Here is a 144179-nt window from a genome sequence, read left to right on the forward strand (position 1 = left end):
TCTACTAGCCCTCGTCTTTTTACCTACTTTATCCTCTGCTGCCTTCACTACTTCATCCCTCAAAGCTACCCATTCTTATTCTACTGTATTTCTTTCCCCCATTCCTGTCAATTGTTCCCTTATGCTCTCCGTGAAACTCTGTACAACCTCTGGTTTAGTCAGTTTATCCAGGTCCCATCTCCTTAAATTCTCACCTTTTTGCAGTTTTTTCAGTTTTAATCTACAGGTCATAACCAATAGATTGTGGTCAACTATGCAAAGCATAGATATCCAAAAAGCGAACATTAGTCTCCTATTCCCACGTCATATTTCAGTTTGTCTACAGTCTACGAACACACATAACCTCAAAACTCACGCAACTAATGTCGCCAAAGTTGGAGCACGCCGGAAGTGTTTAATTTCATGGACGAGTTGCGGAAACGCGCAGCCTCATGCGCGGTGGCCGGTAGCGCAGTTGCCTGCAACCAGTGTCGTCGTGTAAACTAGGCATTACGTATATAAGGATAGCATGTTGTGGTCAGTTAAAAAGTAGTTGGTTTGTCTGCGTTGTTGAGTATCTTTGAAACGATAGAAATGTTGACAGGTGTGTAATTTCGTAGACATTTGGCAAAAGTTAGTTTGTTGCCAAATTTTGTGGATTTTGAAGAAGGAAGTTATAAACGTGTAAAACAGCTACAGAAACATGGGATGTGACGGCGGCACAATACCCCGTAGAGACGAACTGGTTAGAAAGAAAGAGAAACCCGAGCAAGTACGTATATTTGCTTCTTACTTAGTGCTTTGTTTACGTGATTCTGCCATTGCACTGTTCTCCTTTAAGTATATTGGTATAGATTTGTGTTATGTTTGGAAAAACTTATCTGGTCAAAATCTTAGGTTGGAAACTATGCTCACTGATGATGCTGTTTGTACGGATGTATTAGGGAGTTGGAGAACTCCACCGAGCTAAACCCCCCACGATTTAAAGTACGGTGTAGGTGTGTATTTTGTTATGAACCTACCTTGCATATTATGAGGACCCCCAATTTTACTCAACATTTTCATCAGTTTGTTCTGAGATGTCACATTCCCCCACTTTGTGAAACAAAAAAATTATACCGAAAGCAACATGTTTTGGTGAGATCTTGAATACGGTACGCCAGTTAATATTTTGTTACCATAAAATGCAATGATTATATTGTCCCAAGAAGCTATAATATTGTATATATCTCCTGCGCGTCATATGAATGATATCGGTATCTCATGTTGGTGAACATGTTAATTGTTTCCCAAATATAATATTTTGTAGCGTTCAACGGTGTAAACATTGCTAGTTGGAAAGAATTTCAGCTAACTTTTGAAGTTACCTTTAACCTTAGCCTTCTCGCCTTTGTATGTGTCGTTGTTGTTACAAACAGAATGTTCGCTTTTTTTCTCATTGAAGTTTCTTGTCCATTCCGAATCAGATAAAAGGAAATACTGGGGATTACTGAAGCGTCTGATCCCATCCGTCTTTGACGCGCGACGTCATTAATATGGCGGAAACGACCATTCTCAGGAGGATGCTAAGTTCACCCAACCTGGATATGATGTGACGTCATTATGACGTTATGCGCTTTATTCGATTAACACACCTATCGACTTTTACGAACGTTCGAGATACTAAACTGTCGTCTGCTAGCGTTCTGAAAACTGCTCAGTGTGGCAGCGTATATGTACAGGGTGATTCAAAAAGAATGCCACAACTTTAGGAATTTAAAACTCTGCAACGTCAAAAGGCAGAGCTAAGCACTATCTGTCGGCGAATTAAGGGAACTATAAAGTTTCATTTAGTTGTACATTTGTTCGCCATTTCAGCCAATAAAGTTTTTGGTCCCTTTTTCTTCGAAGGTGCCACTGTAACTGGACTACAGTATCTGGAGATGTTAGAGAATTGACTGTTCCCTCAGCTCGAACAAGAAGCACAACAATTCATATTTCAGCAGGATGGAGCGCCACCACATTGGCACTTATCTGTCCGTAACTACCTGAACGTCAACTACCCGAGGCGATGGATCGGTCGCCAGGCAGCCCGTGACAGAGCACGTCATTACTGGCCTCCAAGAAGCCCTGGTCTTACCCCTGCGATTTTTTCTTATGGGGGTATGTTAAGGATATGGTGTTTCGGCCACCTCTCCCAGCCACCAGTAATGATTTGAAACGAGAAATAACAGCAGCTATCCAAACTGTTACGCCTGATATGCTACAGAGAGTGTGGAACGAGTTGGAGTATCGGGTTGATATTGCTCGTGTGTCTGGAGGGGGCCATATTGAACATCTCTGAACTTGTTTTTGAGTGAAAAAAAACCTTTTAAATACTCTTTGTAATGATGTATAACAGAAGGTTATATTATGTTTCTTTCATTAAATACACATTTTTAAAGTTGTGGTATTCTTTTTGAATCACCCTGTATTTCGCCAAAATAAAAGAGCTGGATATTAGTAGAAATATTCCTGAACGTGGCCTTGAAAACACCACAGACAACACGTTTCGTAAAAAAGTGAAGTCTTCTTATGTCCCGGCCAGATTAGATTGTGTGATTGTTGTATTGAATGCTTACGCCGAAAATAATATTTATTTATTATCAACATTTTAGTGTGGTTTCATACAATTGGTCTTGTCAGTACATATTAGATTGTAGCAGCATACTCTTGCTGACTTTTTTTCTTAATTTATATAGCTGAAAGAGAACTCGTGCACGTTTGTTACCTGAGTAATTTATATGTCCATCCCAAGATAGTCTTTTATCAACCATAATTCCAAGTAATTTTACACTCGGACCGCAGAGACAGGTACCTTAGCGTCCAGTAATGACTGGTGTGTAGAATGATTAAATTTCGAACTTAAAAAGAAAAATATGAGGCATTGTTGAAGAAAAATCTTCGACCGGAGATGAAATACGAGGGGAAGTGGATTTCTCAATGTAATCTTAACCAAAGGTTAGTGTCTAGTACTGATTGACATATGAAATAATTGAATGCAGTGTCAAAGCATTCCACGGTGGTATGATAAACCAGACGTACTGTTTATTATGTCATGTATACAACCACAATAGTTGTAGCATGTACCTGGCCATGTCAGTGTGGTTTATGCCAGCAGTATAATTTGCTAAGACAAGATTATGCAAAATACGAATTGCATCACAACATGAGCGGATACCTTAAACTATGCAGAAGTCTCGTTACTTTTGCTGGATGCAGCTTGCAGAAGATGGCAACAGTAAAGGTCTCTTACTCGGAGAACCAATGTGTTAGGTCATCATATACTCAGTTCAGCTTTAGAGTCTACTGTTCACAAACGAATGGCGCAGAGCACAGCGCTACCCTGTCACAACCTCTCGAAAGTTCAGAAAAGTCGAATAGTTGATATACGGTTTCTATCGTTTTCGATGTAGCATGTATACGTCATAATGACGTCACATCGTATCCAAGTCCGGTGAACTTAGCATCCTCCCCATTCTCAATGTCTCCAATATGGCGCCTATGACGTCACTACACAAACACAACGAACACGAAAATACATTTAAAAACAACAAGAGCATATCCCTCCAAAAAATAATGTAACGGGACAAGCGTGGGAAATCATGGTCCCAAACCACACGAAACTATGACCGAAAAACAATACAAAATTCCCACTTTCCGCTACCCCACAGTATCCACAGGAATCGGTCACTCCCTTTCACCTACTTAGCTCAACCACAGTTGTCGATACCACAAAATAGAAACTAACTACTACAAAAATATCCAGGCCGCGACTAACAATACCACAAAACCAACACCTAAAACAAATAAAAATGGAATCGGACACTTCTCTTGACCTACATATGTCAGGCACAACTGATGATGCCAAAACACACAGAGCTATGACAACACACATTGGAATCGGACACTTTTCCTGACCTATATAGGTCAATTACAACTGACGATACTAAATCACATACCTACGGCGAAAAACATTGTAATCGGACACTGCCTGTGGCCTGTATAGGTCAACTACAACTGACGATACAAAAACACATATGACGACGACGTCCTAGGAATCAAACATTTCCCTTCACCCATATAGGGCACAAACAGCTTACGATACCAAAAAAATCAAACACCTGCGATAAATAAAACCAAACCAACAACACATGAAAAACCCCACAAAACATCAGAAAGTGCGAACAATAGATCCGGGGAAAAAAAAAAAAAGGAAGAAGACTACTTATCCCAAACAAATTCCGGCGCTACACACTAGGCTAGCCATCCCAATCAAACACAGCTCCTCCCCCCCCCCCCCCACACACAAAACAAAACAAAAAGAAACTCCCAACACCACTCACCCTTATACTTCACCCTCTCCCCAAAACAAACATCCGCCAACAAATAGAAACCACAAAATAAATGAAATTCCATCACACACTACAACTGAAAAAAAAAACTGAAACATTGCAGATCCTCCACAATGTGGTCATAAACCCCCCCCCCCCCCCCAAACCCACCTAAACACATGAACATTACCCACGAGCCTCCCTCCCCCTCTTCTGCCACATACAAAACCCCCTCAACTAACCATCCTTGGCCTGTATATTTTACTAACTGCCCTCAAAAAATGCAATACTAATATAAATGGGATTGCAGGTATGAAGAATACCTTTTCCCCCTCCCTATGACAGATTTAACCGATGCCCAAAGCCTCCTCAATTGTATTAGTGCATGCGCCAGTTTCATAATTTTGAACTCTAAACTACGATTTACAACTAAATGATCATAACCTCTCTTCCCCAATCCCCTATACGTCGAAAAAGCAACTGACACTACCATACTGTCCTTCTCTATATACTCTTCAATTAACCCCACCAATTACCACTTTGTATATCCCTCCAAAACCCTAAAAACACAATCCGCATACTCCCCCCACCCCGAAATAACGGCCCCCACATCCATAAACCAACCAGAGACTTACTCCTCTCATACTTTCTCTTCCCAAACTGGGATTCATCTATCTCGACCACCACCACCCCTATGCTTCACATATTCTGGACAGACTTCCCTACAAAAAGAAAACCAATCTAAAATAGTCATCTCACTCAATCCAGTGTCGTGTGCACAGAAACTGATAGAGAATCTATAACAAAAAGAATAAGCCATCAAAACAGTCTCTCATGGCCAACCTAGACTTTGCAAACCAGGCATCGCATCCAAGGGAGCACCAAAAGTTACAGATTCAACACCATCACATATAACAGTTCCTGGTCCGAGACGCCGGAACTCTCACCATCTGCTTATTCTGCCTACACACACTGCACTTGACAATTTCAGCCAGGAGTCCAAACATCTGCAGAAATTTTGAGGGACATAATGTCCTCCCCCATTCAGCATGCAACCTTGAACTGTTATATTTTACAGTCATATCCATACCTAACAAAAGAAGCCATAAAACAAATTAAATGCCTTACCGGATGACAAACAGCAAACCAATAACGCTAATCGACACTGCAATTACGTAAACAGAAAAATTAATTAATAACTCACTGAAACCAATTCCAGTTCTTCAATCATAGGCAATCCAAAATACTGCCCACTGTTACCAACAATGCTCAAAGGAACCCAATACACCACTGAACACTCACCACCAGAGGGCACCACCAACCGCAACAAGACGACATCTACAGACACAACCAACTCAAACGAAACTCCCCACCATAACACAACAAGATGACATCTACAAACACAGCCAACTCATAAACTAAACTCTGTGCCGTCATACGCCACAACACCCTTACGGGGTCAAAGTGGACAGGTGGGATCGGACACCTCCGTTGGCTCAGTGCAATAGATGACAAATGTTTTGACATTTGGAGCAAGGAATATTGAAGACAAATGATGCCCTTGTTTGTAAATTTAGTTAGCATTTTGGATTATATAGCCACAGGTCCTTTTACAATAATATTAAGCAGCAACTTAAAACAACAACAAAACGTAGTCAAAAGTTGATACGCATGCGGCATATAACTACGTACAGTACTGATTAATACAAAAACCAACTCAACACTGTGTATTAATGTCTCCTCATGAGTTAAATGATGATGGCGTCCTCTTGGGTAAAATATTCCGGAGGTAAAATAGTCCCCCATTCGGATCTCTGGGCGGGGACTACTCAAGAGGATGTCATTATCAGGAGAAAGAAAACTGGCGTTCTACGGATCGGAGCGTGGAATGTCAGATCCCTTAATCGGGCAGGTAGGTTAGAAAATTTAAAAAGGGAAATGGATAGGTTGAAGTTAGATATAGTGGGAATTAGTGAAGTTAGGTGGCAGGAGGAACAAGACTTCTGGTCAGGTGACTACAGGGTTATAAACACAAAATCAAATAGGGGTAATGCAGGAGTAGGTTTAATAATGAATAGGAAAATAGGAATGCAGGTAAGCTACTACAAACAGCATAGTGAACGCATTATTGTGGCCAAGATAGATACGAAGCCCACACCTACTACAGTAGTACAAGTTTATATGCCAACTAGCTCTGCAGATGACGAAGAAATTGAAGAAATGTATGATGAAATAAAAGAAATTATTCAGATTTTGAAGGGAGACGAAAATTTAATAGTCATGGGTGACTGGAATTCGAGTGTAGGAAAAGGGAGAGAAGGAAACATAGTAGGTGAATATGGATTGGGGCTAAGAAATGAAAGAGGAAGCCGCCTGGTAGAATTTTGCACAGAGCACAACATAATCATAGCTAACACTTGGTTTAAGAATCATGAAAGAAGGTTGTATACATGGAAGAACCCTGGAAATACTAAAAAGTATCAGATAGATTATATAATGGTAAGACAGAGATTTAGGAACCAGGTTTTAAATTGTAAGACATTTCCAGGTGCAGATGTGGATTCTGACCACAATCTATTGGTTATGACCTGTAGATTGAAACTGAAGAAACTGCAAAAAGGTGGGAATTTAAGGAGATGGGACCTGGATAAACTGAAAGAAACAGAGGTTGTACAGAGTTTCAGGGAGAGCATAAGGGAACAATTGACAGGAATGGGGGAAAGAAATACAGTAGAAGAAGAATGGGCAGCTTTGAGGGATGAAGTAGCGAAGGCAGCAGAGGATCAAGTAGGTAAAAAGACGAGGGCTAGTAGAAATCCTTGGGTAACAGAAGAAATATTGAATTTAATTGATGAAAGGAGAAAATATAAAAATGCAGTAAATGAAGCAGGCGAAAAGGAATACAAACGTCTCGAAAATGAGATCGACAGGAAGTGCAAAATGGCTAAGCAGGGATGGCTAGAGGACAAATGTAAGGATGTAGAGGCCTATCTCACGGGGGGTAAGATAGATACTGCCTACAGGAAAATTAAAGAGACATTTGGAGATAAGAGAACGACTTGTATGAATATCAAGAGCTCAGATGGAAACCCAGTTCTAAGCAAAGAAGGGAAAGCAGAAAGGTGGAAGGAGTATATAGAGGGTCTATACAAGGGCGATGTACTTGAGGACAATATTATGGAAATGGAAGAGGATGTAGATGAAGATGAAATGGGAGATATGATACTGCGTGAAGAGTTTGACAGAGCACTGAAAAACCTGAGTCGAAACAAGGCCCCCGGAGTAGACAACATTCCATTGGAACTACTGACGGCCTTGGGAGAGCCAGTCCTGACAAAACTCTACCATCTGGTGAGCAAGATGTATGAAACAGGCGAAATACCCTCAGACTTCAAGAAGAATATAATAATTCCAATCCCAAAGAAAGCAGGTGTTGACAGATGTGAAAATTACCGAACTATCAGTTTCATAAGTCACAGCTGCAAAATACTAACACGAATTCTTTACAGACGAATGGAAAAACTAGTAGAAGCCAACCTCGGGGAAGATCAGTTTGGATTCTGTAGAAACACTGGAACACGCGAGGCAATACTGACCTTACGACTTACCTTAGAAGAAAGATTAAGGAAAGGCAAACCTACATTTCTACCATTTGTAGACTTATAGAAAGCTTTTGACAATGTTGACTGGAATACTCTCTTTCAAATTCTAAAGGTGGCAGGGGTAAAATACAGGGAGCGAAAGGCTATTTACAATTTGTACAGAAACCAGATGGCAGTTATAAGAATCGAGGGGCATGAAAGGGAAGCAGTGGTTGGGAAGGGAGTGAGACAGGGTTGTAGCCTCTCCCCGATGTTGTTCAATCTGTATATTGAGCAAGCAGTAAAGGAAACAAAAGAAAAATTCGGGGTAGGTATTAAAATTCATGGAGAAGAAATAAAAACTTTGAGGTTCGCCGATGACATTGTAATTCTGTCAGAGACAGCAGAGGACTTGGAAGAGCAGTTGAATGGAATGGACAGTGTCTTGAAAGGAGGATATAAGATGAACATCAACAAAAGCAAAACAAGGATAATGGAATGTAGTCTAATTAAGTCGGGTGATGCTGAGGGAATTAGATTAGGAAATGAGGCACTTAAAGTAGTAAAGGAGTTTTGCTATTTGGGGAGCAAAATAACTGATGATGGTCGAAGTAGAGAGGATATAAAATGTAGACTGGCAATGGCAAGGAAAGCGTTTCTGAAGAAGAGAAATTTGTTAACATTGAGTATAGATTTAAGTGTCAGGAAGTCATTTCTGAAAGTATTTGTATGGAGTGTAGCCATGTATGGAAGTGAAACATGGACGATAAATAGTTTGGACAAGAAGAGAATAGAAGCTTTCGAAATGTGGTGCTACAGAAGAATGCTGAAAATTAGATGGGTGGATCACATAACTAATGAGGAAGTATTGAGTAGGATTGGGGAGAAGAGAAGTTTGTGGCACAACTTGACCAGAAGAAGGGATCGGTTGATAGGACATGTTCTGAGGCGTCAAGGGATCACCAATTTAGTATTGGAGGGCAGTGTGGAGGGTAAAAATCGTAGAGGGAGAGCAAGAGATGAATACACTAAGCAGATTCAGAAGGATGTAGGTTGCAGTAGGTACTGGGAGATGAAAAAGCTTGCACAGGATAGAGTAGCATGGAGAGCTGCATCAAACCAGTCTCAGGACTGAAGACCACAACAACAACAACAACAACAACAACAACAACAACGAGTTGCTGCACACATTGCGCACACTATAGATTTTTAGTTTTTTTAATTTTATTTATTTATATTTCATCTGACATTAGGTACTTAATGATAGTCCTGTCTCTCCATTCCTCTGAAAAACTGGATATACATTCCTTCAAAATGAGGGGACTGTTGAGCTTAAAATGATGAAAGGAACCAACAATTTTCCATCACAGATTATGAATGCAGAGTTTTCCTCCTTGGTTACCTGATAGAAAACAGTTCTTTTGGTTGATCTTATTTTATTTTGTGACAGGTTGAGCTGATATAAAATGCTCATGTTTCTGTTGGAGTGTAGCTCGTCAAAATGGTATAATGCTTAGATGAGTGTCACTGCCATCAACTTCTGACAACACAGCCCATTACTGACATAATGTGCTGAAAGTACTTCTGGTTGAGCCGCATCCTGGGGTATGTGAGATTGATGCTGGCTACCATATCAAGTGCCAACACTTGTACCCTCACTGTCAAACTGGAAATGTGTTTAACATATCACAGCATCACCTATATAAAGACAATACTGACACCAGTTTGACAATTCACCAAAAAATAATGGGAGTGATACTTATCCTAGTCATGTCATTTTAACAAATTCACCTGGATGAAATCTGTTTTTTTTTTTTTTTTTTTTTTTTTTTTTTTTTTTTTTTTTTTTTTTTTTTTTTTTTTTTTTTGGTTTGTGTAAATTAATTGAGTTTCGTGTTCTGTGTCCGTGAATTTATATGTTAGTGGAATAGGTACTAGTCTGTGGTGGGTGAAAGCACTCCTCAGATAATGCATTTAGAATGTGCAGCTCTATAAACAGATTTTTTACTGGCTGATTGTTGTTCTTTGTAATTATTCTTATGGCCTTTTTCTGTTGTTTAAATATTGTGGTCACATTTTGTGCAACTGTTCTCCAAATTATCATAATTAAGTACTACGTTTACATATGAATAATGTATATGTAAAGGTATGCTGAATAGTTATGCGTCTGAATTTTTATGTGAAAATTCTTAAAGCTTTCTAAATAAACCAAATGTTATTAATATCCTGCATCTTTATTCTTCATATCTACATATTTATTCCTCATCATAGTCATCTTGGCAATATACACATTTCTCCCAGCAAGATACCTGTTTGTTGATACCGTAACTATAGAATGTTTGACATTACTAACGGTCACAGCCTCACTTCTGTGCGCACTGCTTTATCACTATCAAAGTGAAGTCTTTGAAGGTGTTCTTCAAGTTTTGGAAATGAATGAAAATCGGATGGGACCAAATTGGGACTATATGGAGGATGACTGATGACAGTGAACCCAAGGCATCACATTGTTGCAGATGTTACAGTGCTCATGTGTAGCCTGGTGTTGTCGTACTGAAGAAGAGGGTTCTTCATCTGTGGACTAACTCTTTGAATTCCAAACTAGATTACAGCATGCTCTTCCTCACACACCAACAGAGTTACCATTACACACTATCACGTTACATGCTACAACTAGGAGCCCTTTACTTGCAGAGACTGCAAATATGTAAACGTGAAGAGTAAAGATGTAGAATCTAAATAATGTTTATTTTATTTAAAAAGCGTTAAGAGTTTTCACATAAAAAGTTTGGAGACATTGCTTTTAATAACACACTTTTAATTATAAGGCTCTTGCTGCTAGCAAAACCAAAGATTGCGGTAGCAGTGGCTTTGACCCTTAACTTTATCTAGATAGTGGACATCCTTAAATGAAATCCACCACAAAGCCACATGGAACTTGACAAATCCAGTATCTAACATTTCACTTCAGCTACAGAACTAAAAAGAAGTACACAGTGCTATAAAACCATAACTCGCTCACATAACTAATGTTGAAAACCTAATCGTACTGACAAAGGTAAAATGAACACCATGATACTTACCAATCAGAGTACAATGTAATTACCAACAACTAATAACATAGGTCGAAAATTCATAAAAAATGCATTAACACCAATTTCAGTATACAGTATACACAATCGTGCACATAAACATACATACCACAATAAAAAATAAAACAATTAAAACATACTTACCAACCAAAGTAAGCCAACACACAAATCTAGCAGTAGCGGTATGTCATCAGCACAGTCTATTGATTGGTTTGCCTAGACTTCTCAAACCAGTAACCCCTCTGGGTAGAACGCCATTTTATGTCCTGCTGACAGTGCCACATATACTGCTCATTGGTCTTAGATACAGCAACTTTTATCTGTCTCGTACCTTGTCCAGATACATAACACTTCACATTTTTGACAATGAAACCAAGTAACTGTCAAAATTTAATTGTGGTCAACATGTTCTAATTTTTTGATGACTTAAAATGTGAGTGTGAATCTGAGTTATTTTGGTTTATTCCCCCAAACCACCTTCCACTTCTTCATGAGATGACTTACTTGGACTTTGCAGCCACTCTTCTTTACTGAATAGCCGGCTGCTGGAAGCACTCCTGACTTCTTCTCCGTCAAATAACGCTAGGTACAGGAACTTTCAAGTCTCTTTCTACTAGCAAAATAAGTAGCCATACAAACTTTAGTAAGTCTCTCATACAGTCATATGTTAGAAACAAATTGATTTACATTCAAAAGTAAGTGTGCTTAGACACCATGACTTTCAGAAAAGGAGACTGAAAAAACATCTTGCCTCTAACAAGGCGGAGTCAAGAGTCTATATGAGTAATTTTTCAACTGTTCTTGTTTCACATAACAATAGTCAGTGACACAGTAAGCACAAAGCTGCATATAGATTCCATGGTTCTTCCATACATAGTCACTAACACATCTATGGATTGCGCGACAGGTACTTGTCAGTGCTGTTTGACTGCCATGTCTACTTTCTTCCCATGACTGATTTTAAACCTGCACACACAAACATGTGATGCGCAGTAGGTAGGATTTTACCATCCCACACTCGTATCTAGAGTATCGTGTGTTCAAGACAGTAGAAGGCTGAGTGGTTCTAGAATTTACACAGAAATGCTCAAATCACTACATACCCCCCCCCCCCCTCCCCCTCCCCCAGACCAAAACGCGATATTTTGTACATAATCGTTATTCACATAATATCACACATAATAACATTTCATATATTAACAGTATACATTTCTTACATAATGTTTATGTACATCTTTGCTTTGAGTAACAATTCTGTCCTTTCTTGCACAATCCTCCATTTATTTTTTGTCTACTCTTTTCATATTTTACTTTGTCATTAAGACATGAACATGTATTCATTATTTTAGTCAGCTTTACTAATATTTAGTAATTGTGAGGACTCTTTTCTTTTTCTTTCTTTCTTTCTTTATTTATTTTTTTTTTTTTTCAATCGTAAACTTCAGGTGTTTAGGACACATGAGTAATCTTTTTTCTATTCTTATCTTTTGTACTACATTTTTCCTAGTATGTACTATTTTTCATTATTTGTGGCTTGGAGGAACTCTGGGCAAAGTGAAAGTGTTCTTATGACACTCATTTACTTCCACGAAACATAATAATGCTAGTCGTTCATAGAATTTACACTTTCCAGAATCATTCCTATAAAATTATGACTTTTCTCACAATACTGTTCCCTTCTCCTAGGATCAGCACCTATTCCTTGCTTTTGGGTTGACGTTATGAGAACACTGCCTCTTTCCATTCTGGCAGGTACGCTCCTTACAAAACATCTCTATTTTTTAGGCCACAGATCGTCCTATCACCGTGTAGGTACATCTGCCCTTTATACTTAGTGAATGCCAGGTACACCCCCTTTATCCTTTCTGAGTAGGCCTCACACTTTGTTACCCTAATATACATTTCTATGTATACCATAATTAAGTATCTTCTGGTAAAGCTATAAATCTATTTTTAACTTTGCATTGATTCTTTAATATATCATTCACTCCTTAGAGTCCTTCTCTAATGATCAACTTCTATACTTTCAATAGATATTGTGTCTATATATACTACGTACGTGCCACTATCCCTCAATTCATCAGAGTTTTTATTGCACTGACGTTGCTTAGTTATCAACCTGACTAATTCTAGTCCTACTTTCATTTTCTTTCTTTGCTCATGCGTCTCTCTTATTTATCCATTACTCATTATTACTTTATAGTGCCTTGTTATGTATGTGCACCTCTTCTTACGTATATTCGATGTAGAACTGTCATAACTTCCCATATATGTGCGCATAATTCCCTATTACACACCTTTTCCCCTACAACACCTGGTGGTTGTCACATAGTGACAGACTTTGTCTTATATAATTTAATGTATGTGTAGAAGTGTATATGTGGATGTGTGTTCGTGTAGTCTGATTCTTCGACCTTCTTATCTAAAGATAAGATGTAGGTTATTAGTAACCACAGAAATAAGGAAGGACTTCAGCGATAGAAGTTTATGAATATGGAAAGAGGGAAAAGATAGGCATGTCCTCAAGATGAGAAGTAAGAAAGGAAAAACTAGATGTGGTTGCTAGGATCAAAGAAGAGAAAGAAGATAGCCCCAAAGACAGGAAAGCCTTCCCACCCCCCTTCCACAGGGTACTTACCTCTCACGTACTTGAGTGAGACGCCGTAGGAGGTTTGGTGTTAAATCGTCTCCTACAGAACGGACTTGTCCCACCTTAACCCTTTGAGGTCCCCGAAGGAAATCCTAGCAAACATATGGAAATGGCAAATGAAGAATAATCAGGCACACTTGTTTGTGAGGGTTGTTTGAAAGGTGCGATGTGTGTTTTGTGTTAGGCACGATTTATCTCTTCTTTTAAATCAAGCTTTTAGCTACAATACCCACCCCTTTCAATATTTATACAAACCCTCCCATCTATATCACATCTCATAAAAGGACCGAGCGAGGTGGCGCAGTGGTTAGCACACTGGACTCGCATTCGGGAGGACGACGGTTCAATCCCGTCTCCGGCCATCCTGATTTAGGTTTTCCGTGATTTCCCTAAATCGTTTCAGGCAAATGCCGGGATGGTTCCTTTGAAAGGGCACGGCCGATATCCTTCCCAATCCTTCCCTAACCCGAGCTTGCGCTCCGTCTCTAATGACCTCGTTGTCGACGGGACGTTAAACACTAACCACCACCACCACATCTCATAAAAGGTATAAAATACTCTATACAAAATAGAAAATCTATACACTATGGTATAACAATGATTCAGTTAGTCACATCATATTGTATTTTCCACAAACAAAATACTCTTTTCAATTTATTTGTCCAGACATCACTTTTTTTCTGTGATTCTCTAAGGTTACTCTCTATTTCATAGTAATATCAGTTTTTTAATTAATTAATTAATTAATTTTTTTAATTAAGTTGTTCTCTATTTTATGGTCATATTCAATTTTTTTAAGCAATAAGATTATATGATAATTTTAGATTTTAAAGGAATTTGGTGCAGGAAAACTATTTTGGAAGAAACACCGAAAACAACTCGGGATCCAATGGTCGTCGCTCCACCTATTAACTCAGAATGTTAACTTCCCTGGGGGATAGATGACTCCGCCCGGGTCCTATAGATCTGATATCAACTTTTCTTGACCACTGGCAGACCAGTATTTCTCTTTAAATCTCTTTTGAAAGTCTTCCCAAGAGGAAAATTTCTCAATATTTACTATACCCCATTCTGAGGCTTCCCCTAGAAGGTACCCCACAGCAAATTCGAGCTTCTTGGAATCTTCCCAATTTTTTGATAAAGCTTCGTTAAATCTTTTTAAGAAATGGGTCGGATGTACATCTCCATCTGGCTTAAGTTTAGGGAATTGTCTAGATAACCCTGAATTAGCTCCCCATTGCAAATCAGTCACAGCTTCACTAGTTAATACAACATTAGGTGATCTTGTACCACTTCGTACTAAAGTAATGCAGTTTTGTTTCACGCTCACCTGGCGTAGGATTCTTGTAGCGTAGGTGAGCAGATGCGGAGGCAAGTCAGTACCGGTGAACAGCAGGTTTCCACATCTGCGTATCTGCAATGTGTGTGAGAGCTATATACTCTCTGCCTGGGATCTTCTTGGTTGAAGTGTTCTATGCATAATTCTTAGACAAACGCATCGAAATCTTCTTTACTATTTTTATCGCTGTGAGTTTTTCATTTCTTCACAGTCTTTCCCTTCAAAAGTTTTCTCCATTGAATACTTAAACGTATTCCAAAGTCTCGGAGTAATTTCCTTGTCGGTTGCTGCGGCAACACACAACAGCTTCTTTCCTCATTTTTGACTTAAAATTCTTGTTTTCTGGGTCATTTCACACAGGTCACCACGTTCTAACGTTCCGACGCCTTAGTGTGGGTGTGGGTTATACTGATTTATTTCCCCAAACCACATTCCACTTCTTTATGAGGTGACTTACTTGGAATTTTGCAGCCCCTGTTCTTTACGGGATAGTCTGCTGCTGGAAAATCTCTTGACTTCTTTTCTGTCGAATAATGCTAGGTACAGGAACTTTCAAGCTTCTTTCTACTAGCAAAATAATTAGCCGTACAAACTTAAGTAAGTCTCTCGTACAGTTGTATGTTAGAAACAAATTGATTTATGTTAGAAAGAAAGGCTGCTTAGACACGATGACTTTCAGAAAAGGAGACTGAAGAAACATCTTGCCTCTAACAAGGCTGAGTCAAGAGTCTATATGAGTAATTTTTCAACTGTTCTTGTTTCACATAACAATAGTCAGTGACACAATAAGCACAAAGCTGCATATAGATTCCATGGTTCTTCCATACATAGTCACTAACACATCTGTGGATTGCCCGACAGGTACTTGTCGATGCCATTCAACCGCCGCGTCTACTTTCTTCCTGTGACTGATTTTAAACCTGCACACACAAACATATGATGTGCAGTAGGTAGGATTTTACCATCCCACACTCGTATCTAGAATATCGTGTATTCGAGACGGCAGAAGGCTGAGTGGTTCTAGAATTTACACAGAAATTCTCGAATCACTGGTGTTATCCCCTATTGTTCGCCATGCACGGATCTGCTCGTGAACTGTACTGAGTGTGTCTTTATGTACTTCATAACTAACAAAAAGCTGAACATAAAATTATATCTCCAACCGTAAACAGCAAGCTACACTAATAATTCCAAATCCGAAAATGAATCTATTTCCTATAACTGCTAACATCAAAATAACTCCCAAAAATGCTGTCACAAACTGTTCCAATCTTATTCTTTCAGACACCATTCAAGGTGTGCAGGGAGTCACTCTCAAACAATTTAGATGCACAAAAATCTCATAGTAGAGAACATTACTACATACTCCAAAAAGCCCTCTGCAAACATGATTGTTTTCAAACACACCACACCATCATGGTGGCACACAACACAACACAGTTACGTCATGTGTCAAATTAGATGGGTGATGCTGCAAACTTTGGGTGACCTGTATAAGTTTTTCTATTGAATGATGTGAGGTAGTCATCCTCCATCACCTTAAAATGAATTACAGGCCAGTGACCCACTGTCTCTGGGCAGAGGACACGCTACTTTTGATTCGTGTTGCAGATTGCCTTCACCCTGTCAGATTTTTTTTTTAGCTGCTTGCATATCTACCGTGTGTGACTTGTTATCGGACCTGTAACTTTGTTGTAGGCGATAACAAGACAACTGTAGCTCAGTAAAATTATGCTTGGCAGCAGAAATTCTCTAAATTACTAACTAATGAAGGATTTTATTTAGGAACAAATCATAGTGTTATATATCTTTTTGTGTTTTAAAATTAGAATTTTTGTTTGGACAATAATGTTCTCATTGTTTCCTGTAAATACTTACTCAGCCACATAACCAGTAAGAATTGATCAGAGAAGACTGAAACAACACAAAGAGAAATTTAGACAAACAGTAGGGAAATATCAAAATATTGCAAAATTAAAAAGGACAAAAATAATTCTCTTAAAAGAAAAAAGGACTAGTAGGAACAGTATTACCAAACTGTAAATACCTATAAAATTTCGACTACTACATCTTGGCTTTACAAATGAGAAAGGGAAATTGGATTGCAGAGTAAGATGTGTGATATACGTAATCAGGCTGGGAAAGGGACTTAGCAATTGGAATGAGGGTCTTAAAAACACCATAGTAATGATAATTAAGGGAATCAACTGGGGTAGATTTCAGTTCCCAGTGCAGGCATTCACACTATACATAATTTGTATCTGTAAGATAACAATCTTCATGAATCATTTTCATAGTCATCGTCATTATACATAGGTAAATCTGCCAAAAGACGTGTTTAGGTGAACTTTGTCACACATAATGTCCTACTTCTTGCTGTTCCCTTGATGTTTGGTAGGATATTCTTCCTTCACACTTTTCAGCATGCCATACCGCCTTCTGTATCTGTTCTGTTGCTGTCTGTTTTTCACTTCATTTATACACTCCTGGAAATTGAAATAAGAACACCGTGAATTCATTGTCCCAGGAAGGGGAAACTTTATTGACACATTCCTGGGGTCAGATACATCACATGATCACACTGACAGAACCACAGGCACATAGACACAGGCAACAGAGCATGCACAATGTCGGCACTAGTACAGTGTATATCCACCTTTCGCAGCAATGCAGGCTGCTATTCTCCCATGGAGACGATCGTAGAGATGCTGGATGTAGTCCTGTGGAACGGCTTGCCATGCCATTTCCACCTGGCGCCTCAGTTGGACCAGCGTTCGTGCTGGACGTGCAGTCCGCGTGAGACGACGCTTCATCCAGTCCCAAACATGCTCAATGGGGGACAGATCCGGAGATCTTGCTGGCCAGGGTAGTTGACGTACACCTTCTAGAGCACGTTGGGTGGCACGGGATACATGCGGACGTGCATTGTCCTGTTGGAACAGCAAGTTCCCTTGCCGGTCTAGGAATGGTAGAACGATGGGTTCGATGACGGTTTGGATGTACCGTGCACTATTCAGTGTCCCCTCGACGATCACCAGTGGTGTACGGCCAGTGTAGGAGATCGCTCCCCACACCATGATGCCGGGTGTTGGCCCTGTGTGCCTCGGTCGTATGCAGTCCTGATTGTGGCGCTCACCTGCACGGCGCTAAACACGCATACGACCATCATTGGCACCAAGGCAGAAGCGACTCTCATCGCAGAAGACGACACGTCTCCATTCGTCCCTCCATTCACGCCTGTCGCGACACCACTGGAGGCGGGCTGCACGATGTTGGGGCGTGAGCGGAAGACGGCCTAACGGTGTGCGGGGCCGTAGCCCAGCTTCATGGAGACGGTTGCGAATGGTCCTCGTCGATACCCCAGGAGCAACAGTGTCCCTAATTTGCTGAGAAGTGGCGGTGCGGTCCCCTACGGCACTGCGTAGGATCCTACGGTCTTGGCGTGCATCCGTGCGTCGCTGCGGTCCGGTCCCAGGTCGACGGGCACGTGCACCTTCCGCCGACCACTGGCGACAACATCGATGTACTGTGGAGACCTGACGCCCCACGTGTTGAGCAATTCGGCGGTACGTCCACCCGGCCTCCCGCATGCCCACTATACGCCCTCGCTCAAAGTTCGTCAACTGCACATATGGTTCACGTCCACGCTGTCGCGGCATGCTACCATTGTTAAAGACTGCGATGGAGCTCCGTATGCCACGGCAAACTGGCTGACACTGACGGTGGCGGTGCACAAATGCTGCGTAGCTAGCGCCATTCGACGGCCAACACCGCGGTTCCTGGTGTGTCCGCTGTGCCGTGCATGTGATCATTGCTTGTACAGCCCTCTCGCAGTGTCCGGAGCAAGTATGGTGGGTCTGACACACCGGTGTCAATGTGTTCTTTTTTCCATTTCCAGGAGTGTAGTTTTGTACCAATAGCTTTTCCTTAGAGTGTGTCTGACTCAGTTCGCATTCCCTTCTCTGATATGTGTCATGAGAATTCTTATTTCCAGAATGAAAAAAACTGGTGGAAGTAAAGCTGTGAGGACAGGTCTTGAGTTGTACTTTGGTAGCTCAGTGCACTTGCCCATGGGAGGCATAGGTCCCGAACTTGAGTCTCGGTCCACAACACAGTTTTCATCTGCCAGGAAGCTTTAGAATTCTTATTTCCTGTACTCTTTCCAGCACTTAGGAGTTTCTTTCTCTTTCACCCTCTTGACTTTTATCCTTTCTCCACAGCCAGATTTAAAAGCTTTCTAAATATTTCTCCTAGCTGCATTCCTGAAGATCAACATTTATGAGTCAAAGGTAACTACAGTCCAAATAAAACATATGGCAAAGTTCTTTCTTAAATCGCAGAACTAGATGTGTAGACGTGGTTGTGTGTGTGTGTGTGTGTGGGGGGGGGGGGGGGGGGAGGAGCTGGGTCAAATCAGGATTTATGTTTTCCATGGCGTTTCCAAATGATTTTCAAACTGGAACCGCGCGACCGCTGCAGTAGCAGGTTCGAATCCTGCCTCAGGCATGGATGTGTCTGCTGTCCTTAGATTAGATAGATTTAAGTAGTTCTAAGATCTAGGGGACTGATGACCTCAGATGTTAAGTCCCATAATGCTCAGAGCCATTTGAGCCATTTTCTAAATCATTAAAACAACACTAGTTCCTTTGAAAATTACACAGCCAATTTCCTTCCCAATCCTTTGTCCTGCAAGAGCTTGTGTTCCATGTGTAATGATCTCATTGTCGTTAGGATGTGAAAACCTAATCTTCCTTTTTTTTCTTATATTATGTTTGTGATGTCAGTACCTATTTGTAAAAATGAATGTTCCAAAAAGTGGACAACTTATCATAGTTTTATTTCCATTGAATATATTATTAGTGTGTATTATTTGGTTATTAAGTTAAATTTAAATATATGTTAAATGTCAGAGGATGCCCCAGGGTGAGGGAATAACTAAACAGGCATGGGAAAAGTGCAGGTCATTTATCACAAGTCATTCGTTGCTTCCAAAACAATTTATTGTGCAGGTACCAGAAACACTAATAAAATACAAACGATTCAGGCAATTACTCCAAAATTCCTTTAGTTGAATCAATAGATGAATAATCATGTAATGCAAATGAATAACATGCACCAATTAATGAAGGACTAACAAGTAAATAGTATGATCAAGTATATTTCAAACCATTAATGAACATAACTTGCAAAACGTGTAGTAGCATAAATTCAGACGAGTCTGGTATAAACACAAATATCCAATATTTGATCAGTCGAAGAAGTCCTTTGGGCATATTCAAGATACTGACATGGAAAAATAATAAATGACCTTTTAGCAAATTGAGCATTACACCAATATTAAAACTGTTAAGTTAAAAACCTACTCCGATCAGGGAAAACATGGAAGGGGCAGGTATGTCAGGCCAGGTCTGAATAAGATGTTATAGAATAACGGGCACTACTGGTTGAATTAACACCCAATTTCTACGAGATAGACACCTAACTTATGGAGAATGCCATAGCATGCCAGGAGGTCGTAATGTCCCGGAGGCTACGGTGAGACGGGAAGCAGCGCACTCTCCCCATGCACGCACGTACACAGCTATTGCGGACTGGCTAAGTCCAATGAACTGGCAGGTAACAGATAACACCCCAGAGCAGTGCCTCCACACACTATGAGCAGCTCGGAAGGCCAAGGGCAAACAAGCAAAAATATAGTTCGTGCATAATAACGATAGACCATAGAACATATGAAAATGCTCAGACCAAGACAAGAAGCTCAATGTAAGCATGGGCCCAAGCCCCAACCAAACCCTGCATATAACAAGAATTTTAAAAAATTAGAATTACTAAAAGGATTTACCAGTTAATCTTACAATAAAATACACCAAGTATAATGTAATAAATAGGAAATTGCATGGTACTCAGACATATTAGCTTAAGTGGCTTAAAAGGTAACGGGCAAATCTTGGGGACTAACACTCGGGCAACTACAATAGTAATTATATTTTAAACAATAATCTTAATTTTCTTGAAAGCTGTAAAATCTTTCCAGAGTTGTAGGACTTAATAACCCAAATGAGCCAAGATTCACTGGGGCGCTAAAATTTGCTTACAACAGCTGCAGGCAATTTTATAGTCAGTACATCAGTCGGGGAACCAACAACTTCCAACACAAATAAAACTCAATTTCGAACGTTAATTTCAGGTGCAACTGACAAAACAAGCAAACATTGAACAAGATATAATTAACAGAAAGTTCAAAACACTCAGATATGGCACTCAGATAATTTCAAACAGAGGCACCAAAGGGTGAATTTAACACTAGAGACCAATTGATGGAGAACCACAGGCTGTTCAGCATAGCAGGAGCAACTTCAGCATGGGAGCAAGTATGTCAATCAAGTAACAAGTCCCCCCTGTGGGTCCGGGGGTTGGAATAGGCCCGAGGCATTCCTGCCTGTCATAAGAAGTGACTAAAAGGTGTCTCTCACATTTCCACAGGGACCTTCTTTTGCAGTCTGGTGATGACCTGCGCGGCAACTTAGAGCGACGAGGAGTTCATTTCGTTTGCCACGTCCATCAGGGTCAGAGGGATAATCAGGTTGTCACGGTGCCTTTATCTTGGCCTTCAAGGGTGGCACATTACCTGAGAAAGTCAAGGTGATGGTCTACCACTGTGATGTCAAGCCATATATCCATCTCCCAATGTGGTGCTTTAAGTGCTGGAAGTTCGGCCCTATGTCTACCTGCTGTACTTCCAGCATCATGTGTTGAGACTGTGGGCATCCATCCCATCCCAATACTCCGTGTGCCCCACCTCCCATCTGTGTCAACTGCGGAGACCATCATTCCCCGTCCTCACCAGACTGCAGGATTTTACAGCAAGAAAGGAAAATTGTGGAATACAAGACCCTGGACCGACTTACCTACACTGAAGCCAAGAGAAAAGCTGAGCGCCTACATCCTGTGGCTATGGCCTCCTGTTACACCGCCGCTACGAGAGCAGTTGTAGCCCTATCAGTTCCGTGAGTTCCAGTCGGCTCTCAGAACTGGAAGACTACACCTGCCCCTTTGATGGGGGGGGGGGGGGGCATTTTCCTCCCTGTTGCTCCCACACCACCTACCTCGCTCGGGAGCACTGTCCCCCGAACCACAGGACCACAGGGACACCAGTCCCCACTTCTCAGCTGGAGAAGCGTAAGTCTTCCTTGGCTCCTCACACTAGGAAGGGGTCCCTTGTGTCTCTCCCTTCCCACGTTTCTGCTAGTGGAAAAAATGACACCTGCCAGTGGTTGAAGTGTCCAAAAGCAGCTGGTTGTAAGGCTGGTACCCTTGTTTACCTTTTTTTAATGAACATCTTATCACCTCGTTTCAAGACACTGTCCATTTTTTCAACTGATTCGTCCACATTCTTTTCTGTATCTGTACGAACCCACAAGCAGTTTTATAGGGCACTGTCAGGATGTGGGCAATGTATGACTTGTTCTTACCAGTTGTGTCACTCATGCAGTCGCCATAAAGCCCATACTACTAATAAAGAATTTATACTAAAAATAGCAGCTAAGCAGTTGTTAGCATCTCTCTTAGACAATGAATTGACGTGGTGTAGTTCCATCAATATGGATGTAGAGGCTTATAGACAAAGTTTAAACATTATTGTAAATCATGCTCTGGAGAAGTGTGTATTGAATAAATGGAATTTGCATTACGTCTGCAGCTACAGAATTACTCTGCAATTCACAATGAAGTGCCCAGCTGAGGATTCATCAAACTACTTTCAAGCTATTTCTCTACCATTCTGTTCTTCAAGAGCATGTGGGAAAAATGAATATGTAAATCTTTCAGTGTAGTTGATATTCAAGATATTGTGCATATGAGGATGGAAAGACCCTTTATTGTATGATCATACAATTGCAGACCAATCCTTGGGAGTATGCGTACAGAGTACTAGAAAATGGAACATCCACATAAAAAGTCCTAAGTAAGGCAGATGCCAAACTGAAATTCATGGCAAGAATCCTTGGGAAGTAGCTTACAAAACCCTCATTCAACCAGTACTTAACCTTCTGCCAGGCGCGGTGTTTGTCACAGCGAGATCGGGCGCGGTGTATCAAATTGATCACACCGTTTATTCACGTGATCATTTATTAAATTCTGTTCACAACACACATTATAAGTGCCAAATATATTTAAAGAAAGACAAAGATGACATACGAGCACAACTGCAGTAGAAATATTCATCATTCAGATTTCTTATCGTCAATGTTGGGCTTCAGTAACAAATGATGAAAACGTCGCTTTTTCATTTGCTTCTTTATTATATTTCACTAATAAAACACATTACAAATGACAATTATCTTTACAGAATGGCTATTATGATACTGGAGCAGAACAACAATGATATTACAACTCATTCATTTGTTTCATTGTCACTTTTTGACTGTGGTAACAAATGCGGAATTTTTCCGCATTCAGAGCAAAAAGGTTCAATGTATCAAACAGATAGGCTTCTGACACATTTTGCAACAATATTTTGTCAGTCTTTTTTTTCTGTGTAGGTATTATGCCTTTTCCTCTTGATCCCAGTCCCTTGTTCTTCGTTTCTGCTTGTGTCTTCTGCTTCTTCTTGACATGTTGGTCTATATTGTTGTAGCCGCAGTTGAAAATCTCTGTGAATTCCTGAGGTGTCCAAGCATCTACGAACCAAGTGAGGTAGAACTAACGCATGTGAAAGTTGCTTCAGGAATCCTTTTCTTCGGATAAAATTCTCTTTGTTGCCATAGTAAATTGCTTGTAAAATGATTCCACTCATATTGATCATTGCAAAAAATATGACCATGGGCCAACGGCACACATTTCTTGCTACATTGTATGAAGCGGTCAACTTATCTGTAGTGTCAACTCCACCTTTGGTGCTATTGTGAAATGTTACAATGAATGGCTTCTGTTTATCTCCAGTGTCAGCATCTACTGAATTATCTTCATGCAAACTTGATGCCAAGATAACACACTTCCCCTTTTTAGGAACGTAGGAAACTAGAGTACAGCCTTTCTTGAAGCCAAAAAGTGAACTATGGACAGCCCTGCCTCTACTGGTAGCAAACTCCAGAGGAATCTCACGCTTGTTTTTCTTCATCGTCCCAACAAAAGAAAGATTTTTTCTTCTTAGCTCTTCTATCAAACCAATACTAGTAAACCAATTGTCTGCTGTCACATTTCGACCTGACTGATAAATTGATTCACATAGTCGGAGAACAGCATCTGAAGGTTTATTGCTAATGTGGTACAATCCTTCTGGCTGCAGCCCAGCGTATATTTCCAGATTATAGAGATAAAATACTTGGGAATCCCCAATAACGTTTTCTCCGAGGGTGTAGGATTTCTGGCAATTCTGTACAAACAGAGAAAATATTTCCTGAATCGCTGTTATCTTGTCTAATTTTCTCCTTTCATCGCGAATCACACGATTGTCAAATCTAAGGCACCGCATGATGAATTTGAAACGTTTTATGTTCCTAACGAGACGAAATTTTTCAATTCCATCCCCATCACTTCCCCACAGATCTTCTAAGCTTTGTCTGTTACTTTTGTTAACACCAGCCAAAAACAGAAGACCAATGAAAGCTTTTAATTCAATAATATCTATAGGTTTTACGTCTCACTCTCGCTGAAAAGAAGCTTTGATGCTCTCAATATACTAATTGGTATACAGACCTATAATCGACAAAATGTCATCATCTATGAGACAATTCCAACATTCCAAAGGCGTTATCAATGCTTTTGCCGCACTTATAGGACCAGGTAACTTTCGAATAATATTGTGGGCCCTGAAACGTACTCTCTGTGATGGTGGAACTTTATTCCATTTTGTCTCTTTGTCCCTTCCAGTATAATAATGCTGACTTTCTTCAAGTGCTTCCTTGTCATTTTCACTTTCGTTTTCCTCTGTTTCTGAATCTTCCTGTCGAACTTCAACTGTGTCATCACAATCTGTGTCTACTTCATCTTCAAAATCCTCTTGAACTTCATCATTATCCTCTTTGAACAACATTTTTTGTATTTCTGCAACATGATTTGGGTCAAGGAGGTTGTACGTCTTACTGTAGCCTGCCATGATCAAGTCTCTCACACCTAAAATGGTAAAATTCCTATAAAATAACGCAGTCAGGCGCAGTGTATCAATTTGATACCTGATACTTAAACACTCTTAACTGACGATTAAATGGTCCAAAAAGAAAATAAGTGCATTACACATTGTATATTAACATTGTACTACTTACTAAGTTATGTTGATAACCAAAGAAATGAATTGTTGAAATGCAACACGAACGGGCGCAGTGTATCAAACTGATCAATCAGCACATATATCGACAACAGAGCAGTCGTATCGACACTGAAGCACACAACAATGACAAGCTTTCGGAAAAGGCTAGCTACTAGCGAGTAGGTGTGAGTGCTGCCACTTGTTGACAAATAATTTACAGTAAACTTTGAGGTGTATCAATTTGAACAGCTGCGCCCGACGGAAGGTTAAACACTGCTCATTAGTCTGAGTAGCGTTTTATCAGCGGGTCATTTAGTAAGCATGAAAGTGTCATAGAGATATTCATCTCACCCAGAGGTAGGCACTACAAGAGAGGCATTTAGGTGAGTCAGCCAATATATTGCTCCCTCCTACATATGTCTTGTGATAATGCCCTGAAGATAAAATTAGAGATATTCAAGCTCACACAGAATTTTACGAGTGATCATTTATCCTGTAGTTCATTTGTAACTGGAACAACAAAAGGGGGAAATGGCATTGGTGCACAAAGTACCCTCCAGCATAAACCGTATGATAACTTGCAGCGGTGTAGATGTACATATAAATGTAGATGGTGTATTTGTCAGAGAATGTTACAGGCATTATCTTAAGTAAATATTATAACACGCAACTTGAAATGAAAATGAGGTAAGTGACGGTAGTAGAGTAACTAGCAGATCAAAGATGATGTTATTTTTCCATAATAAATACAAAAGAGATCCATAGTAAACAAAAAGTCATTTGAAAAAGTCTGCCACTTAGATATTCACAGAGAAACCATTTTATTTATATTCTTGACAGTTGGTTTATAAACTCACCATTATTATCATATTGATTTTGCAGAAGGACAAAAATTCTGAGCTTTCTTTTCGTTGGCAACATTGCAGTATTACACAGCTGCCTCTTCAGCCTCCTATTGTTGCTTGTGGGTATGGAAGACTGTACAACAAGGACGCTGTAATTGAAATGTTACTGGATAAAGCAAATGCTCCAGAAAGTGCTAAACACATAAAATCTCTGAAGGTAAGTAAAAACAACAAGCAATTACCAATAATGAGAGATAGATTACTTTTCTTCTTCTTCTTCTTCTTCTTCTTCTTCTTTCAGTGGCTCTACAGCTCATCATGAGCCTTGGAAGGCTCTTAAACAGTAATCTGTCATTTATCTTGGTCCATTGCTAGAGCTGTCCAATATCTGTAACCTATTATCCAAAAATCCTCAATGACTCCATCTTTCCATCTGATTCTCTGCTGATGACAACCTCTTCATCCTCAATTTTCTTGTAATACCTTTTTGGATACTTGGGCATCACTCACCCGTGCTACAGGCCCAACTCACCTCATTTGGGATGATTTCGAGATACTTCCAACATTTTTAGTTAGCTGAAAGGTCATTTTCATCTTCCTCGCTATGAGTTTATTAGCCCCCTGATTATGGCTGTTCGGATATATTAACTCATTAGGATTTTTTAAGTTTATTGATTCTCTTAATTTTTCCATAATCTGTTTTCATGAAATTTTGAGCATCTTTCGTATTTGGCATGTATTCTGCTTTTACGTAATATATTTGAAGGCGTGTTTTTCCTGCAATCCTTTCCAAAACATTGATTTATTTTTATGTTGTTGCCATTGCCACGTTTTTGGACAGTAGGGCCTATTGCAAGATTGTTGGCACAATCTGAACATTGAATTCTTATATTCATGCTTTAACAGCTCAGTTGCATCTGGTCATGTACTACATTCTTTCTGAATTCTTCTTCCCATTCTCATATACCTTATCAAGAAGGCAATTAAACAAAATAAGGGGAATCAATGCTCCTTATCTAATGCCTGTTCACACATCGAAAACTTCAGATCCCTGTTATGAAAGTTTAACTTTAGACTTTGTGTTTATTAGGTTTGAAAATTATGTTTCTTGTTTTATATTCCTCACCAAACTATCCAAATATTTGAAATAGAATGTTCTGTCTACAGCCACATGCCTTTTTTTAAGCCTACAAACGCAGTGACATGGGGCATGGATCTTTGTATGCTGTGTTGTTCACATCATTTCATCATCATTTGTGGAAGTGGCGAGTCTGGACTGTGTAAAGCTTGGGAATTTGTATGGGGACTGTGTAAAGATAGGGAATTTGTATGGGCACTGGTAACCACACAGTTGAGTGCCCCACAAACCAAATATCATCATCATTTGTATGCTGACTCGGATTATACACTAAGAGACAGGATCTGCTCCACCCATGACCTGTCTTTAAGAAATCCTTGTTGATACTCCCTGATCTTGTTGTTTACCTGCTTCTGTAGCCTATTTTGTAGCACTTTGTAAATGATCTTGTATGCAACTTGTAACAGTGGTATTCCATGGTAGTTGTTGACATTAGTTTAATCTCATTTCTTGTGTGAAGTATCAATTAATGCTCACCTCCAATTCTCTGGATTTTTGTTTGTTTGCTGTTTATTTCTCCATTTTCCATTTTAACCTCTGCAATAATTTTTCATGAGCCAGTTTTGACAATTCTAAGACAATTCATTCTTCACCCATTACTTTGTTGTTTTTCATCTCTTGAACTATAGAAGCTCCTTCTTATGTGATGGATTTGATTCTGAAAACTTCACTTCAGGAGTTGAGGTGGGAGGCCTCTCTTTTGGTGCATCATAGTTCATTTCCTGAAATATTTAAGTGATAAGTGTTAATTATCTTTGTTGGGTAAAACAAAGATTTTTTTTTTTTTTTTGGGGGGGGGGGGGGGGGTGTTTGTACTTGGAGTTAGTGTACAATGTGTAAGCTGCTGTAAAAATATATTGTGAAAGTGATAAACTATCACTGAGTGCAACATTTATGACAGAAGCTTTGTTTGTTTAACATAGGATGTTAAAGAACTTCAGCTGACTAATAACCCATCATATGCTCGATCCGCTGAGAAAGGAGATGCATATGTTGATCGTCAAACAGCACCTTACATCTGCCCTGTTATTGGTCTTGAGATGAATGGTAAATTCAGATTTGTTTTCCTGTGGAATTGTGGATGTGTGTTCTCGGAAAGAGCTTTGAAGTTAGTGAAAACACAAACATGTCACAAGGTAACTATCATCTTGCCCTAAAATAATGTTTGATAACAGTCGTTGATTATGCAACTAGTATGAGTAGCCATTTTGTTATGTTTCAGTGTTTAAGATTGCTTTACTAGTATTAAAGGAAAGTATAACTACATACATTTAAGTGTGAAGTGCAGTTTAAAATGTTTGTACTACTCATTTGTAGCAGATTACAAATGACTGTATAAAAAGTAACACTCAATATTCATTCTGATTGTTTGGTTCTAGATTTACTTCTATGTACTGTATCTCTAGAAACTATGTTATTTACTGCTGTCACTAGCCACAGAACCCATTTTACTTGATGAAGAATGTCAAATATGCGTATAGTACTCTCTGAACAATTCTGTAACAGTTTTCATTAAGTCTGATAACATTTATTCTTAGCATTTACGCTACCAGCACTGTCCCATTCGAGCCAAAGAGGAGAATGCAGTTGACAATAGCTCTAAATCATCAACACCTTCCTTAGATTGCTAATACTATCGGATGTGATATCTCCTTAATCTAATTGCACAGTTTGTCTGTGTTTGTAGTGAACCAAACAAGAACTCACTGGTTGCTAACGAATAACATCAGCAGACTTTTAATCTAAGGATCATTCCACGTCAAATCATGCACATCACATCATGTCATGTTACCCATCATCTCAGATTTTCATGAAACTTCACACATTTGCTTATATTTGTAACATAAGAATTTGTGCAAAACCTTTGTGCTCTCAGACTAAAACTTTTTTTTTTTTTGTCGAATCTCAAATGTAGTGATATTTTAATAACTGGGCTCTGCAATAATGCCAATGCAAAATGGTACTTACCTACATAAATGCCCATAACTTAGGTGTTAAGTTTTTGATTTGAATTTTTTTTTTCATAAGTTAAGAGAGGCAAATGCTTAACAGACATGTAATTATTTAAGCAGTAAAGTTACAAAGAAAAGCACAAAAAATTAATTTGACACCTTCCACATTGAAAAATGCTTATATCACATATCTCCAATCTGGTGGGAACTTATAATTGGTCTTAAATAATTCCAAGGACAGTACACATGGTAATAAAATAAAATTATTAATGAGTTTTGTATGAATGGACACACAGATAAATCTGAAATCACAATACTTTGTGTTGTGGTGGTGGGGGCAGTAAGAAAGATCATCCATACCTGACACCCATTGCTTCGGATTTTCCCGAAACTTTTTTGGACAAATTCTAGTGTCCGATTTCATCCATCGGCTTTGAGCAATGACGTCATACCTAAGGTAAAGACGCTACGTATAGGCAATCTATGAACGCCACTTGTCATACTCGTAAACAAACAAATGTAGCGCCCAATAAAATTATAATCACAGTCACGTAGTTATTTACTTAGTCATGTATTATATCGAAACGAACTGAAGGTAACGAAAATAATTAAGAACAAGAATTAGAAATGAATTTTCATGTCTGCTAAGAAGTATTCTTGTAATTTCTGCGACTAGTAAAGCACAGAGAACTTTTAAATTGCATTACAGTAAAGTGCATGGTGAAGTCATATTTGTATAAAATAGTGTTAATTTTATATTAATTATTGAATGTAATGGGAGAAGTGCAGGAAAGTAGGAGTTTTGGGCGGGGAAAAACTAAAATGTATCAGAAAAACAGGAAAATTAAATGAATGACAACAAATACAGAACAGTAGCATAAAATGTGGAGCAACCGACACACTAAATTCTAAAAGAAAGCCAGTACATGGCAAACAAATATCTAAAAAAAAATAAAGGACATTAGAATCGATAGCTAAAATTAACCTATGTAGGTATATTCCAGTTACCGATTCAAACTGTTCCATGATTCATACACATAAATTATTTTTGCAGTTGTATGCACTGAAAAGTAATAACATTTCTACATTTGTAATTGCTCTCTATAACTACTGTGGTGTATAACAAAAATTGGAATTGGTAACTAGAACTGACCTTCTATATAGGTCAGTTCTAGATATCGATTCTAATATTAGTAACTTTTTGGCAGTAGTTCAGAGAGCAATTACAAATGCAGAAATCCTATTAGCCTACATTTCAGTGCTGAAAAAAATTATATAATTAATGAATCATCGAATGGCTGGAATCGGTAACTAGAATTGGCCTATATAGGAGGTCAATTCTAGTTACCAGTTCCAACTATTCGATGGTTCATAATAGTGGACATTTTTGCAGTAAATGTGTGGACTACGGTATGTTTTTGTAGGATTTCTAGATTTCTTACTGATCTCAGAACCACTGCGAAAAACTATTAAATACTGTAGTTACAGCTTCCAGATTTTTCTCTTTATCATAGTGCACTCTTTTTCATACTGCACTCACTATTATTAAAATGATATAAATAACGAACCATAGAATGGTTGCAATCGGTTACCAGAATGAACCTGTATAGGTCAGTTCCAGTTACCAATTCCACTATTTGTTAGACTTTACTTTTTGTCAATTTTCGTTACTTGTATACTCCTCCCGTTAGATTTAACAAGTAGTATTAAAAGTTAACGTCGGTTCATAATATTATAACTTCGTCATGTGCTATACTGTACGGGACTTAAAGGATCTCTGTGTTTTTCGTACTCCCATACATTACGACAATAATTTATTTCAGACATGTATACTTCTCTTTTTCTGTTCGTATTTATTTTAGTTACTTTTAATTCTTGTCTGTATAACTTGTGGCTAAGTAATTAATCGCTTGAACTGTGTTTGTAATTTTATCATACACTTCAATCGTTTGTTTACCGATACGATCAGCTTCTTTCAAAGATTGCCTCTATGTAGCGTCTCTGCCTTTGGTATGACGTCATTGCTCAAAGCTGACTAGTGGAATCGGACACTAGAATTGACCTACTTTTTCTGCTTGTTACTTTCTGCATGACAATAGTCAATGCAAAATTTCTCCACATACTTCATGTAGTTTAAGGGGGAAAAATGGAAACTTTTTTACAAACGTAAATGCCACAACTAAAGTTTGTCATTCGGATTGCGTTATTTCAGATAATAATAATAATAATAATAATCATAATCATAATCATAATGATGATGATGATGATGATGATACACTTACACAAGGAATAACTTATCTGAAACCTAAAGATCAAGCAGACACAGCAAACCCAGCTAAATATCGCCCCATAACATGCCTACCAACAATATACAAAATATTAACTTCAGTCATTACACAGAAATTAATGACACATACAACACAGAACAAAATTATAAATGAAGAACAAAAAGGCTGCTGCAAAGGAGCACGAGGATGTAAAGAGCAACTGATAATAGATGCAGAGGTGACATATCAAGCTAAAACTAAACAAAGGTCGCTATACTACGCATACATTGATTACCAAAAAGCTTTTGATAGTGTACCCCACTCATGGTTACTACAAATATTGGAAATATACAAAGTAGATCCTAAATTGATACAGTTCCTAAACATAGTAATGAAAAATTGGGAAACCACACTTAATATCCAAACAAATTCAAATAATATCACATCACAGCCAATACAGATTAACCGTGGAATATACCAAGGAGACTCATTAAGTCCTTTCTGGTTCTGCCTTGCACTGAACCCACTATCCAACATGCTAAATAATACAAATTATGGATACCATATTACTGGAACATACCCACACAAAATCACACATCTGCTATACATGGATGATCTAAAACTACTGGCAGCAACCAATCAACAACTCAACCAATTACTAAAGATAACAGAAGTATTCAGCAATGATATAAATATGGCTTTTGGAACAGACAAATGTAAGAAAAATAGCATAGTCAAGGGAAAACACACTAAACAAGAAGATTACATATTGGAAACCACAGCGACTGCATAGAAGCGATGGAAAAAACAAATGCCTATAAATATCTAGGATACAGACAAAAAATACGAATAGATAATGCAAATATTAAAGAAGAACTAAAAGAAAAATATAGACAAAGACTAACAAAAATACTGAAAACAGAATTGACAGCAAGAAACAAGACAAAAGCTATAAATACTTATGCTATACCAATATTGACCTACTCATTTGGAGTATTGAAATGGAGTAACACAGACTTAGAAGCACTCAATACACTTACACGATCACAGTGCCACAAATATAAAATACATCACATACGTTCAGCAACAGAAAGATTCACATTAAGCAGAAAGGAAGGAGGAAGGGGATTTATTGACATAAAAAACCTACATTATGGACAGGTAGACAATTTAAGAAAATTCTTTCTAGAACGAGCAGAAACTAGCAAAATACACTAAGCAATCACTCATATAAATACATCTGCCACACCACTGCAATTTCATAACCACTTCTACAACCCTTTAGATCACATAACATCAACAGATACGAAGAAAGTAAATTGGAAAAAGGAAACACTACATGGCAACCACCCATATCATCTTACACAGCCACACATCGATCAAGACGCATCCAACACATGGCTAAGAAAAGGCAATATATACAGTGAGACGGAAGGATTCATGTTTGCAATACAGGATCAAACAATAAACACCAGATATTACAGCAAGCATATTATTAAAGATCCCAATACCACAACAGATAAATGCAGACTTTGCAAACAACAAATAGAAACAGTAGATCACATGACAAGCGGATGTACAATACTAGCAAATACAGAATACCCCAGAAGACCTGACAATGTAGCAAAAATAACACATCAGCAACTTGCCATACAACATAAACTAATAAAACAACACGTTCCCACTTACAAGTATGCACCACAAAATGTGCTGGAGAATGATGAATACAAATTATCGTGGAACAGAACCATTATAACAGATAAAACAACACCACATAACAAACCTGACGTCATACTCACCAATAAAAAGAAGAAATTAACACAACTAATCGAAATATCCATACTCAGTACAACAAATATACAGAAGAAAACAGGAGAAAAAATTGAAAAATATATCCAACTGGCTGAGGAAGTCAAGGACATGTGGCATCAGGATAAAGTTGACATTATACCAATTATACTTTCAACTACAGGAGTCATACCACGCAATATCCACCAGTACATCAATGCAATACAGCTACATCCAAACTTATATATACAACTACAGAAATCTGTAATTATTGATATATGTTCAATTACCCGAAAGTTCCTAAATGCAATGTAACATATACTGTACAGTTAAAAGGAAGTCATGCTTGATCGAGGTCTACGTCACTTTCCATTTTTAACCAGACTTAACATCTGAGAAAGTAAAGAATTAATAATAATAATAATAATAATATAATTAATATAATAATAAAGGTGTATGAAGTTGACCACGATCACATTTCTAAGTATGTTGTGAAACATATGTAACCTTAAGCCTTGCAGAGCGATGATTGGTGTGTAGCGTAATTGCCCTAGTTGTTTGTTGATTCTGATCCCTGTCTTGGGTGTTACAGTTAGAGGTCGTTTAAGACACCCCAGCTCATAACCCAAGTACTGCTCATTGGACTGAACAGGGATTCCTCTGACGTAATTTGTAGCACAAATAAATCTATTAATAATCTTGTCTGTAACTAACAAGTCCTTTGTTTTAGGATTTTATTACTTTTTTACTTAGTTCAGTATCTGGCATATTTACAATATTTGTATGGTCCATGGTAATTTACAAAACATTCATCTATTGCGTTAACAGCCTCCAGAAATCAGTCCTTTGTTATTGTCACTGATCCTTTATCCACTGTTTGTATTTAAAACAGTCTGTTACATGAACTATTGTTAGCAGATGTTTCATCTGATTGGGGTATTTACTTGACAATTCGAAAGCAAAATAAGTGTCCTTCACTACTCATTTTATCTTCAAGCTTATGCCAGTTTATTACATCAAATTCAAACAATGCTTCAGAACAGTTATCATCAGTTTTGTATTTTTCAGCTTCCTGAAGATTTGTGCAGTGGAACAAACTTCCATACATTGTAGGTATAAGTTATCACTATTATCTCTGGAAGCAGTCAGATACTCTTCTCTGTCATCTTCTCCATTTCTCTTCTTTCTAAATGATGTCAACGAATGCTTGCCCACAAAATACCAATGCTGTCTTATAGGTAAATAGAAATCCATTTGGCCCATACTTGCGCTGTATAAGAACTAGTTCTTGAGGTTTGCAATCAACAAATATTTTGTTCCGTAACTCCTTTACAGAGATTGAAACATATTTGTTGAATGATTGCGTAATTTCCTTTGCCTACATCTGAAGCTACAGATAAAACTTTTTACTCTGCTTCTTCAACACAGATGATTGCTCAAAACCATATTTATTTTGCCACTGCTGTCTCAGAATTACTAGGTAGCTTTCAGTTACCATTGATACCATGAACTATCCCAGTGTGATTGTAATTTGAGGGTCATTTGCCAGAGTGAACCAACTACAAATTTGGACAATTTGAGTTTGCGATAGAAATGATGTAGAATATCATAAATATTCATGTGGCATAATGAACCAAGACTATGGCTTGGCAGTGTGAGATTTTTTCATATTGCCACTTCTCACATATCTCAGATCTACAATTATCTCTGGTGAGGAAGTGAACTAAGTCCAGTGACAAGTTGGCTGTCTGTCTTGTACATGGAAGTTCACTTCAGTCAGATGACAGTGAGTATATTTCCAGTGACAAATATTTGCCATTCTCAGGTTAATCAAGTAGTGAAGGTACATGTTATATCTAAAAATATATAAACTTGGCTGAAAGTGTGTAAATGGTCTTTTGTGGTCTACACTTATGTGAGTCTATGTTTGCATGTGAAATTGAACTAACGACATGATGGTGTGCTGTGTAGCCATCTAGAAAGTAAAGTGAGAACTATATAGGTTATAGGTTTACATAAAGAATATTTTATCTTTTGAGGCCAGTGAGTCTATAAGGTGTAGCATTAGAAAGACAATCAAAATGTGCAGAATCAAGTTTGATGTGGTGGAAATCAAAAGTGACAGTTTCTTCAGCTTTGTTAATCATCTGTTTTAAGAAATAGGAAAAAAGTTTATGGACTAACTGTAGAGTGGATGAACATAAGATATATCAGAATGAGCAAAGAGAAGCCCAATACGATACAGTTTAAGTATAGTCGCAGTAACAATGTAGAATACTATAAGTTAGAGATTGGTCTGCTGAACTTCACATTTCCCTAAATGTAAACCACTTAAATTCCAAAGAAGAAAGACCTGGAGTCAATGCTGTGCTTCATTCCCACTATTTCCTGTGATTTTTACAAGAAATTACCAACTGCTACACAGATAACTAGAAGTTTCAGTGAAGATTTGTTGTCAGAATGAGATACCCCAAAGTTCTATTTAAATTGTACAGGGTATTATCTCTTAACAGCACACAACATTTTGCTAAGATGAATGAAACAAGACTGCTGTACAGATAACATCTGCAATGAGACAGTAAAGTTGTTCAGTTTTTATCACACTTCCCCATAATGACCCTAATTTTTCCAGGCCCGGAATGTGTGTTTAATTTGAAAAGACAATAAAGAACATTGAACATATATTAGGAGTCTGTTTAATATCATTTATTTGCCTTAATATCTCAAAAGATTACACTTTTTTAAAAAACTTGAGAGCATGAATGTCGCCAAACATGCAATTTCTTGTTGGTCACTTTGGCATAGGATACTACAATTATGAGCACCAAAAATCCTTTCCTCCCTCCTCTCAAAACATGTTGCTTATGTAGACTTGTTTCATTGAAACTAAGAGCTACAGTCTTCTTAGAATCTTCAGAATTCCGTGACAAATGAGTCATAATCAACAGAACATTGTGTAGTATGCCTGTGGAACATATGTTTGGCAGTTTCCGTTACCTTGCTGATTATTCAAAGGCACTAACTGAAATAGTAAAGAGTAAAAATTGTCATTGGTGCTCCGTTGAGAAAAAAATCTATTTATAATGTTATTTTATGTATCTCCAGTAAGCACATAAATTTTTACAAAATCTGTGAATTGTATTAACAAAGCTGTCAACAATTTAGATGATGGATTGGGGTCACGAAATTTCTGCCAGTCTTCAACAAAAACATTTTTAATCATCTTGTCAAAAAATCTGTGGCACAAACCTGTGATGTGTGAGATGTTAATAATGTGGCATGTGGAATATTCAAATGATCTGGATTTTGTAGAAGCTGTATAGGATTTGGATGATAATGAGAGGAAACCATTTACTGCAAATTATGCATGTGTTTTTACAATTAGAGATATCTACAGTACTGGAAAATGGTTCATATTTTTTGTCTAATTCAGGAGGGAGATGTGGATTTATTGGGACTTTTATAAGAACTAATTATTTTATTGCAGTATGCTAAAATGGAGCCAAAATTACTAGTTTATGATCAGGGATTTATTAATCATTGTGGTCAAGCATTTTTAGATTACATCTGAAAGACATTGTTTCAATGTCAAGGGTAGAGAATGTTAGCTGTTTGACGTCCCCCAGTTGTTCAAAAGTGTTCGTAATATCTGCTTAGTGACAACTTCACTTTCAGTAGTGCTGTTGTTTCTTTTGAAGCTATCAGCGAGACACATTGATGAGAACAACAACAACAACAAAAAGCAGAATATCATTAAAACTCGCTGAGACTCTCATGTGCATCCAGATTCATTCCATAAATTGAATGTGAAGATGGCAGTTTAGGTCTGCAACCACTCTGTTGCTGCAGCTGATAGAACTTGTACAACAACTAATGAGTTACAGTGTGTTAGTGATCTGGGTGTAGTGTCTTTGTTTAGTAATCAAAACATCCTAGGCCCTGGGTTTGAAACCCAACACTGCTTAAATTTTGATTAATAATCAGCATTGGCACCCGAAGACTTGCGACAAAAGAAGTCGCCCTCATTTTGCAAACAGCCTTGTCAAATGGTGCGGAAGAGTTGGGGCACTCTTTTGTCCTTGGGGTGGCAAACTGCCCCTAATGTCGGAAGAATCAGCAATGATCAACGGGATGAGTATGCGGAATGCAATGGAAACCACTGCATTAAAGACACATCATGTGTGTCCACAGGACATGTGGCCTGTAATTGAAAAAGTGTCATGATGAACCCTCCACTGACAAAAGATTCCAGAATAGTACCCCATTCTGATTTCTGGGAGGGGACTGCCAAGAGGAGATGTTCACGAGAAAAAGATTGAATTGCGAGTGAAAGGATAACGTTCTACAAGTAGGGGCGCAGAATGTCAGAAGCTCGAACGTGGTAGGTAAGCTAGAAAATCTGAAAAGGGGAAATGAAGAGGCTCAATCGAGATATAGTAGGGGTCAGTGAAGTGAAATGGAAAGAAGGCAAGGATTTCTGGTCAGATGAGTGTAGGGTATTATCAACAGCAGCAGAAAATGGTATTACGGGATGGGAGTAGGATTAGTTATGAATAGGACAGTAGGGCAGAGAGTGTGTTACTCTGAACAGTTCAGTGATAGGGTTCTTTTCATCAGCATAGACAGCAAACCAACACTGACAATGATAATTGAGGTATACATGCCGATGTCACAAGCTGAAGATAGAGATGGAGAAAGTATATGAGGATATTGAAAGGCTAATACAGTACATAAAGGGAGGGGAGTGAGTAGAAGAAAAGGTTACAGAAGAGTATGGACTTGGGACAAGGAACGAGAGAGCGTAAAGACTAATTGAATTCTGTAATAAATTTCAGGTAGTAATAGTGAATACTCTGTTAAAGAACCACAAGAGGAGGAGGAGGAGGTGGTATATGGGGCATTTGAAAATTCCGTACAAAAATAGAAATTACTTACGTGTTTGGGGAAACTTTTTTCCCCCGACATAGTCTCCTGTTAGACTTATACACTTCATTTAACACTGTTCTAATTTGTGGATCCCTTCCGAATAATAGGAATTGTCCAAGTCTGCAAAATAGGTATTAGTTGCTGCAATCACCTCCTCGTTTGAATAAAATCTTTGTCCCACCAGCCGTTTCTTCAAATTGGGGAACAAATAATAGTCTGAGGGAGTGAAGTCTGGAGAATAAGGGGGGATGTGAAATGAGTTGGAATCCTATTTCCATTAATTTTGCGACCACAATTGCTGAGGTGTGTGCTGGTGCATTGTCATGATGGAAAAGGACTTTTTTGCGGTCCAATCGCTGGCGTTTCTCTTGCAGCTCGTGCTCCAGTAACGATGAATAATATGCTCCTGTAATAGTTTTACCCTTTTTCAGATAGTCAATGAGGATTATCCCTTGCAAATCCCAAAAGACAGTCACCATAACCTTTCTGGCCGAAGGAATGGTCTTTGCCTTTTTTTGTGCAGATTCTCCCTTGGTAACCCGTTGTTTAGATTGTTCTTTGGTCTCAGGAGTGTAGTGATGTATCCATGTTTCATCCACAGTGATGAAACCACACTTAAAGTCCTGTGGATTGTTCCTGAACAGCTGCAAACCATTCTTGCAACACTTCACACGATTCCATTTTTGGTCAAATGTGAGCAGCCGCAGAACCCATCTTGTGGATAGCTTTCTCATGTACAAATGTTTCTGTAAAATATTAAGTACCCGTTCATTCGAGATGCCCACAGCACCAGCAATCTCGCACTCCTTAACTCTTCTGTCATCCATCACCATATCGTGGATTTTATCAATGATTTCTAGAGTTGTAACTCCCACAGGGCGTCCAGAACATTCAGCCATAAGGCCACTCCGAAAATTTTGAAACCATTTTATAAACTGTTCTAATCGAAGGTGCAGAGTTACCGTAATGTTTATCAAGCTTTTCTTTAGTGTCCTGAGGCGTTTTGCCTTTCATAAAGTAAGGTTTAATCACAACACTAAATTCTTTTTTGTCCATTTTTTGACAATCACTCAACTTCCTTGATTCACATGAATGCCAAACACAAAAAAATAGACCAATATGGCTGAAACTTGGTGTGCGTTCTTTCCAAAGATGCTGCTAACGAAACACGACCTTGATACATGCCAGTGGTGCCATCTCTCGGACTTTGCACGGACTTTTCAAACGCCCCTCGTACTTGGAAAAGGGCAGGTGATATGGGAAGATTTCAGTTAGATTACATCATGGTCAAACAGATTCCGAAATCAGATACTGCATTGTAAGGTGTACCCAGGAGCAGATATAGACTCATGCCACCGTGTAGTAGTGATGAAGAGTAGGCTGGAGTTTATAAGAGATTAGTCACGAAGAATCAATATATAAAGAAGTGGGATATGGAAGTACTAAGGGATGACAAGATATACTTGAAGTTCTCGAGGGCTATAGACAGAGCAGTAAGGAATAGCTCAGTAGGCAGTGCAGTTGAAGAGCAAGGAATATCTCTAAAAAGGGCAATCACAGAAGTTGGAAAGGAAAACATGGATACAAAGAAGGCAACTGTGAAGACCATGGGTAACAGAAGAGGTACTTCAGTTGATTGATGAAAGAAGGAAGTACAAGAATGATAAGAGAAATTCCGGAATAAAGAAATACATGTCGCTGAGGAATGAAATACATGGGAAGTGCAGGGAAGCTAAGACGAAATGGCTGCATTAAAAATATGAAGAAATTGATAAAGAAATTACTGTTGGAAGGACTGACTCAGCATATAGGAAAGTCAAAACAAACTTCGATGAAATTAAAAGCAAGGGTGGTAACATTAAGAGTGCAATGGGAGTTGCACTGTTAATTGCAGAGGAGAGAGCAGATAGGTGGAAAGAGTACATTGAAGGCCTCTATGTGGGGGGAAGATTTTTCTGATGTGATAGAAGAAGAAACAAGAGTCGATTTAGAAGAGATGGGGGATCCAGTATTAGAATCAGAATTCAAGAGAGATTTGGAGGACTTAAGATCAAATAAGGCAGAAGGGATAGATAACATTCCATCAGAATTTCTAAAATCATTGGGGGAAGTGGCAACGAAACAACTATCCAAATTGGTGTGTAGAATGTCTGAGTCTGGCAACATACCATCTGAATTTTAGAAAAATATCATCCACAAAATTCCAAAGAATGCAATAGCCGACAAGTGCGACATTATAGCACAATCAGCTTAACAGCTCATGCATCTAAGTTGATGACAAAAATAATATACCGTCAAATGGGGTGATTTCGTACACCGGGGCGAATTCGGAGAGTATGGCTTATTTGCTCTTTGTCACTGCATAGAAACAAAGAATTACTTATTTTAACATCCGTGCGCCAGTTATTTTAAGCACAAGATTGCATTTATTGCTTTCCACAACTTTTATTTTGCATCAATTGTTTCCCTAGGGGAATAACTGAAGAACAGTCTCAGTGTTAAAAATCCATGCATTATCGTAAAGTGGAAACTTTCTATTGTTGCACCGAGTGGGAAGTTATTGCAACCGTAATTGTCGATGCGCTCAGTACTAACAGCATTGAGACAATTTCTGTACAAGTTTGACGAGTTTCTCATGCAAGGTTATAAAATAATGACGGTTTTTGTAAAACTGTACTGTGTGAAGTGATTTCGGATAATGCCAAGAACGTATAAGAGCAGGAGAGGTGCTACAGTACGGTGTAATTATGACCCGGAACTTTTAGATAAAGCTGTTCATGATATTCAGAGTGGTAAATTATCGTACAGAAAAGCGTGTGATTTGTATGGTATTCCTAAATCAACCCTACAAAATAAAGTGCAGGAAGCACATCCGAAAAAAATGGGAGGACAGTCAGTGCTAAATAAAGAAGAAGAAGAAATGTTGAAGCAAGGTATCTTGTGGGCTACACATTGGGGATTTCCCTTCACTAAATTGGATATTAGATATTTAGTTAAAGGCTACCTTGATAAATCTGGCTGAAAAGAGAAGAAATTTCGTAATAATTTGCCAGGAGAAGAATGGGTGCATTTATTCCTCAAGTGAAAGTCAGAAGATCTTTCCGTTCACTTAAGTGAAAATATTAAACGAGCTCGTGCAGAAGTGAACAAAGAGAAGATGTTTTTCTCTAATATCAAGAAAAGCTGGAAAATCTCCCACCTAGCAACATGATCAATGTGTAAAATGTCACCAAAATCAAATAAAAATCATGTAGAATTTAAAAAAAAAGGCAATAACTGTTGGAATTCACCCTCTGTATACTGTAACTTCGGACAGAGATGTAAAAAACACGTGTGTCCAAAATCACCCAAATCCATGGGGTGACTTTGGACACTTTATTTAACTGCCTCAGATAAATATACCTACACATACACTTTCTGGTTCTGGGATATTTTATTCGTTACACATATACCCGACCACTTCCATAACAATAATTTAATCTAACAATATATACGAAAGTTACAATCAAAATAATGACAAAACCATCCAAAATCACCCCGTTTGATGATACAGAAGAATGGGAAAGAAAATTGTGGATATGTCAGATGACATGAATTTGGCTTTAGAAAAGGTAAAGGCATGAGAGAAGCAACTTGACGTAGTATTTAATAATGGAAGCAAGACTAAAGAAAAATCAAGACATGTTTATAGGATTTGTCGACCTGGAAAAAGCAATCAACAGTGTAAAATGGCGCAAGATGGTCGTAATTCTGAGAAAAATAGGGGTAAACTATAGGGAGAAATGGATAATACACAATATGTACAAGAGTCAAGAGGGAATAATAAAAGTGGATGACCAAGAACGAAGTGCGCAGTTTAAAAAGGGTGTAAGACAGGGATGTAGTCTTTCGCCCTTACTGCTCGGTCTATACATCGAAGGAGCAATGATGCAAATAAAAGAAACATTCAGGAGTGGGATTAAAATACACGGTGAAAGGGTATCAGTGATACAGTTCGCTGATGATATTGCTATCCTGAGTGAAAGTAAAGAAGAATTACATGGTCTGTTGAATGGACTGGACAGTCTAATGAGTACAGAATATGGACTGAGAGTAAGTCAAAGAAAGGCCAAAATAATGAAAAGTAGCAGAAATCAGAACAGTGAGAAACTTAACACCAGGATTGATGGTCATGAAGTAGATGAAGTTAAGGATTTTACTACCTAGGCAGCAAAATAACCAATGACTGATGGAGCAAGTAGGACATCAAAGGCAAACTAGCACTGGCAGAAAGGGCATTCCTGGCAAAGAGAAGAGTACTAGTACCAAACATAGACCTTAATTTGAGGTAGAAATTTCTGATAGTGTATGTTTGGAGCACAGCATTGTATAGTAGTGAAATATGGATTGTGGGAAAAACGGAACAAAAGAGACTCGAAGCATTTGAGGTGTGGTGCTACAGACAAGTGTTGAAAATTAGGTGAACTCATAAGATTAGGAATGAGGAGGTTCTGCACCGAAGTGGAGAGGAAAGGAACGTATGGAAAACACTGACAAGGAGAAGGGACAGGATGATAGGACATCTGTTAAGCCATCAGGGATTGACTTCCATGGTTCTACAAGGAGCTGTAGAGAGCAAAAACTGTAGAGGAAGACATCCAGCAAATAATTGCAAGTGCTACTGTGAGGTGAAGAGGTTGGCACAGGAAAGGAATTTGTGGAGGGCCACATCATACCAGTCACAAGACTGATGACTCAAAGTAAAGAAAAGAACACAACTAGTTTTATAAATTTAATAACAATTTGTTGGACTTAAGCAATGGCAGTACAGCAGTTTTCTCTGGCCCAGATAGTTGTGCATTATCAAAACAGTGTTCAGAAGTAGTGGAAGCATTAGAAAGGTTAAAAGAAGTTATAAGTGTCATACATAAAATTCAACTTTTTTAGAGGAATAAACTTTTGCAGTTAAAATTTTACTGACTATAGCAGGTGGAATCAAGATGCCCAAGATAATTTATTTTCAGTGTACCATCAAAAAGGTGGCTACAACTGGTATCCAGCAGAAAGAACAATAAAGTGCTTGTTCTGAACAAGCACTATTAACTAGCTTATGAAATCTCCTGACTCTTCAAATTGTGAGAATTATACATATGATTTTATTGAACACTTGTGTTAGAAAAGGAAGATGAACGAACCTCAGCTGTTGAACACTGGAGAAGTGAAAAATCATTGACATTCCTGGTTCCTCTGGGGATGGGGAAGGGAGTACCATTGAGGCTGAAGAGTATCTTTCTTCGCCTCAGAAAAATCTTTCTACCAGTGTTCAGTAGTGCATTTTTTTGTCTGCTTAACACATAAAAGCATCCAGAACTTTGCGTGTCTGTGATGTAAGGAGACACATCTAACAATGAGTTACAGGAGAAGGAAGACTTAATTTATTCTCCATAAAAGCTATGTAACTGCCAATGTGTCTGATTCTTCAACTGATCTCAGAACTCCAATTATTGTGTTCAGAAGTGTTATTGAAATGTCTGTACAGGCATACAAATCCTGATTTATACAGTTGGTTTATAAGAGAAAGTTAAAGTTTAGGATTCTTAACTGCATATAATCCTCACTGGAACAGTTTCACTGGTTGCATGATGAGAAATGTGGAGGACATATACTTTTTCTTTCAAATCATTGTGCTAAATGTAAGTTGTGTTATAATTGTAGGAGAAGTCAAATAAAACACATTCAAAACTTGACATAAAAAAAAAATATGTAGTCTATGTATATTGTGTTCAAGTGCCAACAAAATATCTTGATAACATTGCACTAATCTCTCTCTCTCTCTCTCTCTCTCTCTCTCTCTCTCTCTCTCTCTCTCTCTCTCTCTTCCCTCTCTCTCTCTCTTCCCTTTTAATTAATTTTTTAAGGAAGAAACAGCATTCTTGAAGATGTAGTTCAGCGTATAAATGAAATGACATTCATTTACAACTGATTATAATCAGATGCAAAATGTAATTGTGGTTAAGGCGGCATATGGAAATGCTTACATAGCAGGCAAAAATTGTTTCTTATTCTTGTTTACTGTCTTAATGTGAAAAATATAGCCATTATAATTCACGTACTCCTAAGACATACACTCTCCGTAAGTTGAGGTTACATCTGTAGTGTCAAGACATGGTACCAAACAGTACACAGGTCTTATTTACTACAGGAATTGTTCTCAGATCACTTGCTTATTGGTTGTATTGAGACTCCTGTGTCTGTTATTGATCAAATTTTGAATCTGATGCAGTAAAATGCTCTGGACCTATAGTTCATGTTCATTTTTACATCAGGTCGGATGCGTTTGAGCTTTGGTGCTGGCGTAGGATGCTACGCATAAAATGGACCGAAAGAACAACAAATGTGTCCATTATTGAACAGCTCGACATTTCCTGATGACTTTCTTTTCATGTCGCTGAAAAAATTGTCCAGTTCTTTGGCCATATTGTGAGAAGAGATCGAGAAAATCTAGAGAAAATAATTTTGCAAGGGAAGATCAAGGGCACGAGACCAAGAGGAAGAGCAGCGAGCAGATGGATAGATCAAATGAAGAAGATCTCCGGTCCACCTCTTCACCAGGCACTAAGAGAAGCTGGCAACCGTATGGGATGGAAACGCTTGACCATGGGGTCACAATGCTCAGCAATGAGCATGACGGCTTATGATGATGATGATGATGATGATGGTGACCAGTCTGATATCGTAGACGTAGGGCAGATGTGCAGAGCAGTCTGAGTTGTAGTGGGGAGGTGGGTAGCCTCCACGTGACCTGTGTTTACGTTTAGTGATTTTGCTGTTTCCTCTTCCTTTACTGCTCTCGCGTCAAATGAAAACAAAACAGATCTGTGACTGGGAGCTATTATGTGAATTAAAGTACATTTACATAATTACGGAGGGCTAAAATGTTGTTAGTTTCAGATCTTATTTTGTTTCCACCTTTGACAGCCGAGCATTAATCGCCTTGTAGAACAATGAAGTTATGTTTGTCGGTTTGCTAAAGAAATTTGGCTTTTATCAATCTTTTCTGCTGAGGCCAATATTATATGTGAAAGCTTTGTTTTACATGTAGCAACACTATGTATAATAATTTAAACCACTAATTTTTCCTATTTGTGTGTTCGCACTACTTAACAGTGATGTTGCTATTGGCTGACTACATCACATGTCCTATACTTTGAATATCCACTGTCATTGGCTGGCGACATCACGTGACATGAGCTGTGACTGGCTTACAAAAGTGCATCGCAATCTCGATTTCAGTGCTTCAGAAAATAGCTTGGGTGTTTGGTCGAATTCGCTTTCATACTTCCATAATACGAAAATAAGCAGTGTACATGCTGCTGCACATCAAAGTGTTTCTTTCCCCCTGAGTTTCGTTTTCTGAAGTGCCGAAAAATTCTACGCCGGTGTATAAAACCATAGCCATTCAAATGATTGATAACTTTTGCAGTTCCGAGGGAAAGTATGCTGTCACTTAGCGTGGAAAAAATGTATTTTTTAACTGGGAAAAATCCGGGGAATTTTTTTCCTTGTCCGCATATACACCCTGTAAAATGAGGTTCTGTCAACACAGGTAATTTGTAGCAGTTTAACCATGGTTAATTACTGATGCAGTTTTCAACAGCTGACTTTGTGAAGTGGCTCAGAGCTTAATATTTTGAATTCACGTTTCGTTTCAAATCCCCCGCCCCTCTCCATCTAGATTAGACTTTCTGTAGTTTGCTGAAGTCACTTAAGGCAAATGATAATGTTTGTTTCAAAAGAACAATCCAACAACTTACCTTCTACAGCCTTGTTTATTCCAAGGTTGAGCTTTATCTCTGATTACCTTGTCATCAATGAGACATTGAATCATTCCTTTCTTCCTTCATTACAACAGATGCTAAATATTTTTTTAACTTTTACTTTGACTCATTCCAAATCCCTGAAAGTTTTATGAAACATTATTAATGGAATGAATGAAGACATGGATGCTGGTGTATCACGTTGGACATCTGTGACAATCTCCAGTTAATTAGTCAGTCAGTCAGTTTGATAGCTTGACATCATTATGGATGCCATTTACCTGTTCACTATTGACATGTTCAGTTAGTCATTGAGAACCAGTGGCAGTATTATGCTTTTAGGTTTTAAACCAGTGTACATAGTGTTTTGTCTCTTGTCTACAAACTGTTGATGAAAGCTGAGTTGTTTGACAGTAAGTGCTATTAATTACAGTGGTAATATTGCTAGAATATTTCCTGTTGTTGTACACTCTTATTTTAGGATAGCCATGGCTAAGAGAAATCAGAAAGATGACTTAAATACTTTCATGATGCTGTATTGGCTTTCTGTTTTTTTTGTAGCAGCTAACACACAATTCTTATTATAGGGCATGCACAGTCTGGAAACTGACCTATTTAAGTGTCTGGAATAAATTTTCCAATTCTCTTCTTTTTTTATTTATTATAATGTGTATGAAAGTCTGGACATTTTGCTCTGATTTGAACATTAAAACCATGTTTGCACAGCCCAGTATGAAATTTTATGAAATACTGTGTGATTGGGGTCATAGGTGGCCATTTTTTGCCCATTTTGTATTTTCTGTTGATAACTTGTTCTTTTTTTACAGTGTCAGAAGCAGTTTAGTGATGCTGATGTTGTTGTCCTTAATCCAGTAGAGGAAGATATGCCCCTAATGAAAGAAAGGCTGGAGAATAGACATGCAAAAGTGAAAGCTGGAAAGAAAGCTCATGTAGAGGCAAAGAAGATGCCAGAAACAGCTACATCTAGCACTTCAAATGAGAAAAATGCTGAAGAAAAACAAGAAAAACCAGTTGAAAATTGTAAATTAGATGCTGGGTCACTGAAGATCTTGAATAAACAGAATGGTTGGTTTGTTAATTTTTTGTGTATTAAAACAATATCTTATATCCATATATTATTCATAACATCATAATACAGGGCTATTACAAATGATTGAAGCGATTTCATAAATTCACTGTAGCTCCATTCATTGACATATGGTCACGACACACTACAGATACATAGAAAAACTCATAAAGTTTTGTTCGGCTGAAGCCGCACTTCAGGTTTCTGCCGCCAGAGCGCAGTGAGACAAAATGGCAACAGGAGCCGAGAAAGCGTATGTCGTGCTTGAAATGCACTCACATCAGTCAGTCATATCAGTGCAACGACACTTCAGGACGAATTTCAACAAAGATCCATCAACTGCTAACTCCATTCGGCGATGGTATGCGCAGTTTAAAGCTTCTGGATGCATCTGTAAGGGGAAATCAACGGGTCGGCCTGCAGTGAGCAAAGAAACGGTTGAACGCATGTGGGCAAGTTTCATGTAGAAGTCGACGAATAAAGCAAGCAGGGAGCTAAGCGTACCACAGTCGACAGTTTGGAAAATCTCACGGAAAAGGCTAAGGCAGAAGCCTTACCATTTACAATTGCTACAAGCCCTGACACCCGATGACAAAGTCAAACGCTTTGAATTTTCGGCGCAGTTACAACAGCTCATGGAAGAGGATGCGTTCAGTGCGAAACTTGTTTTCAGTGATGAAGCAACATTTTTTCTTAATGGTGAAGTGAACAGACACAATGTGCGAATCTGGGTGGTAGAGAATCCTCATGCATTCATGCAGCAAATTCGCAATTCACCAAAAGTTAACGTGTTTTGTGCAATCTCACGGTTTAAAGTTTACGGCCCCTTTTTCTTCTGCGAAAAAAACGTTACAGGACATGTGTATCTGGACATGCTGGAAAATTGGTTCATGCCACAACTGGAGACCGACAGTGCTGACTTCATCTTTCAACAGGATGGTGCTCCACCGCACTTCCATCACGATGTTCAGCATTTCTTAAACAGGAGATTGGAAAACCAATGGATTGGTCGTGGTGGAGATCATGATCAGCAATTCATGTCATGGCCTCCACGCTCTCCCGACTTAACCCCATGCGATTTCTTTCTGTGGGGTTATGTGAAAGATTCAGTGTTTAAACCTCCTCTACCAAGAAACGTGCCAGAACTGCGAGCTCGCATCAACGATGCTTTCGAACTCATTGATGGGGACATGCTGCGCCGAGTGTGGGAGGAACTTGATTATCGGCTTGATGTCTGCCGAATCACTAAAGGGGCACATATCGAACATTTGTGAATGCCTAAAAAAACTTTTTGAGTTTTTGTATGTGTGTGCAAAGCATTGTGAAAATATCTCAAATAATAAAGTTATTGTAGAGCTGTGAAATCGCTTCAATCATTTGTAATAACCCTGTACATCTACATTGCTTGTGATCAGCAACCATCTTTGCATCATAAGATTTTATTTTACAAATTTTTAGATGCCTGGAATATGAGGGCAGTGACTAAAATTTATTTCAGAGGAAATTTTCTAACTTACTTCTTTTCTGTTTCTACTTTAGTCTCAATTTGACAAGGAATTACTGCAACCTATATCTTCCTGAATTGGCTTATGTATTCATCTCTTGTTTTCCCCCTACAATTTTTATTCCCAGTACTGAATTGGTGATCTCTTGATGTCTCAGAACGTGGCCTACCAGCTAATCCCTACTTCTAGTCAGGTTGTGTGACAAATTCCTCTTCTGACCAGTTCTATTCAGTACTTCCTCATAAGTTACATGATCTACCATCTAATCTTCAGCATTCTTCTGTAGCATTACATTTCGAAAGCTTCTATTCTCTTCTTGTCTAAACTGTATATTGTCCATTTTTTACTTCCATACATGGCTACAATCAGTGTAAATACTTTCAGGAAAGACTTCCCTACACTGAAATCTATACTAAATGTTAACAAATCTCTCTTCTTCAGAAACACTTTTATTGTTATTGCCAGTCTACATTTTGTATCCTCTACTTTGACCATCGTGAGTTACTTTGCTGCCCAAATATCAAAACTCATATAGTACTATAAGTGTGTCATTTCCCTCAGCGTTAATTTTATATCCTCCTTTCAAGACACTGTCCATTCCGTTCAACTGTTCTGCCAAGGCCTTTGCTGTCTCTGACAGAGTTTCAGTGTCATCGGCAAACTCAGGTTTTATTTCTTCTCCTTGGTCTTTAATTCCTGTTCCAAATTTTTCTTTTGGTTCCTTTATTGCGTGCTCCATATACAGATTCAATAACATTGGAGATAGGCTACAACCCTGTCTCACTCCCTGCTCAATCACTGCTTCCCTTTCATGCCCCTCAACTCTTATAACTGCCATCTGGTTTCTGTACAAATTGTAAATAGCCTTTCGCTCCCCATATTTTACCCTTGCCACCTATGGAATTTGAGAGAGTGTGTTCCAGTCAACCTTTCTCTTAAGTCTACAAATTCTATAAACATAGGTTTGCCTCTCCTTAACCTGTCTTCTATGAGAAGTTGTAGGGTCATATTGCCTTGCATGTTCCTGCACTACTCCGGAATCAAACTGATCTTCCCTGAGGTTGGCTTCTACCAGTTTTTCCATTCTTCTGGAAAGAATGTGTGTGTGTTTTGCAACCATGACTTGCTAAACTGGTAGTTTAGTAATTTTCACATCTGTCATCACCTTCTCTATTTGGAATGGGAATTACTATATTCTTCTTGAAGTCTGAGGGTATTTCATGTGTCTCACATGTCTTACTCACCATATGGAAGAGTTTTGTCACAGCTGGCTCTCCTAAGGCTATCAGTAGTTCTAACGGAGTGTTGTCTGCTCCCAGAGCCTTGATTTGATTTAGGTCTTTCAGTGCTCTGTCAGAGTTTTAATGCAGTATCATATCTCCCATTTCATCTTCATCTCTGTCCTCTTCCATTTCTCTAACATTGCCCTCAAGTACATTGCCCTTGTATAGACCCTCTATGCACTCCTTCCGCCTTTCTGCTTTCCTTCTTTGTCTGTTACTAGCCCCCGCCTGCGGACCTGGGGGTTAGAATAGGCCCAAGGTATTCCTGCCTGTCGTAGGAGGCGACTAAAAGGAGTCTCACACCTTTCAGCCTTTATGTGGTGGTCCCCTGTAGGGTTTGACCTCCATTTTTCAAAATTTTCCTGACGAGTGAGCCAATTTGGGAAGTGCACCTTACATGGTGCATTGTGTCCATCTTGCATTGAGATCTTTAGCCCACTTTCTTGTCATGGCATTGCAGTCCCGCTTGTCCTCCATCTCTTGAGCGAGGATGCCTTCCTGGGTGCGTTTTCCTCCACCCACTATGCAGTGTCGTTTTCTGTGCCAACAATGACTACGGACTTCTTTGCACCTGATATCCAGCACGGTAGCCAGTCTGTTGTGTTGGGGCTGCCATGTACCCTGTTGGTTGTAGCCGCCTGACCACACAGGGATCGCTCTGCTGATGCCTGTGCCGTTAACTCCCTACATATGCCAAGGAGTAGTTGCCCGTCACCATGGGGCATCGGGAATCCTGGCAATGGCCATCCTGCCAGGTGGCCTGTGCTGTGGCTGGGTGTTGCTTGTGGGGAGGGCCCCTGGTCGGAGTGGGTGGCATCAGGGCGGATGATATGCAATGAAGCGTACCACATCATCATTTGCTGCTGATTAAATACCAGCAGTCTCTAAGCATTGCAAGTCTCAGTACAATGCAAGGAAGTGTGATCCTAAATCGTTCCCCTCCCTCGCCACACCATGGGGGGAACGCCAGGCTAAGGATGGCGGCGAACCTCATTCGCTCCGGTACATCATATGTATGAGAGCTGATGGGGACTTCTTTGTCTCGATGAAGCCTCAGTTTTTTGTAGAGCATTTAGAGGACAAGTTTGTGGAAGTTGAAAACTTGTCCAATATGCGGTCAGGGTCAGTCTTGATAAAAATGCATTCTCTGCACAGTCACAGGCATTACTCACTTGTGACAAGCTGGGGATGTTTCTGTTACTATCACACCTCATAAGAGCTTAAATATGTTCCAGAGTATTATATTCCAGAGGCACCTTCTTTTGAAGTTTGGTGATGAGCAGCGCACGAACTTAGAGCGACGAGGAGTTCATTTCGTCCAGCGTGTCCGTGGGAGGCTGCCACTGGAGCCTTCATCTTGGCCTTCGAGGGTGACACATTACCCCAGAAGGTCAAGGTGATGGTCTACCACTTTGATGCCAAACCATTTATCCCTCCCCCAGTGCGGTGCTTTAAGTGCTGGAAGTTCGGCCATATGTCTTCCCATTGTACTTCCAGCATCCCATGTTGAGATTGTGGATGTCCATCCCATCCCAATACTCCGTGTGCCCCGCCTCCCATCTGTTTCAACTGCAGAGAGCATCATTCCTCTTGCTCACTAGACTGCAGGATTTTACAGTGAGAAAGGAAAATCATGGAATACGAGGGCTATTCAGAAAGTAGGGAACGTTTTGGCATTAAAAAAAAACTAAGTACAAGAAATACATTTTATTATATACATCTGAAAGAGTGACTGACATTCTGCTTTTCCACATAGTCACCAAACAAATTGCGGCAGTTATCAAAGTGGTGGACAAGCTTTGAAAGATCTTTGTTGTAAAATTCTGCTGCCTAAGACTTCAGCCAGTGAGTCATGCCTGTCTGGAGTTCCGCGTCGTCATCAAAGCGCTGCGTTACAAGCCAGTTCTTCATCTTGGGAAACAAGTGGAAGTCGCTTGGTGCAAGATCGGGGCTGTAGGGCAGATGAGGGAAAATTTCCCATTTTAATGAATTGAGGAGTTCTTTAGTGCGGTTTGCCGTGTGAGATCGGGCATTGTCGTGCAAAAACAAAATTTTGGATGTCAGCTTTGCTCGGCATTTAGTTAAAACTGCTCTTCTAAGGTTGTGTAAAGTTTGACAGTACCAGGCAGAATTTATGGTTGCTCTACGTTCAAGAAAATCTATAAGAATCTCACCTTTCCTAGCCTAAAACACTGTTGGCATCAGCTTCCTTGCTTACAAGGTTTGCAGACATTTTCTTGGTTTTGGGGGGGACCTTGTGTGCCCGCACTCCATGGACTGTAATTCTATCTCGCAATTCATGTGTTTCACCCAAGTCTTGTCACCAGTTATGGTTTGATCCAGTAATGTATTACCATGTTTGTAGTAGGCCTTCAGAACTGTCCAAGTTGCCCCCATTTGCTGTTCTTTATGATGCTCTGTAAGCATTTTGGGCACCCATTGTGCACAAAATTTGTGGTAGCCTAGCTCTTGAGTGGCAATTTCAAACAACAAAATCACTGAAACTTGTGGAAAAGAAAGCGAAAGCTCCGTTATTGTGAAGCAACGGTTTTAACGAATCGTTTCATCCAGTTTAGTGACAAGGTAGTCAGTCACAATGCTCTGGCGTCCACTCTTCTCTTCATCATGAACATTAGTTCGGCCATTTTTAAACTGAATGCACCATTTCCTGATGGAACATGCACTCATTACGTTGTTTCCGTACATTTCACACAGTTCACGATAAATTTCTATAAGTTTTAGGTTTTTTGCCAACAAAAACCATATCACATACCGCACCTCACAACTGGCGGTATTTTTAATTGCAGCACACATTTCAGATTCGAATATAAAAAAAAACCAGACATGCAGAGATGTTACCGCTGTCATGGATGGATGTGGACTGAGCTGCCGAGCACACATATACCAAAATATACATGGTCAGCGCGTGCCTAGCGGCGTCAGACGGAAACATTCCATTCTTTCTGAATAGCCCTCGTACAAGACCCTGGACTGACTGACCTACACTGAGGCCAAGAGGAAATTTGAGTGCCTGCATCCTGTGACTATGACCACCTCATATACCGCCGCTACAAGGACAGTTGTAGCCCCATTAGTTCCGTGAGTTCCAGTTGTCTCTCAGAGCTGGAAGACTACAGCTGCCCCCTTGATGGTGGGGGGCATTTCCCTCCCTGTTGCTCCTGCACCACCTACCTCGGGAGCACTGTCCCCTGAACCATCAGGGACACCAGCCCCCACTTCTCAGCTGGAGAAGCGTAAGTCTTCCTTGGCTCCTCACACTAAGAAGGGGTCCCTTGGGTCACTCCCTTCCCAGGTTTCTGCTATTGGGAAAGGTGACACCCGCCAGTGGTTGAAGTGCCCAAAAGTAGCTGTTCGTAGGGCTTCAATATCATCCTCAGTTCCGGAGACTGAATCAATGAAGCCCTCCCAGCCAGAGAAACCCAAGGATCAGCAAGAGAAATCCAGAAAGAAGACCCCCAAGACAAAGGGAATTGTGGTGGCACCCACACCACAACTGCCTACAAGCTCTGTGTCTGAGGATGAGGTGAAGATTCTGGCGTCCGCTGAGGACCTACATCTCCCCAGATCCTCAGACACAATGGATATAGCCTGTTCAGGAAATAAGTCGGTGGCAGCAGGTGACCCTGAGGCATAGACTGCCTCATTGAGTGTTTCATGCCTTCCCAGTCTCACGATGGTGTCATCCTCCAGTGGAACTGCGGCAGTTTTTTCCACCACCTGGCTGAGCTATGGCAACTGTTAAGCTTTACACCTGCTTTCTGCATTGCCCTCCAGGAAATCTGGTTCCTGGCAGTGCAGACCTCTGCCCTTTGCAGCTACAGGGGATATTACAAGAACCATAGCGAATATAATAGAGAGTCAGGTGAAGTTTGCGTTTATGTTCTGAACTTGGTATGTAGTGAACCTGTGCCCCTCCAAACGTCTCTTGAAGCTGTGGCTGTCAGGATACAGACGACGCAGGAAATAACTGCCTGCAACGTATATCTCCCTCCAGATGGTGGGGTACCCCTGAATGTATTGGCTGCACTGGTTGATCAACTCCTTAAACCTTTCATAGTTTTGGGTGATTTTAACACCTATTAACCCCGTATGGTGTAGCACCATGCTTACTGCCGTGGCAGAGATGTCGAAAATTTACTGTCCCAACTCAACCTCTGCCTTTTAAATACTGGGGCCACCACACATTTCAGTGTGGCTCATGGTAATTATTCAGCAATCGATTTATTAATTTGGAGCCAAGGACTCCTCTCATCCATCCAGTGGGGAGCACATGACGACCTGTGTTATAGTAACCCCATCCCCATCTTCCTGTCACTCCCCCAGCATCATGCCCACAGACACCTACCCAGATGGGCTTTAAACAAAGCAAACTGGGTAGCCTTCACCTCTGCTGTCGCAGTTGAATCTCCCCCACTTGTTGCCCTCAATGTCGTGATTGAGCAGGTCACTGCAATGATAATTTCTGCAGTGGAAAACATGATCCCTTGTTCTCTAGGATGCCTCCGGCCAAAGACAGTCCCTTGGTGGTGGCCAGAAGTCGCTGAGGCAGTTAGTGTTGGCGAGCTTTACAGCAACATGAGCGGCACCCTTCCCTAGAGCACCTAATAGCCTTTAAGCGGCTCTGTGCTCGTGTTCGCCTGCTTATAAAACGACAGAAACAGGAGTGTTGGGAGAGGTACGTGTCAACCATTGGGTGCCACACGTCACCTTCCCAAGTATGGACAAAGATCAGATGTCTTTTAGGGTACCAGACCCCAACAGGTGTCCATGCCGTTAACACCGAGCGAGGTGGCGCAGTGGTTAGACACTGGACTCGCATTCGGGAGGACGACGGTTCAATCCCGCGTCCGGCCATCCTGATTTAGGTTTTCCGTGATTTCCCTAAATCACTCCAGGCAAATGCCGGGATGGTTCCTCTGAAAGGGCACGGCCGACTTCCTTCCACATCCTTCCCTAAACCGATGAGACCGATGACCACGCTGTCTGGTCTCCTTCCCCAGACAACCAACCAACCATGCCGTTAACATCAATGGCGTGCTCTCTACCGAGGCAAACGTAATTGCCAAGCACTTTGCTGAGCACTGTGCTCGTGCCTCTGCATTGGAGAACTACCCCCAAAGCCTTTTGCACCCTCAAACGGAGGATGGAAATGAAAGTCCTCTCGTTCACTGCATGCCACAGTGAACCGTATAATGCTCCATTTACAGAATGGGAGCTCCTCAGCACCCTTGCACATTGCCCCGACACAGCTCTTGGGCCAGATCGGATCCACAGTCAGAGGATTAAACATCTCTTGTCTGACTACTCCTCATTGTCTTCAACCGGATCTGGTGCGATGGCATCTTTCCATTGCAATGGCGGGAGAGCACCACCATTCCGGTGCTAAAACCTTGTAAATATCCGCTTGATGTGGATAGCTATTGGACCATCAGTCTCACCAACATTCTCTGTAAGATGCTGGAACGTATGGTGTGTCCTGGGTTGGGTCCTGGAGTCATGTGGCCTACTGGCTCCATGTTAGGGCGGCTTCTGCCAGGGTCACTCTACCACTGATAATCTTGTGCCCCTTGAGTCTGCCATCCGAACAGCCTTTTCCAGATGCCAACGTCTGGTTGCTGTCTTTTTTGGCCTATGTAAAGCATACAACACGACCTGGCGACATCATATCCTAGACACTTTGCATGAGTGGGGTCTTGTGGGCCCGCTCCCAATTTTTATTCAAAACTTCCTGTCGCTCCGTACTTTCCATGTCCAAGTTGGTGCTTCCCATAGTTCCCCCGTATTCAGGATAATGGCTTTCCACAGGGTTCTATATTGAGCGTATATTTTTAGTGGCCATCAATGGCCTAGCAGCAGATGTAGGGCCGTCGGTCTCCCCTTCTTTGTATGCAGATGACTTCTGCATTTGTATTGCTCCTCCAGTACTGGTGTTGCTGAGCGGCACCTACAGGGAGCCATTCACAAGGCGCAGTCACGGGCTCTAGCCCACGGCTTTAGTTTTTAGCAGCGAAGTCATGTGTCGTGCACTTCTGTTGGCGTCGTACCATTCATCTGGAACCTGAAGTTTATCTTAATGACGATCCACTCACTGTGGTGGGGATTAATCTATTCTTGGGACTGGTTTTCGATTCCCGATTGACTTGGCTACTTCACCTTCGTCAGCTTAAGCTGGAGTGCTGGCAGCACCTCAATGCTCTCCGCTGCCTGAGCAACACCAACTGGGGTGCAGATTGCTCTACACTGCTGCAGCTCTCCAGAGCCCTTGTTCAATCCTGCCTTGATTATGGGAGTCTGGTTTACAGTTCAGCAGTGCCCTAAGCATTGCGTTTCCTCAGCTCAGTGTACCACTGTGGCGTTCGCCTAGTGACGGGAGCTTTTAGAATAAGTCCAGTGACCAGTGCCCTGATGGAGGCCAGAGTGCCTCCACTGCGGATCCCACGTGCACAGCTGCTCGCCAGTTATGTTGCTCACATTCGTAGTTCTCCTGAGCGTCTGAATTACTGTCTCCTTTTCCCACCCATGACTGTTCATCTCCCTCATCGGCGGCCCAGGTCAGGGCTCACAGTTGCGGTTCCCGTGCAATCTCTTCTCTCTGAACTGGAGTCCTTCCCCTTACCACCTCTCATCGAGGTCCATTCACGTACACCTCCATGGCGTACACCTCGGCCGAAGCTTCGTCTGGCTGTTTTGCATGGCCATAAGGACTCCGTCAACCCCGCTGCACTCTGCTCTCTCTTCCTCTCAATTCTTGATGTGTTCCAGGACTCTGAAGTTGTTTCCACCGATGGCTTGGTGGCTGATGGTAATATTGTGTTTGACTATGTCCACAGATGCCATATGGAACAGCATTCCTTGCCCGCTGGTTGCAGTGTATTCACTGTAGAGCTTGTGGCCGTATCTAGTGCATATCAGTACATCCGTTCCTGTTCTGGTGAGTCATTTCTTCTCTGTTCTGACTCCCTGAGCAGCTTACAAGCTGTCAACCGGTGCTTCCCTCGCCATCCTTTGGTGGGGAACATCCAGGAGTTCATCTCTGCCGTGGAATGGTCCAATCGTTCAGTGGTGTTTGTGTGGCCCACGAGACATGTTGGAATCCCAGGCAACGAACTTGCTGATAGGCTGGCTAAAGAGGCTACGTGGAAACTGCTCCTGGAGATGGTCATCTCTGAAACTGACCTGCATTCTGTCTTATGCCGCCAGGTTTTTTAGCTTTGGGAGACGGAGTGGCATAACAGTATGCACAACAAACTGCGTGTCATTAAGGAGACTGTGAGTGTGTGTAAGGAGACTGCGAGTGTGTGGAAGTCTTCACTGTGGACTTCTCACAGGGAATCAATTGTCCTTTGTTGGCTCTGCATTGCCCATACGTCGCTCACCCATGGTTACCTCCTCCATCGCGAGGACCCACCTCAGTGTCACTGTGGCTCCTAAATGACAGTCGTCCACCTCTTGCTGGACTGCCCACTTTTAGCCGCTCTGCGGGGTAATTTTAACCTTCCCAGCACCCTACCTTCAGTGTTGGGTGACAGTACCTCAGCAGCAGATTTAGTTTTACATTTTATTCATGAGGGTGGGTTTTATCATTTGATCTGAGTTTTAGCGCATGTCCTTTGTCCCTCTGTGTCATCCACCCTGGGGCTTTTAGGGTGGAGGTTTTAATGTGTTGTAGAGTGACTGGCTTCTCCTTTTTTATTCTGATGGTCAGCCAGCCATGGTAATCTGCTTTCTTGATTTTAATCTCTTCTCCCTGTTTCTTGCATCTCCCTGTGGTTTTCTTGTCCTGTTTTGTCCATTGTAGTGTTTGTTGTCTTTCTGTTAACTGGTTCTTCCATTCTCCTGTTATTGTGTCATACTTCTTCTTTCCCTTGGGTAATTGTTCTAATGGGAACAAGGGACTGATGACATCCCAGTTTGGCCCCTCCCCGCCCCCTCCCCCCCTCCCCCGCTTTTAAACCAACCAACCAATAACGTGCGATGTGACACATTACAATAAAGGTAGCGCAATGCAATGCTTATCCATGCAACACTTGTGTCCCCACTGGAGCTATATGACAAGCAACAATACAGCATTTTTGCCTAAGTTGCAGCAATCGTGGACCTATCTGGAGAGTAGGTTATTGTGGCTCAACATTATTTAAAGCTCCAAAAACTGAAAAATGAAGGAAGTACTGGGTGCACCTGCATAGTACTATAAATATCAAACATAGTTCTCAACGTGAGCACTAATTCTACTGAATTAAAATTGCCACTATGAAAAGTTTGTTAGTGAGTTATTCAGTGTGGTACATATGTAAATAATAGTTAAAATTAATAGAGCTAAGGTTTCTAAAACTGTTCAGTTTTACGAGGTAGATGTGACTTAGCTTGAGGTGCTGGGTTTGAAGTGAGATCAGTCACCATTGGTAGTTAGGTGTGGATGGTGAACTCTTCACAGATGCAGACATCTTTCAGCTTGAAAATGCAAGTGTGAGTGAGTGCTTTAGCTTGTATTGGCAGCATATGAAAAAGAGAAACACAAGGCCCCTCCACAGGGTGGCAATAGCCTCACATGTCGCACGTCTTTACCACTTGTCGTGGATGACCTCCACCAATATATATCACATATTTATATGAGAATGGAAAGAGAGATGGCTCTCCTTCCAATATTATAAACAATTTTAGTACGTTAGCTACATTTTGTATGTAGCAATCCATAACCTAATCTGCACCAAGCTTAAAACTGGCCAGCAACTACATTTTCACTGAGAACTTAAAAAAAATTATATAAGTTCTCAGTGAAAATGTAGTTGCTGGCCAGTTTTAAGCTTGGTGCAGATTAGGTTATGGATTGCTACATACAAAATGTAGCTAACGTACTAAAATTGTTTATAATATTGGAAGGAGAGCCATCTCTCTTCCCATTCTCATATACGAGGGCGGTTCAGAAAGTAACCTCCGATTGGTCACAGTGCGGGTTGTGGGGGGAGTAGCGACGCCATCTGTGCGTTCACGCACTCAACAGGTCAGTCGGCATCAAGCCGTGGTCGAGCGAACGTCGTACCTGCGCTAGTTTAGTTTTTGTGGCAGTTTGAAATGTGTGCTGCAATAGAAAACCCCGCCAAATGTGAAGTGCGTGCTGTCATAAGGTTTTTTACAGCTAAAGGATATTCTGCAGCAGCTATTCATCGTGAGCTTTGTGCCGTGTACGGACCAAGAGTTATGAGTGAAGGAGTTGTCCGTGAATGGGTACGTTTATTTAAAAGTGGACGAGAAAACGTTCATGATGAAGAGAGGAGTGGTAGACCATCATTGGTGACTGACGAACTCGTTCAGACAGTTGATGCAAAAGTTCGTGAAAATCGACGTTTCTCAATGTCGGACTGGTTTTCCACAGATTTCTAAGACTCTCTTGTACGAGATAGTGACAGCAAGATTGGGTTACCATAAGTTCTGTGCACGATGGGTGCCCAAAATTCTTACCGACCACCACAAAACTCAAAGAATGGCCTCTGCATTAGACTTTCTGTCACGTTATGAGGACGAAGGAGAACCATTGTTAAACAGAATCGTGACCGGTGACGAAACCTGGATTAAGTACGTGAACCCTGAGGCAAAAGAACAATCAAAGATGTGGGCACATTCAAATTCCCCTACCAAACCAAGAAAAGCCTCGCAAGATTTTTCTGCCAGAAAACTGATGGCAACGGTGTTTTGGGATGCCAAAGGGGTGTTGTTGGTTGAATTCATGGAACGTGGTACGACCATTAATCAAGACGTGTACTGTGAAACAATAAAAAAGTTACGACGGGCTATACAGAACAAACGCCGTGGTATGCTGACTTCCGGTATCGTTTTTTTGCACGATAACGCCCGTCCTCACTCTGCTCGCAGAACAACGGCCCTTCTTGAGTCCTTCAAGTGCGACGTTATCAACCATCCACCTTACAGCCCAGACCTGGCGCCAAGTGATTATCACCTCTTCATGCATTTGAAGAAATGGCTCGGGTCACAGCGGTTTGATGACGACGAAGAGCTCAAAGATGCGGTCACAGGCTGGCTCCAGGCACAAGCGGGTGATTTTTATGCAGAAGGAATTTCAAAGCTTGTGAAGAGATAGGATAAGTGCCTCAATCGCTATGGAGACTATGTAGAAAAATAGTGCAAAGATGTAGCTGTAAGATATATATATTAAAATATTTTTATTTAACTTGGTGTATTTTTTTAAATCAACCGGAGGTTACTTTCTGAACGGCCCTCGTAAATATGTGATATATATTGGTGGAGGTCATCCACGACAAGTGGTAAAGACGTGCGACATGTGAGGCTATTGCCATCCTGTGGAGGGGCTTTGTGTTTCTCTTTTTCATATGCTGCCAATACAAGCTAAAGCACTCACTCACACTTGCATTTTCAAGCTGAAAGATGTCTGCATCTGTGAAGAGTTCACCATCCACTACCAATCACAGTGTAGGCAGGTCAGTTGGTAAATCACGTCTACACTTCTGCCTCGACTGACATCTCTGCCCAAACTCTTTGTCTTTAAATATGTCTGCTTGTGTCTGTATATGTGGATGGATATGTGCGTGTGTGCGAGTGTATACCTGTCCTTTTTTCCCCCTAAGGTAAGTCTTTCCACTCCCGGGATTGCAATGACTCCTTACCCTCTCCCTTAAAACCCACTTCCTTTCGTCTTCCCCTCTCCTTCCCTCTTTCCTGATGAGGCAACAGTTTGTTGCGAAAGCTTGAATTTTGTGTGTATGTTTGTGTTTGTTTGTGTGTCTATCGACCTGCCAGCGCTTTCGAAAACAAAGATGAGGTGACTTACCGAACGAAAGCGCTGGCAGGTCGATAGACACACAAACAAACACAAACATACACACAAAATTCAAGCTTTCGCAACAAACTGTTGCCTCATCAGGAAAGAGGGAAGGAGGGGGGAAGACGAAAGGAAGTGGGTTTTAAGGGAGAGGGTAAGGAGTCATTCCAATCCCGGGAGCGGAAAGACTTACCTTAGGGGGAAAAAAGGACAGGTATACACTCGCACACACGCACATATCCATCCACACATACAGACACAAGCAGACATATTTAAATGTGTGGATGGATATGTGCGTGTGTGCGAGTGTATACCTGTCCTTTTTCCCCCTAAGGTAAGTCTTTCCGCTCCCGGGATTGGAATGACTCCTTACCCTCTCCCTTAAAACCCACTTCTTTTCGTCTTCCCCTCTCCTTCCCTCTTTCCTGATGAGGCAACAGTCTGTTGCGAAAGCTTGAATTTTGTGTGTATGTTTGTGTTTGTTTGTGTGTCTATCGACTTGCCAGCGCTTTTGTTCATAAAGTCACCTCATCTTTGTTTTTATATATATATAATTTTACCCACGTGGAATGTTTCCTTCCATTATATATAAAAAAAAAAAATCAAAGATGAGGTGACTTACCGAACGAAAGCGCTGGCAGGTCGATAGACACACAAACAAACACAAACATACACACAAAATTCAAGCTTTCGCAACAAACTGTTGCCTCATCAGGAAAGAGGGAAGGAGAGGGGAAGACGAAAGGAAGTGGGTTTTACGGGAGAGGGTAAGGAGTCATTCCAATCCCAGGAGCGGAAAGACTTACCTTAGGGGGAAAAAAGGACAGGTATACACTCGCACACACGCACATATCCATCCACACATACAGATATGTCTGCTTGTGTCTGTATGTGTGGATGGATATGTGCGTGTGTGCGAGTGTATACCTGTCCTTTTTTCCCCCTAAGGTAAGTCTTTCCGCTCCCGGGATTGGAATGACTCCTTACCCTCTCCCGTAAAACCCACTTCCTTTCGTCTTCCCCTCTCCTTCCCTCTTTCCTGATGAGGCAACAGTTTGTTGCGAAAGCTTGAATTTTGTGTGTATGTTTGTGTTTGTTTGTGTGTCTATCGACCTGCCAGTGCTTTCGTTCGGTAAGTCACCTCATCTTTGATTTTATATATAATTTTTCCCAAGTGGAATGTTTCCTTCTATTATATTGATATATATATATATTAGTTTACTTGATGTCCGAGGATCATAATATCCATGGGCAGTAGCATAAAGAAAATTATCAAGCTGTGATAGGGTATGAAAATGTCGGTTTTTCTTACTAAATAGTTTGCTTAGAATCAAATAAGAAAGACTGCTTGGCAGAGACTACATGCAAATCTAAAATCTTTGCTTTTTTTTTCAGAAAGAAAAAGTTTCACTGAGAGATATGGACATACCATTGCTTCATTTACATAAAACAGTTTTTTTCAGAGCATATCAGATAACATTAAATTTGGTTCTTCTTTCCCCCCTTTGTATAACGTATGCCACTGTTGCACAATGGAGGAACCAGCACTTGCAGTTGCATCAGGTGGTGTGACAGAGATATGTGTTGGTGTTGTACTGCTGTCATCGCATTGTGACCACTTCAGTCACTTCATTACGTTTCTACAGTGTCATCAGTTGAAAGAGATTTGAGACCGGTTCATTAAAAAATAGAGAAATGTTAAGATGGTGTTTCTAATGTCAGGTGTCTTGTATATTCTTTCCCTCCCTCCCTCCCAGTTGAGTATAATGCACAGATGTATGTACAACCATGTAAAATTATCAGGAAAGTTCTTGTTTTGGATGTTCAACTCGCACATCTCGTTTGCACTTTCTTGTTTTGGCGAACCATCAGAGACCTATCTGCACCTTGTCATTTTGTGGCAGGTTTGTAGTGATAACACAGTCTCATCACCCTTGTTGAGTCTTTTCACGCAAGAACTTCTATGCTTCCCGTTTTAATCAAAGTCTGGCAGGCATCCACGTGTCATTTTTGTTTATGAGTAATGTATTTGGGACAAGCTATGCTCATTTTTTTTATTCTTCATATCATTGTGGAGAACATTCTGAACATTTGAATGAGAGATGTTGCTCCTTTGGAATTTACGGCGCAACAAATTTGACACATTACAACCACATGTCCAGTACTTAAAACTGGCTGGTCGATTGCATGTCTGTTGTTTATAGTTCTTAATTCAAGCTTCGACCATAGTTACTGTGCCGATGTGGCTTACACGCTAGCAATAAAGTAAGTATCGTAAATTTCTGTACAGACAGTGTGTGTACTCCATCAATGCAGGTTACTTCTGCACCGTATTGCAAGAAGCACCATGTATTGTACTGCATCTCTTATAACCTCAGCGGGAACAGTGCCGAAGGGTTAACACTATAGTTTACTTCCTTAATTTGAAACTTGAAATATCCAACTTGTGCCCTGTATTTAAATTATTATTCATTGTCATCCATACATATCTATATGGTTTATGTAAATTATTTTGCTGCAGGTACCAAACCTTCAGAAAAAGTTTCACTCAAGAGAACTGGTAATGGGCAGATTGAAGATCCAGTTTTCAAGAAAACTAAAAGTTCGTATAGTGTGGCACAGGATCCAAAGGCATCTGAAGTCTACAAATCCCTATTTACATCTCATCATAAGGCAAATGAGCAAGTTAAAGCACATTGGATTACTTACAACCCCTTTTATAACTGATTTGCTTGATATTGATAATTTTTACAAGCCAGCATTAATGTATTTTATGTAAATTTGTACATAAATAAGACACAATAAACAGTTTAAAATTAATGGTATCATAATCAACTGTCAGTTAATCCAATAAGTATGAAAAGGATTGATTGTAGTCTGGCCAGACCAGCTAGAGTTATTTTTCATATGGCATGAGATGTCTGCTTGAATGAATGTTTGTATTTTCCTTTCATCTCTGGAGAAGGATCTTTACAGTATGCCGCAATCTATCCTTTTCATAATCGTTGATATTCCAGTCTGGACTTCCCACTGTTAGCCATTTTAGTCACTGTTTCCATACAACATACTTTCAATTACTTTCTACAATGTGTTAATCATTATAAAAGGAAACTTTTACATATACCAACTACTCAAATATCCCAGACCAGTAACATCTAGATACAGGCATTGCAGGCCTGGGCTTCCTGAGCTGGGGGCACATCAGTACCACAGCCTGCTACAACTGCAAGATCTGTGTGTACTTCTGTGATCACTGTTGTGTGTAACTACGGAACATTAAGCATTGGAGGGAGTGGGAATCTTGGCTCAAGAGCCCAGATCGCAACAAAGCCTGAATGCTAAAGTAGTTGTATGTTGTTGATATGGATGGCTGTTGAGGCGAAATGGTGACTAAGTTTTATTACATTTACTCAGTGTGGACAGCCTATCTCAGTTAACATGTTTGTCTGTTGGTACTTATAGGAAAACCAACATAAAAAGTAGCATTTAGATCTCTGGTGTTTCCATGAGTACTAACATAGCTAGTTAACAGAACGAGAGAGGACTATTATGCAGAGCAGTCATATTCTATATTGCAGTTGGTTACAGGACACAGGTGTCTCAAAATGTATATTTGATTACAGAGAGAAACAGGACATCGTCTGAAAATGTTGTCCACCTGCTTAGCTGAGTGGTAACATGCTTGCCTCCCATGCAGTGGGCCTGGGTCCGATTCCTGGCCGGGTTGGAGATTTTGTCCTCGTGGGGTGGGTATTTCGTTGTCCTCATCATCATTTCATCCTCATCACCGGCACGCAAGTCGCCCAATGTGGCGTCGACCAAAATAAGACTTGCACTTGGCGGCTGAACTTCCCCGGATGGGGCCTCCCGGTTAGCAGTGCCATACGCTCATTTCATTTTTATCTGAAAATGTCAAATTTTTATCAAGGAAGGGTCAGAGGACCTTGCTGGGGGATCTGAAATATGTGAAGAGAGTTCAAACTGAAAACTTGTAATTTGAAGCAACTATATTTTAATAGGAGTTCTCTAAGTTAATATCCAACTGTTGTGAAACTGTATAACATCCTTGATTTTAGTAAATGTGTTGCAACGTGAAAAGACTTTAAGAAAACCAAAACTGGAGTACTAATATCAGACATAAGCAATGACTTGAAAATAATGACTGGAGAATTGTAAAAACAACCATTTTTGTTCTAACCTCACTCTGTGACATTCCTTGTGTACATTAAAAAAGGATTTATGTATCTCAAACAATGTTGCAGACAGCCACGATCAAAACACACACACACACACACACACACACACACACACACACACACACGACCACCAACTCCAGCATCTCAGGCCGGAATGCAACATCACTTGAGATGCAAGCAGCATTCTGGAGAGGGTGGGGAAGGGTAAGGGATAGTAGTGTGTGGATGGAGAGGTACAAATGCTGTCTGGTGAAGTGTGCAGGAAGTGGACTCCATCAGGCGCTGTGTCAAGAGGTTGTGGGGAACTGAGGTGGGGAAAAAAAGGAACAAAAAATGAGAGGAGTGGGGAAAGACAAGTGGATGCATTGGCATAGGGCAGTGAATTAACAGGGTGGGAGACGAGAGTGCGGAGGAGATGATAGGACGTAGGGGGTAGAAACTGTTTGATGGATCGTGTGGCGACAGTATGTCACAGTATGTTGAAGCCAGGATAATTACAGGAGTGGAGAATGTGTTGTAAGTATAACTCCCACCTGCTTAGTTCAGAAAAGCTGGTAGTGGGAGGGGGGATCCAGATGGCTCGGTTAGTGAAGCAGCCATTGAAGTCAATTATGTTATGTTCAGCTGCATATCGTGCCACAGGATGGTCTACTTTGCTCTTGGCAACAATTTGGCAGTGGCTGTTCATCCTGGTGTACTGCTGGTTGATAGTCATACCAATATAAAAAGCTGTGCAATGATTGCAGCAGAATTGGTGAATGACATGGCTGCTTTCACAGGTCGTCCGGCCCCTGATGGGTAGGATAAACCTGTGACAGGACCTTAATAAGAAATGCTGGGGGGTGGATTGGGTAGGTTTTGCACCTGGGCCTTCCAAAGGGATATGATTTTTGTGGCTAGGGGTTGGGATTGGGAATGGCATAGAGATAGACTAGGATGTTGTGGAGGTTGGGTGGGTGATGGAACACCACTTTAAGAAAGGGTGCTTCACTACCCAAGCCATCTGGATCCTCCCTCCACCACCAGCTTTCCTGAACTGCACAGATGGGAGATATCCTTACAACACATTCTCCTCTTCTGTACCAGGTGGAGAAGAATGAAATCTGAATTTGTTTGCAATACATAATTGCACGTCTGTTGTTTGAAACTCATAAACAGTATTGTATTCAAAATAATCTCCATTGCTGTTTACACATTTCACCCCCTTTCCGGCAGGCTATGAATGCCACACCAAAAGAACAGATCTGTTTTTGAAACAAACCAGTCAGCGAGCCATTTTCATACTTTTTTATATGAATAGGAGCATTGCTCAGTGAGAGCATGTTCCAGTGATGCAAATAGATGATAATTGGATGGGGTCAAGTCAAGAATAAGCTGCATGCCCTGGTATTTCCCAAACGAACACCTTGATCGTTTCCCTGACCTATTTTGCTGTGTGTTATCGGGTGTTATCATGAAGCAATATGACTATGTGTTGCCATTTTCCATATTACGGTCGTTTTCACATATTGCTCAATTTAAATCAATCATTTGCTGTTGGTAGCGATCTGTTTCACCAGATTTTGGCAGCTCATAATAGATGACACCCTTCTGATCCTACCAAACACAGAGCGTTGTCTTTTTTCCAAAGCAATTTGGTCTTGCAGTGAATGTCAATGGTTTGCCTGGATTCAGCCATGGTTTACGACATTTAGGAGTATCAAAATTGTCCATTTTTCATCACCTGTCACTATTCGATGGAGAAACGACTTTCTTTTGTATCTGGTGAGCAGCATTTCACAAGTGATCTTTCAATTTGCTTGCTGTCTTTCTTTTAGTGTATGTGGAACCAATTTTCCCACTTCATGCACCTTAACCAAAGGTTTTGACCGAAGAGAAATGGCTTTCTGGATATCACATTAAATTGTTCCACAAGTTCCTGTTGGGTTTGCGTATCATCTTCATCCAATAAAGCCTGCAATTCACTGTCGTCGAACTTTTCTCGGTGGCTTTTCACGCTTGTTGTTTCTCACATCAAAATCACCACTTTTGAATTTTTTGAACCATTCAAAACACTGTGTTTCCCCCAAGAGCATGATCACGGCAAGCTTCGACAAGCATTCAATGTGAATCTGTAGCAGCTTTCATCAAATGAGAACAGAAGACCAATGCTGTCCGCAAATCATAGTTCATAGACACAAAACTCGACATGATTATGGTTCTGAAACAGATAGTGATGTATGGAACTTTGGTTACTGTTTGTTGACATTTGTCGTCAGCCATTACAGGAAGCAGATGGCGCAGCAGATGCGGTCTCACGGGCCCTAGCATCTACAGGTAAATTCTGGTTTCATGCTTCTACACCTGGTAATTATCCTGATCTCAACCTTTGGTAACATACTGTCCCTACAACCTCCAAGCAACAGTTTCCATCCCCTATGTCGCATCATCTCCTCCCCATTCTCATCTCCCACCCTGTTCACCCTTTGTATTTACAACTCTCTGCCAAGGCATCCATCCATCATTTCCCACTCCTATCATTTTTTGTTCCTTTTTCCACCACCTACCTGTCCCACAACCTCCTGACATTGCGCCTATTGGAGTCTAGTCTCTGCATACTCCACCAGACAGTGTTTGTCTCTCTCCCCACTCGTACACTACCATCCCCTCCCATTCCTCTTCCCCTTCCCCACCCCCTCCAGATTGCTGCTTGCATCCCATGTGATGTAGCCCGAGGTGCTGGAGTTGGCAGTTGCATGTGTGAGGTGTGCTTGGTGTGTGTGTGTGTGTGTGTGTGTGTGTGTGTGTGTGTGTGTGTGTGTGTGCTCTCTCTCTCTCTCTCTCTCTCTCTCTCTCTCTCTCTCCTGACAAAGGCTGTGACCGAAAGCTATATGTGAGTGTCTTTTAATCGTGGCTGTCTGCAACTTGACACAGCTTCTTTATAGTAAGTAGCAATCTTTTGCTACATTGTTGATTTATGTATCTTAATATGTTGACCTTATGCCCCAAATCTAACGTGTTACTGCAATTTCTGATTGTTCATACTCCCAATAATTTCTTATGGAGCCTAAAGCACTGTGGTAAATGTGATTGGCTGCACATGAACGAAGTACACATTGCTCCTCCTTTCCATTTTACATAAATTCCTCTGACCATTAAGTGTGAAGTGAGGGCTACACTGTGTTTCCTGAAGGAAAAAAAAATATTTAGAACTGACTGCTTGACACAGCCCCAGTAATAAAATGTCTAGGAATAATGTTGTAAGACTATATAAATGGAATGAGCACATGAAGATCGATAGTAGTGTGAAGGCATATAAACAATCAATTTCTCCTTGCTTCATTTGCTTGTGGACAAGGAAAAGAAAAGACTAGTAGTGGTACAAGACACCCTACACCATGTACCATTTGGTGGTTTGCAGACTGTTTGTGTATATGTAGGTGAACCAAGTGACTACTGAAGTTTGTGTGTAGAATCTGAGTCGGGAGACATGTCATCAGACTTTCAGAAAAATATCATCCATGCAGTATCTAAATTGCTGGCCGGAGTGGCCGAGCGGTTCTTGGCGCTACAGTCTGGAACCGCACAACCGCTACGGTCGCAGATTCGAATCCTGCCTCGGGCGTGGATGTGTGTGATGTCCTTAGGTTAGTTAGGTTTAAGTAGTTCTAAGTTCTAGGGCACCGATGACCTCAGAAGTTAAGTCCCACAGTGCTCAGAGCCATTTTAACCAGTATCTAAATTAGCAAGGGCAGATATGTGCAGCTTCTGCCCAGTCAGCTTAACGACTCGTACATCCAAGTTGCTGATAAGAGTAATATACAGAATATTCATCTTTTGGATCTGCAGCTCGTCCTTTCTTTCTGTAATATACAGAAGACTGGAAAAGAAAATTGAGGATGTCTTAGATGATGGATCAGTTTGGCTTTAGGAAAGCTAAGGTTACCAGAGAGGCAGTTCAGATGATGAGACTGATAAAGGAAGTAAGTCTTAAGAAAAATCAAGGTATATTCATTGGATTTGTCAACCTGAAAATTTAAAATGGTGCAAGATGTTTGAAATTCTGAGAAAAATATAAGAAAGCTATAGGGAAAGATGGATAATATGCAATATTATTTTGTAACTGCTTATGATAAATTATACATAGCAATAGGAACTAAGAAAACATATCTTTGAACACTTAATAAAAATGTCCTAAAATTCCATTTGTGGGTAACATTTCATCTCATGTAGACAATTTATTTAAAAAATATGACATCACTGTGTCTGTTACCATCAATAATCTCATCAAGTTGCTCTTTCCATGTAATGAGAAACCTCCAGCTGACAAATTTCTCAAATCTGGAGTGCATAAAATACGGTGTAATATATGTTCGAGTTTTTGTGTAGGACAGACAGGAGGGTATTCAAGGCCTGCTTTCAGGAGCACTTGCTCAACAAAGATGGCGAGAATTCATATAAGTCAACTTTTGCAGATCACCTCAAAACAGAGAAACACACAGTTCCTCTCCCATCCTTGCTGTAGATGGAAATTTTACATATAACTGACAAGGGCTACAAAATTAATCTTTCAGAAGAATTTGAAATACATAAACAATTTCACCTAAATTCAAAAGATTTTTTGAATGACAAGCTCACATAAAAAAAAGACACTATTTTGAAACTTCCTGGCAGATTAAAACTGTGTTCCCGACCAAGACTCGAACTCGGGACCTTTGCCTTTTGCGGGCAAGTGCTCTACCAGAACTTGCCCGCGAAAGGCAAAGGTCCCGAGTTCGAGTGTCGGTCGGGCACATAGTTTTAATCTGCCAGGAAGTTTCATATCAGCGCACACTCCGCTGCAGAGTGAAAATCTCATTCTAGACACTATTTTGATTGCATATTATCTATTATCAAATGTGAAGATCAGTCCATCTCTTTCATGCATCAGAATGTGTCATGTTTTTTCAAATGTATTACTGTATTTTATGGACTATAAGATGCTACGGACTATAAGATGCACCCTAATTTTTCAGCAATTTTTTTAAAATACCATTTTTACCATTTTTTATTGTTAGATTATAGTCAGATTAAAAAAAAAATAGTTTTTAAAACTGAACTGACCTTTAAAATCCCTGAAATTTGTCATATGAATCATCACCTTAATTGTCATCATTGTTCTCCTCATATACGAGGGGGGACCAAAAAGTAACCGAAATCGTAATGCTGCACCTCGTGTACTTGTAGTAGTAGGTTGCACCACCAGAGGGTTGTAGTAATAGCTCTGCTGAGTCATTCTGCCACACGGCGTCACCCAACAGTGAGAAGTGTGGTTTCTTTGGCAGTTCTTTGAGTGTGCGTACAGTGCAAACGTGACACGAGGAAATGGCTAGTTCTTACAAAAAATGTGTGGCAGTGAAGTTTTGTTTCTTGCTCGGCAAGAACACAGCAGAAACTGTTGCGATGATTCAGACAGCCTACACGGACCATGCTCTTAGTAAAATGCAAGTGTACAAATGGCTTTCTCGGTTTAAAAAGGGAGAAATGGTGTTTGAAGATCAGCCCCATTCCGGTCGACTCTCAACTGCTTGAAGCAAAGACAACATTGACAAAATCCGTGATCTCATCAGTGAAGATCGACGCAGGACAATCGACGAACTCAAGAACTTGTCCGGGTTGTCCTGGAGCTCAATTCAACGCGTCTTGACCATTGATTTGGGGATGCGAAGAGTGGCAGCAAAATTCGTGCCGAAGCCTCATACCGGAGATCAAAGGGATCGTCGCTTTCAAGCCTGTCTCAAAATGAAGGACACATTCAAAGATGATCCACATTTTTTCACCAAAATCATTACAGTTGATGAGTCATGGTGCTATGGATATGATCCAGAAATTTAAGAACAGTCATCACAATGGAAGTCACCTGGCTCACCTCGACCAAAAAAAGCTCGACAAGTGAAATCAAATGGGAAAACGATGTTGATCTGTTTTTTTAACATCAAAGGGATCGTACACTCTGAATTTGTCCGTGAAAACCAGACAGTAAACCAACAATTCTATTTGGAGGTTATGAAACGACTTCGCAGAAGTTTGTCACAAAAACTTCCGGCTTTGTGGGATTCTGCCGTGTGGTTCCTGCATCACGCCAACACTTCCGCGCACACGGCTCTCAGCGTTCGCCAGTTTTTGGCCTCAACGAAGACGACTACCTTGACCCACGCGCCCTATTCACTGGATTTAGCACCCTCGGACTTCTTCCTATTCCCGAGGATGAAAAAGAGACTTGAGAGGGAAGCGTTTTGCGGATGTGGAAGACGTAAAACACAATGTCATGTCATGAAAGTGCTTGCAGGTATCAAAGAGGACGAATTTAAAAGGTGCTTCGAACACTGGAATGAACGTTTGGACAAGTTTATTAATGTTAATGGAGAGTACTTCAAAGGAGATTAAGGTTGTATTTGCAAACAATAAAGTATATGCTTTCTAGAAAGAAATTCCGGTTATCTTTGGGTCCCCCCTCATATAAGATGGTCTACACTGCCATCTAGGGTGTTATGTGCTGCGCAGTCCTTGAAAGATTTAACAGTAATGTCTTCTCTCACCCTAGACCATGACTGTTCTATCCATTGACACATTTGTTTGATCGTAAGTCATTTTAAAAGTCCCGTCAGTGTGAATTCTTGTTCTGTTTCATCAATCATCCATTTGTTCAGTCCTCCCTCATATGCACTTTAAATGGTTTATTTATCAAGACATCAAGAGATTTCAATTGTGAAGTGAGTTCCCCGGAATAACGGCAAGCTCTGTATTTACCTTTCTAAATTTCTCTTTCACAGAATTTTTCAAATGGCTACTAAATTGATCTAGCACAACACGAGAACTCTTTCTCGCTAAAGCATCTTTCCTTCTCTTGCACGCTCTGTTAATCCCATCCAACCCTTGTAATGTATGAGAACACCACCACTTTGTGGTATTTCAGAATGTTATGGTATTGTTCTGTGCTAGAAATTGATCATTGGATTAAATTTCCATCAGCACAACATGAAAAGACAACAGTGTAACGAATTTTTTCATGTCCACTTGTTTTCATAGTCACAGTTTTAGCATCTTTTGTGACAACAGTTCTGTTGCTCGGCACGTCAAATGTCAGAGGACATTCGTCCATATTTGCTATGTGGCTTAGTTCCACACTGCTTTTTTTTTTCGATACTGAATAATAAAGTAATGGGAAGACAAAATATTGTCTTAATACTCTTGCGGCATTTTCTGAGATATTTTGATTTTGGTTTGCATGCTAAGTTCGTGACGCTTCATAAACCTATTGCACTAACAAACTTCATCCTTAAAGTCTGTTAAGTTCCTGTGTAGTACTAGCTTACAAGTGTGTTTTTGAATCATTTTTGTATTAATTCCATTGCCATTTTGATGGTGTCCTTGAATCCATTTCAATATGTCATATTCTAGTTTTGGTCTTTTTGCATTCAGTCCTCTATTTGCACATTTAGTCTTCTTCAAGTTGTTCTTTACTAGCCCATCAATCATAAATGGTTTTTTTTCTGTTGATGGAGGGCCTAAATACTGCTCAACTGCCCTGTTTCAGTGTTCTTCTGCACATGCTGTTACTTTCAATTTATTGCCCACATTAGATGAATACCTTTTATTTTTTTCCATTGTGATACAATCTACAGACACAAGTAGTTACCAGTAATACAAATCACTTTCAATTCAAGTTCACTGCCACCGTAGACTGCAATGATGCGTTATAGCCTAGAAAGTGTGCTGGGTTTGTGATGGCGGGGCGGGAGGGAGACAGTGAATCACTGCAACTCATGTTTGTCGCATCGGTGCCCTGCTGCTGCCACTTGAGTCAGTGTTGTGAGATAGAGATAGGTTTCCCACTCATTGAATATATGGCCATTTTTAAAACTGGTGGGAGTTTTAAATCAAACACTTGACTTTTTATGTTAATTTTGAATGTAAGACACACCTGAATTCTGGAGGCAATTTCTTGAAGAAAAAAGTGAGTCTTATAGATCGTAAAGTACGGTATACATAACTTCTGTATGTGCCTTGGTTATATTTTTTATATATGTTCCTTGCTGCTAGCACAACAGATACAAAGATGTGATTCGGTTATTGTAAATTGTCAAACATTGTCTTAAATAATCACATAAAATATGTAAATTTCTGAATGTATCGTGGCATTATCCTTCTATGAAAAAGATATTGACTGTCGGCTGAAGTTAGTTAGTTTCTGTAATATAATTTTTATACGTCACGTAAATGTATAGCCAAGGTCCAAAGATTTGTAATATCCCTAATTTTGCAGGCTTCTGACGATGACAAATTAATTTTTCAAAATGTGTAAAGCATAATAAAATTTATTTGCAACTGTTAACTGAAATTTATCCAGAAAAAATATACACATGTTTATGAAAACAAATGTTGTTCAAGTAATTTCTTTATCAATCTGATAGAAGAAAGGGATTACCAGTGTACAGAAATCATAGAACGATGAGACAAAAAAGTGCTCCGATTGTTGAATCCAGGCTACACAACAACAACATAAGATTCATTTTTAATGGACCCCAATTTAATTTACAGAGACTGGAAACCATGCATTGAAGAGGTAAAACTTTGATCTTAACTATTTCCAGAAAAGTTAGTACCTAGAATTACTCAGAAAGAACAAGACATATGAATGTTAATGTTGTATAAAAACTGTTGTAAAAGAATTTTCCGTTATTCTTTCTGCAAGTGTTCCCTAAAACATTTAATTGGTTGGTAAATAGTGCAACATTAAGACTATAAGTTGTTAGATGCTTAGATACCCTCAAAGTTTAGATTTACTTTGAGCAGTGAATGCTAAATTTTGTTCTGCTTGCTGTGGTTGATTGTAGGTGCACCAATTGTGAACTGCTTTATGTAATAATGCAGTATTTGCTGGAAGACAATTGTTGAGCACAATATCATATCTTGAATAAATAAGATGACTCTTCTCATGAACATGAGCCATATATTATTTCATTTCAGTGCAATAATCTTCTTACAACAAATACTTGATTTTCTGATAACATTACCAATGGCACTGCAATTCAGAAAGTGAATGTGAATTTCAACTTGATGGTTCTGAGACACCTTGGAATATTTCTTTCAATAGAGTCTTCAGTGATCTTCCAAAGGTTATACAAACATTGTTTTAGTACAGCGTTTACTCTTAAGATGACTGCTTCTCCAACAGAGGCCAGCGATAGCACATGTACTTCCTCGTGGGAAGTTATTCCGATTGCCACCCCACATTAAAGACAAGCGTTGTCCCCTGACATTGTTCACCATGTGGAAATAAATAATAAATTCCCACATTTATTGTATTGTTTTATCATTTGAAAATATCATTCGTCAGAAGGGCAAACATAGGGTCACAAATCACCCTTCTGGACTGATATGTGACACCAAATATTCAGCCACTTAGACAAATTATCTTGTAACAGATTCATTTACTGTACTTCAGCTAGATGCTAATGTCTGCGTGGCGTTGATAGTCACCTCAACTACTCAAATTACAATATTTGGAACATTAAATGCTCTGATGGATCGATAGCTCGTACGAAGTTCAAAGAGACCAAAATTCGCACACATGCTTTGATCCTCTACGCACCATGATGTCAGTTGCAGTAATGCCGTGTGCAATGCCACCATTTGTGCAAAACACACACGCAGTCAACTATTACCAAGCTACGCCAGCCTCGCCTTCCTCACAAATCAGTAACAGACATTTTTATGCATCCAGTTTGCCAGAACAGACCACCGGCGGCCCAGTTTCGCGACCATGTGGGTACGAGTGCACTCAACATAGCCTCTTCACCCAGGAATGTTGTACTACGACAGTGCGACTGCCAACAGGTTTCACCAGTGTTTTATGGTCCTACCAGGAAGGGTGCCTGGCCAGTGTGTGTGGAAAACTCTCGTTGTTGCCACTTTAAGCTCCAGCCCCCCCCCCCCCCCCCACCTCCCCCTCACCCACAGGGGACTTCGATTCTGACCATACTACCGCTCGCTCCTTCTGAAGTACCATCTGCGTCTGCTGTGCTGGTCTTCCGCATCATTTCCGAGTTGGACAATGTCAGTGCTATTCCAGCAATTTCCAGTCCAGTTTACGGTCCCTCATTATGTGCCGCTTGACCGTTCGCTTCCACGGTACCGACCGTGCCTGCCACGTCGTGTTTTCAGGTATCTTCAGAGACATTACAACCAGCTGTTGTTCCAAATGTGTGTGCTAGTAACATTTCCGCTCCAGTGATGCCGGATCGATAGCATGAACTCTTGTACAGCAGGACCGCAGGCCTTCCAAGACGTGCCGAAGCCCCCTTCGTCTCCACCTCCAGGCCGCATACCCGAGGTACCTCCCCTATACAAGGACAATCCAGTTTCATGGTTCGCATGGGTGGAGCACCTCTTCGAGCTGCATCAAGTGACTGATGACAACTCCAAGTTCCTATGTTTAATCACACACCTTAACAATCACTCGGATTTAATTTGTGATCTACTTTCGCCTCCACCGCCACTGAAGTACAAGTTCGCCAAGAAACAAGAAAACGATATTCGACTAACTTGCCTGCTCACTACAGGAATTGATAGTCAAGATTCTGTATGAGGAGCACCAGGGGGACTGCACTCTGTCACAATTTTGGCGCTGCCTCAGGTTACTCGTGACTGATGCCAGTCATCACCCTGTGGGCGGTGTGGTCTGCCAAGTTACCTACTGACCTATGGATACACCTACTGCCACACTCTTTCAAGTCTATCGGTTCTCGCCTACGCATCGCAGATTGGCTGTATGCGCTCCTGTGCCAGAAACAGCCAGCTCATCCACCATCGCTGTGTGACACTACACCTCCTGTTTACCGGCCGTCTGCAGGCAGGGATAGGGCCCATTCCGCTTCCAAGCCTTCTATGCCACCTGGTGGTATCGTTCGCTCTCTCCTCTTTGCAAGCACTCAAGAATCGCCCATGCTCCTTACATCCCGGTTAATGTTCCAGAACAGATCAATGAGGACAAGTCTCCCCCACTATCACAGTCACCGCCGCCACCACCACGTATGGCTCATCCATGCTGTTGGTACCACAAGATTTTTGGGGCTGAGGCCAAGAAGTGCAGGTTACTTTGCCAACTCCCAAACGCTGACTGCAGGAACTAAGTGATGCTGAGTCCTGCGGGGAACTTCACAAGCGTCCCCTAACATTGCACTCTGCCCACTTGTCCCCTCGGCCGAGCGGTCATTTATATGTGATGACAGACATTTCATCGCAGTTTGTCTACCTAATTGACACTGATGCTGACTTGTGTATCATACCTCTATCATTGGCTCCTACTGACTTTTCACTGCCGAAGTCTCTCCTATCACCTGTCAATGCATCAACGTTACATACTGTTGGTTCTGTGAAAGTAATGGTGCACCTATCCCCTTCTCTGCATTTCCAGTGGACCTTCTACATCGCCGACATTGACGAACCAATTCTTGGTATGGATTTTTTGTCCCATTACGAGCTCTCTCCAAACGTAGTCCAGTGTTCAGTGTTGCACCACCTGTCTCACACTCAGATACCGTGCTCTGGCACCCATTCTCCTCGTTCCGTTTCTGCCACAACATGGGATTTAGTTTGCTAGTGTTTCACCCTTGCGGGCAAGATTGTGACCTGCATCACTAACCTACTTTTGGAATATGACTCAGTGGTGCACCTCTGCTGGGAGAATGACGGGCTGAAACAACGCATTGCTCACACTTACAACGAGCTCGCTGCAGCCCCACCTCGCTGTTAAAACTGCAATCTGCAGTTCCTTCACCGGATCAAACTTCATTGCCAAGCTTCATTTCGAACACTCATCAGGTTAGTTCAAAAACATTCATTGCGTGTGACAATTCAAATTCAGTGACCTCCACACCGGACAAGTGCCCACTACACGCAGTGCCTCGTGTTTCAACCAGTGTCTCTAATAATAGTCGCTCGTGCAGCACAACCATGCCCACTACGCAGGCAGCCGTCATGCTTGTTGATAAAAATTCCCCCTCTCCTGCGCGCCAGCCAAGCAACTCGGCAGCAATCGCTGTCCCTCACGCGACGCCAGCGGCTCTCTTGCCCGCGCCGGTTGCCCAAGGCAAAGTTAACAACAGACAGTCGCTGTGCGCCCCACTCCGTTCCATGCTGCGCATGCAGCCGATCTCTACAAACAAGCACACACCACGCTTTCACAATAGGCATGCGACTGTCGTGCTGCCTTTTCCCACTTGCACTAACGGCTACGCCTCATCGTGCCCCACTCGTCCCAGAACTCCACGTCAGAATGTTACTCAGCCTCGTGTGGAGTTCTCAGTCTCTTCCATCACTGACGGAATGTCACACAAGATAATTACCACTGCGCCCCCCCCCCCCCATTAGACACAAGGTTAGACACCTCAATCCCATTAAGTTGCGCGCGGCTCAGCAGCAAATTAACGAACTTCTGGATGCAGGCATCCTACAGCCTTCGGACAGCAATTAGTCTTCACCAATTCACCTTGTCACCAAACACGACGGTTCTTTTCGAATGTGTGCTGATTACGGACGTTTAAATGCTCGCACTGTCATGGACAGTTACCCCATGCCAAACATAAACGATTTCACTCATATGTTATCGGGCGCCACAATCTTCAGTGTGATTGACTCCAGACGTGCTTATCACCAGATTCCCGTCGCACTGGAAGACATTCCAAAGACAGCAATCATCACGCCACTCGGTTTGTTCTAGTACAACTTCATGCCATTCAGTTTAAAGAATGCGGCACAAATGTGGCAACATTTCATTAACTCAATCTTATGAAGATTCGAGTTCTGCTTTGCATACCTGGATGACATACCCATTTTCAGCAAATCGACTGAAGACCACGAAGATCATTTATGCCAGGTCCTCCAGACTTTGGCATCCAGTGGTGTCGAGGTCAGCAAAGAAAAATTCCAATTGCGTCAGTCTTCTGTGACATTTCTGGGTTACACTGTCTCTGCAGATGGAATACAGCCTCCCAAATCCCGTGTTCAGCCTCCCAAATCCCACGTGCAGGCTATCACGTCATTGCCACCCCCAGCTGCATACAAAGAACTCAGATGTTTCCAAGGTACTATAAGTTACTACCACCATCATCTACCTTCTGCTGCCTCCGTGCAGGTCCCGCTGACGGACTCGCTCTCCAGCAAACAAACTTCTGGTGTTAAACCAGTCTGTTGGACTGAACCCATGCTAGAGGCTTTCAGAGCTCACGCAGTTGTACTTGCCCAACCTGATCAGTCTGCCGATTTGTTCATCACTATGGACGCCAGCGACATCACGGTCGGGGCAGTATTACAACAGAGCAAAGGCGACACAGTTTCACCACTTTATTTCTTTTCCAAAACACTGTCTACAGCACAGAAGAAATATTCCGCTTTTGTTAGAGAGCTTCTGGTGGTGTACGAGGCCGTCAAACATTTCCGCACTGACATCGAGGGCCGTCCTTTCTTCATTCTTAGTGATCAAAAACTGCTGACGGATGCCTCCTGCAACCCGCCAGAGGATCCCGCCTCCATCCCCCCCCCCCATCCCCCCCCCATCCCCCCCGACCCTTCCCCCACTTCGACCTAGTCTCTCAATTTATCAATTTACAACAGACGTACGCTAAACCAAAGGCACGGAGAACATCCCCACAGTACTCGCTTGTGTTTACCAAGGCTAAGTTCCCTGGCATTTCAGATGAAGTGTGGTGCGACTCTTCTACGGGCATTCTGCGGTCTTTTCTCCCACCCACAGGTTTTTGACACCTTGCATAATCTCGCTCACAACAACATCCGAGCCACCACTTGCCTCGTCACCAAGCATTTTGTGTGGAAAGATGTGAAACAGGGCTGTCAAACATGGGCACACAGCTGCATTTCCTGTCAACGAAATAAAATAGGATGTCACACCTCTCCACCACTTGGCAAGTTTGACATCCCTAAGGGACGTTTCCGTCATGTACATATCGACCTTATCGGGCCTCTGCCTCCATCGGAGGGCCACAGGTATATCCTGTCCACAATATACTGAATTTCTCGTTGGAAGGAAGTCATCCCCTTACAGCAGAAACAGCAGCAAAAGGATTTGTTTCTTCTTGGATTACTAGGTTCAGCTGCCTGTCCACCATCACAACCTACCAGGGTCAACAGTTCGAATCTGCACTTTTTATGATTCTCTGTAATCTTTGTGGTATTAAAAAGATCCAATTGAAATTCGTTTTCAGCGAAAACTCGGTTTTGCCTGGGGAACTAATTCTCCCCCTCTCCTTCCCAGACTTTATCAGAAGGATGCGTGCACACTTTAGAAACACCCGGCTACACCCGCTTGTCAGTCATTCCCCACCTGACACTTACGTGCCACTGCACTCAACACTTGCTCACATGTCATGCTTAGGGACAACTCTGCCAGACAACCCTTACAACCCCGTTACCTCGGCCCCTTCGAAGTATGCCGGAGGGGCGAGACGATGTTCGACATTATGGTAAAAGATCGCCCGCAAACCATTTCTCCACACAGGCTCAAGCCTGCCTTCATAGACTTCAACACCCCTCTGCCGTCCCAATCGGACTGCCAAAGCGCATATTCTGCGGTTGGGTTTTCTCCATCCAACAGGTCACCACCGCAGTTCGCGCGTTCCTCAGGCATGTCATCGTCATCCCCATTCACAGGTTTTGAAGACATTTCAGGTACTAGAGACGCAGATGCCCCGTCCTCTGTCTCCCGCTACAACGTTCCACCTGACCGCGTCGACGACGTGTTGATTATGGCGTTAGATAATCGGGTGCTTGTACTGCTCACCGACAGAACACACCTGACCCTCACCGAGGAGCTCAACAGCAAGATAGTGCACAGCTTGTCCCTCCCACAAGAGTGCAACCCGTCATGTGCTTGAGCTTTCATTTCTTCGGACAGCTCAATATGCATTCAGGGAAGGCACACTCACACGCTGCCTCCTCTCCCATACCACTACTCCTGAGTTGGCCGACGCATCACCCCCCCCCCCCCTCCCCACTGGTTTTCGGATTACGAGTTGGACCGGTAGATGCCTGCCGCACCTTCGCATGCCTACCCGATGGAGATGGAGCTTCCAGTTGTGCACCTGCCGCCTTGTGCCACTCATGCCAACACTGACACTTACACCCACACGATCCCCCCCCTCAGGACTCATAGGCTGTACACCGTACTGCGGGGGGGGGGGGGGGGGGGGGGAGACTGTGGGGCATTGATAGGTCACATCGACCACACAAATTATGATCTTTGGAACATTAAATGCTCTGACGAGCCACCATGTTTAATTCAGTCTGCCTTTGTACTTCATGCAGTGTTCATGTGTATCAGTCTTTATGGTAAAACATATGTGTATATAGGAAACTTGGGAACTATTTATTATGTATATTATGATCCGTATCCAGAATCCCAAATCTGCAAATAAGTAATGACTTTTACGAGTGCAGTTGATTCCTTATACAAAAATATTTGCATACTTCTGCCTTATAAAGTAATATTTTACTTTTAAGAATACAGTATTAAGACTCTTATTTTTCTTTACAGCTTCTTGTTACAATGATACATTAGTTTCAGTGGCATTATATATAGTACTACAAACAATGTTTTCTTAACATAACTTACACGTCAGCATAATGCTTACTGCCATATACTTCATTTATTTGGCAATATACAGGGCTATTACAAATGATTGAAGCGATTTCATAAATTCACTGTAGCTCCATTCATTGACATATGGTCATGACACACTACAGATACGTAGAAAAACTCATAAAGTTTTGTTCGGCTGAAGCCGCACTTCAGGTTTCTGCTGCCAGAGCGCTCGAGAGCGCAGTGAGACAAAATGGGGACAGGAGCCGAGAAAGCGTATGTTGTGCTTGAAATGCACTCACATCAGTCAGTCATAACAGTGCAACGACACTTCAGGACGAATTTCAACAAAGATCCACCAACTGCTAACTCCATTCGGCGATGGTATGCGCAGTTTAAAGCTTCTGGATGCATCTGTAAGGGGAAATCAACGGGTCGGCCTGCAGTGAGCGAAGAAACGGTTGAACGCGTGCGGGCAAGTTTCACGCGTAGCCCGCGGAAGTCGACGAATAAAGCAAGCAGGGAGCTAAACGTACCACAGCCGACGGTTTGGAAAATCTTACGGAAAAGGCTAAAGCAGAAGCCTTACTGTTTACAATTGCTACAAGCCCTGACACCCGATGACAAAGTCAAACGCTTTGAATTTTAGGCCCGGTTGCAACAGCTCATGGAAGAGGATGCGTTCAGTGCGAAACTTGCTTTCAGTGATGAAGCAACATTTTTTCTTAATGGTGAAGTGAACAGACACAATGTGTGAATCTGAGCGGTAGAGAATCCTCACGCATTCGTGCAGCAAATTCGCAATTCACCAAAAGTTAACGTGTTTTGTGAAATGTCACGGTTTAAAGTTTACGGCCCCTTTTTCTTCTGCGAAAAAAACGTTACAGGACATGTGTATCTGGACATGCTGGAAAATTGGCTCATGCCACAACTGGAGACCGACAGCGCCGACTTCATCTTTCAACAGGATGGTGCTCCACCGCACTTCCATCATGATGTTCGGCATTTCTTAAACAAGAGATTGGAAAACCGATGGATCGGTCATGGTGGAGATCATGATCAGCAATTCATGTCACGGCCTCCACGATCTCCCAACTTAACCTCATGCGATTTCTTTCTGTGGGGTTATGTGAAAGATTCAGTGTTTAAACCTCCTCTACCAAGAAACGTGCCAGAACTGCGAGCTCGCATCAACGATGCTTTCGAACTCATTGATGGGGACATGCTGCGCCGAGTGTGGGAGGAACTTGATTATTGGCTTGATGTCTGCCGAATCACTAAAGGGGCACATATCGGACATTTGTGAATGCCTAAAAAAACTTTTTGGTTTTTGTATGTGTGTGCAAAGCATTGTGAAAATATCTCAAATAATAAAGTTATTGTAGAGCTGTGAAATAGCTTCAATCATTTGTAATAACCCTGTATATGTTTAATATCAATTGTGGCATTACATATCACTTTAGAAGAGTTATATGTAACCCTGTATTTTCCTTTTCGATGTAAGACGAAGACGAAACAATGTGTCAATGACAATCAGACAGAAAACATTCAGAAACGGACCTGCAAACTCAACATGGATGTGTTTCCAGGGCTGGGTTGCTGGAGGCCATGAAGAGAACAATGACCTGGGAGCCCCCTGTTGACTAGTGCACTGGGGACATACAGGAACCAAGTGTTCCAGCTCTCAGTCAGTGTCAGGCGAGTAAACATGTCTGCAACCCAAAGCTTTGGTGGAGGAAGCACCTCAGTGCCCCTCATGTAACAACTGTAAAACCTCCCATCACAAAATCCTGGGAGTGACAACAGAGGGAGCTGTGTCATCCATGGAGATGAGGAGGGCCCCATCTAAAGACAAAGACAATGGTGCAAGACAAAGTAGTTGTGAAGCAGATTGGATGAGTGGCTCAGACGACGGGAAGACCAATGCTGTTGGATGAAGCAGACTACCTGCCTGAGGATGGGGACGGCCACTGTTGCCTTGGCGACTGGGGGAGTAGTGATTGGAAAACTGTTTGCTTGGTGGAAGAAGTCATCAAAATGAAAACACGTGGCCTTTTCCCAATCAAAGTCAGGGTCCGGACCAGTGGGCAGCCAGAATACTGCATCTGCATTGGCATGGCACCCTGTGGGGGAAAGACGAATGTCGTAATTGTATTTGGAGAGGAACAAGCCCACCACTCCAACTTGTGGGCCATAGGACCTGGTGGATGGACTAAATAATGAAATTAAGGGCTTGTGGTCTATAATTAGTTGGAATTTGATGTCATGAAAGAAAATGTAAAATTTGGTGACTGCATACACAATGGGCAGAGCCTCCTTCCTGACCTCAAAGAACTGGACCTGTGCTGGACTGAGTTTAGGTTGCAAACGCCAACGGCCACTCTGAGCAGTCTCCATTTGAATGGGCTAGGATCACCACCATGCCATGCTGTGAGGCATCCATAGCCAAAACCAGTGGTTTGTTGGGGTCAAAAGTAGCTACACATGGTGCCAAATGGAGGCGTTCCTTCAGTGTGGTGAAGGCATGGTCGCATGCTGGAGACCAGACAAAGGCAGCATCTTTGTGAAAGGAGATGTAGTGGGTGTCCCATGGTGGACATCTCGGGAATGAATCATTGGTAATAGGCAGAGAAAGCCTGCAGTTCATGCAACAGGGAATGGCAGGTCCATAATGGGCCTGATGAGACTCTCCATGGGTTAAATGCTCTGCCTTGACATGATATAGCCCAGATACTCAAGAGATGGCTGCAAAAATTTGAGTTCTTCATATTGAAACAAAGCCCAATGGCCTGGAGTTTTTGAAAGAGGGCTTGGAGGTTGTGCTGATGGTTGCTTGTAATACCTTATTTAACAACAGTGTCATCCATGTAGTTGAAGCAGCGTGGAATGTTGGTCGTGACCTATTCCAAATAGTGTCGAACAACTGTGGGGGTACATACCACCCCAAACATCTACTGTTGGTATCGATAAATGCCAAACGGCATGTTAGTGAACATGATGCACATGGATTCATCATCCAGGGGGAACTGGTGATATGTTTAGGAAAGATCAAATTTGGAGAAGAATTGACCTGCTATGTGTGTGAACAGTTCGTCAGGAAGGGGCAATGGTTGTGAGTTGACTACAGACTGTGAATTCATGGTAACCTTACAATTACCGCTAAGGTGCAATTTACTAGCGGGTTTCTTAATGATGATGTGGGTGTGGCCCATTCACTAGAGGGAATGGGAACAACTACTCTGATAGAGACAAGGCAGTCCAGCTCCATCTTCACTTGGGAGCGGAGGGGCAGGGGAATATGCCTAGCATGAAAAAATCTAGAACCAACCCAACTGCTTTAAGGTTACATGGGTTTGAAAGTCTGTGTTGTGCAACCTAAGACTTCTGCAAAGATATCCTGAAATTCTTGGCACAAAGATTCAAAGACTGATGGGGGACTTTGGCAGATACCAACTTTACATAGTCCGTTAGAATATAGCCCAAGGCCTGAAGAGAATCAAGCCCAAAAAGGTTTGCTGAACTAGAGTTGTTGACGACAATAAAGGTAATTAGTCGAATCCCTGATTTATAGGTGACTTCCACCATGCATCGGCCAGGCAAGGGGTTTTGCTGTTTACCGTATCTCATGAGTTGCCTATTTACTAACAGCAATGTCAGAGAGCTAATGTCTGAATATGTTTGGGCATTAAGTGGGGAAACTGCCATGTTGGTGCAGCTGTTGCGAGAAAACCAAAACTTCGATAAAAAGCTTGTTGGAATCATGATATTGGGAACTGGCCGTGATGACAACAATTCCTGAATGTCAATATCCGTGGTTACTGATGCTGCGTTCTGTACAGTTAAGTGGCAAATTTTCCTCAATGTTGCCTTTTTTCTGACACAACAGACAGTCCAATGATGGGACACTCTCATCTGTCATATTTGGAGTAACATGACACACATGATAGCAACAGGGAGCTGTGTCCGGACTGTTGTATACACTTTGTGCAGGAGCTGCTGGATGAGCCAGCTTGCACCGCCGTTTGTTGTCCTTTCCAGGCACAGCACGCCCTCCCTGCACTGCTGTGACATCACATCAGCTTTCCAGATTCTGACCGGCAGTTTGTGTAACATCGTACATCAGGGCAACTAACAAAACCTCTTTTAGAGAGGTGTTCTGCAACTCTAGGGTCTGTTGCCAGTCATCCTTATCGAGGGCAGAATGGATGATAACACTGTGAACCTTGACGTTATCAAATGATTCTTTTGACTTGTCTGTGACAAAATGGCATTTGTGACTAAGGCTGTGGAGGGTCACAGCCCAGGCATAATAAGACAGATGGGGCTGCTTCTTGCATTGGTAAATTTCAAACCTACCAACAATGGTGTGCATGTTGGGGCAACAATACGAAGACAGCAATGAACGTAAGGTGTCAAACAACAATGAGGAAGGTTCCTGCAATGGGGCCAACTGCCACGCCACCTGAAACAAGATGGGAGAAATCCATGACAAAAACAGTGCATGACATAACTCTGTATCTGTAATCTGAAAGGTGTGAAAATGCTACTGTAGGCAGTGTTCATATGCCTTCCTATCTTCCACTGCCTTGTTGAATGGTGGAAACTGAAGAGGAAATGGAGCCACAAATGAATTTTTGGAGAGCAATGCCAGCAAAGCCTGTCATATGACTGTGATGAGGTCCTTCTGTTGCTGCACAAGTGTTTAAATCAGAGACTGAATGCCATGACAAAATGCAAAAAGCAGCTGCACAAAAGAAAACATGTGAAGATACAATCCTACTTGTTGCCAGTGTGTTCTGTTCTGATGAGAGACCACTACATAATGACTGACACAATAAAAGTTAGATACAATTTATTACTTTAAATTTAAAACAGGAGCTGTATTCTGAGGTAGTTAAGAAGTGTAATTTAGTGGGAAATGAGCTAAATGAACAATTCAGAGATGTGAATAAAGATATAAAATAGATTAATGAATTTATTGAGCAGGAATTTAGTGAAGTACACAAACAAATTTCATACACTACAATAATGCTAATGTCATCGAGCAAAATAAAGATGCAAACGAACCTGTAGTCTTAGGTTTAACTCCAATGGCACTGCAGTGACATGTCATTAATTTATTGAATAGAAGATTCAAAAATATACTGACTAATCTGTTGACAAGCATGTTGCATTAGGCATTATCTGTGAACAATCTTTATGGGAAAATACAAAATAAAAGAATCACTAAGTGTTAAATTTGGATGTAACTTCTCTTGAGAAAGACAAACATAAAGATACACATCACTCTTCCAGAATCATATGTCATATCACAAGTGCTCGGATTAAAAAAAGGCATAATACTGGGCTGTAGTCTTTTGTTCCTACTGTTCAGTCTATACACTGATGAAGCAATGATGGAAATAAAAGAAAGGTTAGAGAGTGAGAGTAAAATTTGGGTGAAAGGATATCAATGGTGAGATACACTGATGACACTGCAATCCTCAATATGAAAGTAAAGAAAAATTACAGGATGTGTTGAATGGAAAGAACAGTTCAGTGAGTATGAAATGTGGATTGAAAGTAAGCCTAAAAAGATGTGAGTAAGAGAGGCAGCAAAAATGAGATGGCAGTTAAATTAACATCACAACTGAGGAGATAAAAAGCTGATTAGCACAGACAGAGGGGCTATTCCTGGCCAGAGAAGTCTGCTAGTACCAAACATAGGCCTTAGTCTGTAAAAGAAATTTCTGAAAATGAACATTTTGAGCATAGTATTTTGTGGTAGTAAATCATGGGCTGTGGGAAAACCAGAAAAGGAGAGGACTGAAGCATTTGATGATACATGGTGCTATAGAAAGATGATGAAAATTATGTGGACTGATAAGCTAAAGAATGAGAGGGTTCTCTGCAGAATCAGCAAATAAAGGAACATATGGAAAACACTGACAAGAAGAGAGGACAAGATGATAGAACACATGTTAAGATGTCAAGGAATAATTTCTGTGCCACTAGAGGGAGCTGTACCTGACAAAACTGTTGTGGAAGACAGATTAGAACACACGCAACAAATAATTGAGGATATAGGGTGCAAGTACTACTTTGAGATGAAGAGTTTGTTACAAACACTGAGGAATTTGTGACGGGCTGCACCAACCCAGGGGAGAGGGGGGGGGGGGGGGGGGAGAATGGTTCAGTGCTTGCAACGTCTTTTACTTCAACCCTTAAATTCCTCGTCACAAGTTTCAGAGAACACCACCAGTGAAACGTAAGGCAACAACAAATAAAAGTAGAAAAAATGGATGAAATATGAGTCAGTGCACAAAAAGACTCTTGTATAGTTAGAAAAACATTTTCAAACTGCCAGTGCATCTGTGCTAAGGAGCTACAATCTGAGTTAAAGGAAAGGCATTGATGGTGTGATGGTGAGTAGACCAGAACTAGAGTGGGAGCCTTGTCTTCACAATGTTTTCTGCACAGAGGGGCAAGAGGAACGTTAGAACTGGAAGTTGGATACTCGTGCCCACCTGCTCATGTGGATACTGTTCAGTAGAATTTTACAATGATTTTCCCTCTTGTGACAACTTCCAGAAAGAGCTGTATATGAATGTGTGCCAACAAGATAGATGTGTAGCAGAGCATAATTGATGCCAGCTGGCTGTTTTGGAAATATGTGACAGCTTTCTGGACATGGTGAACCACCTTAGCAGTGTGATTCAGCAAGCCACAGAAGTATTGTAAGATTACCTAATCAGCGTAGAGAACAGCTTGTTCTATGGCAGAGTAGGGAACTGTGCTTCATAGTGCATGGCAGATGTATTGCTCTCTAGAAGTTTAAATATAACCTCCCAACACAAAAATCTGGTAGCCTTCCAGATAACAAGAGCAGAAGCATGAGGATCACAAGATAGAACAAGAAAAGATCTTTGAAAGAATTCCTGTATGCCATTAATAACTCAACACTACCAATGCAAGTTTGGGAATCAATAAATAGGAAACGGATCAAACAATGACAGAGCACTTTTTTTTAACTTTATCCTGGATAGACTCCAGCATTTCAGACCAACAATAGAACCACAGCAGCAGGAGAGCCAGCCAGACTTCCTCCATTTGAAAATTAGAATCTGCTCTGCCTGTGGCATGTGTAACTTGTACACATGTATTGTATTCCACAAGCCACTATATGATTTGTGGTAGAGGAGACGTGTTGTAAGAGGATCATTTTCACATCTTCCTATTTCATTTGTGAATTAGGCATTTATTTATTTATCCATAGAGTGTGCAGGCTAGAGGTATTCACAAACAAATCCTTATAATGAAAGAACTTGACATTTTAATGTTGTTGGGTAAATATGCAATCAATAGAGACAGTGTCCAATATGTTATCATCACCATTTGATGAACACTGTTGCGTGACATGTTGCGTGTGCACCAGTGACAGGGCACACCTATCTCAATATGGTGGTGAACTTCGCAGTTCCACAGATGCCTCGTGACTTAATTTTCCAGCAGGATGGTGCCCCACCCCACTATCATGGGTATGTTATCACATTTCTCCATGGGATTTCCAATCTGCCTCCATTAGATATTTTGGTGCATGTGGGTTTATCAGTGACATTGTTTACAGAACAAAGATTGATATCTGGTACATCTGAGACAATGGATCTACACCACAGTAGAGACCATAACTCCTGTCATGCTTATGTACATGTGGTGAGAAGTGGAGTACCATATTGATATTTGTCAAGCTACAAATGGTGTCCACATTGAACTGTATGAACATACACAAAAACATTTGGGTTCCCATGTACAATGGTGGACAGATAAAGCTATAAACCTTAATATGTACTGAAATATGAAAAAAATCAAACAATGGAAAATCCAGGCTGGAATAATGACAATATTATGGAAAGGATAGTTGCTACTCACTATACAGCGGAGATGCTGAGCCGCAATAGGTACAAAAAAAGACAGTCTTTTTGTTATGCCCATCTGTGACTCAACATCTCTGCTATACGTTGAATAGCAACAATCCTGTTCATAATATTGAAATATGAACAAACGTTTTTGTGTACCTCTAGCTCTAGCACCCTGTATTTATCCATCAGGTTACATACGACCATGTGAGCCAGACCTACTTGGTCATGGAATCAGTTAGTTCACAGTTTAGAGAATGGAGATTAGAAAATTTATAAACAAAAGAATTACACAATTAATAAAACACAAGACATGTTCAAGTCTACAAATAAATACAGAGGAAAGCTGTCAACTGCTGTGAGAAACACCTGTGCAGAATAGAAGCAGTGTGCCGCAAGGAAATTTTTCAGTTTGGCTTTGAAAACTTGGGGTTTGTCTCACAATTTTTTCACGTCTACTGGCAGCCTATTTAAAATGAAATCTGCTGAATAGTGAACACCTTTCTGTCCAATGCATAAGGCAGTGTCATCCAAGTGCATGTCATTTTTCCATCTAGTGTTCACTGAATGACTATTGCAGTTCCTTCTGAATGAGGCATTAGTATCAACAACATATCCCATCATAGAATATATGCACAGGGATGACAGAATTAGAATGCCAAGACACTTGGAGTCTTGAACAATGGTGTATGCAAAGTTCGCAAACTGACACTGCATATCAGCCTGACCGCCCTTTCCTTAGCACAGAGTTACCCCAAAATATAACTCTGTACAAGAGAGTCAAGTGGAAGTAAACAAGCCCTTGGATTTCGGTGCTAGAGACAGTGGAGATAGTTCTTACAGTGAAGTCATTCTGGGAATGAAAAACTAGATACATTGTACAAGGAGAGGGATGAGTACACCCATAAAGACAACACTATGAATAGTAATAGTGAAGATACATAAGGAGGAAGGAAAGTAATTACTGCCATATAATTAAAAGTAAACAAAATAATAATAATAATAATAATAATAATTATTATTATTATTATTATTATCATCATTCACATCATGTAAAGGGACATCTTCCTCTAGCATTACTGAACGATATACTAAAATGTGAGAAAATATATTTACATAAAAAAATACTTCAACAACAATGTCCAGATTTATTTAGTTCAAACCTGTAGGGTCTTGCTCACTCATCTCGTACAGGGTGCCTAAGGAGTGTTGCATTCTCGGAATGCTATACAACAGTTCAAGCAAATAACATTAGTAGTTAAATCCGAGTCCTTGGCTACATATAATGTTCATGCAAGTTTGACACACAGTTTGTGGATCACTAATAACTGATGTCATAGCACTCCCTGCAAATACTGTCCACTAACATCTGGCCAAGGCTGGCAGGAGCGGCACTTATATTCACTCCTTGCTCCTGTCATGGTGTGGTCCTAATTAGCGCACCATTGGCTGACATCATTTCACCGCCCAGAACATTCCTCCCATCTCCCCCCCCCCCCCCCCCCCCCCAAAGTGATGGACTGTCGTGTAGGGACTGCGACCATGGTGGTGGAGGCAGGAGTATGGGCGCATTGCTGAGCCAGAAGCTGTGGCTGCAAGGGACATCAAGCTTCCGGTCATACCCCACCACCCAGCCTACGCTCTGGTGGAAATGTCCCCCAGAAAATGACCAGAAGGGTACATGTCCACCTCTTGCTGCTGTGAACCAGATGAAGAAGGTGGCAACTGCTGTGGTGTGGGCAGGTCCAGCTCCATCAGAAGGACAAGAGGAGGTGGAGGCTCCATCTCCATGGGGTCATCCCGCGGTGTTGTGAGGACACCCTCTGGTGGCTGCTGTCGCTGTGCTGTCCTCTGGACCCTTGAATCTGGGGGAAGAGAGACTGGAAGATCATTGTGTACATGAGAGAGGCAAAGTTGATTTTGATAGCGGCACTGCAAGCCATCTGGACCTGAAACAGGATACATGCAAGAACCAAGTCGACGGATTACCTCGCGTCGCACCCACTGCCTGCTGCCGCTAAAAACCCTGTAAAACACCATATCATTCTGTGTGAAGCAATACTTGCAGCCTTCCTTCAGTGCCAGATGCTGAGGAGGGTGGATCAGTGTACCATGGCAGCTGCCGTGAAGCAATTCTGCAGATGATGGTCCATCTCATGGGTGTGGACAATATGAGGCAAGAAACAGATGTAATGCTTGATCCCTGGTGTGTGCGGAGCGAAGTTTGGCCATCTGCCACTTGAATGTTCTGACAAAATGTTCCTTTTCACTGTTTGACTGTGGATGGAACAGTGCACTGGTTAGCTGCTGTATACTATTGTGGTCATAGAATGTTTCAAATTCATCTGTTATCTGATACTATTACTTCAGGCAAACCTTTGAGGCAAAAAATTGATGACAACACCTGAATTGTGCTACATGATGTTATCCAGTTCATGGGCACAGGAAAAGGAAACCTGCTATAGGAGTCAACCACAAGCAACCAATGAGTGTTCCTAAAAGGTCCTGCAAAGTCTATGTGCACATGTTGCCATGGCAATTGCAACTTAGGCCAAGCAGAGAATTTTTGTGGTAGAGCAGACTGATTTTCTGCACAAGCATGACACTGTGATGCCATCTGTTCTATTTGTGTGTCCACACCCTGCCAAGTACAGCATCAAAGCGCTAACTGTTTTGTACGAACATTCCCCCAGTGTCCTTGGTGAAGTAACTGCAACCGTCCTTTCTGCAAAGCTTTGGGGATCAACACACATGACTGTCCATTGACACTTTGAATAAGAATCACACCTTTCTGTACAGTGAGGCTATGCCGATGTGCAAAGTGCAATTTTCGTATAGTTCAGTGGAAAAGACTGAATCAATTCAGAATTGTGAGCATCGATGTGACAAGATGCAGCAGAAGTGCCAAAGTCTGTATCAGGGCCAATCAAAAGATGTGAAAGTGCGTCCACATAACCATGTTAAGCTGTTGATTGATACACAATCTCGTACTGGTATTGAGACAACAACAAAGTCCATAATTGCAATTTTTGGACAGTTCATACAGGAACCGGTTTTGTTGGATAAAACAAAGACTGCAAACGCTTGTGAGCCATTACTAAGTAGAATTTTCTGCCATACAAATAGTGGTGAATTTGGTGACACCATGCACAATAGCCAAAGCCTCTTTTTCAATTTGTGAAAAGTTATATTGAGCTACAACACTTTTGATGTGGAAGCAATAGGTCAGTCTTTATCACCAAGTCTGTGTGAAAGGACTGAACTGATTCTGTAAGAGGAAGAGTCAACTTGCAATACAACTGGTTTGGCAGGATAATAGTGAACTAAGCATCAATCACTGGTCAATACATCTTTAAGTTTTTGAAAAGCTACTTGGCACTCATCTGTCATAACAAAGGGGACATTCTTGCGACACAAGTGATGCAATGGAGCTGCGATTTGTGCAACATTTGGAATGAACCAAATATAATAGTTCATTTTCCCTAAAATTGGCTGCAATTCCATGATATCGCAAGGAACTGGTAAGGCTCGTATGGCTAACAAATGCGACTGATGAGGATGTACAGCTTGACTGTTTATGACATGACCAAGATACTGCAACTCAGGTTTAAAAAATCACATTTGTCCAGTCTACACTTTAGTCCTGCTTCAGACAACACACAAAACAAAGCATGTAAATTTGCCATATGTTCTTCAGATGTATGACCTGCTATTACAAAATTGTCCAAATAGTTTGAACAGTTTGGCACTTGTGCAGTCAACTGTTCCAAATACTGATGGAAAATGGCTGGTGAGGAAGCACTGCCAAAAGGCAAGCACAAATATTTAAACAAGTCCAAATGAGTATTTACTACACACAGTTTTTGAAATTCTTCATCGAGTGGTATTTGAAGATATACATCACGCAAATCAATTTTTGAAAAGTAGTGTTCAGCGCCTAATTTGTCCATGAGATCTTCTGGGTGTGGCAACGGATAAGTATCAATGACAGTTTGTGGGCTGACCATAGACTTAAAGCCAACACAGAGGCAAATGCGACCTAAAGGTTTGGAGAGTAAAACCAGTGGACTTACCCACTGACTTGCTGATATGGGCATAATAACTCTGCTATTTGGCAATTCTTGAAGTTCAGCAGCGACTTTGTCCCATAATGCAATGGGAATGGTTCTGGCCTGGAAAAATTTTGGCTGAGCATGTTTTTCAGTGTAATATGCAAAATTGTTAGCCTTTCCTAAACCTTCAGAAAAGAGTTCTGGGAATTCTTTTAGCAAGCTAGCTACACTGTCTGTTGCATTGAATGTAGACACTGACAACACATTGCCCTGAACATTAAAGCCAAACAAATCAAATGATTCAAGATCAAATATGTTCTCACACTTGTGTGATTGTAACACTGTAAAAGTCACTGTTCACATGTGCGAGCAGTACATTGCAGGCAAAGTACATGTTCCGAGAACGGGAATGTCTTGCCATTATAAGCTGTCAGTTGTGTGCTAGTTTTAGACAGGCATGGAGAGCCTAACAGTTTATGTGTGATGATCTAGCAATGTGACAGAGGTACCTGTGTCCAACTGAAATTTCCCACAAATAAGTAAATGAAGAAAAAGCAAATGAAGAAAAAGTAAATGAAGAAAAAGTTTTTTTGACTGGTGTGTCACTGAAGAAACTTCACGCTTGCTAGGTTTGCTAATGCCTGTTGCAGATTTTGAATATACAGCATTAATGAGATGGGCCTTGTGACTGGAGTTTTGTGAATAAACCAAATTCTTATGTTTGTTCTGTTGGAAACGTACAAATCATACATGTCTTTTCTTACCACAAGTGTAACACTGAGCTTGTCGGAAGGGGCAGTCTTGGCATTTGTGCCATGTATAACATCCACTTAATTCTGTTCACCTGTGTAGCAAACTGCTTAGGCGTGGAAGGTTGTTCACTCAGTGTGGCTAGCGCACGCCACCATTGCAGAATGGGGCTATTGCAAGCAAGGGACTCAACCCGACAAATAGCTGGCTACTCAAATATATGAGCCAACAGGGCACTGGAATCGTACTGATCTAGTATTTGCGCTACCTGATGAAATGATGGAGTGGACTGTTTAAAAATCTGTTCTCTGAGTTTGACATCAGGTACATTGTACACAATTGCATCGTGCAACATAAAATGTGAATATAAAGCACCACAGGCACATTTGAATCTGTATTTCCTTGTCATTCCCTGCAAATTTGTTACCCACTTGTGATAAGATTGTTCTGACTGTTTTTTTTTTTTTTCAATTAAAGAATTGATACGTAGCTGCTACCACATTCATTTGTTGGTTGTGATAGTGAAGAGAGAACATTGTCATACACAAGTTCACTCAGAGTGGCATTAGGAAAGAGTTTTTGAACTAATCTGAAGACTCCACTTCCTACTTTTGATAATAGATAGGGAAATTTCACAGTACCTGGGACATTGTTGGTGATGATGTGGGCTTCAAACTGAGACAACCACTTGAGCCATTCCTTGTCTTGTTCACTAAACTGTCAAAAAGGTGGTATAGCAGCTGCGGTAGGTGGTGCTTGTTCCAGTGGCTGCACAGCGTTGGCCTGTTGCTGCTGCACCGTGTTGAGTAGTGCCGAAATCTGCTGCATCTGGAACTGAAACATCTGCATTAGCTGTGTTGCATCTAACGCTTGTGGCTGTGGCACCTGAGCAGGGGGCATGATAGGTGGGGTCAGCATGTTGGAAGTGACAAATCCAAAAAACAGGTAAGGCAAACAAGTAAAATTAGGACACACACACAAAGAAAATTTATGCAACACCCTACTGAAAACACACATGAGCAAAAATGACAAGAAACTGTTAAAGCAAACAAGTGCTCCTGGAGTGTAAAGACAAGAGAGAATTAAAGCACCAGCATGTAAAAAAAAATAATTTGTGGCCATTGGGCACTGGATTCAGAGTATACTCGTCGTCAAACGTAGGGTCTCGCCCACTCATCTCGTATAGGGTACCTAAGGGATGCTGCGTTCTTGGAATGCTATACAACAATCCAAGCAAATAACATTCATAGTTTTATTTCAATAAAGCAGATTGACAATACTTAACTTGAAATAACAACAGTGTCACAAGTGATGGGCAACATGCAACATAAATCCAAGTCCTTTGCTATATATAATGTTCATTCAAGTTTGACATACATTTTGCGGATCACTAATAACTGATATCATACCATTCTCTGCTAGGCCATGCTAATAATCTGCAAATACTGCCCACTAATGCCTGCCCGAGGCTGGCAGGAGCGGCGCTTATATTCTTGCAGAGGTCGTTTCTGTCGTGGTGTGGTCCTAATCAGCGCACCATTGGCCGATGTCATTTCACTACCTACTCTTCTCTGGCATTCCAGCAGTTGTGGTTATGCCAGAAAACCAACTGTGAGGACCTGATGTGAGATTTTCAGCTTCAAGAATCAGAACCCCCAGACAAGAACTGGAGCCATCTCAACACAACAAGCTTAGTAAACTAGAAAGTGTATTGTAACCTTCGCTCTTCTCAAATCTTCATAAAAGACTTTGCTTATTAATTATTTGGACTGGACATTGTTTAATGTGGACTATAGATGGAAGTAGGAAGGAGGGGGAAGATAACAGGCACCAAGGACCACAACAAATGAAACACAAGTATTTACTCCTCTGGTATTAAGGTCACAGATGGCAGGAAGAGCCAAAGTGTGTCACACATAAATCAGGTTGGTTGGTTGGTTCGTGGGATTAAAGGGACCAGACTGCTACGGTCATCGGTCCCTTTTTCCAAATACTAAAAACACCCACAGAGAATAAAAAACGTTCAACAGAATAGGTGACAGACAACGCAGAACAAGAGAAACTTAGACAAAGACCAGACAAAACGAATTAAAATCACACAGAGTGTGATGGTGATTGGCCGACCATAGGAACAAAAAAGGAGAAACCAACCACTGAAAGAGACATTAAAAACTCAGTTTAAAATCGTAGGCCAGAGGCCAGAATAAAAAAAACAAAAAAAAAAAAAAAAAAAAAAACATTACAAACACTCAAAGTAAATGATAAAAACCCCCTGCCCGAATAAAACGCAAAACTAAGTCTGCGATGACAGAGTCATCAGTTAAAAGGGCAGGGAGTGCATCAGGCAGCGCAAATGTCTGCCTGAGCACAGTTAAAAGGGTACACTCCAACAGAATGTGGACCACCGTCAAGGCCGCCCCACAACAATAAATAGGCGGATCCTCAGGACACAGTAAATAACTGTGTGTCACCCGGGTGTGGCCAATGCAGAACAGACAAAGGACAACTGAGTCCCTGCGGTTGGCTCGCATGGATGAACGCCACACAGTCGTCGTCTCCTTTATAACATGGAGTTTATTGCGTACGGTCAGAGCGCGCCATTCAGCGTCCCAAAGTGCAAATACCTTGCGGCGGATGACTGCTCGCAAATCAGGCTCCGGGAGGCCAATCTCCAGAGATGGTTTACTTGTGGCCTCTTTTGCCAGGTGGTCAACATTTTCATTGCCAGGTACCCCAACATGGCCAGGGGTCCACACAAAGACCACAGAGTGGGCGCAACGGGCAAGAGTATGCAGGGACTCCTGGATAGCCATCACCAGACGAGAATGAGGGAAACACTGGTCAAGTGCTTGTAAACCGCTCAGGGAATCGCTACAGATCATGAAGGACTCACCTGAGCAGGAGCGGATATATTCTAGGGTACGAAAGATGGCGACCAGCTCAGTAGTGTAAACGCTGCAGCCAGCCGGCAATGAACGTTGTTCGGAATGGTCCCCTAGAGTTAGTGCATAACCGACAAGACCAGCAACCATTGAACCGTCAGTGTAAAACACACCAGAGCCCTGATACGTGGCTAGGATGGAATAAAAGCGGCGGCAAAAGGCCTCCGGACGGACTGAGTCCTTCGGGCCCTGTGCCAATTCAAGGCGAAGGCAAGGGCAAGGCACACACCGCGGGGGTGTATGCAGAGGGGCCTGGAAAGAAGGTGGTACAGGGAAAACCCCAAGCCCAGTGAGAAGCACTCGTATGCGGACCGTGATCGTGCTACCCGACCGGGGCCGACGTTCTGGGAGATGGACGACTGATGGCGGGAACAGGAGGTAATAATTTGGATGCCCGGGCAAGCTAAAAACATGGGTAGCATAAGCAGCCAGTAAATGTTGGCGCCGTAACCACAGTGGAGGGACACCTGCCTTCACAAGTATGCTGTCCACAGGGCTGGCCCAGAAGGCACCGGTGGCAAGTCGTATCCCGCTATGTAGTATTGGGTCCAGCACCTGCAACACAGATGGGGATGCTGAGCCATAAGCCAGACTCACATAATCCAGATGGGACTGGATTAATGCCTGGTAAAGCCGGAAGAGGGTAGATTGGTTGGCACCCCAGCTGCTGTGGCTCAAGCATCACAGAGCATTTAGATGCCGCCAACACATCTGTTTAAGATGCTGAATATGAGGCAGCCAAGTCAACCGGGCATCAAAAACAACTCCCAAAAACCTATGTGTCTCCACCAGAGCAAGAAGTTCGCCGGCAAGGTAAAGCCGCGGCTCAGGGTGGACAGTTCGTTGCCGGCAGAAATGCATAACGCAGGTCTTGGCAGCCGAAAACTGGAAGCCATGCGCTACAGCCCAAGACTGCGCCTTGTGGATAGCGCCCTGCAGCTGACGTTCAGCAGCGGCAATGCCAATAGAGCTATAGTAAAGGCAGAAGTCGTCAGCATACAAGGACGCTGAGACAGACGTTCCCACCGCTGCAGCGAGCCCATTAATTGCTATTAAAAACAGGCAGACACTTAAAACAGATCCCTGTGGCACCCCATTCTCCTGAACTCGGGAGGAACTAAGAGAGGCCGCGACTTGCACACAGAAAGTACGATGCGACAGAAAATTTCAGATGAAGATGGGCAGTGGACCCCAAAGACCCCAACCATGAATCGTAGATAGGATGTGATGACGCCATGTTGTATCGTATGCCTTCCGCATGCCGAAAAAGACAGCGATGAGGTGCTGATGGCGGGCAATGGCTGTACAGATGGCTGACTCCAGGCTCACCAGATTGTTGGCGGCAGAGCGGCCTTTACGGAACCCACCCTGAGCCGGAGCCAGAGGCCCCGCAACTCGAGTACCCAACTCAACCGTCTGCTCACCATCCATTCTAGCAACTTGCAAAGAACATTGGTGAGGCTAATGGTGTGGTAGCTGTCCACCTCCAAAGGGCTCTTGCCAGGTTTCAAAACGGGGATAACAGTGCTTTCCCGCCATTGCGACGGAAACTCACCCTCGACCCAAATACGGTTGTAAAGGTCAAGGAGGTGCCGCTGGCAGTCCACTGAAAGGTGTTTCAGCAGCTGACAGTGGATGCGATCTGGCCCAGGAACTGTATCAAGGCAAGCGGCTAGGCCACTGTGAAATTCCCACTCACTGAATTCAGGATGGTGGGTGCGAAATGAAAGTCTCCGACGTTCCATCCGCTCTTTAATGGAGCAGAAGGCCAGTGGGTAATTGGCAGAAGTGGAACTCAGAGCAAAATGCTCTGCCAAGTGGTTGGCAATTATGTCGGAGTCAGTACAAACTGCTCCATTCAATGAGAGCGCAGGGATGCTGACAGGGGTCCGATAGCCATAGAGGCGTCAAATCTTGGCCCATACCTGCGATGGAGTGACATGGAGGCCAATGGTGGACACATACCGCTCCCAGCACTCCTGCTTGCATTGACCGATAAGGCTCGCACACGCATCTGTTTGAAGGCGATGAGGTGTTCTATGGAGGGATGTCGCTTGTGACGCTGGAGCGCCCGCCAGTGATGTTTAATCGCTTCAGTGATCTCAGGCGACCACCAAAGCACAGTCCACCGCCGAGGGGGCCCAGAAGAACGGGGAATGGTAGATTCTGCGGCAGTAACAATGCTGGTGGTGAGCGAGTGAACCACCGCATCAATGTCATCATTAGAGAGAGGCTCAATAGCGGCAGTGGAGGAGAACAAGTCCCAGTCAGCCTTATTCATAGCCCACCTGCAAGGGCGCCCAGAAGACTGACGCTGTGGCAGTGACAGAAAGATCGGAAAGTGGTCACTACCACACAGGTCGTCATGCACTCTCCATTGGACAGGCTGTAAGAGGCTAGGGCTGCAGATCGAAAGGTCAATGGCGGAGTACGTGTCATGCGCCACACTAAAGTGTGTGAAGGCACCATCATTTAAAATTGAAAGATTGAGCTGTGCCATCACCTTGACCTTTTCCGGTAATGTATCACCCTCGAAGGCCAAGATGAAGGCACCGGTAGCAATCTGATTTTCCTTCGGACCCCGATGAATGCGCCGGACGAAATGCTCAATGGTGGCGCCACTGACCCACCACACAGAGGGTTATGGGCATTGAAGTCGCCCAGTAACAAGAAAGGTGGCGGCAATTGGGCTATCAGGGCAGCCAGGACATGCTGCGCGACACCACCATCCGGTGGAAGGTAAAGACTGCAGATGTTAACAGCCTGTGGCGTCCACACCCGAACAGCAACAGCCTCTAAAGGTGTTTGTAGAGGGACACACTCGCTGTGAAGAGAGTGAAGGACATAGATGCAGACGCCACCAGACACCCTTTCATAAGCTGCCTGGTTCTTATAATAACCCCAATAGCCACGGAGGGCGGGGGTTCGCATTGCTGGAAACCAAGTTTCCTGAAGAGTAATGCAGAAGAAAGGGTGAAGGCTGATAAGTTGTCGGAGCTCGCTCAGCTAGATGATGGTGGAAGAAACCGCTGCAGTTCCACTGGAGGATGATATTGTCCATGTCTGAGAAAGGCGTGACAGGACTGGGAAGGCAGATTACGCCACTGGGTCACCTGCTGCCTCCGACTGAGCACCTGCGCTCGTGCTATCCATGGTGTCTGAAGGACCGGCAAGATCGAGGTCCGCAGCGGACGCCAGAATCTCCACCTCGTCCTCAGATGCCGAGCTGGAAGGTTGCGGTGGGCTGGGTGCCACCGCGATTTCCTTGGGCTTAGAGCTCTTCTTCTTGGATTTCTCATGCTGCTCCTTGGGTATCACTGGCTGGGAGGGCTTCACCGATTCAGTCTCTGGGACAGAGGAGGATCGTGAAGCCCTACAACCAGATGATTGTGGGCACTTACGCCACTATCGGTCGTCAGCCTTCCCGCTGGTGGAAACCTGGGAAGGGAGGGACCCAAGGGACCCCTTGCGAGCGTGAGAAGCTGAAGAAGTTGGACACTTCTCTGGCTTAGAAGTGGGTATGGACGTCCACGATGGGTGAGATGGTGTTGCTCCTGAGGTAGGTGGCGCAGGAGCAACCCGGTGGGTAGAGACCCCCACTGGCAAGGGGGCAGGAGGAGTTGTACTACTCATTGATCCAGCTGGAATTTGCGACACTGATGGGGCTAGTGCAGGTGTTGTAGCAGCGGTGTAGGAAGATGTCATTCTCACAGGATGTAGTCGGTCATATTTCCTTTTGGCCTCAGTATAGGTCAGTCGGTCCAGGGTCTTATATTCCATGATTTTGCGCTCTTTCTGGAAGATTCTGCATCTGGCGAGCAAGGTGAATTATGCTCCCCGCAGTTGACACAGATGGGAGGCGGGGCATATGGAGTATTGGGATGTGATGGGCATCCGCAATCTCGACATGTGAGGCTGGAAGTGCAGCGGGAAGACATAGGGCTGAACTTCCAGCACTTAAAGCACTGCATCGGGGGATGGATATAGGGCTTGATGTCACATCGGTAGACCATCACCTTGACCTTTTCCGGTAATGTATCACCCTCGAAGGCCAAGATGAAGGCACCGGTAACAATCTGATTTTCCTTCGGACCCCGATGAATGCGCTGGACGAAATGTACACCTCGGCGCTCTAAATTGGTGCACAGCTCGTCATCAGACTGCAAAAGAAGGTCCTTATGGTAAATAACTCCCTGGACCATATTTAAACTCTTATGGGGTGTGATTGTAACAGCAACATCCCCCAACTTGTCACAAGCAAGTAACCATTGTGACTGGGCAGAGGATGCCGTTTGTATCAGGACTGACCCAGAACACATTTTGGACAAGCCCTCCACCTCCCCAAACTTGTCCTCTAAATGATCAACAAAGAACTGCGGCTTTGTGGAGGGAAAAGATTCCCCATCAGCTCTCATACAAACTAAGAATCCAGGCGAATAACTGCTACTGCCATCCTGAGACTTACGTTCCTCCCACGGTGTGGCCAGGGAGGGGAACGTTTTCGGATCGCACTTCTGAGCATTAAATTGAGCCCGAGAACACTTAGAGACTGCTGGCGGCTGGCCACCAGTGAGAGACGATGTACCACGCTTCATTGCAGGTCATCCACCCTGATGCCACCTACTCTCACCAAGGGCCCTCCCCACGGGCACCACCCAGCCTCAGCAAGAGCCACCTGGCAGGATGGCCATTGCCGGGAGTCCCGGTACCCCAGGAGGATAGGCATCTACTCCTTGGCATACGTGGGGAGTTAACGGCACAGGCATCAGTAGAGCAATCCCTGTGTTGTCAGGGGGCTACAACCAACAGGGTACATGGCGGCCCCACCACAATGGACTGGCTACCATGCTGGATGTTAGGTAACATGTGGTCCATGGTCGCTGTCAGTGCAGAAAGAGGCACTGCACAGCACAAGGTGGAAAGTGCACGCAGGAACGTATCCATGCCCAAGAGATGGGTAGCGGTCAGGACTACAATGCAACGATGAATAAGCTGGCGAAAGGTCTGATCGCAAGATGGACACAATGCACCAAGTAAGTCGCCCTTCCCCAATTGGCTCGCTCTTTGGAAGAATTTTGAGATATGGAGGTCAAACCTGACAGAGGACCATCACATAAGGCCAAAGCATTTGAGACTCCTTTTAGTCGCCTCTTACGACAGGCAGGAATACCGCGGGCCTATTCTTACCCCCAAACCCGCAGGGGGTCCACGTAAATCAAAGTGTAGGGAAGGCCAGATACCCTATTATGGTGACAGAAAATGGAAAACATCCTGGAATAGGGGCCACTATGTAGGATGCAATGTTTCAACACTAGGCCCACATACAAATAACTTACTGCTTTTATGCAGACAATGTCAATGAGAGATAGGTTACTTGATGAACAGCAATCAGCAGAAGAGGAAAAGATTAAACTGTAGTAATAATAACTATGGAAGGTAGACAGGTAGACATTTATATAGATTCAGGGAATGAAATCACTTTGGTGTTGCAAGAACTAATAGGCTGTATTAAAAATAAATGTCATGGTCCTGTATTTGCCAGTAGCTGGAGTATCTGTTAGCTGGATCATTGGGACTAAAGGCAGAGTAATTAAAGAGGAGATGAGATTGCCATTATGTATAAATAATTTTAGGTTCATTCAAACTCCATTAGTAGTATCTGATGTAAATTTACATATATTGTCAGGGATTGATTGGCTGACAACTTATAAGGGAAGGTTTACTTCGATAGCAAACTTCTATACTGAAAATATGAACAATGTCATTATGAAGTACCATTTGAAGTAAATCATTCACATAATATGAAAGAGGAAAATATTACTGTTATTTAATACTGAAATTGGCAGCGAGGGAGAAAATGCTGCAGAATGTGAGGTAAGGGATGATCTCTTGCATAACAAAGCTTAAAAATCCTACCTATTAACCAAGGAGCAGTAGGAGGAGCTACATAATAGTTAACAAATACATAGTGATGTATTTTCAGGTAACCAGGAGTGATTGGGGATTATGTACACCATTTTAAAATTACAGGTAGAGAACCGTTCTTTTGTAAACCTTGTCCACACCCTTAGTTTTAAGAGAGCCAATTCAAGATGAAATAGATAAAATGGTCGAAAGTACGATTATAGAAAGGGGTCTTAGCATTTGCAGCAATTCATTACTTGTTGTAAGAAAAACTGCAGGTGGGGTACACTTACACGGGGAGGTCATCAGTCGGGACACGTCGATATTGCCCAAATTGTGTGTGTAGGTGGTGGGTCTCCACATCACGTGCCTTAAAATTTCACCTGAGTTGACCTTAGGAAAGGAGAAAATTCTCTCGAAAGTTTTTCTGACAGCACTATATACCTTATTCAGCGCTCTGTCAGTAGGTAACGGCATAGCGTATTGGTCAAGCACATTGCTTACAAAACAGGCTACCTGGTATCAATCCCAGATGATTCCCTATTTTCTTTTCTGTTTTTCTCATTGTTATTTAACTTTCTTTCTTCAGATTATTCAACTATTTACCATAGAATTGAAATACATTCAAGCTTTCGAATAAAATATAAAACAATCATATCATAAATGACATACAAAAAGGCTAGAAAATAAAATATTATTCTTATTATGTATATGACGCTAACAGACGTTACCCTACCCAACCGCTGGAATTGCAAGTGTCGCGTCTGCTATCAGACAGTAATGGATTTCTCACCAGTGAGTGTCCCGACTGTATGTATTAGTCTATGCTTGTATTGTCAGTTCGCAATGATTCGTGGAGCTGTGAGTATCGTCGCGCCAAAATCAAACATGGCAATGCAACTAAAAGTGACTTATAATCTCGAAACGTTTGATGAAGATTTCAAAGCAAACTTCACCAGTGCTCTTTTCTACGCTTTTTCAATGTATAAAGAAAAAGGGATGATGACTGAAAATCCTCCTAAGTCCTTCAGTCCTGCAGTAATATCCATAGGTGAAGCAATTGCAGAGGCAGTTATCGATGTTATGAATATGCATTTCATAGAACACGACAAAGATCTGTTACTATGCACAGAGCCTGATGAAGAAAATATTTACAAAGAGGTACATTCAAAAATGGTTCAAATGGCTCTGAGCACTATGGGACTTATCATCTGAAGTCATCAGTCCCCTAGAACTTAGAACTACTTAAACTTAACTAACCTATTGACATCACACACGTCCATGTCCGAGGCAGGATTTGAACCTGCGACCGTAACGGTCGCGCAGTTCCAGACTGAAGCACCTAGAACCGCTCGGCCACACCAGCCGGCACAAAGAGGTACATGGAACATCTCATTTTCTCTCTCTCTCTCTCTCTCTCTCTCTCACACACACACACACACACACACACACACACAGACACACACACGTTTATCATAAGCTGTCTCTTTTTATCTGTCACAGGTGACTTCTTCAAGTACAGATGAGGATTATACTCCTGAAGATTTCTCCACGAGTTCCCCACGTACATCAGCAACATTGGCTGACAAGAAGAAGGTCCTGGAATTTGCTGACACTCATCCGAAATGGAAATTTGCAACATTGCAGTCTAGATACCCAATCCTGAAGTAAAGGGATTATCTTAAAATTTGGAGGAAAGAAGTACACCAAGGTGGCACCAGACTTGAAAAGTTGTCCTTAATTGACTCAGAAACATGGGAAAAATTTGAAGATGCATGATGCTGCTATGAACAGGTGATGACTAGAACCCTACAGCAATGGGAAGTGACCGCTGCATTCCTGTATTTGTCTGAGAGTTTTCATTTCCATGCTTCCAATACTTGGGCAAAATCCTTCAAGAAAACATATTCGATAAGGAAGCAAAAAATTACGAAATTCGTCACCAAAAATGATGTCACAACTTTGGACGAAACAGTGCCAGCAGCAGAGAAGTTTCATATGCAGATGAGACATTTAATGCCACATTTCAACATCAACTGTATAATTAACACCGACCAGACCGGATGCCAGCATGGGTCAACGTACAACAGGTCTCTGGATGTCAAAGTTGCAAAGACTGTTAAGGTGAAGAAACACAATCTATCGAAGACCACCCACTCTTACACAGCACAGTACAGTTTAACCACTTCAGGGGCACTTTTAGCCTTTGTGTTTTTATGTTTGCAAGAGCCTGCGAATAAATTCGGTCCTCGGGTTGCTGCCACTGTCAAAAAATTAGAAGACGAGTATGAAAATGTTGTCGTTACTTGTTCCATGTCATGGAACCTAACAAAAGAGCTTTATGCAACATTCTTGGAAACAACATTGAAGCCATACGTCACAGACAATAAATTTCTTCTGTTGGTATTTACACTTGTGGGACCACTAACTCCCTCAGATGGTTTTTTCTACATATTGTTTATCATTGACTGAGTTATGAGGTGGGTTGAACACATTCCCCTCTCTGACATTGTGGCTAAAATAGTTGATCATCTTTTGTTAACTCCTGGACGGCTTGCTTTGGCTACTCCCCTCTCAATTACAACTGACCAGGGCCACCAATATGAGTCCCTACTCTTTGCAAGCTGTGCAGTGTTGACAAATTTCACAGAACCGCTTACCACCCACAGAGCAATCGTCTCATGGAACATTGGCACCATGCACTTGAGGGGGCATTCATGTGACATGCTGGTTCCTAGTCAGAAATGCTACTGTGGACTCTTTTTGGGATACATGCTACTTATAAGGAGGATCTCCAGGTGTCACTCAGCTGTCCTACCTGCTAAATTTGCTGCCCCTCTTAGTCTCCCACAGGGCAATGAGCTTCTGGCACTGGTTGACCAAGAACGTGCACAAATCACATGCATCTGTATGCCACCTCCACAGCCACATTCATTACCCCACTTTTTTGTCCACAAAAAACTGGCTACCTGTGTTTATGTGATACTCCATGATGACTTCATTCATACATCATTCCAGCCTCCCCACTCGGGCCCTCACAAGGTTCTCACTCATGGACAGAACATATTCGCCATCATATTTAATGGTCTTGTTGAAGCTGCCTGGTTGCTCTTCATTGATTTTATTCAGTCTGCACCTACCATTCCTCCGGACCTGCCTAATGACCCCTACCTGCCTTCCATGGTCTCAGCTTCATCTTTCAGTGATCTGACATACAATATGTGAGCTGGCAGTGAGTCATTCCCCCTTGAGGTTCCCACCTCTTCTCCAATTGTTTCGAGTGACCTGTGTGATAATAGTGAAGTACTTTGTGTCAGCTCCATGTCTGCCTCTGCACCTGCTGTGTTCATTGTAGAGATCAGGGATGTCAACATTGATGACTTTCTATTTAGGCCAGGAATGACACAGCCTTTCTCTTTGTCATCTCACTACTTCCTGGAGATGACGCCTCCACCATGCACATCTGGCTCCTGAACTCTCTTGAGCTTCCTCTCAACACTGACTAGGATGTTACTTCACCAAAAATTTCCTGCGATGGGTGGCTCTCCATCGTCATCCCTGTTCAACCTCTAATTATGGATGTTGCTCCTGCCATAGACCTCCCCTGCTCCCACACAGGACATCCAGTTTGTCCATATGAGTGGATGCAAGATTTTGTTGACAATGGTATTGCCTTCTCTGCACCTCCCTCAAGCTATGAATTTCCAAGGGAAGACTCTGTGATGACATCAACTGTTGTTCTTCATCTTTGATGTTATGGTCTTTGACTATGCTCTCTCTGTCTTTGGTCTCCACATCATTATGAACTGTTCAATTTTATTGTGCTTCTGCATTTTCATTAAGGTTTATGGTATGAATCACTTATTGATGATTTCCATTCTCTACCATATCACCATTAGGACTGGAACCACCACAAAATTTTTCAATTTTGGGAAAAGAAGAAAGACACAAGAACTCAGATCAGGTGAATAAGGTGGCTGTGGAACAACAGGAATGTCATTTGAGGTAAAAAATTCCATGATGGAAGGGGCTGCATGAAATGAGGCATTGTCATGATACAGCATCAACTTATCTTCTTTCAGTGTCACCCAATTCGTCCTCTTCCTGAGGCTTTCAAGGACATTCTTATAAAACACTTGATTATTGACAGTTTGGCCCAGAGGAACAACTACTTTAAGTGCCATACCCCTAATATCAAAAAAGCAAATCAACATTGTTTTGACCTTTGATATGCTCATTTGAGCTTTTTTCAGTCAAGGAGATGTTTCCGTTTGCCATTCTTTACTTTGTCTTAGGATTGCACTCAATCCAGGATTAATCAGCTGTGATCACATGACTGAACCATTCGTGGTCATTTGCAATCCTCTCAAGAAGACGAACGCACATGTTTCTTTGATTGTCATTCTGCTCAGTTGAGAAGTTTTTTGGCACCATTTTGGCACAAACCTTTTGCATGTGCAAAACTTGGGTCAAAATTTGATGTATAGTGGAAGTGTTTAAGTTTTCAAGATCTCCCATCTCCTTATTGTTAAATGTCTGATTCACAAGAGCACACCCATTTGACATTTTCATTGGTTTTCAAAGTTGAAGATCTCCCTGAGTGAGGTTTGTCTTCATTGCATTCTTGGATTTCCAAAAATGATTTGTGCCAGTGAAAAACTTGTGCTCTTGATAAGGAATGTTCCCCATAGGCCTGTTTCAACTTTTCAAAGGTTTTAATAAAAACTTGTCAGTGTAATGTTGGTCTAAATTCTGCTGTTCCAGTTTCGTAACACACAACAAAAGCACAACTTAACCGATGGCCACCCAAAAACCATGCTATGGATATATGGAACTGAAACTTGGATTGAGCATCTGGAAGGGATGAATACACCAGTCCGCTCAGTAGGAACAACACAGTGTTGACAGATTACTCACAGTGTTGTAGATCTCATTACTATTCTCATACACCTCTTAAGATTTGTTAGCAAAATTTGAACATAGAAAATATTTTAGATCAATGGATTTAACTATGGCAGTTGGAAAGTTGGTCTGCATGAGGAATTGAGAAAATATGCAGTGTTTCTGTATGGTGGGAAATTGTACCAACTTCAAATTTTACTCTCTAGATTGAACATCTGTTTCAGTGTTTATATGAGTGCTTGGTGAAACAGCAGGCAGGAAACTGCTGCAAGAGTTAATCCCATAATGTGGAATATTGGTTAAAACTTTAAAGCAATTTCAGAAGAAAGGTATTACAATAAAGCTAGCAAATTTCCACTTCAGAACAGAAGAACTAACAATCCTGGGACATCTGGTGTGTGTGCATGGGATCCTGATCCAGAAAAGATCAAAGTGATTAAGGAATTTCCAGAGCCACTAAATGTAAAGCATTTATGTTCATTTCTGGAATTAGCAGCATTTTATTGTACATACAGACAAGGAAAACAAACAAACAATCTCAGGCTGTTATTGTTAATGAAACAGAAATCAGAATGAAATGGGATAAGGGAATGTTAGAAGCATTCCGGAGCATTAAGCTATCCTTGGTGAATGCATATGTATTGAAACACCCAAGATTAAATGATCTCTTCAAACTAGCAACCAATGCATCAGAATACAGAATAGCATGTGAATTGTTTCAAGGGGAATGGGATCCTAAAATAGAACATAATACAATCACTTTTGCGAGCTATAGCTTAAATAAACACAAGCTAAACTACACAGCAACTGAGAAAGATTTACTTGCAATTATATGGAGTATTCAAAAGTTTCAAATATTAATTGGGGGGGGGATCTAAAATATCCATTTCTGCCAACCATTTATACCTGATGGAGAACTGAATATTGGATAGACAATTATTGCAATGTGTCTTATTCTTGCAAGAATATCATATAGAAATCATTTACATTAAAGTCTCAGATAATGTAATCCCAGACACATTTCCTAGGCTGTCCCTAGGTATGAATGATGTGAAACAAACCGGTGAACCAGGGGTTATTTCAATACAAATTACACTAACAATGAAGTAAGAAAACTGGCAATAAGAATAAAACAAGGTATTAAAATGTGTAGCTATTTTAGTCATAAAATAAGCAATGCTAAACTGATACTGGAAACAAGAGGATAGATCCCTGTGGCTGTGGAAAGAGGAGGTTATGAATTCCACAAACAGCAGAGAACAATTTAATATAGTTTATTTACAAAAGGTATGGACACTATGATGTAAGAAAATGTATACAGCATATGCATAGCTACTATTATTTCAAAAATTTAAGTAGAAAAATAAGATAAGTCTTACAGAACTGTGAAGTGTGTCAGAAATTGAAGGAAACTAATGTACTTGTACCTTATAAGTTGTACCCTGTAACACCAAAGTTATTATATGGTTTAAGTACAGCAGATTTTTATGGCCCATTGCCTCGAGGTTGAGTTGGGTTATTGTATATCTTTGTACTCAGAGAGTGCTGGTTAAACTTCACCCATTAAACAAGCCAATAATAAACCTACAGTAATATTCTGTTTACAAGAGTATGTTATGAATATAGGAAAACTATGATGACTTTTAAACGATAACAGGCCACAATTTATCAGCAATAATCTTAAAGAATTCCTTGAATGGGAAGGGTTGACACATGTAGCTATCTATGTCCACAATCATATCCGTCTGTACACATCGTGAAGGAAATAGGAAGATTACACAGGACATATTGCTCGGAAAGACATACTATGTGGGCCTAACTGATTGCAAAATTTCAGGTAGTAATTAGTGAGCAGCACCATATGGTTACAGGATTATCACCAGTTGAAATTATGGATGAAAGTTTCATTGGGGAACCATTATTAAAATTATTTAAATGGTCACCTACACCAAGAGAAGATTCAGATGAAATAAAAGATGGTGAAACAGCATTTAAGGAAACATATATATTTAAGAGTACACAAGTTTAATAGGTGTGCATATAGTCCAATATTTAATATAGATTAGTTAGTTCTAGTTCAAGATCATCATCATAGTTTGAATAACAAAAAATAAACTAGTAAATTTTTTCTGAGACATTGTGGGCCACACAAAATAATTGATATTACACATCCAAAAGCTGTCTATCTTATTCACTCTATAATAGGGTAAGATAAAGATCTATACAATGTAGACATGGCAAATCAATTTAAGCCCTTATGTGAACTTACATTCATGGCAGGTTTGGCAGGGTGATGTTCACCAGGCACAGAGTTAACTGTTTCATTATTTCCTTTTAGTTTCTGTGGAACAGTGGCTTCCCTCTTTTTCTATCCTGTCATCTTTCTGATATGTCTTGCTATCCTATCCTACAAGTGAGTAAGGTTATGACTCTTGGTGAGACAGAAACATGTCTGGGGCTTTTCTATGTGCCTCATGTTAGACATGTCACGCGTTGTGGGTAAGAGAACAGGAAGTTTACAGCACATGTAGTGAGTCAGTTAAGGTGACATGTGAACATGGGCACATCAAGTCATTTTAAGAAGTGATAAACATAATCAAGAAAGTAGATCTGTACTGTCTTTGAAAAGATGGAATAACATGAAACAATAATATCATAGGGTAATAAGTCAGAGCAAAGTTGATGATGGAAGGTATCACAACTGGTATAGAGTATTCTAGGATAAGTAATAATTTGAGTGCTATCAGAGTATGGAAATATTAATAAGCATAAATACTAAAGTAAGAGCTGAGGAAGGTGGGAATATACCGTTAGTAATAAAACAGAGAGTGAAATGATAAAGGAGAGTAACATCTTCTACAAGTGATGTTGTGAGTAGGGTAAGATACTTTGTACAGAAATAGAAAAATGATGGTGCAGTGTACCTAAAACAATGCAGATATTTAGGGATTTACAAGAAAGTGGACCCAGAGAAGGGAATACTTACACCAAGATCAGGTGTTTCCATGGGTGGAATGACCTGTATCACTTTTTATTAGGAAATAAATGGTAAGTGACCCTATGAAGAGAACACTTAAATCTTAGGTTGGTTGGGCATGAAAGTAGAATGACCCATACTACTGTAGTGAAGGGAGAGTGGTAAAAAGGACAACCGGCATCTCAAATAGAAAGAAAGTTACAAACATAAACTGACATAATATTATACTTTGCAAACATAAAAGGTTTCAAAAATGTTGAAGCATCATCTTATTGTGAATGTGCTAAGAGTTTTTAAAATTAAGTTTAAAAGCATGAAATCTTTCATCTCAGTGAGGGGATATGAACTGTGACATGTTATTCTGGGAATGACATGTCCCACTTCCATGCTCTCCAATGGCTGACAAAAGATGTTTGCGAGTCAGGGTAATTAGTAAGTAGGAAGCATCCCACTTTCAGGAGATGTTTTATGCTCTGTGCAGATCAGAGTTGTACCAATACTGTGCTATTGGTGAGGGCACTCCTACCTGCTGGATGGAATTGTCTACTCTGTGGTGCAACGGGTGAAGGGCATGGAGAGAATGTGATCTCCATGACATCAAAGAAATGCTCACCAGAGAACAAATGATGTTGAAATATATTTGTACCAGTTTTTACTGTCTTGATGGATTCTGATAGACATACATTCTCCTGTCCGACTGGAAAACATGCAGATGTAGTCAGTCTTTCATAATCTAGAATTCTATATTATAGCATTACATCAAGTTCAAACTACCTGGGTGTGCTGTTCCAGTGGATACATCAAACAACAGAAATCTCTTTCACCAAATTTTTATGCAAAAGGAGAAGTCTGCTGAGAAGAGCTGATCCACAGTTAAAGGGGCACTGACTAACAGGACCCTTTCAGCATGAGAAATACTGTGACCGATAAGTATATTGCAACCTACAAGGAGTCTACGGATTGACTAATGAATTGTTTTACCTATCAAGACCAATTATCAAAATAGGAAAAGTAGGAAGAAAAATTCCAATAGCAGCATTCTGTTACTGCACAAGATCTGGAATGTGATACTTTCAAGAAAGCCTCTCACCTACCCTCAGCCCTAAGAATTTAAAATGGTTGACTTCATTGTCTGTTTGACAACCTTGAGACAAAATTGTTCTTTTACAAGAGTTGTGTGTCAGGAACTACATGCATTGTGTTTTGTTGCTTTTAGGAAGATTGTGCAAGCAACAAAGTTACATGACCCTCAGCACACTATAGTTTGCTTGAAACCTCATTTTGACACCTTGAATCATTCATAAAATAAAATGGTTGTTATGCCTTACATGAATCACATTGTATATCAGAAATATTAACAGTCCTGTCACATCCTTAAAGTATATTGGACAGAATTCTGACTTCTGACAATGCCTACCCTTTAAGGATGACGTACTAGGTTGTGTTAATTAGGCAGTCTTGATTCACTCTGCATGTAAGTTATGATACTCTATAAGTATGTATTTTGAAACTTCCTGACAGATTAAAACTTTTGACAAACTAGGACTCAGACCTCGAACCTTGGCCTTTCATAGGTAATTACTCTACTTACAAAGCTATCCAGGCACTGAAGTATTAGCATTGATGGCTGGCTCTGTGGTTACACTCCATGTATGGTCTGTTACCCTGATGTGTGTATGTCAACTTTACTTCCTTAACAATTTCTGGCCACCATTTTAAAAGTTAATGCTTTCATGGTCCTGCCATGCAGTGCCATGGAACCATGGCCTTGATCTTCATCTTATTCTGATGTGTGGATGTGGGAAGAGAGCTCCAGTCTGTCCAAACTATTAAATAAAGTAAACAGTTTTGCATCAACTCTTCTGTATTTTATGCACTATATTTTTCTTGTACAGCTTCAGTAACAATAATGGGGGAATAGATTTATCTTAATTTGTAGGTCATGACAAATCACAGCATATATGTGTATAGCTTTTATATTAGCCATTGAATCAACCACAGTTCTTATAATGGAAAATCTAGGATGAACTGTAACAGTATTATGAAAAGGAAAGTTGCTACTCACTATATAGCGGATGCTGAGCCGCAGATAGGCGCAACAAAAAGACTGTCACAAATAAATAAAGATTTTGCCATTAAGGCCTTCATCAACAATAGATGCAGACACACACCAAAACACACAAACTCCCCCCCCCCCCCCCCCCCCGCACACCCCACACACACACGCACACACACACACACACACACACACACGCAAATGCAACTCACACACACGACTATAGTCTCAGGCAACTGAAACTACACTGAGTGTGGTGAGTGTGTGTGAGTTGCATTTGTGTGTGTGTGTGTGTGTGTGTGTGTGTGTGTGTGTGTGTGTGTGTGTGTGTCTATGTCTATTTTTGACGAAGGCCTTAATGGCCAAAAACTTTATTTGTTTGTGACAGTCTTTTTGTTGTGCCTACAACTCAGTATCTCTGCTATACGGTGAGTAGCAACTTTCCATTTCATAATATTGCAACAATTCTTATAATGAGTTTACTGTGTTTTATGATCTTTTACATTCTTGTGCACATCTTTAAGCTCCATGTACTCCAAGGCACCAACAAGCCATGATGTCCAAAGAACAAGCCAAGACTTTATAGCAGGTGGGGATGATCAATTGCCGTTGCAGTTTGCTAGTATCTGAAACTGGCAGCTTTCTCAATCCATCTGTACATGTGTTAATAATATATCCCATGGTGAGATGTCCTGACACTTAAAAACTACATAAACTATGTTTTCAGTTATGATGAACATCTTTTGTTGGCCTTAGAGGAGGAAGGTGGGACATTTTAGCCTGAAGAATCCCACGTTACCCCACTTAGACAAAAGATGTAATGTAATTCAACACATTTAACTAATTAAAACATCATATGAAACTAAAATATTCTTTAAATGCTAATAGATTTATTTTTATTTCTATCATCATGATTTTCTGTGCTTTAAGTATTTTACAACAAAATCCTTTTCTGTTTTTGATGATTCTCCATCAGTTTATCCAGTTTGGTCAGAAAAAGTGTAGAGTAACATTGAACATACTTCATTCTATTATTTGTAAAGATACAACTAATAATTTTTTTCTGTCAATAAGAACATGAGCAGTAGCTGAACTGTTTAATTGGGCTATATTAGTTTAACTCAAATACAGATGCCTTTTATTTACTTTGAACTTATTGATTCCAGAAACATATGTTTTTCAAATCTATTGAGGTGGAAAAATGAGTAGGTTCATCTTTACCATAAGGAATTAAATGTTGACGTTTTAATTTACAACATTCTCTACAGTCTCAGATCTCTGATTTATAGTAAATCAGATGTGTGGAAACATGAATGCAAAGAAACATCAGTCCCAAGTAAGTCTATTAGATTCTAACTATTTTGAAAACACTTAAAAAGTGTGTCTAACTGTCACTATTGCAACTAAGCATCTCCGCTATATGGCGAGTAGCAACTTTCCTTCTCTGACATCTCTTATTGGCGAGTGAACTCCAGAACCATACATAATCTTGCTATCAGCACAGGTACTTAGCTTTGTCATGCTGGATCCTTCTGCCATGGTACTGCTGCCAATGTTGCAGTTGCAGCCGACACTGAATATCTTGTAGCCTCTGCTGTGGTATTGCAACTGCCGATGTACGATGAATCGGCATTGAAGATTCCACTGCTGGCTGGAACCATGTGCTTTCGATGTCGCTACTTCTTCCACATTACTTTTTTATCACTCCCAACCACTCCTAAAACTCGGTGCACACAACTGTTGCAAAATTCGTAGCTCAGAGCCCCCATGCAAACTGCCTAAACTACCACAGACTTGGGACCTAGGTCACAGAATGCCATTAACTGTGAGAATTACAGTTGTAATTTCACAACTATTAAAGAAACTTAATAATCAGTCATGAACCTATGTCACATTTAACTTTTGCGAGAGGTCCTGCCTATCAAAGTTTAGATAATACTTTTGGAAACACTTTGCAGAATTCAGATCCAATTCTAAACTTTCCAGAGTTCATATTCTGCAACTAACACTTTCCAAAATCCAATCCTGTTCTGACACTTTGCAAGATTCTAATCCCTCAAATCTAGGAACTTTCCAAGTTCCTATCCCGGATGATCCCGCAATTGTGAGCTAACATCCCATAGATGTTCGGGCTCATATGTGGTGCCTCTTCGTTGAAAGGTCTTGGCTCAAACTCATCTGGGGGTTAAACTGTATGTGTCACATTACATGCCCTAAATTAGACACTTGTGACCCTTTGGTTAAATTTTCTGGCTGATGGCAAGTTTGTGAAATACAAAGTTAACATAAAATATAATAACATTAATAACAATATCAGGAACTAAATTAATGACCCATAAATGATGTAGGCCACAGAGTTGTGATTTGGTTAAAATAATGTTTATACAGAAAGCAAATTAACAGCAAAAGTGGTCATATTTAGAGTTACTGTTAAACTTGAGCGTGTATCCATTTGACACAGTTCGATCATTCACAATCTCATTACAAAATACAAGTTATCTACATGAAAAGTTAGAGTTCACACCAGGCTTGTGGCTGCTCACCACTCAGAGACTAAGTCCTGTGATACCACAAAATGTGAAATTTTCTAAGTTGTTTCACTTCCTAGCTGCCTAAAGACTGACTGTCCACTTTCGCGTCTCAATCTGAACTGTCCCTTTGGTGTCTCCAGTTGAACTGTCTGCTTTCTGCTTTGGCACCAGCACTTCCTCTGCCCATCCCCAGCCATGATTCCTGCGCACCGAACATCTTTGCTCAACTGACTAGCGCAGTTCCCTTTCCTGAAGCTGTCCGTCTGATTGGCTACAGCTTATTCTACATTATTTTACATTTTAACAAATTTAAATAATCAAAGGTTGACCACTTTCACATTCTAAATAAAGTAACAATAATATCCATTGGTAAATTCTTTTTCATAAAACCAATACAATTTCCTTCTTAACTTTGAATGTCACAGCCAGTAGCCTTGCACCAATGTGCTCTCTGATAAATAAATAAAGAACAAAGTAACTGTTATGCACTAAACTTTACAACAAATATTCTATTACCTAATGATTCAATGAGGTGTCATGCTGTCATCGTTCGTTGTGTTTTGTGTGAAGGAAATGATGACATGATGCTTAACTGTAAATACTGATAATTTAAATTTACTATATCTTTTAAAAAAATAAAGTTACAGAGTTGATATTTACAATATTTCTCATTCTAATGATGTGCTTCTGTATGAAATATTGATTTATAAGATCAACCAAAGCATTCAGATTGTAGCATTCAGGACTTTGTTACAAAAGTTGTTAATTTCACTTTAACAGTAAATCCTAAACTATTATAGATATGGTCAATATTCAAGTTTTATTGGGATCACCATGAAATTTTACGGAGGATGGCAGATTAAAATTACTGTGGCTGCATTCCCTGCACTACTACAAATTTAAATAGTTTTCAAAAATATTTCCCTTTATGGCCGATCTTAGGTCTGCCATATTTAACACTGCTACATCTCCTTTGCCATGAAAGTCTTCTACTGGGTTTCCCTATGACATAGGTTCTCGTCTGTCTCACTCATTGGCCTCAATAGACAATAGACGCCTATGAGTTTCCCCATCTCGTGGTGAATCTATGCCCTTTGTGGCATCCAGTCCTGGACGACAGGGTTTGTTTCACAATTCCTGAAGGTTGACTCTTTCAGCCATATACTTAAATGAGAGTGAAATGCTCATTAACTGACACTCTGTAGCTATATTCCCCACGTACAAGGTCTGTGTGCTACTGAACATTTCCTTAGACAGAGCCCACCTGATTCCAAACCTATGACATCCTTCCTGCTCATCTTAATCAACTTCATACTTACCAGACATACAAACAGATCAGGGTCAAAGCCATAGGAACCAGGATGGCTCCTTTGTATGTCAACCTTTTCACTGATAGCTTGGAGGGGGCTTTCTTGGGATCCATAATCCTTCAGCCCTGGTTTGGTTTAGAAACATTGATAACATCTTTGCCATATGGACTCATGGTGAGAATCTCTAAATACCATCTCCCAGTTAAATTTTACATGGTCCTATTACAAATCCCATGCCACTTTCCTTAATGTTGACCTCATCCTCAGTGAATGTCAGCTGCACACTTCTGTTCACATTAAACCTATTAACAAACAGAGTACTTACATGTTGACAGTTGCCATCCTTCCCATGTCAAACATCCCCCCCCCCCCCCCCCCCCCCAACACTCACACACTGCCTTGGCATCAGCCTGTCTTCCACCTCTATGCCTTCCAGTTTTCAAACCTCATCCAGTGCAGTCCCAAACAATCAGTCTTTCCTTCTCATCCCATCTGGTAGGTCTCCCCTGACCTGGGGTTCTGGGCCACTTTTCCTAACTCTATCCCATTTCCTAAATCTCACCAGTCCTTTTCCTTCACTCCTCTTCCATCTTCTCCTTCAACCCTTCTGCCGGAAGGAGGAGCCACGAGTTCCAAAAGCATGTGAACTTTAGTACCTTCACATGTGTGTTCTCCTGCCACCATGTGGTGAGTAGATTTTTGTATCTAAACAGAACCTGGTGAAGATATTAGTATCCAGGGTACCTCATTATGTAAAGAAAGGAATTTGGGGTGGTATGGGATTCTGGCTTTTGGGCTTTGTCTTCTTTCTTTTTTTTTTTGATCCTACCAAACCCATTCCTAATTTTCATTTTCTGTCTTCTCTGAGAGGAGTACCAATTCTATCCTCCCTTTTTCCACATGCATGTGTTTCTATTGCTGAAACCATTCTTACCCACAGACCACACCGTAGTGATCACAACCTATTAGCATGGGATAGCATGGGGTTGTAAACACCTTCACTGATGACACAAATACACAGTAAATTAACACAGATCCGATATTTGCTGATAATACACAAGTTATTCATGACATGAAGATGGGAGGGAAGTGGATGGGAAAGGAAACCATTCTGTAAGTGACATTCATTATGACATAATAACATGTACACATTTTGGAGATTTCATGTCATTAAGTACTTGTGTTGTATTTTATACCTATGAAGAAGAGTAAATGCAGCTTAGGAGTAAATGCAGCATTATTGTCAATGGAATTTCAGAAGAGTCTTTTAAGTTGTAGTATGAGTATGCAGCTCAAGAAGTGAAGAATAGAGCATGTTATCTGTAATTGCTGATTGCACTTCTGCATGATTTTTAGTGACGTTAGAATGTCACTGCTGCGATAACAGAGAAAAATTAAATCATATAATTGAGTAGTAATGAATAAATCCTGACCAAATAGTAATTAACGAACTGTATTTATAGAAAGGTAGTGTATAATATTGCAAGAAGTATATGTAGAAATTATAAAGGAGGGGTTAAGAAACATCCATCAGGGAAAGTGAGTAGAGTTGGTAGGTCATGAGGAAACTTCACCTTTGAGAGGTGTAAGAGTCAGAGGTTGTCCATGCTGTTAAAGGTTTAAGATGGGGTATACCTAATTTTAGGTATGTATTGGAGTGTAAAGAGTAGACAGGCACATGGACGAATGGCTTACACCTAGGTCAGGCGAATCCATAGACGAAATGACCTGAAACTTGTAAAAAATGTGTTAGAGAGTAAAGGATAAGCAGGCCAATGGAAGGGATGGTCTACTCCTATGTCAGGTGAATCCACAGAAGGAATAACATGAACCTTTTTTTAATGTAGTTGGGTGAATAGAGGGACACTTGCATCAAAGAGATAAAAAGATAATTACACAGGATCTGCCCATATAAGAATGTGTAAGTGCAGCTCTTTCAGAGTAGGTGGTGGTAGGACCCCACTCCGGTCACTAACATCACCTACCCCATGAAAGGCAGGGCTACCTGTTGAACTGTCATGTGACCACTGTGCTACATTCTATGTAGGCATGACAACCAACAAGCTGTCTGTCTGCATGAACAGCCACTGACAAACTGTGACCAAAAAATAAGTGGAACACCCTGTTACTGAACACGCTGCCAAACATCATATCCCTCATCTCAGTGACTGCTTCACAGCCTGTGCCATATGGATCCTTCCCACCAACACCAGCTTTTCTGAATTGGGCGGGTGGGAACTTTCCCTGCAATACAGCTTATGTTCCTGTAACCCTGCTGGCCTCAACCTTTGTCAGTCACTGTCCTCACCCATCCAGCCCCCTCCCTGTTCCCATTCCAGCACTACACAGCTGTCATTTCACCGCCACACCCAGTCTTTTAATTTCTTTTTATTTCTTTCCTTTCCACTACTTACCCCCTCACCCCTCCGCACCTTCTCCCCTGCCCTCCATCTAAACTGCAACACTTCACTGTCTGCCACTCCCATCATACTATACCTCCCCCTTCCCGCCCCAGCCTCCTCCTTACCCCCACCCAGTCGCCACTCCCATCATGCACTGCTGGTTCTGCTGCTCGCAGTGTGGTTTCAATTCTCTGAGACTGCAGATGTGTGTGCAAGTTGCATTTGCGTGAGTGTGTGTGTGTGTGTGTGTGTGTGTGTGTGTGTGTGTGTGTGTGTGTGTGCAGCTGACAAAGGCCTTAATGGCCGAAAGCTATAATTGTGTGAATCTTTTGGTGTGCCTATCGTGACTCAGCTTCTCCACTATATGGTGAGTAGCAAATTTGCTTCTCTGGTATTGTTACGTTCCATCCTGGATTTTCCATTGTTTCATAATACATGTCACTAATGTTAAGCAGTTGGCCAGTTTGTGTGGGTCTGAAAATACTAGCAAGCCACTTGGCCTAAAGTTGGAGCAGGAGAGTGTGATCAGTGGTGAATTTAGTAGGGCAAATAGTCTGAAATCAGGCAAGGGAGATGAATTTGGGGGAGACATGATGTTGCAATTAATGCAAATGATAAGAGGATTGGGATCCAATATTGATTCTGTTAAAACCGATATAGGATCCAATATTGATTCTGTTAGAACCGATAAGGGTTACGTAAATTTAAAAAATTACTCTGTTAAAACCAATATGGTTGACGTAAATTTAAAAATTGATTCAGTTCAATCCAAAATACCTTTAGTTGTGAAAGACAAAGTAGGTAAAATGGCTAGTGGAATCGAGGAATTGATAGACGGAAAATTAAAAACTATTCAGGATGAAATGGGCAAAATTTCTGATGAAGTTGGGATACTTGACTCTAAGGTAGATCAAGCGGAGAAAAATTTCAGTGATGAGGTGGAGAAGTTGCAGACAGCTCTGGGAGGCAATGTACGAAATTGTATGAGTAGGTAAGATGCTCTAATGGCTGAGACAAGAGGCTATTAGCAACTTATCCGTTCGAATAGGTAAAGGGGAGAAAGAAGCAGATGAAATAGAGGAAAAGTAGAAACTGGCATTAAAATTGAAAATACTGAAGTTAAAAAGCAAACCAATGAAATAAAATGCGAACTGAATTCTTTAGCTGCACATCAAACCTCTACAGTGATCAGTGCTCCTTGGATTGGTCAAATGTTTTGCAGACGACAGGAAATATCGCCCAGTAAATTTTCTAGCAGCCTACAGGGTTGGTTCTATAAGGGGAATGTCCAACAAGGCGAAGATAAAATCCGTGAAAAGACATTTGGAAGGTGAGCTGTAATCATGTGCAAATATACACATTGATACGTTCACTACCTATGAAATATTTGAAAGCAGTTTCCTGAACAAGTTCTGGAGTGAAGCAAAGCAAACATGACTCCAAAATGAGTTTCTGAATGGGCCAACATTTAAATACGGGAATGGGTTGATGCGAGAATTTTGTAAACGTGTAGTTGTGAGATTAATGCATGTGAAACATCCATTGGGATTGCTTACTGAAATTACAATGCTGAAAAGGCAGTTACTGGAAAATTTGCATTGGGTCTAGTGCACAGTCCTAGCAACTCAATAGATGAATTTTTGGACTTTGTAGAAGAATTAGAACGGGCATTGAAATTTACACTGCAAAGTAAGCAGACAAATCATTTTCAGAGTGGAGATCATAACTATAGTCCGAGTAATTACTATGAAAAACATCCGGGAAGTTATCAACGGAATGCAAACAGCAGTTTTGATAAGGGAAATGGTAACAGGAACACATCCAATGATAAATTTCAAAGGGGTAATGGGAACAGATACTTTTGTGACAGGGACCGACACCAAGAACGTGGATTTGAGGGACCGGCACCTGGCAAAATGAATCAGCATAATGGGAGATTGGGAAACTAAGTTTCGCTGCATCTCAGGTCCCGGAGATTGCAAACTAAACCAGCAATGAACAGGATGTGAATAAACGGAAATGTGATAGGTGTTAATAAATCGGCAGAAAGGCATCAGAATTTTGAAATGAAATTAGTAAGAGATGAGAACGAAATAGGTAAATTTTCAAATCAGATCATACATAAAAGGTGTAATCCTAAGATAATGAAAGATAACGATAAAGGTGATGATGACAATTTAGGGCTAAATGATTTGTTTTATGAATGTGAGATGAAGGAGTGTGTGAATGTTAATACAATGAAAAATTCTATGTGCCAAAAGGAGGATAAGGTGGAGCTGAATTTGGTGGAGTTAGATGGTATAGACAATTCTAAAGAGGTAATAATCAGCGATAACAATTATAGCGATGAAGGTGATGATATTTCAGGTGATATTGTGACGGCAAAAGTTGTTAAGGAGGTTAATAAAGGCAGCGTAGCATTATTCTCGTCAGCTGTTGATGAACTTGTGTGTGTATTGGCAGATATTGGTGAATTATTTTTGAAGGAAGGTTTTATGTGCTGAAGTTATGAAAGTTGAAGCTGCTGGTATTGATACTTCATAGGAAGAAATCTGTGTGTATCTCTCTACTAACGGAGGTGAACCTGAAATTCTGGATGGATCTGTGGATCTTGAATGTTTGTTTGAGAATGAATGTGGATCTGAATTTGATGCGTGTTCTGAAATTAAACTGCCGCAGAAGTGTGTAGGAGAGGAAAAGGTATTATGCTCAGGTTTAAATCAAAATGTAGCGGTATTTAATGGTACTGTTGATTCTGAAATTGCATGACATTGTAGCTATAATTTATGTGATGCAACGGCATGAAATTAGTCTCTGAGCGGTGAGCAGCTGCATGCCTGGTGCGAACTCTAACTTTTAGCATAGATAAATTGTATTTCACGATGAGATTGTGAATGATGGAACTATGTCAGATGGATATGTGCTCGAGTGTAACAGTAACTCTAAATATGACCACTTTTGCCATTAGTTTGCTTCCTGAATAAACATTATTCTAACCAAATCGCAACTGTGTGGCCTACATCATTTATGGGTTGTTAATTTAGTTCCCAATATTATTGTTACTGTTTTTATATGTTATGTTAATTTTGTATTTTGCAAACATGCCATCAGCCAGACAATTTAACCAAAGGGTCACAAGTGTCTAATTTAGGGCGTGTAATGTGACATGTGCAGTTCAACCCCTTTAGCCTAGACATTTCAACAAAGAGGAACCGCATGTGAGCCCGAACATCTATGGGATTTTAGCTCGTAAGAGGGATTTTAGCTCATAAGAGGGAGGTGACATCAATGGTGGAAAGCAAGGTGTGTGGTGGGAGTGGAATGGGCACAGATTTCAGACTATGTAGGAAATGGCTGGTGTCTTTAGTATAGGAGGGAAGTCTCTGCACTATGGGTTGAAAGGTGTTGATCAACTAAGGCAGCTACACATTCAGTGGGTGCTTTGAAGCCAGCAACGGTGGAATAGCCAGGGTGACTGGCTTTGGGGCTCTTAGAAAGAACGTAAATGGTGGGGGTGCATGGTTTGGGTGTGGTAAGAAGTCCTGTGGATTGAGGTGTTAGTTCTTATGAGGGGCCTGAGGTTTTAATCATAAGGATGGGCTCTTGATACCAGATACTGTATGTAGAGGTGACAGGCAACTGGCATAGACTTTCACTTATGTATTCCCTTCAGTCAAGTACCACAGGGATAGATCATTTGTCTACTGGGAGGATAATGATGGAGTCATCAGCTTTTAGGGAACAAAGTGCATGGAATTCTGGAGAGGTCAGGTTAGGGTCCTGTTGTAGGGACCTGAGGAAGGGCTATGAAACAATGCAGGGTGTGTGGAATTCTTGGAAGGCTTGTAAGGGATGATTTTGAGGTATTGGTGGTGGATCAAGTTGAGATCATGCTCAGAACTGTCCAAGGCGGGATTCAGTGTCAGGTTAGCTGTTGGAATAGTTTTGGGATTGGGCTTAAAAGTGATATTTGAATTTGACATTATGTGTGAAGGAAAATAGGTCCTTCACCAAAACAGCATGGTTAAATGCTGGTTTAGAGCTGAAAGTGAGATACTTGGATAATACAGATAACCCAGGAGGGGAGAGTGCTTTAGAGTTATATGTGTATCTTTCACTTCCTGATTAATTTTCGCCACCGTCCATTCCCTCTTCCCCGTTTCTATCATACAATACATTTAGCTTTCCACTCTTATTAACTCATGCACGATGTTCTGGCAGTAATCTCTGTCTTGTGTATTACCCTATCTTCCACCTGTAAGCTCTCAGGTTTGCAAATCTTATCCAGTGCAGTCCCCAACAATCAGTCTTTCCTTCTCATCTCATCTGGTAAGTCTCCCCTGATCTGGGTTTCTGGGTGACTTTTCCAAACTCTACCACTTTTGCTACATTTCACCAGTCCTTTTCCTTCACCCCTCTTCCAACTTTATCTTGAACCCTCCATTCAGAAGAAGGAGCCACCAGATCTGAAAGCCTGCAGACCCTAATACTTTTATATGTGTGTTCTCCTGTTGCGACTTGTCGAGTAGATTTTTGGTCTGTCCAATTACATTGGACTATCTAAGTATTTATATTGAGTTAGATGCAATTCAATGTATTTCTTATAACTACCCTAGAAACTATTATAGTATTTTGGGCCTAATAATTCTAAAGCCAGTTTCTCTTGTGTGCTTGAGCACCAATATTTTCTTTTGATTTTTTCCTCAAAATTATCCCAGGATCTCAAATCTTCTGAATGAGCCATTTACCATTCTACTGCATCCCCTACTAAATAACTAAGTGTCAGGAGCTGCGTGGGATAGCCGCACAGTCTGAGGCACCTTGTCATGGTCCGCATGGCTCCCCGTGTCGGAGGTTCAAGTCCTCCCTCGGGTATGGGTGTGTATGTTGTCCTTAGGGTAAGTTAGTTAGATTTATTAGTGTGTAAGCCTAAGGACTGGTCCCATAGGATCTTACCACAAATTCCCCATCAGGTTTAAATTTTGTTAAATGTTTTGATAAATCCATTCCACTTCCTAGTTGAAGTTCCCCTGCCTGCTAAATCACTGGATAACTCAGTACTAACGATAGCCATCTTCTTGCTAAGTTCTTTCTGGATATATTCTAATGCTTCCGACAACTTCTAAATTTCCTCCTGCACATTTTTGCAATTTTAATCGAGATAAACTTATGCTGCAGAGTGCAGAGTTCTTTTTTGGCACACTAGCATAGAAGTGTGCACAAAATCAGCTAAGTGAAAAATCTGTGCAATATGCATATTTATTTATGTATAAAAGCTGACTTAGGAATTTTCTCTTGTGTGAGACCTATTGTACAAGACCATGTGTCAATTTAAAGTTCTATATTCACATGTTTTATTGTTTGCATCCCTTCTTCTGTGCAATCTTTTGTTGATTGTATCAATACCATTTGTAGTGTTGTATATTGTGAAATTTCGAGCATTTACAAGTGCCACTATAACTAATATTGTTATTGTCAGTTGTAGGCTTAAACTAAATTGTGCTCTTTTAAAATTTTTAAGGACAGTAGGCGTATCCTCATTCAAAACAATCTTTCTCTAATTTCATTATCCAATTATGTGAAAAATGGTTAGTTTCATAATTTTTGGATCCTTACAAAACTATATTTCCATAAGTTAGTGGTACAAGTGTTTTGGATATGTAATTTAATTCATAGCAAATCAGCATTTGTGGATCACAGTTCAGCCAAAATATACATCACACCTGTGTTTCATTGTATTTCAATGCAAATAAACAAGCATTTTTGAGAATTTTCAGAAGCTACCATTGTCCTTTGCATAATCTTTGAACAATCAGGGTTTGTGATTTAGTCACTGTAGCAGAGTTTCTAACTAAAATTCTATGTTGCTCCTAGTTTTCCCTTATAGAGGAGTAGCCCTATATATTATCTGCATTTTCCTAAATTAACTTGGTTTTTGAGTTTTCTAACAAATGTAATTAACATCAAAACATTTTAGAAAACTAGTAATTGTACCATAGGTTTTTGTGTTGCCATAATATAAATCTCATTTTGTGTATATGCTTCAGTTTTAAAGGGAATTAGTAAATTTTTAGCTCAACAGATTGAAAGATAATCAATAGCTTTAGTATAAAGTCATTTGTTCACTGCCCTGTAATAAATTGCACCACCCAAAATGTGACCCTAATGAATGCTGTTCTCAAACATGGAATGAGTTGATCAACATTTGTAAGCCTCTGGAAATTGCCCTAACTACTGCCAAATGATTGACAGCTGCTGTGAATTGGTGTGTTGGAAGGGCTGCCAAGAGTCGTGTACCTGTGATACCTGTACCAAAGGTATCTCAAGTACTACCCTCTCCTGTGTGTCCTATCTCCTCTGCAGAAAATACAGGATCTGTCATTATTTGTCCACTTGAGTACAAGTGACATGTCAATGATAGATCTAGGCATCCTGTGTTGGGTGGTCAGGGACCAGAGAGGGCTCAGGGTGTTGTACCAGTCCCCCTAACCAACAAGTTTGAGGTGCTGCCTTTCACTGAAGCTAAAACTGAGCCACTGACACCCACTTCACCTGTTTTGGGGAAACCAGTTTTGTCTGCTGTCAGGAGGAGGCAAGTTCAAACGGGTAGGGGTCTATTAATTGTCGACAATTCAAATTTATGGTGAATGATGGTATCCCTTATGGAAATGGCACCAAGGGACAGGAAAGGACACCAGGTGCACTCAGTGTGTATGCCTGGGGGCCTCATTCAACATGCTGAAAAGGCAATTCCATCAGTCATTAAGGGAACAGGGTGCAACCAACTGCAGATTTTGGCACACATTGTAACAAATGGTGCCTGTTGTCTGGGCTCCCAAGCCATTCTCAGGTCATTCCAGCAACTGGCAGAGAAGGTTGTTAGATTAGTCTGCTCTCCATCCAACCTACATAACGATGGCTGTAGAAAACACAGTATCAGTGTAAGATCAAAATAAATGCTGTACACAGCCGAGAATATTAAAATCCTAAAGGTAAGCTGCCAAAGTGTTTGTAACAAAGTGCAAGAGCTTAAGTGCTCATGAAAATGCAGTGAAGCTCATGTAATACTAGGTACAGAAAGCTCATTCAAACCTGAAAATGTTAGCAGTGAGAGTTTTTGGGAAAATTTAAATGTATACTGAAAGGATAGGCAAATGAGAAATGGAGATGGTGTATTTGTAGCAGTACACAAAAAAATCAAATCCACCGAGACAGAAATTGAAGCTGCATATGAGATTGTTTGGGCAAGACTCAGTATCAGGGATGGGCATAAAATGATAACTGGATCCTTCTATCACCCACTAGACTCATATTTTGATGTAACTGAAAACTTAAGAGAAAATCTCAGTTTACTTGTATGTAAATTCCCATCATACTGTAACCATCGATGGAGACTTTAGCCATCTAAAAATTAATTGGGAAAATTACAGTTTTGTAGGTGGTGGGTGTGATAAGACATCCTGTGAAACTTTACTAAATGCAATTTCTCAAAACTACCTACAACAGATAGTTAGGAACTCGATTCATAATGGAAATATTTTGGATCTAACGGCAACAAATAGTCCTGATGTCTTTGCAGATGTACACATTGAAACTGGTATCTGTGACCATGACATGGTTGTGGCAACAATGATTACCAAAGTACAACTAAAGCAAGCAGAAAAATATATATGGTCAGTAAACTAGATAAAAAATAAGTAATGTCTTATGTCAATGAGGAACTTTAAACGTTCAGTGCAGGTCAGTAGCATGTAGAGGAACACTAGAGTCAGGTTTAAAAGAATAGTTTACCACTCATAGGATAGATGTGTACCTGGTAGAACAGTTCAGAATGGGAGGGAACCTGCATGATATACAGTCACTATAAAGAAACTACTACAGAAACCAAGATTACTGCAGAATAGGTGTAAAACAAAACATAGGGCTATAGATAGAGAGAGGCTGAATGAAACATGTTTGACTGTTAAGAGAGTAATGTGTGATGCCTTCAATGATTAGCAGAATATTGTGAAATGACATTTTACAAAATCTGAAGAAATTCTGATTGTATGTAAAGGCTGTTAAAAATGGTTCAAATGGTTCTGAGCACTATGGGACTTAACTTCTGAGGTTATCAGTCCCCCAGAACTTAGAACTACTTAAACCTAACTAACCTAAGGACATCACACACATCCATGCCTGAGGCAGGATTCAAACCTGCGACCATAACGGTGGCCCAGTTCCAGACTGTAGCGCCTAGAACCGCTCGGCCACCAAGGCCGGCAAACGCTGTTAGTGGCACCAAAGTTTGTATACAGTCCCTAGCAAATGAAACAGAAACTGAAATTAAGGTAGCAAAGCAAGGGCTGAAATGCTTAACTCAATTTTCAAATGTTCCTTTACAAAGGAAAACCCAGTAGAATTTCCCCAGTTTATTTCTCATACCATGAAAAGATGAATGAAATAAGTATTATGTAACGTTCCCTGGCAAACTCACGCTATTAATGAACAAGAGTTTATTTGCACCATATACGCCGCTCTGAGCAAGTTGTATATACCGTAATTATTGAACAAAAAATATTATTGAATTTTGTGTAAAAGACATTTGTTATTATCGTAATATTTTTTGTAGTAATATTCTCTCTGTATTTAGGACAGTAATTTTTCTATATTTATTATGTGATTGTGAAATGTGTCAGTATCTGCGATAACAGAGATGTGAAATTTAGCCAGAGGAGAATAATATTGTCAAATTACAAAGAAATGTTAATAGTCAGTAGTAGTATAAAAGAACCATGCACAGCGTATTCTTTGGGTCTTCTCAGTGTAGAGCTGAATGCGAGAGGAAGCTGTGTTGAAGCGATTTATGAATGTGTAGACTTCTTTTGTCTCTGTCTAGATTTAGCCGCCATTAGAGCAGAAGTTACAAATTAATGTGAGTTGAATTATTGTTTGATCTAAATACATCAGAATTTATCAAAAGTGTGTATTATTAATGTAAATTAGCTTGCCCATGTCATCTATAAAATTTCTTTAAAGAATTTTCAGCATTTTTAGCGGTGTTGCTGGGCTGTGCCGCGACCGATCGATTTGCAGCGGCGGCACATTTAAAAAATTGTTCCGCTAAAGGAAAATCAACCAAACCCGTAAATCGGGAACAGATAGATAAAAATTAACAGTGAATTAAGAAATTGTTCTTCTTTTACAGTGATCCTGAGACTGATGAATTTTAAAGTAATTATACGTTTGTGCATTCGTAGGCGGATAGTTATTGTTAGTTAACATTGAAATTTAACAGTTTTGGTTCTTTCAAATAACTTAAATGTATAGCGAAGTAGGTTTGATCAGTGATAATTAAATGTCGGCTTGGCAATAATTAACCATTTTCTGCTAATAGAGATAATCTTGTGTTCCATAGTTAACGCCGGGATAGAATTCAGTAAATATTTAACAAAAAATCCACTGCATTTAGAAAATGTGTGCCAAGGCCGAATGATGTAAAGGATTTAATTCTCAACTAAATATTCTTAATCAGTCAATATGAGTTCACGTAATTTTTAAATGTACGTAATTCTTTTGAAAGTGAATTTTTTTATTACCACACGTAAATAAGAGAGGGGTTCTACAACAAAGTTCGTACTCACAGAAGAAAGTTAAAGAAAGGCAAATTAAGTAACTAAAAGCAATAATAATTAATAATTATTCTTTAACGAAAACAATAGCAATTTCGTTAAACTTAGTGTCAGTGGTGTTGATAAATGGCTGAAATCATTAAAGCTGAACAAAGCTCCAGGCTCTGATGGAATACCTGTCAGGTTCTGTACTGAATTTGCAGCTGAGTTAGCCCCTCTTTTCATTATAATCTGTCATAGATCCCTCAAATACAAACCATGTCCAGTTCTTGGAAAAAGGCAAAGGCACATCCATCTACAAGATGGGTAGTAGAACTGATCCACAAAACTACCATCCAAGATCGTTGGCATTGATTTCTTGTAGAATTTAGAACATATTCTGAGCTCAAACATAATAAGGTATCTTGAACAGAAAGACCTCCTCAATGCCAAGCAGCATGGTTTTCAAAAACATCAATCATGTGAAACCCAACTCACACTCTTCTCACATGATATACTAAAAGCTTTGGATCAAGGCAACCAGGTAGATGAATGTTTCTTGATTTCCAAAAAGCATTTGACTCAGTAATGCACCTATGCTTATTGTCAAAAGTAAGATCATATGGGGTACCCCATGAAATTTGTGACTGGACTGAAGACTTTTTGGTAGGGAGAATCAGCGTGATATTTTGGATGGACAGTCATCATCAGGTTTTAGGAACCAGGTTTTAAATTGTAAGACATTTCCAGGGGCAGATGTGGACTCTGACCACAATCTATTGGTTATGACCTGTAGATTAAAACTGAAGAAACTGCAAAAAGGTGGGAATTTAAGGAGATGGGACCTGGATAAACTGAAAGAACCAGAGGTTGTACAGAGATTCAGGGAGAGCATAAGGGAGCAATTGACAGGAGTGGGGGAAATAAATACAGTAGAAGAAGAATGGGTAGCTTTGAGGGATGAAGTAGTGAAGGCAGCAGAGGATCAAGTAGGTAAAAAGACGAGGGCTAGTAGAAATCCTTGGGTAACAGAAGAAATATTGAATTTAATTGATGAAAGGAGAAAATATAAAAATGCAGTAAGTGAAACAGGCAAAAAGGAATACAAACGTCTCAAAAATGAGATCGCCAGGAAGTGCAAAATGGCTAAGCAGGGATGGCTAGAGGACAAATGTAAGGATGTAGAGGCCTATCTCACTAGGGGTAAGATAGATACCGCCTACAGGAAAATTAAAGAGACCTTTGGAGATCAGAGAACGACTTGTATGAATATCAAGAGCTCAGATGGAAACCCAGTTCTAAGCAAAGAAGGGAAAGCAGAAAGGTGGAAGGAGTATATAGAGGGTCTATACAAGGGCGATGTACTTGAGGACAATATTATGGAAATGGAAGAGGATGTAGATGAAGATGAAATGGGAGATACGATACTGCGTGAAGAGTTTGACAGAGCACTGAAAGACCTGAGTCGAAACAAGGCCCCCGGAGTAGACAATATTCCATTGGAACTACTGACGGCCGTGGGAGAGCCAGTCCTGACAAAACTCTACCATCTGGTGAGCAAGATGTATGAAACAGGCGAAATACCCTCAGACTTCAAGAAGAATATAATAATTCCAATCCCGAAGAAAGCAGGTGTTCACAGATGTGAAAATTACCGAACTATCAGCTTAATAAGTCACAGCTGCAAAATACTAACACGAATTCTTTACAGACGAATGGAAAAACTAGTAGAAGCCAACCTCGGGGAAGATCAGTTTGGATTCCGTAGACACACTGGAACACGTGAGGCAATACTGACCTTACGACTTATCTTATAAGAAAGATTAAGGAAAGGCAAACCTACGTTTCTAGCATTTGTAGACTTAGAGAAAGCTTTTGACAATGTTGACTGGAATACTCTCTTTCAAATTCTAAAGGTGGCAGGGGTAAAATACAGGGAGCGAAAGGCTATTTACAATTTGTACAGAAACCAGATGGTAGTTATAAGAGTCGAGGGACATGAAAGGGAAGCAGTGGTTGGGAAGGGAGTAAGACAGGGTTGTAGCCTCTCCCCGATGTTGTTCAATCTGTATATTGAGCAAGCAGTAAAGGAAACAAAAGAAAAATTCGGGGTAGGTATTAAAATTCATGGAGAAGAAATAAAAACTTTGAGGTTCGCCGATGACATTGTAATTCTGTCAGAGACAGCAAAGGACTTGGAAGAGCAGTTGAATGGAATGGACAGTGTCTTGAAAGGAGGATATAAGATGAACATCAACAAAAGCAAAACAAGGATAATGGAATGTAGTCTAATTAAGTCGGGTGATGCTGAGGGAATTAGATTAGGAAATGAGGCACTTAAAGTAGTAAAGGAGTTTTGCTATTTGGGGAGCAAAATAACTGATGATGGTCGAAGTAGAGAGGATATAAAATGTAGGCTGGCAATGGCAAGGAAAGCGTTTCTGAAGAAGAGAAATTTGTTAACATCCAGTATTGATTTAAGTGTCAGGAAGTCATTTCTGAAAGTATTCGTATGGAGTGTAGCCATGTATGGAAGTGAAACATGGACGATAAATAGTTTGGACAAGAAGAGAATAGAAGCTTTCGAAATGTGGTGCTACAGAAGAATGCTGAAGATTAGATGGGTAGATCACATAACTAATGAGGAAGTATTGAATAGGATTGGGGAGAAGAGAAGTTTGTGGCACAACTTGACCAGAAGAAGGGATCGGTTGGTAGGACATGTTCTGAGGCATCAAGGGATCACCAATTTAGTATTGGAGGGCAGCGTGGAGGGTAAAAATCGTAGAGGGAGACCAAGAGATGAATACACTAAGCAGATTCAGAAGGATGTAGGTTGCAGTAGGTACTGGGAGATGAAAAAGCTTGCACAGGATAGAGTAGCATGGAGAGCTGCATCAAACCAGTCTCAGGACTGAAGACCACAACAACAACAACAGTCATCATCAGATATAGAAGTAACTTGGGGTGTGCCCCAGAGAAATGCATTGGGACCCTTGCTGTTCATGTTGTAGATTAATGACCTTGCAGACAGTATTAATAGTAAAATCAGGATTTTTGCAGATGATGCAATTATCTATAATGAAATACTATCTGAGAGAAGCTGCATAAATATTCAGTCAGATCTTGATGATTGCAGAGATTGGCAACTTTCTCTAAATGTTTAGAAATGTAAAATTGTGCACTTTACAAAATGAAAAAAAGTAGTATGCTATGTCTATAAAATCAGTGAGTCACATTTGAAATTGGTCAGCTCATACAAATATCTGGATGTAACACATTGCAGGGATATGAAATGGAATGATCACATAGGTTCAGTCATGGATAAAGCTGGAGGTAGACTTCAGTTTATTGGTGGAATACTGGTGAAGTGCAATCAGTCTACAAAAGAGATTGCTTACAAATCATTCATGTGACCCATCCTAGAATATTACTAAGTGTGTGGGACCTGTACCAGGTAGGACTAACAGGGGATATTGAATGTATACAGAGAAGGGCAATGCGAATGGTCATAGATTTGTTTAATGCATGGTGGAGTGTCTCAGAGACACTGAAGGAACTGAAACGGTAGACTCTTGAAGACAGATGTGAACTATATTGAGAAAGTCTATTAAAAAAGTTTCAAGTACCGGCTTTAAATGATTTCTCTAGGGATATGCTACAACCCCCTACCTATTGCTCACGAAGGGACCATGAGGATAAGATTAAAATAATTACTGCATGCACAGAGTCATTCAAACAATCATTCTTCCCATGCTCCCTAAATGAATGGAGCAGGAAGAAACCCTAATAACTAGTACAATTGGACTTACCCTCTGCTATGCACCTCATCATCGTTTGCAGGGTATAGATATAGATGTAGATGTAAATGTAGATTTTTTACAGCTTCATCCAAAAACTTTGTTGTAGCACCATTGGATTCAAATTTCTTTTGTGCTTTTCATTCAACTAAATCTTGTAGATGCTCCTCCAAAATAATCAAAGCGTATGCGGCACTAACTACTTCACCAAAATTTCTACTTTCTTCTAATGCTTCTGCTCAGCTTTGTGTATCTGTGATATGACTATGAATATCTGCAAACTTCTGGGTGGCTAGTTCCTCTATACATTTTATCTTATCAACTACCTCTTTAACTTGTTGTACACCCTCCTTCCTAACAAAATCACACTGTTTTTCTACTTCAAGCTGTAACTCCTTAGGTAATTTTACTAAAGTTGTAACTACCTCCTTTCCTTGTGTTTTTAAATCTGTGATATTATTTGACAACTCTTCTTTATTGTCTTTTGTACTATCAGGTAACTCTCATTCATTGCCTTTTGTGCTATCAAATAACTCTTGTTTAGTGTCCTTAATACTATTTGATAATTTTTTAAAATTCCTCCACTTGAACTTTCATGAGAGTTATTAACTCTTCCATTCTGCTTGTGGTAACAGGCATAAATTATAGACAACAAAATATTCATTTTGTTGCAGTTTTGCGGGGTGCTTATAATAAAACTTTCCCTACGTAACACGTCATAATACGGAAACTAGTTACTGTATGAGTACCAAACTTGGTAGCATTAATGTCAAGGACATGGGGAAGAGAAATAATGCAGAACCAATTCAATTGAAACACTTTTAATGTGCTGCTGCGGTACATTGTGCCATTACATACTACACCATTAGTGCTACAAGAGGGGTTCAGTATGGCACCTATCAGTCTGCAGATGAGTCTGAAAGCACCGGACTGCATTCTGCACAATAGAACGAAGCATGCCCATAGGTATGCTGGTTACCTCTTGATATGCTGCGCTTCAGATCAGCACATGTGTGAAAGTTCCCCTGGTAAACCCTGTCCTTCAGGTAGCCCCACAACTGGAAATCACAGGAAGTGAGATCAGATGGTCATACCAGCCAAGCATTTAGAAATGATTGGCTGATAATTGGATCATTTCCAAATGTGATTCAGAGATGCAGTTAACTTCATGAGCGGTGTGTAGTGGGGCCCCATCTTACATGAAAATTGTTGAGTTCAATGCGTCTTTCTCCTGTAGTGTGGGTATGACATGCTGGCAAAACATATCACCAGTATCTCTGGTGATTCACAATGCAAGTCTCTGGTGCTTGAGCACCAACCTGTTCAAAAAAGAATGAGCCAATGACGAATGTAGCCATGAAGCCACACCACAGGGTGACACACTCACCATACAGAGGAACTTCATGCACTCGGCACACTCGGCAATTCTGTGTGTTCACCTCACCCATCAGAGAAAAATGACTTTTGTCTGTCCATAGGATGGTCCAGGGCCAGCCTTCATCAACTTCAATCCCTGTGAGAAAGTGGAGAGCAAAGTCAACATGGTGTCATGTGTCCTGTGGTGCAAGCTGCTATACAATGTGGATCTTGTACAGATACCATTTAAGAATGGTTTGAAGCATCTTCGATACAGTGGGTCATGGGATGTTCAACTGTCATAACACAATACACAAGCTGCTGATAATCAGGGATTGTACACAGCGTTATCTGCCATAGCAACAGTGATTTCATCAACAACCTGTGGTACAACTGGTCATGGGTCTCTTCCTGGAGCAATGCCCAGCTCTCTAGTTGATTCAGATTTCTTCACCATGCTCCTTACAGCATGTGGAGAAAGAGGACCTTTCCATAATCCTTTCAGCTGGCGATATTCTTGAAGTTCAGGAGCAGCATTATTGTTGTTTTGATAACAGAGGTTCACCAATGATGCCCTGCTCCTTTTGTTCGAGCTCATTTTGACACATTAACAAGTCCACTGCTACTGATCAGATGTGTGAGATTAGGAAATCATGATGACTGATCATGGTACCTAGTGGCCATAGTTGGAACTGGATGGTGGTGCTGTGATGCATGGAAATCATGCACCGCATACTCTGGATATTAATGCTACCAAGTTTGGTACTCATATGGTAATTAGTTTCTGTGTTATAATGTGTTAAATAGGGAAAGTTTAATTATAACCACCTGCTGTAATATTATGCTGTTTGAATGCAACTGTCCCCAACCACTGAAATATGTTTAACGAACTCTTACATTAGAGCTCACCTAATTAGTCTTACAGTTCACTGCACTATGCTGTCAATGCACTGTGCTTGGAAAAGAGATACAGCAGTATGCTGCTGTGCAGTAATGTAGTTAGCTTTCCAGCCACTGCACTACAAATCAAAGCTGCTCTGTCTTCGTGTTGGTTGCCTGCCACTCAGATGTCAGCTGCTGCCACACTCATAGCCCTGAAAGTAGCATACAAAATTCTTCCATTTTGTTGATGAAATGTTTCTTCACTGAATGAGATTTTCACTCTGCAGTGGAGTGTGCACAGATATGAAACTTCCTGGCAGATTGTAACTGTGTGCCAGACTGTGACTCAAACTCAGAACCTTTGCCTTTCGTGAGCAAGTGCTCTACTGAACGAGCTACACAAACATGACTCACTATGAGTTGTGAGTTGTGCTTGGGTAGCTCAGTTAGTAGGGTAAAGGTCCTGAGTTCAAGTCTCAGTCTGGCACACAGCTTTAATCTGCCAGAAAGTTTAGTTTCTTTACTTCCATGCCAAAAGTTGGTTAAGCACATAGATATCATTTGCTGCTGACCTCATTATTAGTGTCAATTTATTTCCTTTACTTAATTTTTTAGGACATTTCTTACTTCTTTGGTTTCAACCAAATGAAAATTACTTCTTCTTAAGTACTTTAATTACTTTGTGCAACAGTACAATGTGTGCCAACTTATATCTTCTGCACTGTTTACTTTGGTTATTGATTTAGATTGTTGTAAGCAACATCGTATTTTTTTACCTTATTTTGGTAAAAAATTCTTGAATATTCACAAATGGTCTCTTCGTTTTGCACCACCAATTCATGTCCTGTCACTGTTACCAAAATACAGTGTTATTGTTGCTGATTGGTTGTGTGGTTACACTCCATGTACAATCTGCCACCCTGATGCGTGTATATCATATTTATCTTGTTAGTAATCTCTGGTTGCCTTTCTTAAAGGTAATTACTTTTGTGGTTCTACTATGCAATGTCATGGAGCTGTGCTGTTTGACTTCATCACCTAGTTGCAATGTGCAGGTGCTGGAGCTCTCTAGCTCCAATCTGTCCAAGCTACTAAATGACGTAAACAGTTTTGCATCAACTATTCTGTATTTTGGCACAGTGTTTTTCTTGTATAGCTTTAGTTACAATAATGGGTGAAGAGATCTATCTTACTTTGTAGCTCATGACAGACTACAACATATATATGTGTCGCTTTGACATTAGCCATTGATTCAATGAAAGTTTTCAGTTGTTTATGATCATTTACATACTTGTAAACATCTTTTTGCTCCTTGACCTCCAAACCACCACTAAACCATGACATCTAAAGAACAAGTGAGCCTGCACAACAGATGAAGACACACAATTACTGTCATGCCTTGTGTATCATGCTGATGGCTTTCACAACCCATCTGTAAGCATGTTAATAATATCTTCCACAGTGGGATGTCCAAACACTTACGCACTACCTAAACTACATTTTTCAGGTACTGTTAACATCTTTTATCAACCTTAGAGGATAAAGACGGAACACATTATTCTGAAGAATCCTGCATTACACCATAGTATGACTCATAATCAATCTGCACAGTTCTACTTTTGCCAGTTCCTCTCTCCTATCTTCTAAACTTCACCAAAGCTTTCCTTATATCTTGTGGGTCTAGCACTTCTGTGAGAAAGGGCAGTGTACAGAAATGGCTTAGCCAAAGGCTAGGGGACTGTATGCAGAATGAAAGTTCACTCTGCAACAGAGTGTGTGCTGAATTGAAACTTCATGGCAGATTAAAACTCTGTGTCAGAATGGGACTCAAACTCAAAATCTTTGCTTTTGTGGGCAATCCACCAGAATCTGACTAAGCCATTTCCCTCTAATATCTTTCTTTCAGGTGTGTAAGTCCCACAAGGCACACAGGTAATCTGTGGTATTTGGAATGTATGAGAGAGGAACTAATGAAAGTAAAGCTGTTGTACAGTAGATCCAATTTCTGGGTGTACAGATAATTTTTTAAAATTGTTAGTCAGCACAGACAGCAGAGAATTGGGTATGGCTCATACCATGTATTAAGTCAGTATCTGGAGCACACAAAGAGTACCAATGCTGCAGAAAGCACAGCTCCACTGGTAACATATTGCCACACTGATCTGAGCTATAATCAAGAAATACAAACAGTGCAGTATGACAGCATCCAGTATGTCATTCTCCAAGCCTTGCAATATGGATGCATGACATGTAACATTCAAGCTCAGCTTTCCATAGCATCCTAGCACTGATGGGAAGTGTGAAGGCAAGAGGAATTGACAATAACTGAGACACCACAGTTGGGACAAGTCTGCTGACACCTCTGGGTAACAAGGGCAAATGGCCACACTGCTGCCTCCAACGACATTATGTCCAGCTTAAATAACTCCATTTCAGAAGCTTCAGTCTCAGTGTCTTGTCATCCCAACTGCATCTCTGATTTTGATGGAATGACAGCCTTGCTAGTTACAGGATAACTTGACTGGCGAGTCATGACGTGCTGCCTGAGTGAAGACTTCATGTCTAAGACTGCTGCCAGCTAGCTCTAATGGAACTTAGCTACTGCAAGCTGCCACTGCTGTCTGATCACCTCCATGACTAATAGAAGATGTGGATGAGCCTGAGTCTTCCCATGGTAAAGGGCTTTACTGAGTGACAGCAGCTGGTCGAGAGAGTCACCTGAGCACCGCCTCCCAAGTTCTATTTTGTACTGCCTCCCTAGCTTTACACTGTGTTGCTAATTTGTGTCCTTGGCTTCTGTCTTCATGACACCCATCTTCCATGATATGCTGTTGGCCCACACCTGAGTGCACATCTGTCTTTGACAGTGATGATGTGGGCCCAACAAGTTGCTGGTGAGCCATGGTAGATTCGTACATGCAGATTCTTGTTCCGGCTACCTGCATAACATTGCTGTTAGGTCCCGACCAGCTCAATGCCAGCATGCTGCATCCACATTCCTTGTTGCACTCGAGTGAGCAATTCAGTGCACCTTCTGCTGTTCTGGAGATATCAATGTGTAATGTGAAATTATGAGTAATATATATGTTTTCAGACAACACTGTTTAACTGACACCTTTGAGTGTATGACAGTTTCCCTTGCCAGCTCCCAAGCTCAGCCTCCTGCACCTGTAGTGGCACCACCTTATCTGCTCAGCCTGCATGCCCATTAAAAATCCTGATGAGTGGGGTGACCACTACAAACTGTGAGGGCAGTTCATGTGTCATGCTTGAATAGCTCAGTTGGCAGACCCCACCTGTGAAAGACACAGATTCCGAGTTTGATTCATGGTCTAACTCGTAGATTTAATCTGCCAGGTAATTTCAAATCAGTACATACTCCAATTGAGAGTGAAAATTTATGCTGTAAAGATGTATGTCTTTCCTAGGTACTGGTGCAAAACTGTGTTGGAGGCTTTCTAGAAGCCAAGAAACATGACATCAACCTATACTCCATTATCAGTAGCCATCTGAAAATTGTGAATGAACAGAGATGAATTTCATGCTTTGCAAAATGCCTATTGGTTCCTACAGAGGTTTTTTTAATGTCTAAAAAAATCATCTGTGCATGTGAAATACAAGGGTAACTCAATTATTATCCACAATTTAGTTCTATTTTTGTTTATTTTGGTAGTACTGTCATTTTACATTGATAACACATGCTTTGTTTATTTGTTGTTATATCTTTGCAATTTTCAAGCTGGTATGTTAGTTTCATTATTGCTGCCATGCTGTTAATCATGGCTGCTCCACTGTCTATTTGCACCGAAGAAGAGCAACGTTCAGTGATCCGTTTTTTGTGGTCGAAAGGCATATCAGGGGCTGAAATTCATCAAAGACTTTTGGTACAGTACAGGAATAGTGTTTTGCCACAATGGAATGTCTGCAAATGGATTGAAAAATTCCAAAATGGTCGCACAAGTGTTATGCACGATGAAGAAGCTGGATGACCATTTACCGCAACAAATGAAGAAACTATTGAGCTTTCATGTGAAATGATTCTTTTAAGACAGACAATGAACTATTAACAAAGTGGCACATCATCTGCAAATTAGTCATGCTTTTGCCTACGAAATCATCCACAACAGACTTGGGTTTCATAAAGTTTGTGCAAGATGGGTCCCAAAACAACTCACACAGTTGCATAAACTAATGCACTTGGACATCTGCAAAAAACATATGTATCACTATGGTAATGAAGGGGATAACTTCTTAGACAGGATCATCACTGGTGATGAAACATGGATCCATCATTATGAGCCAGAGATTAAACGGCAGAGGATGGAATGGAAACATCCAAATTTGCTGGGCAAGAAAAAGTTGAAGACTCAACTGTCCACAGGAAAACTGATGCTTATGGTTTTTTGGGACACACAAGTTCAAGTACTGGAACATTATTGGGAAAGAGGCAAAACAATAAACAGTGTACATTACAGTGAGATGCTTACTGCCAGGCTAAAGCCTACAGTTCAAAGCAAACAACGAGGATTGCTGTCAAAAAGTGTTGTGCTGTTGCACGACAATGCCTGTCCACATTTTGCTGTCCACACTGCTGAAATGCTTCAGAAACTCAAATTTGAAGTACTGGATCATCCTCCATATAGTCCCAATCTTGCCCCTTCTGACTATCACTTACTTGGTCCACTCAAACAGGCATTAAGGGGCCTCTGATTTGCCTCAGATGAAGCAGTGAAAGAAGCAGTGCATTCCTGGCTCACAACTTAACCGAGAACCTTCTTTTATGAGGGCATCGGGAAGCTTGTAGAATGATGGACCAAGTGTGTTGAAATGCAAGAAGACTATGTCAAAAAATAATGTTCTTGTAAGTTTCCTATTTGATTACAATAAAATTTTATAACTACTTTGCGGATAAGAATTGACTTACCCTCGTATGTTACATACTTCTGCAGCAAATGAGATCAGTGAGATATGTCATGTGATTATTTTTTAAGACAGAAACAATCATCAGTGTTTCAGATCTACTGGGACACTCTGTTGTTCAAACGATGCGTAGTGTTCTGGAAGATAGCCTTTTATTCCACATAGAATCTAATAGGTACTCAATTAAGCCCAATGGCTTTTCCCATGCTGAGAGACAGATATTTTTCAATTATGAATTCCTTATTTTTATGTAATTCAAATCTAGGGTCAGACAAAATTCATTGTACTATATTACTGAGGCACAAAAGATGGATACTTTGATTATTTTGGTAAAATCTGGTCATACATATCATATCCTGACACTTAAAGGAAGACAATGATTCCTTCATTGAAACTGGAAAGCTCAGTCTTTAACCAAAGGATCAACCTCACCAGTTGTATGGTAAAGTCACTTGAACAGATGGTAAATTCATTCTTGTTAAAATATTCCAGGATCTTATGCCATTGTCTGATGAACTTCTTATTACACCCTAGTGTTTCATCCACCACTGTGAAGTTCATCTTCAATAGGAGTTGTAGCTTCTTTGGAAATCTGATGCACATTTTAGCTCGCTACTAACTGAAAGGTCTTCCATTTCCAAGTGCCTCCACGGAGAGGCATGACGTCACCTGATTTGACTAATCGAGCGCAACTGGCCATTGTCAGTTGTTGTCCACTGTTATTACCCCATGTGTGGAAGACTGGTGGACATATTCTTCAGCACCAAAATCCAGATATCATTCAGCTTTACACTCTCCTTCAGACTAAAGTTATTGGTGTGTTTATCAATTACTATGGCTTCACTGTATAGCCGTACATATATTCCACTTGTGGCTGCCAGTACCTGAGTTCTAAAAAAATTGAACATAGTAGTCTGCTGGCTGCAAAAAATGTTCCACAGCAGCTGATCATTCTGTTTCTCTTTTCCTACAGTTGCATTCTGTCCTTATAGTTGTTTTTTAATTGCTCTTTTGGTATTACTCACGTACATGTCTGCACAACTGTATAGAATGCTGTAAACTTCTTCTTTATGTAGTGGTTTGCAAGCTTTCTTGGCTGACTTTATGTGTTTCTATATCATTCAGACGGGTTTGTAAATTACCCCAGTAATCCATTTCATCTAGATATTTCCTGTTCAGCCAATAATGTCTTTAATGAACAGCATGAAAATCTTGGCTTTCATAGATGCCAGTACATTGCCATGATCCTTTTTTGGTTGTCATAGAGCTCTTTTCATCCCACTGCATCATATCCATTCTTGAGCAATGCATTGGTGAGAGATTTCAGTTCCACACTGATTAGTTCTTTTTCACATATGTTCCTTGCTCCACCCACTAACATTTTTATACCATCTCACTTTTGTCTTAGGGTAGTGATTCAAATTCCCGTATAGATAATGTTCCGTGTGTTTTCTGGTAAACAGTATGTCCCAAGCTACCATCCTCTTTCTTGAAAACTAGCACATTAAGAAAATTTAATCTTTCATTTACCACCTCCTCCATAGTAAACTGAATCTTCAGATTAATCTCATTGAGATGTGCATCAAAACAACCTAATTGCCATCTGCAGTATCTGTACAACACAAACATGTCATTTACGCAACAGAACCATGTATTCAGCTTATTGTTCACAGTTTCTAATGCTTGTTCTTTCAAGAAAAAATTTTTTCACTGAGCTTCTTGGGCTCCCCATAGTGACACCATCTGTCTGTTGGTAGAATGTATCATTTCATCTGAAGTACATGGTCATGAGACAATATTTAAACAGTCTGAAATACTGGTGGGATAAATCCAATACAGCTGTCCCAACACCTCATTAAGCGGAACCATGATAAACAGTGACACCACATCAAAACTAACTAGTATGTTCTTCAGCTGGACAACTATGCTATTCAGTTTACTGATATATGGTCATGAACTTCACAACTGAATAGGTGGATGAACTACAGGCACTTACTGTAGGTCTTAGTGGAAAGTTTTCTCTATGAATTTTTGGCTGCAACTGAATTGAACAGACCTTTCTGAGCACTCTTTTTGACTGAGAACATCTTTTATCACCCATGTAACAGATGTAAGAGCTGTGTCATTGAGGTCATTATTCAGCTTCCTATATGTCTGCAGGGCTAATAAGTTATGAAAAGGGAAGTTGCTACTCACCATGTAATGGAGATGCTCAGTTGCAAATAGGTACAACAAAAAGACTGTCACAAATAGTCATTTGGCCAACAAGGCCTTTGTCAAAAATAGATGACAGACATGCACACACACACGTGCAAATGCAACTCACACACACATGACTGCAGTCTCTGGCTACTGGAGCCAGACTGTGAGCAGCAGCGCCAGTGTATGATGGGAGTGGCGACTGCGTCGGGGTAAGGAGGAGCCTGGGGTGGGTGAGAATGGGGAGGGATGGTAGGGTAGGGACGAGGGACAATGAAGTGCTGCTGTGGAGTGCGGAGGGCTGAGGTGGAGATAGGGTGTAGGGCAGCTGTGTGCAGTCAGGAGGCTAAACGGACAGCAGGGGAGAATTTGGGGGTTGGGTCAGTGGAAAAGGAGAGAAGTGAAAAGACTGGGAGTGATGGTGGAATGAGGTCTGTGTAGTGCTGGAATGGGAACATAGGTGGGGCTGGATGGGTGAGAGCAATGACTAATGAAGGTTGAGGCCAGGAGGGTTATGGGAATGTAGGATATTGCAGGGAAATTTCCCACTTGCACAATTCAGAAAAGCTAGTGTTGGTGGGAAGGATCCATAAGGTACAGACTATGAAGCAGTTATTGAAATGAAGGATGTCATGTTAGGCAGTATGCTCAGAAACAGGGTGGTCCACTTGTTTCTTGGCCACAGTTTGTCAGTTGCCAATCAAGCGGAAAGACAGCTTGTTGGTTGTCAGGCCCACATATAAAGCAGCACAGTGGTTGCAGCTTAGCTTGTAGATAACATGACTGGTTTCACAGGTAGCCCTGCCTTTGATGGGATGGGTGATGTTTGTTACCGGACTGGAGTAGGTGGTCGTGGGAAGATGTATAGATGGGTCTTGTTTCTAGGTCTATTACAGGGATATGACCCCTGAGGTAAGGAGTTGGGAACAGAGGTTGTGTAGGGATGGACGAGTATATTGTGTAGGTTCGGTGGACGGCAGAATAACACTGTGGAAGGGATGGTAAGGATAGTGGGCTGGACATTCCTCATTTCAAGCCGTGATGATAGGTAGTCCAAGCCCTGGCAGAGAATGTATGTAATCCAGTTGCTGTAGTCCTGGGTGGTTCTTGAATGACAGTGGGAATGCTCCTCTGTGGCTGTATGTTGAGACTTTTGGAGGTGGTTGGAGACTGAAAAGATAAGGCACAGAAGATTTGTTTTGGTATAAGTTTGGGAGGATAATTATGTTGTGTGAAGACTTCATTGAGGCCCTCAGTATATTTTGAGAGGAACCACTCGTCACTGCAGATGTGACAACCATGGGTGGCTAGGCTGTTTGGAAGGGACTTCTTGGTATGGAATGGGTGGCAGCTGTCGAAGTGGAGGTATTGCTGGTGGTTAGTAAATTTGATATGGACAGAGGTGCTGATGTAGCCATCTTTGAGGTGGAGATCAACTTCTAGGAACAGGGCTTGTTGAGTTGAGCAGGATCGGGTGAAGCAAATGGGAGAGAAGCTGTTCAGGTTCTGGAGGAATGTGGATAGGCTGTCCTCACCCTCAATCCAGGTCGCAAAGATGTCACCAATGAATCTGAACCAGGTGAGAGTTTAATGGGAGTTGGAACACCTTATCCCAACTACGTTAAATTTAGTGACTTGGCTTCCCTGTATTCCAGGAACCACTGTAGCCATTGACATGAACCTTTTACGGGACATAAAACTGTATGTTCTGAGTCTACTGAACTACAATAATTGCATTTTAGCCACTGCTTTCAGAAATACTATTTTTTAGTTACAAGGTTAAAATTTTGTGAACTTGTTTTGTACATTTTCCTAAATAATTTTAATTATACATAACATTATGTTCTTCTTTTAGTGTGGTAGACTCAGGATATGTGTTTTATTACTCTCTGAAAATTTGATTATTCTACTGAAAGTGGTTTCTGAGCTTTAGGGAAAAATGCAACAGAAAATGTAAATTTTCAGGAATAGCTTCTAAAGTTTCAAAAGACTGTTACTCACTTAATATATGCTTAACTTTTTATTTTTAGTCACTCAGAAGCACCCTGCACCATTCTGTATATCATCCTCTTGATCTTTTTCCAAGTTTTTTCTACTTTCTGGACTCCTTAATGGCCAACTGTGCTGCATATTCTGCTTTACCAGTGCAAACCTTGTCAATCTGTTGAAGTTCTCTGATGCAGTTTGCTCCAGGGTTAATTCCCATATGCTGTAGCACTTTTACCCTTCCAATGTTGCCATCATTAAGAGCAATAACAGCATCACTGACCCCCCAATTTCGTGTCTTCATTCCAACAAAAGCAATTTTTGCTAAGCAAGTCCATATACGATTATTGAATGACTCGTTGGGATTTTGAGTCTGGCCATGCAGACACTTCTTCAGTAATTCAGGATTTGCCAGGTCTCTGTAAATAGGTTTATGATATCCATGACTGCTGCTAGGATGGAATGTTTATGGCTGTATGTACTGTTTGAGTATTGGGCATTGTGGTAATTACACCATGAATCAGGCCCAGGAGGGCAAAGGTGGTGTCCTGGTTTTTGATCAGTTGACAGTCTGTGGATGAAGGTAGCCCATACTGCTTGCTTCATTTTCAACAAATCCTCAGTATTATTTCTAATGGCCATCCCATAATACTGCTGTAGTTAGTCAATCATTTTGTCTGTCAGCTTGCCTCTTATGGTTTTACCATTAGAAAGTTTCTTGTCTCTCAAACTTTGTTTCAACTTCCTCACCCTGATGACATCCTCTTCTGGACATGAACAAAACATTCCAGTTTTGTGACAATCTTCTCACCATAAGGCTGAGTGACTACTACACTCATATATGCTTTTGAGTCTCCATCACCTAAGAACTTAGTGTAACCCACTCCCCTTTCATTCACAGGTCAACCAAAAATTTCAGTAGCTGCAGAGGCGTCCATACCACCACTTGTTCCTTCATAATTTCTGTCACAGATATGCCCTTAACAATGTTTGGTTAAAATACGGAAATCTATTACCTTTACAGTATCTTCACTGGTCGTCGTAGCAACAGAATTCTTAGAACTGTAGCTGCGCATCTGCCATGTGTCATCAAAAGCTACTGGTATATCAGTCATACCATCATTTATTTCTACAGCTTCACTTTCAGCACCCTTCATTGACTCACATTCAACAGATTCCACAGTAGCTCCAATAAATCCTGCATACTTGTCGATTTTACAAAGTGGGAGTGGCATATTCATCACTGTACACATTGTTTCTGCTGCAGTGTG

The 144179-nt window shown here is 41.0% G+C and overlaps 1 protein-coding gene across 1 annotated transcript; it reads left to right on the forward strand.

Moving 5' to 3' along the window:
* Positions 1-314: 314 nt before the first annotated feature.
* On the forward strand, positions 315-63462 carry LOC124605817 (replication termination factor 2). The gene is made up of 5 exons (XM_047137734.1): positions 315-751; positions 26122-26301; positions 28146-28358; positions 46779-47037; positions 63164-63462. Exons 1-5 carry the CDS (start codon positions 683-685, stop codon positions 63367-63369), a joined length of 927 nt encoding a protein of 308 aa, XP_046993690.1. The 5' UTR covers positions 315-682; the 3' UTR covers positions 63370-63462.
* Positions 63463-144179: the final 80717 nt, after the last annotated feature.

This window comes from Schistocerca americana, chromosome 3 (genome assembly GCF_021461395.2).
Source record: "Schistocerca americana isolate TAMUIC-IGC-003095 chromosome 3, iqSchAmer2.1, whole genome shotgun sequence".
NCBI lineage: Eukaryota > Metazoa > Arthropoda > Insecta > Orthoptera > Acrididae > Schistocerca > Schistocerca americana.

Bases quoted from the DNA above. Each gene is read 5' to 3' on its own strand.
- LOC124605817 (XM_047137734.1), top strand. From the start codon at position 683: ATGGGATGTGACGGCGGCACAATACCCCGTAGAGACGAACTGGTTAGA. The intron at 752-26,121 runs GTACGTATATTT...TTGATTTTGCAG, and splicing joins AGAAAGAGAAACCCGAGCAA to AAGGACAAAAATTCTGAGCT. The intron at 26,302-28,145 runs GTAAGTAAAAAC...TGTTTAACATAG, and splicing joins AACACATAAAATCTCTGAAG to GATGTTAAAGAACTTCAGCT.